Below are 119,128 nucleotides of genomic sequence, written 5' to 3'. Positions count from 1 at the left end.
TAAATTCTTAGTCACCATTAACCATCTTATTACAATAGCTTAAGTGAATTTGTACAGAATAATCACAATCATAGCAAAACAATAGATAATAAAAGATATTTACTACATTAGAATATTCTCAAAGATAATAACATAATTATCTCATTGGCTTAGAGAAAAAGAATGGGGTCAGTGTGGGAGGAAACCGGAGCACCCGGAGAAAACCCACGTGTCTGAGTGGGCGACCCCATACCCTCTTACAACTCAGACACCCATTTCCAAAACAGATGTTTCAAAAAAATTGTTTTGGACAAAAACTGGATGTGCTTGTGTGTGCTTCACAGATCTGGCTTTCTGCATTGTTCATCTATCTTTGTCTTTCTCCAAACACCATCACAAGGATATGTCTCTTCAATACTTTTATTTTCTGTCAATGAATGAGAAAAAAAGTAATTATCCATTAGGACCAACAAAGTAAAATGAAAATGAAAAAATGAAGAACAGAGTCTTACAGAATGGCATACTTGGGTAACTTATTTCCATACCTGAGGGCTCCTTGTCATTCATAATGTCAAGCACATCCACATGACTCAATCTGAGTCTCCTACTGGGTACTGTCACAAAATCATCAAAGCACGCTATAAAATAAAAGTTAATACTTCAGCATCTATAATTATAGTACAAGACAGAAATTAAGAAAAGAACAGACATACCTTAGCAAAATATTACATGGACCTAAAATGATATTTTTTGCTGTATTTTTTTAAAAAAAAAGATGTTGGATTGTTGATTATGTTACATACCTGATCAGTGACAGTTATCCACAGTGATAAGTCTTGCTATTGGGAAGGTCAACATCCATCAGTCTCGTCTTTTCCAGCAGTTTCCACCAATTCCTGTCTGGCTATAGCTCTTCATTTCCACATCTTGGAGGGTTAAGGTCCATAGTGTTGCATTTTCCAGATGATTCAACCAATTCCTGTCTGGCGGTAGTCGCTCGTTTCCACATCATGGAGGGTCAACATCCATCAGTCTTGGCATTTCCAGTTGTTTCCACCAAATCCTGTCTGACTGTAGCTCTTCATTTCCACATCTTGGAGATTTAAGGTTCATCAGTGTTGCATTTTCAAGATGATGCCACCAATTCCTGTCTGCCTGTAGATGCTCATTTCCACACTTTAGAGGGTTGATATCCATCAGCATTACATTTTCCAGATGATTTCACCAATTCCTGTAAGGCTGCAAATGCTCTTTTCCACATTGTTGAAGAAAAACTTCACCACCATTTTTTTAAAGTCTCCTTTTCAGCCTGTCAGATGTAAGTGTCAATTTTTTTTACCACTTTTTAGGGAAGAGGTGAAAGGGGTAATTGATACTGCTTTAGTTTCTGTAAAAGAATGAACAAAAAGTAATAATCAGGGCCAATGAAGTAAAAATGAGGAACCAAAAGTCATAGAGAATGGTATACTGAGGGTAATGAGTCATAGAGAATGGCATACTGAGGGTAACTTTCACATACCTGAGGGATCCTCATCATTCATAATGTCAACATGAATTCATCTGAGTATCCTACTGGGTACTGTCACCAAATCATCATTTAGCACACTATAAAATAGAAGTTAATATACTTCAGCATCTATCAGTATAAAACAAAAATTATGAAAAGAACAAAGATATCTAAGTAAATTATTACATAGCTCAAGGATCAAATATTCTTTTGCTGTACTTTTTCAAAAATAGTCTTGGATCATTGATTATATTACATACCTGATCAGTGACAGGTATCCACTGTGTTATGTTCTTGCTGTTGGGAAGGTCAACATCCATCACTCTTGTCTTTTTCACTTGTTTCCACCATTCCTGTCTGGCTGTAGCTGCACATTTCCAAATCCTGAAGGGACAACATCCATCAGTCTTGTCTTTTCCACCAATTCCTGTCTGGCTGTAGCTGCTCATTTCCACATCCTGGAGAGTCAACGTCCATCAGTCTTTACTTTTCCACTTATTTCCACCAATTCCTGTCTGGCGGTAGTCGCTCGTTTCCACATCATGGAGGGTCAACATCCATCAGTCTTGGCATTTCCAGTTGTTTCCACCAAATCCTGTCTGGCTGTAGCTCTTCATTTCCAAATCTTGGAGGGTTAAGGTCCATCAACATTGCATTTTCAAGATGACTCCACCAATTCCTGTCTGGCTGTAGATGCTCATTTCCTCATCTTAGAGGGTAGATATCCATCAGCATGACATTTTCCAGATGATTTCACCAATTCCTGTAAGGCTGCAAATGCTCTTTTCCACATTTTTGATGAAAAACTTCACCACCATTTTTTAAAGTCTCCTTTCCAGCCTGTCAGATGTAAGTGTCAATTTTTTTTACCACTTTTTAGGGAAGAGGTGAAAGGGGTAATTGATACTGCTTTAGTTTCTGTAAAAGAATGAACAAAAAGTAATAATCAGGGCCAATGAAGTAAAAATGAGGAACCAAGAGTCATAGTGAATGGTATACTGAGGGTTATGAGTCATAGAGAATGGCATACTGAGGGTAACTTTCACATACCTGAGGGATCCTCATCATTCATAATGTCAACATGAATTCATCTGAGTATCCTACTGGGTACTGTCACCAAATCATCATTTAGCACACTATAAAATAGAAGTTAATATACTTCAGCATCTATCAGAATAAAACAAAAATTATGAAAAGAACAAAGATATCTAAGTAAATTATTACATAGCTCGAGGATCAAATATTCTTTTGCTGTACTTTTTCAAAAATAGTCTTGGATCATTGATTATATTACATACCTGGTTAGTGACAGGTATCCATTGCGTTATGTTCTTGCTGTTGGGAAGGTCAACATCCATCAGTCTCGTCTTTTCCACTTGTTTTCACCAATTCCTGTCTGGCTGTAGCTGCATATTTCCATATCCTGGATGGTCAACATCCATCAGTCTCATCTTTTCCACTTGTTTCCACCAATTCCTGTTTGGCTGTAGCTGCATATTTCCACATCCTGGAGGGTCAACATCCATCGTCTTGTCTTTTTCACTTATTTCCACCAATTCCTGTCTGGCTGTAGCTGCTCGTTTTCACATCCTGGAGGGTCAACATCTATCGTCTTGTCTTTTCCACTTATTTCCACCAATTCCTATCTAGTTGTAGCTGCTCCTTTCCACATCATGGAGGGACAGCTAGGTTAAGGACTCCCATATTCTACATCTGCCTGTTCAGAGTTTATATAAATGAAACTAGATGATAAATATAATTCTTTTCCTTAACACTGAATATAGAATGAAAGCTAATGCATTAAGGACCCTCTCTACACCAGTGCAAAATGTTTTTGGACATCAAGAAAATTCTATTAAATAAAGTTGTAAATATTGAGCTTATCTCCTGTCATTTCATCATTATTCGTGGAAGACCAATTTTCGTGGATTTCGTTGTTGAGTCGATCCATGAAATCAAATGTTCATCAAAGTTTGGCGCCTCCATTTTGATTTATGATAAACCTTTAAAAAGCCTATTACGACTTTCGTTAATACACCCCACTTTTCCCAACAGTTTTGGCTTTATTTTATCACTTTAAGAATATTTAAAAAATACTTAGTCTATTAGATAATTATCTGAAAAATTTTAGTCAATATATATAAATATTCTACACGGAGAAATAAACTACACGTAGATGTGTTAAAGTAGTTCACAGGCCCGTAGGAAGCAATTTCAGTTTGGGGGGGGGGGGGGGGGCACAGCCACACATTTTTCAGTTGACAGTTGAGGGGGAACTACCAAAAATTTCCTGACAAGCAAAAAAAAAGGTCATCAGACATTTTTATTGAGGGAGCACAAGCATATAGTATCTATGTTTACTACAGTAATCTATATATCGGCAAAATTATTGTCCCCCCCCCCCCCGGTTCCAACGGCCATGAGTTCATATACCAATCAAAGGTATAACACCAAGGATGAATAGATAATCAGGTGTAAATGTGTTAATTCGTTATTCTCAAACAGTCTAAGGGTCCAACACCAATTATCACCTGCACAAAGAAAACACAATTTTTTTTGTTGTTGTATGATCATTATCCACGAATTTACGTATCCTCAAAACTGATTTTAACTAAATCCACGAAAATTGATGCCCACGAATATTAATGAAACCACAGTATTTAATTTTTAATATATGGTATGTGGAATTTACCCCCGGGAAAAATGTTCAAACACTACACAGTATCAGTGAACAAAAATCAACGTTGTTTACTTCCATGAAGAAAATATATGTAAATAACATGTTCAATTAATTTATCTTGACCTTTTTAAAATGTTAAGAATATTTGTATTGATTACAAATTGACTAATATACTGTAAATTTCTATTTATTGGAATTGAGATCTAAGGGCAGATCACTCTAACTGCAGAAAAATACCATAGAATCAGAACTCTTTAGTGTGCAGTGTAGAGAGGGTTCTTTCAAGCATGATATGACCAAGATGGAGACATTTTCTTGAATAAATTAATATTTTTTCCCCAACAATACATGTATTGAGAATGCATGCATAGACCTTGTATTATAAAACCCATAAGAAAGCATACTTCTACAGTAACATGCTACGAATTAACATACAGATCCCCTCATTACCGGTTATCCCAAAAATTCAACAATTCAGCTTCAAAAAAATTCTGAGCTTTTAAACACATTTGTATCCCTACTATTTTGGAAAGTACTGAGAGTTGGTTGAGTGCTGTCTTTTAATTCTTTCTACAATTTAGCATTTAATTCTACAGTACACCTTTTTCAGAAATTTATAAAAAGACTGCTAAATTTTACACAGATTCCAAGCATCAGAAACTCACTCCCGACACTTTTCATGGAATTTTTCTCACAGAAAACGGAGTCAATTTCAGAATGAAAATATATTCAGATGTTAATTTACTCGGACAGCTTAGTTGAATAGTTGGAGGCTTTAGTCAAATGATAGTCAAGTACTCATTGAAATTTAATTTTTTCATCTCATTTTCACTCTTTGTCTTTTACAGACTGCTTGTACAATATTTAAACTAAAGTATTACCATTATACAATGTATATCTGAATTGTAAACAATTACATAGTAATTAATACGTTTCTAATGTATTTGATTTCAAATAGAATATTTACTGCACATTTTATCTATGCATGAATATAAGATATCAAATTCTTGCATTTACAATTAACACAATCTTGAAATGGCTTAAAATTACATCAGAAAGAAACACCATTAAATTATGCTCTTAACTCATTACGGTTCCCCAATTTACATGCATGAGCTGTGTAATCAATATTAATCAATTATTAGTTGCATTATGTGTGATCTTATGGTATAATATGGAGAGTTCTAGTAAAACAAATAGTTCTTGAAAGACCTCTCCATTTACAGCACTAAGAGGTAGACAATCCTTTATAATCAGGTTCATGAAAGCAACAGGTATATTTTCCGGCTCTGCACTTTGATGTTTTTGCGGAGAACTTTCACAAACCGTGCATTTAACTTTTTATTTTAAAGTACATCCAAACTCTAGATTTTTAAGGTATGTTTGCCAACCAAAAATCCATATGCAAATAATTTCTGTTGTACAACTAACAAAGACTGGTTATAAGCCTTACTCTGAGTTTTATGCACTAGAACACTGATGCATTTGAAATGAATAAGGTGGATCCAATTTTTAATAACTTTGAATTTAATTTTAACGAATAACCAGGTAAAAAAGTATTAATTAATAGTTGGAATAGTCAAACAATAGTTGAGTACTGGAATATTCGTTGACATCCCTTATATCGACATATCATTGAAATTTCACAATCAATGTTTGTAGCTGTAGATATATTTTCTAATTTTAACCCATCACGTGACAAACAAATCATGTAGTAAGTGCTCTCGCATATGCCAAACTCCAGAGACCCTACTTATACAGACAGCAGAATTCCCATTCAACTAAAATGACACTGATTAAATTTTTTATAATAGTAATTTTCATAAAATATATAATGGGCATACTTCCTATGAGAGTCCTTAACCTAGCTGTGGCCTGCAGGGTTAACATCCATCAGTCTTGCCTGTTCCAGTTGTTTCCACCAATTTCTGTAACGCTGCAAATCCCCTATCCACGTCTTTCAAGAAAAATTTCTGACACCATCCTTTGCTCTCCTCTTCAACCTGTCAGATACAAGTGTCTTTTTTAACCATTTCTCAGGGGAGTGGTGAAAGGGGTGATGGATACTGACACTTAATAACAAAAGGCACCATGGCCTTAATAGTCATCTGAGTAAAAAAGAACATTGTACAGGATCCATAGAAGTATCAAATAAAATAAACTAATAGATGAAGGTATGTTGCCCAAAAAGCAAGAGAAATAGGATGGTCAGGGATCAACAAAATAAGCAGACTACTCCTCGGTAACAAACCTTAAAAGTAGATCTATTTATAATTTGCCTGTACTTGCCCCCATGTCTCTCTATCACCATTTTGACTAAACAAAACAAGGATTATAAAGAATTTAGACATCTTTTACTATTATAAGATCATTAGAGCCCTGCCCTAACTCTGAAACTCCTAACCCTGGGGCCATGAATTTTACAATTTTGGTAGAGGACTTGTGCTTATTACAATCATGCCAATGGTTTGACTGCTTGATTACCAGGGGTATAGAAGATTTTTAAAAATAGCACTTATTTTTGATTGTCTTAGCCCCATCCCTCCTACCTGGGGGGAGGACCTTAAATTTCAATTTTTTAATCTACATTTTGTTAGGAAGCTTTCATATAAATTTCATCTCATCTAGCCCAGTGGTTCTAGAGAAGATACCCTATTTTTGCCTTTTCTTGATTGCATGTCCCTTGGAAGGGGACACTGCCCTTCATTTAAACAAACTTGAATCCCCTTCACCAAAAGATACTTTGATTAGAATTGGTCCAGTGGTTCTTGAGAAGTGAAAAATGTGAAAAATTTACATAAGCACGACGCACACCTGCACGATGATGGACAAAAACAGATAGCAATAGGTCACCTGAGTGACTCAGGTGACCAAATAATAGTTGATTTACAATTAATTCTACTAAAACAATAGAAATACTGAAGAATGAATGTATGTTGTTACATCTGACTGCATAGAGGGCCCCCTGACTTACTTCTGTTCTGTTTTCTGGTTCCTAAAGATGTAGATCCTTTAAGATAAGGTCTCTTATTGCTGTGTTTTTTCTCCAATTCAGGTGTTTGTAGTTCAGTGACTCTGTGTGAGGACACAAAACTGAAGATCAATGCCAAGCTCTAGCATCCCCTCATAACATCAAGAAATACTACAATAGAGTTTGGACCATTACAGATCATTACTTGGCTCAGAGTTTACATATTAATTATTACCAGCATTTTTTTTATTCTGGATAATCTACTGTAGATGCCTAAATATTAGTGAGGAATTATAAATTATCATGGAATTTTGAGAGAACATCAATGGTGAAATAAAATTACTGTATACAGGAAATGTTTCGCTGTTTTTTTTCCACCTTACTCATGGATAGGCGAATTTTAAAACGGTGCGAATTCAAAGAACACAGAATAACACAGAACTGTGATGGAGCGAATTTGAAATGGGGCAAAATTGTTGCAAGTGTGATAGGGCGAAAATAACATGGGGTGAAAATAACCCTGTATACGGTACTTGCTTATTTTTATGGTTCTGAAATCTATGTAAAATCTCTGGATAAACCATCCACTTGCGAATTATTACTCTCACAATTTGACATCTAAGGGTCATTTCATGATATTAAGCATTCATGTAAAAAGGAATCTACAGTAATATAAAGTTTACATTCACATTTGAATACTGTGCTTAAGATATTCAATGTTTAAGGACCATATTTTTGTACCTAATAGTTGAATGGTCTGATATTTTTAATCATGGTCGCATTTTGAAGAAGTTATCAAAAAAATACTTCACCAAGGGAATTTACAAAATTTTGATTTTTGTTTAATTTCACCCTGAATTTTGTACTGAAGTCTATGTGCAGTGCATGTGTCTTTAAGATATTGTAAAAAGTATTTTAAACTTCATGCAAATCTCTTGTGAGAATATGCACTCTTTCTTTATTAAAATATAATATAAAATGAATCATTTCCCAAGATATTTTGACAAAATTAAAGAATTCTTTTTTCATCAAGGGCAGACAACTCTTCAAAAATGTTTGAGGTGCAAAATGACCAGCTTTTTATATGTTATCAGGCAGGTGAAATTGTTCATTTCAATTTCATTGTTATCCAGCAATACATACTAGTTTCAAATGATTCAAATTTGTTCAATATCCCTTCATCATACACTGAATAACTTAAATCACTTTATTTGTGAGAACTTTCAAATGTAATCATGCAAGACCTCGACTTCTTGAAAAATTTGATTTTCACAAGTATTTGACTTGCAGATTATACATAGCAATGACTGAAATTTCATGAAAATTTTGCTTCACTTATAAATAGTATCTTGCAAAAATAAGCCAATTAATAGATAGGTGTTGCAAAAATTAAATTATCTAATAAGTCGACAATTAAACATATCTTGAGAAATAATTAACAAAAAAAAACTTTGAAGAATAATGAAGATTGACCTACTGAAATAAGACAGAATCATGCCAAGTCCTAGAATTCTCCTTGTCCCTTGCTGTTCCTCCTTACAGATCATAGCCAGTCCTGGCATTCCAGCGCTGAATCTATCGACAACTGCCGCTTTGAAAACAAAGTGGCTCAATACATGCAAAGGGGAGGGAGTAGGATGGGTTAGTACTTAGTGGGTGGTACAATCAAAAAAAGATAGACACAGGAAAGAATGAAGGAAAATTCCTACCTAATACTTCTTAAAAGGGGCCTGGACACAGGTACATTCTTTACATTTTAAATTTCTATGTTAATTCAAAAAATAAATTCAGTTTAATGAATTGAACTTGCATCAATATTCTTAGAATTCAATGACAATGACATTCTTTAATACATCACATCAAACATTTATATTAAACAGGACACTAGCTCTGTTATTGTTAATGTTTACATTTATTGGGGTGTTCAATTTGTTTACTAGATGAACGCATCCCAGAGCATTGACTGACAATACTGGTGAGCTGGTTTTGCTTTCTCAAATTTCTACTCAAATTTTTCCGGATTATAGTTTTAATATTTTTCATTAATACAAAAAAATTTCTACTTTTCTTAAGAATTAAGGATAGTGCAAGTATATGTATCAATTAAACAAAATTCTTAATTATCATAATTTCAAGATCACAAAAGATTCTAAATGCACTTTTATTACATTTTAATGTGAAATGCTCTAGAAAGGTAAAAATCAAGATATTAAACTGAAAATTTTAGAAAATAATAATTTCAAATCTGTGTCCAACAGAAGAAAAAGAAAGAACAAAGAAAAAACTTTTTCAAAACTCTTACCTCACATTTCTTAAGAACTAAGAAATACCTCTTTTCCAGCGATGTTGGCATGCTGTTCCTCCTTACAGACCGCCGCCAGCCCTAGCCTTCCAGCGCTGAATCCATCGACGACTGTGGCTCTGAAACGAAAGAGGCAGAACAAGTGCGAAGGGGAGGGAGGAGGATGGGTTAGTGCTTAGTGGGTGGTGCAAACACAAAACAATGAATGAAGGGAAAACTCTTACCTCACATTTCTTAAGAACTAAGAAATACCTCTTTTCCAGCGATGTTGGCATGCTGTTCCTCCTTACAGACCGCCGCCAGCCCTAGCCTTCCAGCGCTGAATCCATCGACGACTGTGGCTCTGAAACGAAAGAGGCAGAACAAGTGCAAAGGGGAGGGAGAGGATGGGTTAGTACTTAGTGGGTGGTGCAAACACAAAACAATGAATGAAGGGAAAACTCTTACCTCACATTTCTTAAGAACTAAGAAATACCTCTTTTCCAGCGATGTTGGCATGCTGTTCCTCCTTACAGACCGCTGCCAGCCCTAGCCTTCCAGCGCTGAATCCATCGACGACTGTGGCTCTGAAACGAAAGAGGCAGAACAAGTGCGAAGGGGAGGGAGGAGGATGGGTTAGTACTTAGTGGGTGGTGCAAACACAAAACAATGAATGAAGGGAAAACTCTTACCTCACATTTCTTAAGAACTAAGAAATACCTCTTTTCCAGCGATGTTGGCATGCTGTTCCTCCTTACAGACCGCTGCCAGCCCTAGCCTTCCAGCGCTGAATCCATCGACGACTGTGGCTCTGAAACGAAAGAGGCAGAACAAGTGCGAAGGGGAGGGAGGAGGATGGGTTAGTACTTAGTGGGTGGTGCAAACACAAAACAATGAATGAAGGGAAAATTCTTACCTCACATTTCTTAAGAACTAAGAAATACCTCTTTTCCAGCGATGTTGGCATGCTGTTCCTCCTTACAGACCGCCGCCAGCCCTAGCCTTCCAGCGCTGAATCCATCGACGACTGTGGCTCTGAAACGAAAGAGGCAGAACAAGTGCGAAGGGGAGGGAGGAGGATGGGTTAGTACTTAGTGGGTGGTGCAAACACAAAACAATGAATGAAGGGAAAACTCTTACCTCACATTTCTTTAGAACTAAGAAATACCTCTTTTCCAGCGATGTTGGCATGCTGTTCCTCCTTACAGACCGCCGCCAGCCCTAGCCTTCCAGCGCTGAATCCATCGACGACTGTGGCTCTGAAACGAAAGAGGCAGAACAAGTGCGAAGGTGAGGGAGAGGATGAGTTAGTACTTAGTGGGTGGTGCAAACACAAAACAATGAATGAAGGGAAAACTCTTACCTCACATTTCTTTAGAACTAAGAAATACCTCTTTTCCAGCGATGTTGGCATGCTGTTCCTCCTTACAGACCGCCGCCAGCCCTAGCCTTCCAGCGCTGAATCCATCGACGACTGTGGCTCTGAAACGAAAGAGGCAGAACAAGTGCGAAGGGGAGGGAGGAGGATGGGTTAGTACTTAGTGGGTGGTGCAAACACAAAACAATGAATGAAGGGAAAACTCTTACCTCACATTTCTTAAGAACTAAGAAATACCTCTTTTCCAGCGATGTTGGCATGCTGTTCCTCCTTACAGACCGCTGCCAGCCCTAGCCTTCCAGCGCTGAATCCATCGACGACTGTGGCTCTGAAACGAAAGAGGCAGAACAAGTGCGAAGGGGAGGGAGGAGGATGGGTTAGTACTTAGTGGGTGGTGCAAACACAAAACAATGAATGAAGGGAAAACTCTTACCTCACATTTCTTAAGAACTAAGAAATACCTCTTTTCCAGCGATGTTGGCATGCTGTTCCTCCTTACAGACCGCCGCCAGCCCTAGCCTTCCAGCGCTGAATCCATCGACGACTGTGGCTCTGAAACGAAAGAGGCATAACAAGTGCGAAGGGGAGGGAGAGGATGGGTTAGTACTTAGTGGGTGGTGCAAACACAAAACAATGAATGAAGGGAAAACTCTTACCTCACATTTCTTAAGAACTAAGAAATACCTCTTTTCCAGCGATGTTGGCATGCTGTTCCTCCTTACAGACCGCCGCCAGCCCTAGCCTTCCAGCGCTGAATCCATCGACGACTGTGGCTCTGAAACGAAAGAGGCAGAACAAGTGCGAAGGGGAGGGAGGAGGATGGGTTAGTACTTAGTGGGTGGTGCAAACACAAAACAATGAATGAAGGGAAAACTCTTACCTCACATTTCTTAAGAACTAAGAAATACCTCTTTTCCAGCGATGTTGGCATGCTGTTCCTCCTTACAGACCGCCGCCAGCCCTAGCCTTCCAGCGCTGAATCCATCGACGACTGTGGCTCTGAAACGAAAGAGGCAGAACAAGTGCGAAGGGGAGGGAGGAGGATGGGTTAGTACTTAGTGGGTGGTGCAAACACAAAACAATGAATGAAGGGAAAACTCTTACCTCACATTTCTTAAGAACTAAGCAATACCTCTTTTCCAGCGATGTTGGCATGCTGTTCCTCCTTACAGACCGCCGCCAGCCCTAGCCTTCCAGCGCTGAATCCATCGACGACTGTGGCTCTGAAAAAGGTAACAAAAAATAATAATGCGACACAGATGTAACAGTCTTATCTTTTAGTATCTTTGTATGAAGATTGGTTTAAATATTGAACTATTTTTTATTAACCAAAGTCAGTTAAATATCAAGTGACAGTCAAGGTCAGAAAATTATGACATAATTTTAAAGACCCACCAATTTATATCAGTGTATAAGTTTTGATGGATTTTTTATAACAGTGCTTTAATGCAATATAAGTTCTGTGAGGTCAAGGTCAGAAAATAATGCCACAGTTGAATAGCTCTCACAAACAGTTTTTCCATTAATGAAAATCTCAGTGTAATTTATGCATTAAAAAAGTCATTACTCGACCCCTAAAACATCACATCAAAGGGTTAAAAAAAAATATGAAAAACAAACTTGAAAATTGCCAGGATGGAATCAGTTTAGTAACCTACATGAGAAGTTTCCAGGAATAAATTTTTACTTTAATTTCCAAGTGACTTATCCATATCAACAGTCTCTAGAAAAGTTGAATGATCTATCAAATTCTAAACAAACCAAAAGTCCTAATAAATATAGGATCTCCCAAGATTTGTAGTTGGATATGATTTTTATCCAATGAGTTGTGTGTTTTTCATAAAAACACACAATGAGTTGGATAAAAGTCATATCCAACTACAAATCATGGGAGATTCTTTCTATCCCATGTTTAATACTTCACAACCAATGTTTTACACTGTTTTATATATAGGACTCCACTTTATTTTAGATCATCACGCTAACGCTAAAACCATTATGACGTCACAACTGCACTTAACTGTGGAATATGAAAAAATTATCCAATGAGTCATATCCACGGGATAAAGGGGTAAACATGGGATAAAAATTATTACATTCAATATCAGCATATTTATTTCAGTTTGGCTTTGTCAAACCAGAAGTCTCTGTCGAGACTGTAGCTCTACTGGTTTGAACTTATAACAATTAAGGAAGAGAAAAGTAGCACTTGGACTTGAAACTTGCAACAGCAGTAAATAAATAGTAATCCTTGTTTTACTCTCTTTTTGTGGCAAGATGAATTGCAATCAGACTAAAACTGTAGAAGGAGTAGCCATTTAAAAGAATTTTAGAGAAATTTCAATTTTAGTTACCATGGCAACATTATTCATCAAAATCAAAAAAACAATTTAGACAATTATATTTGACCATCAGAATGTATTCAAGTAGCCATCCTTTAAGTCCAGGCGTCTTGGACTGCTGCTTCAAGAACCTTTTGATTTTGTATTTTAATAATATTTTATGAGTAAATTCATGTTTTCTGTTAATCCATTTTTTTTGGGAGGGGGGATGATTTGCTTTGTTTTTTCCAACATTAATTCATTTGATAAATTATTACTTGAAGGCTATTTATACTGCAATTGCAGGGTTCGACACTAGCTTTTTAATGCTTTAGTCCGGCCAGACTAGTGCTTCTTTACTTTTACTAGTCCGCACACAATTTTACGAGTCCGTCAAAAAAAATAAGAAACATCAATGTTTTTTAACATAAATTTAATGTGACAATTAATATATGTTTTATACTTTTTTTGAAATAAACAAAGCATTTACGTGCAAATTTTATTATTCTATAGATTAATTGAAATCTCTCACTCAGCAAGTACGATTGTATTCTCGATCTCATTCTTTTTTTTTTTTTGTCTTTACATTACATCCAAAATGTCCAACATCTTTCTTTAAAGTGCCATACTAAATCATGATTGCTAAAACCTTTTAGGTCATATCAATCAGTCGAAAAATTAAGCACTGAATTGACTTGGAATTGCGTAACTACCCGCCAAAAGCTAGAAATCTAAAAATACATGTGGGGTTTTCCAGTAAAAGTCGAAAATCGGACATCAGTAATTTATTTATATTGTTTTCCAGAAATATTTATTGGTCCGCTAGGACTAATAAGCCACAGAATTTATTAGTCCGAATGAAAATGTATTAGTCTGAGACTAACGGACTAACGTTAGTGTTGAACCCTGAAGTGAAGCATTTTCAAAAACTAGAAATATGTCCATAGGACATGAATGCCCCGCCGAGTGTGTATTAGTAATGCAACATGAAAATTTGTATTAGTGTATGAAGTTTGATGAGAATATCTTGAATAGTTTTTTTAAAATTGAAATTGAAATCTAAAAAATTGGATACAAATGATAAATTCTCACCAAATTATATATGAGTGCATAAGCTAATATAAACATAGGTAATCAGAGATTACAGAGCTCACCTCAACGAATGTTGTCCTTGAGTAAGGCAAAGTCCCACACTAAACTAATAATCTAGGAGTGTGCATCCCTAGATGCAACATTTATGCAATTTTGGTCTGACAGGGCTTGCAGTTACTTGGGAATAGACTTATCTGAAAACTTAAAACTAGTCACTCATCCAGAAAATGTAAGTCAAATCCAGCATCTGAAGGAAGTTTGAGATTATTCTTCCCTTGATGCATCATCCATGCAAGTTTGGTTCAGATAGGCCTTATAGTTACTTGGAAATGAGATCTGCTCCTAAAACTTTAACCTGGTCACTCATCCAGAAAATCTAGGTCAGATCCAGCATCCGAAGCAAGTCCAGTAGTGTGCATCCTTAGATGTATCATCCATGCAAGTTTAGTCAATATAGGGCTTATAGTTACTTGGAAATGAGATCTGCTCCAAAAACTTTAACCTGGCTACTCATCCAGAAAATATAGGTCAGATCCAGCATCCGAAGTGAGTCCAGTAGTGTGCATCCTTAAATGTATCATCCATGCAAGTTTGGTCAATATAGGGTTTATAGATACTTGGAAATGACATCTGCTCCTAAAACTTTAACCTGGTCACTCATCTGGAAAATATAGGTCAGATTCAGCATCTGAAGCAAGTCCAGTGGTGTGCATCCTTAGATGTATCATCCATGCAAGTTTGGTCAATATAGGGCTTATAGTTACTTGGAAATGAGATCTGCTCCAAAAACCTTAACCTGGTCACTCATCCGGAAAACATAGGTCAAATCCAGCATCTGAAGCAAGTCCAGTAGTGTGCATCCTTAGATGTATCATCCATGCAAGTTTGGTCAACATAGGGCTTATAGTTACTTTGAAATAAGATCTACACCAAAAACTTTAACCAGGTCACTCATCCAGAAAATCTAGGTCAGATCCAGCATCCGAAGCAAGTTCAGTAGTGTGCATCCATAGATGTATCATCCATGCAAGTTTGGTCGATATAGGGCTTAAAGTTACTTGGAAATAAGACCTGCTTCAAAAACTTTATCCTGCTCCAAAAACATTAACCTGGTCATTCTTTAGCTGAAATTGCAGCATCTGAAACCTTGACTGGTACAATGAAATACACTAGAAGCATCCTCCATGCATCTCTGACTAATATAGGCCACAGAAGTACTTGAAAAGAAAATTGCTCCAAAAACCTTAACCTGGGACGCCGAGGGTATTACATAAGCTCCCCCAACTTCGTTGAGGTGAGCTAAAAATATCTTAAATTATTTCTTTAAAACTAAGCAAAATGCAACTTAAAGAAAAGTGAGGTCAAGGTTACTTCAGCGTGTGTCAGCATATGAAGTTTGTAAATATCTTGAATGGTTTCTTTTAAACTGAGCTAAACACTAATTTAAGAAAAGTGAGGTCAATGTCAAAGGAAAGTCAGGTAAAACAATGTTGATGCAATTGAATAGCTTACATCAGTATGTATCAGCATATGAAGTTTGATTACACTATCTTGAATGGTTTCTTTAAAACTGAGCTGAACACTAATTTAATAAAAGTGAGGTCAAGGTCAAAGGAAATGTCAAGGTTTAAACTAGAAATATGTCCATAGGACATGAATGCCCCGCCAAGGGTATATTAGTAATGCAACATTGTAACACAAATTGAGAAAAGTGAGGTCAAGGTCAAAGGAAAGGTCAAGGTAAAAAAATATTGCTGCAGTTGAATAGCTTACATCAGTATGTATCAGCATATGACATTTGATTCAGAAACTAATTTAAGAAAAGTGAGGTCAAGATCAAAGGAAAGGTCAAGATCAAAAAATGTTGATGTAGTTGAAAAGGTTACATCAGTATGTATTAGCATATGAAGTTTGATGAAAATATTATGAATGGTTTCTTTAAAACTGAGCTAAACACTAATTTAAGAAAAGTGAGGTCAAGGTCAAAGGAAAGGTCAAGGTAAAAAAAAATTGATGCAGTTGAATAGCTCTCATCAGTATGTATCAGCATATGAAGTTTGACACTAATTAAAGAAAAGTGAGGTCAAGGTCAAAAGAAAGGTCAAGATCAAAAAATGTTGATGTAGTTGAAAAGGTTACATCAGTATGTATTAGCATATGAAGTTTGATGAAAATATTATGAATGGTTTCTTTAAAACTGAGCTAAACACTAATTTAAGAAAAGTGAGGTCAAGGTCAAAGGAAAGGTCAAGGTCAAAAAATATTGATGCAGTTGAATAGCTCTCATCAGTATGTATCAGCATATGAAGTTTGACACTTATTTAAGAAAAGTGAGGTCAAGGTCAAAGGAAAGGTCAAGGTTAAAAAATGTTGATGCAGTTGAATAGCTCTCATCAGTATGTATCAGCATATGAAGTTTGATAACACTATCTTGAATGGTATCTTTAAAACTGAGCTAAAAACTTATTTAAGAAAAGTGAGGTCAAGGTCAAAGGAAAGGTCAAGGTAAAAAATATTGATGCAGTTGAATAGCTCTCATCAGTATGTATCAGCATATGAAGTTTGTTAAAAATATCTTGAATGGTCTCATTTAAACAGAGCTAAACATTAATTTAAGAAAAGTGAGGTCAAGGTCAAAATAAAGGTCAAGGTCAAAAAATGTTGATGCAATTGAAAAGCTTACATCAGTATGTATCAACATATGAAGTTTGATTACACTATCTTGAATGGTATCGTTAAAACTGAGCTAAAAACTAATTTAAGAAAAGTGAGGTCAAGGTCAAAGGAAAGGTCAAGGTCAAAAAATGTTGATGCAGTTGCATAGCCCTCATCAATATCTATCAGCATATGAAGTTGGTTAAAAATATCTTGGATAGTTTCTTTGAAACTGAGCTTTGAACAGAGCTAAACGCAAAGTGTGACGGAAGGACAGACGGAAGGACAGAAGGACGGAAGGACGGAAGACGGACATGACAAACACTATATGCCCCGGCCATATTCATGGCGGGGCATAAAAATGTGGATGCATTTGAATAGCTTTCATCAGTATGTACCAGCATATGAAGTTTGATTACACTATCTTGAATGGTTTCTTTAAAACTGAACTAAACACTAATTAAAGAAGAGTGAGGTCAAGATCAAAGGAAAGGTTAAGGTAAAAAAAATGATGCAATTGAATAGCTCTCATCAATATCTATCAGCATATGAAGTTTGATAAAAATATCTTGAATACTCTCTTTGAAACTGAGCTTTGAACTGATCTAAACATAAAGCGCGACGGAAGACAGACATGAAAAAGTCTATATGCCCTGGCCATATTCATGGTGGGGCGCTGACATAATTATAGATAACATGGGCCTTAATGAGTATCATAAATTTCTCAAGTTATATGACTTCTTTAGCCCAACTAGAACTACTTGAACTACTGAGCTTCAAGTGATCAAATAAAAATATCAATGTGAGAACACTACAAGAGTATAATCACCTTAGATTCAGAAATAGAAAAGATAGCTAGCATACAGCTGTACAAGTATAATAAATTTTAAGATATGTCCAACCTAGCCCAGCCCTTGGGCTTTACCCTTAAAGTGATTTCAATTTTATAAGTTTGATAGGATTAAGCTTCCAGTCCTTTTTATCATTCACTAAATGTCCATACTTGAAGATTTTCAAATTACTTTTTAAATGACCTAGCCCTGAAACAACTGCGGGTGAGAGAGCAATTACTGTATTTGTGTTCTTGGAAAGAAGATTTATAAACGATTTGTTAAAGATTGTTCCTACATATTCCTATATATTCCTATGTAAAACTCGCCCCTTGTGAACTTACCCTGTCCCAGGGAACATGATTTAAACAATCTTGATCTACACGACCTGAGGATTCTTCCACATCCATCATGCCTTTGACGTTCTTCAGATTTTTTACAGATTTTTCTCATATACGAGGGTTGTCCAAAAAATTCGTGGACAAATGATTAATTTTCTTAATAAAGTCCGCAATGGTAATCGTGTATGATAATATCTTAATATAGACCATGACTTAGTAAATATACAAAAAATTAAACAATGCACACTATAGGTGTAAATACTTTGTATATGCAAGCCGCACGGGCCAGTCTGATGTAACGCTTTTTTCATCATAACGTCAAAAATATGGATTTTCATTTTCTATCACGTTCATGGACACACGCTATTTTTCTTTATTATGTTATATTGCCAAGTGTGTGCTGAGTAATATTTATGTATAGATTGTAATTGATGCAAATTTTAAAGTTAAAAACAATACACAATAATTTACGAGCATCATCAATATAAACACCGTATACACAGGCTGCACAGCCCAGTCTGACGGCTCTATAGATTTATAACAATGTCAGGAATAGAAATATCCTATTTTCATCAAATAAGAGTGTTTTTTCACTTCTTGTAGTGTCTCCGAAATTTTACACACCCTTGAAAAATCATATACACCAATTACAAATCAAAGAACTAAATATATTCCAATAAATTCAAGTTGTTTGAATAAATATTTTGTGTCTGACCTCGTTTCAACCATATTAAAACATAATTGTATGATTATACGCTATTCCGTTCCAATGGCCAACGTCGCTTTTTCTGTCAATTTTTGAAACATTCATCTTGCGGTTTTCGTTTAATATTTTCATTGTCTATTTAGTAAGCGATACTAAATGTATCAGAAAATGCCAATAACCACTTTATTTGTGATACATTTAATTTTCATTCAGCTTTGACTCGTTTTATAAAGAAAATAATCATTTCAATCAGAACACTTTATTTAAAAGTTTATGGCATTTTAACCCTGGTCCGTGAGCACTATTGGCAACCTATAATGACCGAGATTTTTACAAAAATATTAAGTTCAAACAATAAAACCGACATACTATTCTGACTTGGATTTTCATATCTAATATTTTGGTATACAGTAAGTATATCATGAACCATTTATTTTGACAAAAACACCATTGTACACAAACTTTTTGGACATTTCCCTCGTATTTCTATGGAATACTTTGATCCCCAATTATGGTCCAATATCCTACCCTTGAAATCATGATTTGAACAATCTTGAATTAACACTCATGCTTGAGGATCTAGTCTATAATTTAAAAAGGTCCATTCAACTTGGAAATGTTTGCAAATTATGACTGAATGTGGCCAATGCTTCTCATGACATTTTTCCCACATACCCTTGTAAAGCTCTGAAGCCCTGTTGTAGCCTCACCCTAACCCCAGAGGCTATGAGCAGGTTTGGCACAATCTCTTGAATTAGCTATGCATAATATTTATAAATTTAAATTGCTTGATTTAGCTATCAGGGATCGACACTAACTTTTAAACCATATTTGCCTGCAGGGCTAGCAATTTCTTATTTCTACTAGCCCTGATTATGAATTAGTTTTCCAGCAGCCAAAGGCTGCTGGCCGAGTCACGAAGCGACGAGTGGGGTAGGTGCGGGAGGGGGTTTCCCCCTCCTGCTGGTGGGGGAATGGTCCTCCCCCGGGGATCCTCCCCTGGAAAATTTTAAAAATAGAGATGCCAAATCCTGCATCCTGGCTACATTTTTGGGTAAAATTATATGTCACTTCATGACTGAACAAAAGATGTTTTTTTATTGAAAAATTCCACATTTACAGTCATTTAGGGTATTCCGAATCACCTTTTACATTTTGACTGCAAACAATCTGCTTAAAAAGTTTGTAACTGGTTATTTAGCATTAAAGAAAAGTCAGGTATTTTGAAAAACCAGATCTACATTACAAGGCAAGTCCATCTTCGATATAGTCAAAAATGATAATAAAAAATGTATGAAAGTGAATTAAACTAATTTGATAATGTTTAGTTAAGATATCAGAAACAAAGTATTATAATTTATGTGTAACATGAATGTACCGGCATGCTTGTATAGATCTATGTGATATGTATTTCAGTGTATGATAAAAAAATCAACACTGACCAATATATATCGGGGCTAATCTTTAATAGCTGTTGCTTTTTCATACTTTAACTTTTAAATTCCTTGCATTTAAAGAAAGCTACGTGTTACAAATTCAGCAAGTTGTTCGGTTGCGGTCATGTACACATGTGATTCGAAAAAGCCCAAACTGTAGGGGACTACAAATGCAGTAATTTTTTTTTTTTTAAATTTTGAGGTGTTGTCAAAAAACAATAAATTCTCATGGAAGCTTTTAAAATTGCCTTTCTATCAATCTGTCAATTCCTAATGCATTGTGTTTCACCCACGAACAACGCTACATGAACAACATCGATGAGGAAAACCATGCAACGTTTTCAACACGAATATTTCTTCAATAAGGATAATTTAATCAATGAATATGCTTCTTTTAATTAACACATGAAGTTTATCTCTTTAATTTTTATTTTTTATTTTTGTATCTGATAAGTCTTTTGATAACTGGTTGGTTGTCACACAGGTGGATGTGTCGTGCAATGTACAGTGATAAGGTAAGTTACCGAGAATCGCAAAACACGGGGTGATTCGGAAAGTAACAAAATCAGGACTTGTGCGTTTTTAAATTTTACATGCTCCAAGAGGGTGTTTGGTAATAAATTGCAGTAGCCCTGCAGGACAAGCTCGAAGACATGTTTAGTAGCCCGACCTCAATTTTCAGGTGTCCCGGGCTAGCGGGCTACCGTTAGTGTTGAACCCTGGCTATACAAAATAGTGTTAGTTGATTTATCATACTTTTTTCCCAAACTGTGCATTTTTGCAACATGCAAAAAAAAAAAAAAACCAATGTACTATCATGCAGTGATAGTCTTAAACTTTGTATTAATTGTTCCGAAAATAAGGCATGAAAAAATTGTTTAGAACTCAAAGTTCTGAAAGTTTTGGGGCTATATAATTAAGCAATTGATTTGTGACCACAAAGTTACTTCTTCAATGAAATTATAAAGAGGGTCACTTCGTTGTGGTCAACAAGGTAACTGATTAGTTATAATTCAGCACAATGTGAAGTAATCAGCCTTAGCCATACCTCACTGCACATAAGGTGGTGTACAATTATCAAAGAATAAAAATACATCTTTTAATAGCTTAAAAATGTTCAAAAACATCATTTATTTAAATAGTCCATTGGTACAAATATGAGTTGGCACAAAATAAATTGTAACTTTTTGTCCATTTCTTATTTGTAAAACACCTAACTCAATAACTTTATCAAGCGGTTTTGAACAGCCAAATAAGCTATAAAGGTGATTCAGGCTACATGTGTAGATTGTGCCAGACCTGATAATTGAACTACACCATCCTATGGTGCTTGCACATGACTTCTAGAATTTATAATGGTCATAAGCTGCTGTTCCCTTAAATTGGTCATAAGCTGCTTTCCTTAAATATTCCCATGTAAAACTTTTATCTTTGAACTATTATGGACCAACCTTACCTGGGAGGGGAGGGGAAGGGGTGGTGTGAGGGGCAGGGGTTATTTGAACAAACTATAACCCACATTACCTGAGGATGATTTCTTATTAATAATACTATGGCTTTGTTGTTCTTGGGAAGATTTTTTCCCCCTATATACAAGTTCCAAAGTAAAACCTTGACCTCCCATTGCTTACCTACCCTACTCTACCCCAGGGGTCACCAAGTTCAATTATGTGAAAAGAAAACTAAATTGTAATTGACATTTTTGATACGAGAGGTTAAGATAATTTTTTTCTCAAAAACTTACGAGTGACATACCTTAAACTTTAACCTGGCCTTAAGTCTGGTTGACTGTTCGCTGAATGTTACCGTTAGGCCCATTTCAACGCTTGTTAGTAATTATTTTAGCGTTAATTTGTAAATATACCAAATGAAACACTTACCTTTCATGAGTAACAGGTTTTTTTTCTAGAATCAGTGATGTGGCGGGAAATGGAATGCAGCTGACCATGAGATCAAAGGTTTGACTGAGAACAATTCACAAACCGGAAGTTGGAGCTATCACGCATGGGCTATAGATCAAAAGATGAAATCAAGCATGAAATTAAGTCAGTCAACCCTCAGAGGCGGATCTATAGTATATACTTTTGAACTTAATCCCCCTCCCGCCTCGGTCGTTCTCCTATTGGCCTGATCAACAGTTATGCACAAGTTTATACTTTTTTCAGTATAAAAAAAAGCAAAATTATATTGTCAAAGTTGGATCGGTGCTAAATTTTCTAACTCTAGATATGCTACAGGAGCAATTTTTTGTGAGTTGAAGCGAGAAAAATTAAAAAAAAAATTACTTCATGCAATTGTTGGAAATATTTTAATACGACGAGTTTCATCTCACAAATGATGCTTAGAATGCAAGAGGTTGCTTCTTTTTTTTAATCTAATTGTTTTGTTTGTAAAAATATCCATTTATTTTAAAAACCCACCCTTAAACAAATGCAAGACCTGGCCTGGAGGTTATAAAACTTTTTGAGTACGTACTCCATGCTCAAACTCGTACTCCGTACTCCAAAACCATACTCATGCTCCAAACTTCCACTCTAAGTTGTATATAAATTTTGAGTATGTTTATGGTATCGGAGAACGGAGTATGAGTTTGAGCACGGAGTATGTACTCAAAAAATTTATAACCTCCAGGCCTGATCTGCCCCGATTGTAACGCACAATGATAAAATAATTACACACACTATAGACACGCAGAGAGAGAGAGAGAGAGAGAGGGTGGGGGTGGGGCACGATGTAAATTGGTTTAAAAATGTGTGTACACGAAGAGAGGTATAAAGTAATGTAACCTCCTTCGGAATTTTCAGTATCTTCGTTGTGACTGGGGGAAAAACAGGTACATGTATATGCATTATTGTTGTTATTCCTCTGTTACACTATATCATCTGCATCAAACTCCTCTTACATTTTAAAAGTAGAATTCAATTCATCTTTATGATTGGTACCTGTCTTTTAGATGTGTACCAAAGTTGTTTATTTTCACACTTGAGGTTAATTGTGTGTGCAGGGGGTTGGGGTCGACCAATGACATTTTTTTTAACAAAATCTCCCTCCTCAAGTCCTTTTACATTTTGTGCAATTATATCTAATTCATCTTTGGAATATAGTAATCGGTGACCCGTAGATGTGCATTCAAGTTGCAGAATTTTTCATCTTCACCCTGTGGTCTAAGAAAGGATCGAAAAGCGATGTTTATCAGCATTTTTTTCCCTCGAACTCCTCTTTCATTTTATGCAATATCCAATACGTCTTTTGAAATATGATTCATGGTGTCTAATAGATGTGCAATAATTTAAGGTTTCATAATCTTCATTTTCACCCTGAGGATGAAATGGAGATCGAAAACACAATTTTTTAAACACAAAAAGCATGCAAGTTCATACAACCCCTTACACTAGCCTATTAGTAGGCAAACCTGATTAGTATGTTGATGCGCAATAATGTTTAGGAATTCGTTGCTTAACATAAAAAAATGAAACAACTGGAAACAGAACTAGATGGGATCACGTGCCATGGAGGAGTATGCATCCTATGATGATCGGTCAAACCAGTTGTGCCCTCCCTGTCATGATCGGGTTAACGGAAATAACTGTAGTTAATTCATTGTGAAAATAATTGCCCAGCAATCCGAATGAAAAACGTCAGTCAGCATCCGACTTTAAAATAAATTTTCTGACAAGATCATTGTATCGACAATAAAACTTGCGAAATTTTGACTTTAAACGAGATTATTGATATCCCTGTATCATCAACTTATTTGTCGATAGCCTGCCTCATTATAAAAATTATTTGCATGTAAAACACGCTCTTGCAGATCGAATTAACTGGAAGACATAAACTCAATTTGCAGGTGATAATGGTACATATATATTACTACATACATTAAGGGGAGTTGACGAGAGAGAAGCTGTAATTATCATGTTTATCATAAACTAAAAGTGTAGTTGTCAGATTGACATCGAAGTCGTTCTCTAACAAGCATTCTGAGAGTATTGCATTAGCAATACTAGTCCCCTACCGGCAAGTGTAATCTGGTTCCCGTTAAGAATTGAAAATGCCATAATTCCGTCAAAAATTAATGAAGTGGGACGAAATGCAAACTTGATCTATAACTAATCAAGGTAAAGCCACATACCAAAAATCAGCTCAATATCTACAAGCGTTTAGAAGAAAATTGCGGAAAACCTGAAAAATTGAAAAGGCCGTAATTCCGTCAAAAATCAATGAAGCGGAACGAAATGCATACTTGATCTGTAACTCATCAAGATACACTCACATACCAAAAATCAGCTCAATATCTGCAAGCGTTTAAGAAAAAAGTGCGGAAAACCAAGTGGGACAGACTGACAGACAGACAGACAGACGGACGGACAGACTCAGAGGAAACCTATAGTCCCCTCCGGCTTCACCGGTAGGGGACTAACAAGCTAGTTCCGAGAATTTGTATCCCCAGCTTAAGGGAAAAAAGAAGGTAGAAGATATGGAAAAATTTCTGCAGATGGAAAAAGACAAAACGCCAACCTGTACCTTTCTGCTTTTGGTCTTAAAGTCAATAGGAGTTTTTAGTCCCCTACCGGTGAAACCGGAGGGGACTATAGGTTTCCTCTGAGTCTCTCTGTCCGTCTGTCTGTCTGTCCCTCTGTCTGTCTGTCAGTCTGTCCCACTTGGTTTTCCGCACTTTTTTTCTAAACGCTTGCAGATATTGAGGTGATTTTTGGTATGTGGGTGTATCTTGATAAGTTACAGATCAAGTTTGCATTTCGTTCCGCTTCAATGATTTTTGACGGAATTACGACCTTTTCAATTTTTCAGGGTTTCCGCAGTTTTTTTCTAAACGCTTGCAGCTATTGAGCTGATTTTTGGTATGTGACTTTACCTTCATGAGTTATAGATCAAGTTTGCATTTCGTTCCACTTCATTAATTTTTGACGGAATTATTGGCAATTCCAATTTTTAACGGGAACCAGATTACACTTGCCGGTAGGGGACTAGTATTGGTAATGCAATACTCTCAGAATGCTTGTTAGTCCCCTACCGGTGAAACCGGAGGGGACTATAGGTTTCCTCTGAGTCTGTCCGTCCGTCTGTCTGTCCGTCTGTCCCTCTGTCTGTCTGTCAGTCTGTCCCACTTTGTTTTCCGCACTTTTTTCCTAAACGCTTGCAGATATTGAGCTGATTTTTGGCATATGAGTGTATCTTGATGAGTTACAGATCAAGTTTGCATTTCGTTCCGCTTCATTGATTTATGGCATTTTTAATTTTTAACGAGAACCAGATTACACTTGCCGGTAGGGGACTAGTATTGCTAATGCAATACTCTCAGAATGCTTGTTTGATTGAATTTTGTTAGTCCCCTGCCGGTGAAACCGGAGTGGACTATATGTTTCCTCTGAGTCTGTCCGTCCCTCTGTCTGTCTGTCCCTCTGTCTGTCTGTCAGTCTGTCCCACTTGGTTTTCCGCACTTTTTTTCCTAAACGCTTGCAGATATTGAGCTGATTTTTGGTTTGTTAGTGTATCTTGATGAGTTACAGATCAAGTTTGCATTTCGTTCCGCTTCATTGAATTTTGACGGAATTACGACCTTTTCATTAAGGGTTTTCCGCGATTTTTTCCTAAACGCTTGCAGATATTGAGCTGATTTTTGGTATGTGACTTTACTTTAATTACTTATAGATCAAGTTTGCATTTCGTTTTGCTTCAATGATTTTTGACAGAATTATGACATTTTCAATTTTTAACGGGAACCAGACTAACTTCCCGGTAGGGGACTAGTATTGCTAATGCAATACTCTCAGAATGCTTGTTTAAAAAACAGTTTTATCTGTCTTACTCCATATAATTATATTAATAACTTTATATAGATCTTTCTAATAGATTAGCAGAGACGTGAAGGTAATGTTTTAAACATTAAAACATGACAACAAATTGATGCCATAATTAAGGCTCGGTGTCGGCGTCCCCCCTCCCCCCTTTCACAAATGTTTCACTGCTTAACTTTATCAAACAATGCATCTATTATTATCAGCAGTTTGAGGACCAATGTACTTGTTACTGTGTAAAAAATTGCACACAGGGAAATTGAGACTTTTTCTTCATTCGTTCAGTCATAGACCTAAAGTGTTCAAAAACTGCGAACGATAGTATTGTTCTCCCGCCTACCTCCAAGTCAATTTTTCAAAAGTTAACACATTTGAATGATTTCTCATATTTATATAGATATTTACATGAATTTTCATAAAACATTACTTCTTTGGGAAAACAAATAGAGATAACTATATAGTTTTGGTAAAACTTGTGTTTTACATATGATTGCGCCCATGACAAAAGGGCCTTATGGCAATTTTGCTAAAACAGAGAAATAACGTCATAAAGATATGACGTTGCAGACGGTGAGCGTCGACGCAGATTTTTTTTATCCACGCGTTTTACGTTTTGACACGTCTAGCTCACTTTTGTCGTTCTCAACATTGAAATAATTATTTATTTTCATTTATATCTTTAATTCACGTCTTGATCTTCTAGTCCACTGATATTAATTAAAATATAAAATATTTAGAATTTTATTCGAGACCCGTGTTTTTACTACATAGTACATGTATGTTTATACGTCTCTGATCTGGGCTATGCATTTCCTGCATGCATATATAGAAGCTTCAGATAAGGTGATTTTCTGGATAATTGAATATGGATGAACGAATGCGATTTTGATATATAGACAAATTGAAGTTATATGTTAGACACGGGAATATTATCAAAATATTGCAGAGGAAATCGTTTTCCTGTACAAGATCCGCTCCACCATTCTCAACACATCGATTATGGCACGCCGATTGCTTCAAAATTATTTTCTGCACAACGATCACGATTTTATACACGAGCTTGATGAAAAATATACACGAGTAAAATAAAAATGCACGTATCGATAAAAATTGCACATAGTTTGAAAGATTTTAACACAAACATAACGAAAAATACACGAATCCGAAATTTTTTACACGATTAATGGGTATAAAATGCACAAACGTAAAATCAAAAACTGCACGAGCAGAGGAAACTAAAAATTACACAAAAATTTTACTGCGCATACAGCTGCGCATATCATTATTATGCACATAGAATATTCATTGTGTTCTTGGTTTTCTGTACTCTTTATCTCTTCTTGAATGTTGGATGTAGTCGAGAGAAAATGGCGTTGACGATGATATGCATGTTTGTTTGCTTCTTTATTTCTTTGCTAAAACTCGATCCGATTTCTAGCTAATGCCAATCAAACGAATGAAGTGTTTTCTTGTGAACTGTGTGAAAAAAATTAAAAGTTGTTCGGAGATATTATATTTTTCTTATATTGACCGAGATCCTAGCCAAAATATGGAGGTATTATATGATGCCGGACATAAATTGTGACAAGAAAGAAATCGCGTGTTTGTGTTATAATGCGGGGGAAAAAGTACCATTGCATATGATGCACTCGACTCTGAACTAAAAGTAATACACAGCAAACTCTAAATTCCTAACGATAAACAGATCTTGCTTTAAAAAATGATCATAGAATTATTAATTTATTTTTTTTAAATATACGCTCTTTGGCCTTTTAAAATTATCCAACTTATAGATACAACTTTAACGGAAATTATTTGTATAAAATAAAAATTAACACATGCATAATAAAACGATTAATAAAGTGGATTCTTCATGAAAATGATGGCAGAATTATTGCTGATTATAATCATTAAATTGTAGAATTTATTTCGGTACTTCTCATTTGTACTAATTATGATTTCATTTGAGCAAATTTTTTTTTTCATTTGGGAGTTAGCTGGATATATTTTTTTTATTTTCAAAAAGATTAAAAAGTGGGGATTACCTGACCATAGATATACACAGTATGTTTTTAAAGTCAAACATAAAAAAAATATTTCTAATTATACATGTATCTTTACTTATAAAATATGAGGATATCAATTTCAGTTGGATATCTGTAGCCTACACTGTTATGAATTCCTTCCATGATATCGCATATTTTCAGTCAAAAACTACTCAATAAACAACAAGATATTCCTAAGGGAAAGCGTTACCCTCATTCGTAATGGCGATTACTTGATTAATGTTTTCACTTTTAATAAAAAGGACCAGATAAAGGGAAAATATATATACTCTATGTACTTTATGTACATGCGGTTTTGTGTTTTGTTACTTAAAATTTGTCCAAATGAAATAACAAAACTCTACTCAAATGATCCTGGCACCGGTAAAACATATGATTTGTGGTGGATCTGGTTCGTGGATTGACTGAGTCGCAACATCTGAATCTATGTATTTATTAAAGTTTCAAATCGTTGGACGATAATGACACGTCAGAAATTTTAAAACATAGTGAATTACTAAATACATCTACGTACAATGTTACAAAAAAAAGAAAATGGGAATGAATATTATAATAAATAGAAAGAACATAGAACGCGTTTTATCGCTCTTGAAAAATGCAAATAAATCATGTTCTTTATGGAGCTCGAGGTTTGACAAAGATTTTCCAAGATAACAAATTTTCTTTACATTTCGAATTTGTATGCATAAAATTTTAATTATTATTAAAACACTTGTTTTTTGTAATAACACTTTTTTACCCAAAGATATAGTCATTATAAAAAGAACATGACTGTATAATTATAAAATGAAAATAATCTTCAATAACATTCAAGGAACATATTTGATGCAAGCTCCACTTTTTAAAAGATTATTCATGTGCATATCTAACATTTTTGAAAATTCAGATTGAGTTAAAAGCCTAATCTATGCAATATGAATTTTGTACGTATATAATATGTACAAGTAATTAAAAAGTTTGCTTTATAGCAATATTGTACATGTGTATCAATGGCATCAACCAGGTCTTGTTTTTACTTCGAGCATGACGACGAATAAATATAAGAAAACATATGATGAATATAAACTTCAAGAAATTTTTGTTTTATTACCGTGTTCAAATTTATTATTGTCAAAATCTGCATTGAAAATAAATATGCATGTGTAGCCAAGTCCCAGCTAATTAAGTTCATCTTGTACATCTTCTTGAATTTGGTCTTACAATATCGTTACAAATCAGTTAAATTGCAGTCCTGATTTCGATAGACTATTATATGTACCCTTAAATTCTTAGAAAATATTTCAGGCACGTAGCTTCAGTAGGGGCCTGCCCCCCTTTTTTCCAAACATAACCTACTTCTATTGTAAATGTCCACTGAAAAGCTGGTTGCCCCCCCCCCCCTTGTTGTAGGATAGTTTAAATCAAAGTAATTTGGTATTATAATGTTTCGAAAACAAAGTGGAAGGTGCCCCCCCCCCCTCCCACGAAATAGGATTTTCGAGTTTGGACACTTCACCTTTTTTGTTGCTTGTCAAGGTTTTTTTCAGGTAGGTTGGCAAAAAAAAAAAACTTGCTCCCCCCCCCCCCCGATACTATGCCTGTATTTTATCATTTTAAATTTTCTTCACTCCTTTATATGCATTTTAACTATTCAAAATAGACTACCGCCGGTACATTAAAAACAACATAAAATTAAGCTTTAATTCACATAAGTAAAACGACTGTATAATTTTTCTACAGTTTCATGGAGTTTTATGAAATCACCACACGTTGGTCAAAAGTGAAGACTACATGTACTACTTTGTTACATACATATATCGAAAAGTGAGATATGCGTTTCAATATTAAAATTTCAGTTGCGCAATTATTTGCTCGATTTTCTTTACTGTTGACTTCCAAAAAGTTTTCGGTCAAATTCCACAACCCAGATGATCGCAACATTGCTTCAAAATCTTTGTATGAATTGCCAGTAATCTTTAATCAAAAGGTATTATTGGTGTGTGAAATAGCTATAAATCGATTAGCGTACAGGTGTCTTTCGTTCCAGAATCAGCAGGGAGGGATCTCTGTATGAAAAGGTCACGCATGCACATCCTTGATTATTACCAAAAGTACACTCAGTGGGTGGTGGAGGAGAAGAGTTTGATTTGTTGTTAACTCTCCTGTATTATATCACATGTTGTTATTATTTATTTTAATTTAGGCCTATATGTCATTGTTTTAAACTTTCAAAAGAAATTGCTATATAGAGGAATGACCTACTAAAAAAAATCCAACAATTAAACACACAACTGTAATATGCACCCCCCCTTTTTTTACGTTATCTAAACATGTATTCTTTGTAGACTGTTTTTTATTCGGGAGTATTCATATACTACAAGTTTAAGATTGTGTGCCTGTCAATTTATCTACATGTATAATATATGTTGTACATATTCTTGATAGTCTAGCGTAATTTTAAAAGAATCTTTTTTAAAAAGATTGCTAACACTTTACTCCTCCTTTTGTATTTATAGTGTGTTTCAAGCATCCAAGCCACATTGACCTGTTTTCTAATGAATATTAATGAAATGTGCGCAATGAGGATGCGTTGCGTATTATGTCGATGTTGTATTCTCACTCGTACAGTTTTCGTTTTTTTGTTTGTGTAATTTTCTCACTATATCGTGTAAATATTTTGTTGATTGTGCAGTTTTTCAATAGTTTGTGTAAATTTCAATAACTTCGTGTATATTTTCCTCACTTTGTGTAAGTTTTTACTTACTCGTGTAATTTTTGTTTAAGGTCGTGCAGAAAATAATTTTGAAGCAATCGGCGTGCCATAATCGATCATGTAAACATTGAACTAATGAAGCATTGGCGCATCGTGCATAAATTTTTGTTGTAAAATGCTTTAATTGCCAAAAATTTGAAACTGATCACAATTCTTCCAATAGAAAAGAAAAGTATTCTTGTAAGTTTTCTCAAATCTAGCAAAAATACGAACGATTGACAGACGTGTTATTATTTTTAAGAACTATAAATAAAAACAAGAGAGGTAACTCTGACTAGCGAGATACTATAGAGGTACCAGAGAGGGACTTTCTTCTTTTTTTTAAACACCATTCAAAATCACCATACTCGTACAAATTTGCTTCCGTAGTATAAAAAATATTTTTAAAAATCTTACTTATCATCAGTTAAAAAAACGTTTTAATTGTAAGTATTATATTTATATTTTCTTTAAAAGTATTTTTGAAAGCTCATGGAACTAGCTGCTGTCAAAGTGAAAGAGAAAAAAAAAATATAGAATAAGAAATAAATGCTAAAATGAACCAGACTTTCATTTATTTTTTAAATCTGTTACATGTGCATCTAATTATTTTAACATGAATTTTTTTTTTTTTTTTAAATAATTTGAATTTTAATTTAATTTTTTTCAGTAATAATGATCATAAATTTAAATAAAATAAAACGAAATTTAAAAAAAAAAATTGTTTCGTCTTATTTTTGTTGTTGCCACTTCCGATGTAAGTGCTTGAAAACAAAAACTACGAAATGAAATAAAATTGTTCTTATTGTTCTAGCTTAAAAAAAAGTTTACATGTATGTATACCTGATGTGTGTGTGAGAGAAAGAGAGAGAGAGAGAGAGATGTTACATTAAATCCAGTTTATTAATACAATGTGAAATGTGAAACTTTAATGAAAAGGCGAATTTTAAAAAACACAACAATATCGTATTATGAAAAGAAATCTCTATCTCTCTTTTTTTTCTTTTGCTGTCTATTTATTTTCAGTAACTAGAAAATATAACATTTTGGTACTCGTGTTGTGCATAAAAAAGTTCAAAGGTTTTAGCTTTATCTGCACTTTTTAGTCACTTAAAAGTCAAATATATGTAATCCTTGTCATTCATAGAATCTCAGCATTGTATGTCATTACAGTTCTATTATCAATCTAAAACTCGTTTTCTTATTGAAATTATTATCTCAGTTATCGGTTTTGTTTGATATTGCTTAACTTGCCGTTGAATTATGTAAACGGACTGATTTTGTCATTTGGATTTATTGAAATAAATCTTGTTAAGATCAAATTGTATTTAAACATGCATTGTACAAACTAAATTAAATGCTAAAAATATACTGAACAAAGACTAAGAATATGTTTGTATGATTTTATTTTTGCGGCAGTGCAGGAGACCAAGGAAGAAGGCCAGGGTCATTTTATATTACCGGGACCTAACTATTTTACAGTGTATCTGTAAAGCTTTACAAGGATAAGCATATCAAAGTCTCTGGCATGGGACCAGAATGGAATTCTTATATTGTAAAATTTCATATACAATAACATTAGATAACAATAACATTAGAATTTCATACGATAAAGGAGCCGCGAGAAATGGGGGGGGGGGGGATTCTACACACACCATCACATAACAATATTCACATGTACATAAATGTTTGCCACATCGTAAAAATCTGTCATTTAAAAACTCAGCCAGTCAAGGAATATTACGAACCAGTCGCATTTAACTGACTGAATATATAAAACTTTCAATTAATTTTTACACCCCCACCCCCACCCCCCCTCCCCCCCCCCCCAGCCGAAGAAATTCTGTTAATTAATCTGCATGCCATCGATTCATAACGACAACATATATATAATTATTTATGATTTATTTCTTAGAAAAATCTATTTGATATTATTTTAAAAAATGACATATTGATTTCATTCAAAGTTCGGGTAAAATTTGTTTAAATGAAAATAAAATACCCGATATCTATTAATACCCAGTGTATACATGTTCTTCTAAAACCATTTAATTTTACAAAATCAAACAAAATCGCTATTCTAGGACGCAATTTTTCTCATGATTAACTAGATTTGATAGCAGTTAAGTTTCCAGTTCCAGGTATGTGGAGTTCATGATCGCTGTTTGTTTTGAAAATGACCCTGCTCATATACATGTACGTAAGGAGAGAGTTCAAGGTGCAAAAATAAACTGAGGAATTATTTCAATAATATTTCAAACCTAACCAGACCGTTCACGGTAGGTAGAGCGCTCGCTCCGTGATCGGGAGGTCGTGAGTTCGAATCTCGGCCGCGACAGACCTAAGTCGATAAAAAATAGGTAGCAACTGTTCCTTCACCATGCGCTCGGCACTTTGAAGTGAAAGTTGCGGGTCCTTCAGATGAGACCTTAAAAACCGAGGCCCCGTGTCACGGCAGGCGTTGGCACGATAAAGATCCCTCACTGCTCAATGGCCCTGCGTGCCGAGTAAAGGTCAAAATTTGAAGCCCTTCACCGGTATATGGTGACATCTCTATATGAGTGAAAAATTCTCGAATGGGACATAAAACAATATACAATCAATCAATCAAACCTAACCAAATGACGTATTTGGAGGTTATGGGGTTGGTGGTGGGAAGGCATCCTCCCCTGCACACCTAAAATTTAGGAAGATTTTAGAAATACGACAACCCTCCAATGCTTTTAATTTCATGTTAACTACAAGTATTGCATGTTTCTGTCATTTAACATTTACACCCCCCACCCCCCACCCCAACTCACACACACAATCCAACCATTGGTCATCCTGGATCTGTTCCTTTCATTAATGCATGTGAATTATTATTCATCCATTTGTTTATAATTTGTCAACCTGCTTATTCAAAATTAATTATTCAAAAATTTTCCTTGCTTTGACTGAAAAAATGTGTATCATTTCAATTTAAAAAAAGAAGTTTTGTTACCACATGCAGGCAGAAGTCCTTCTGAATTTTTGTTTGAAATTTTTTAATCGAATATTGCTTAACATGCAGTGTATCAACTTAATGTCCTTAAATTGTTGTACAGCGTATACGGTAACTCACTACATTTCACAAATTTTCTGTCTAATTATATTTAGAAAACAAAAACAAACAAACAAAAAAAAACAACAACAACAAATTCACTACCCAGCAGCATCTATTTTATTGTTGTTTCCGAGAATTTTTTTGAAATATTTTTTAACTTCACATTTTGAAAGAGATATCGTTTATACTGGATTCAACCCCCACCCCCCAAAAAATGGCATCTTGTCCTATCGAGAGCCATGCTTAAAATGAGATGATTTTCGAATGAATTCTACAGGTTTCTCAAACGATTATTACACGAGATAAATACTTTGGTTTTGAGAGAATAAATTGGTATTGAACAGAAGCCGCTTGCTTCTCGGGTTTTCCTGACATTCCAGCATAGTGAAATGTAAAACAAACAAACGAACAAACACTCATAATTCTATACACCACTGCATGATGGATAATACCGGTAGTTAATACAACTATTTATTATCATATTATACAATTATGAAAAGAGACAATGACTCAAAAATGTTTCTGGAAATGCTCAATAACATACATTTATTACCACAGCAACATTACAATGCAAAGTGAAAGTCATGTTCACTCTGAAAACTTTTGACGTTGGTGCGAAAGTAACATGACGTCATTGTTTACCTGTTAAAGTATCATTGATATAAATGAAGGAAAAATCTACTTAGAGTTGACGTAGGGCCATAAAAATTCAGATTTGGCAACTTCTAACCTTGCTCTATTAAAATCCATGAAAAACTTAAAATGTGTAAAAATTGCCATAAGGGCCCTTTTCCCCTGGGCGCAATCATATAGAAATCAACAGAAAGCGGAAAATATTTTAAAAACATCTCTCCCCCCCCCCCCGTGAAAAAAAATTCCTTTTTACAGGTAATATGGACTATCATTTTACAAATTCATACCAAAGCTTTTTGTGTTTCACGGGGGGAATTTATGTTTACAGACAAAAAACTACAAAAATGCTCAAAGGGTTTAACAACTAAAACATTGTATTTCATTAATAATATACGTTTAATTTTATATGCGTAAAACATAAGAAAAGATCTGAGGAACCTTTATTCATATCCAAGAATATTTTAAAATGTGTTGATGCTTTAAAGCCTGATTTCAATGGAAAATATCGCCCCCCCTTTATTGAAAGAGTTGGAATTGGGGATAATTAACTAATTAACACTGGCAATAAAATTACCAGTCAATTACCATTGAACTGTTCTTTGCATTCAACAAAGATTTTACGGCCAAATTGTCATTAGTATTGAATTAAATGGGTGTAAAATGTAGGTGGGAATCGAGAGTTAGCGTGCGTAGTTCTTTAGGTCTATGGCTCAATATTATCAGTCATCTACGATACTTAACTCTGCTGAACTAAAAGACAACGAATTAATTAAAGGCAAAAAGTATGAAAAATGCTTCTTTAATATCATGTGAAGAAAACATTATTTCTTTCACTCTATAATTTCTCCTATCTTACATAAACAAAGAGTACACCAGTTCTTTTATCATAACACAAATAAAGGTTATTTTATATCATAATACAAATAAAGATTATCTCTGTTCCTATAGAAAAAGGAATATCCACATACTTTAAGAACTTTAAATGAGAATAAGATTAAGTCCAAATTTAGTTTTGATATCCTGAATTTGTTTTCAAATTAACTGATTTTCAACTAAAAACATATAGTGAACAATTGAAATAAAAAGGTTGAGATACCAAACAGAGATTGATCTCAAAAACCTATTAACAAAGGATTTTGAAAACAGAGTATAAAACACAGATCCCTAAATTCCAGAGATAGGATCAGATGCATAGGAGGGATCATCCCTGGTAAAATTTATTGTCATAAGCCTGCTTTGAGCAGTATCTTGCATATGGAATGATAAAATAATGTGTCATATCAATGCGGAGACCGGAGGTCATCAGGTATTGTACATAAATAAGGAGACAAGAGTGTGAAAAACAGTCACCAGATACAATCAATGTAGAGACCAGTGGTAAACTAATGTTTCATATCAAAACGGAGACTAGAGGCCACCTTATATTGTACATCAATAGGGAGACCAGAGGTCACCTTTTATAGTATATCAATAGGGAGACCAGTGGTCACCTTATATTATACATAATTAGGGAGACCAGAGGTCACTTATTTTGTACATCGATAGGGAGACCAGAGGTCACCTTAAATTGTATATCAATACGGAAACAATAGGACACTAATATTGTACATAATTAGGGAAACCAGAGGTAACCTTATATTGTACATCAGTAGGGAGACCAGAGGTCACCTTATATTGTACATCAATATGGAGATCAAAGGACTCCTTATATTGTACATCAATAGGGAGACCAGTACTCAACTTATATTGTACATCAATAGGGAGACCAGTACTCAATTTATATTGTACATTATTAGGGAGACCAGAGATAACCTTTTATTGTATATCAATAGAGAGACCAGAGGTAACCTTATATTGTATATCATGAGGAAGACCAGAGGTCACTTATTTTGTACATCGATACAGAGACCATAGGACACCTTATATTGTATATTAATAGGGAGACCAAAGGTCACCTTATATTGTACATCAATTGGGAGACCAGAGGTCACCTTATATTGTACATCAATATGGAGACCAGCGGACACCGTATATTATACATAATAAGGGAGACCAGAGGTCACCTTACATTGTACATCAATAGGGAGACCAGTGGTCACCTTAAATTATACATAATTAGGGAGACCAAAGATTAGCTTTGGTATTAAGATAGGTTTAAGCAAATGCCATGAAAATAAAAGGGGTACTGTAAAGATCTGTAGTAAAAATATGGGATGGACGAACTGTAACTATATTTTGCACAGGGTAATTTTGGGTGAAAATCCCGAAAGTACTTTGTAAGGTACTTTGTAAGGTCATAAATAAAATACAATACATAGCAAAAAACAATGCCAAAAATCAGTTTCCAACTAAATCAGGAAAATATAGGGGTATACACAAATATAAACAACCAACACATCCAAATAGAGTAAAACAACACAGAAAGAAAACAGCTTATTTTGTTGGTGTCCTGAGTTTCCATTCCGTCGTTTGCTAACATTCCTGTCCTATAGAAATGATCCAACATCGCTTCTTTTTCGACATATCTGTCGTACATCCATTTGGTGAGTCCATTTTCGTCTCTAGGGACGCTTTGTATATCGAAGACTCGATAATGCATGTGTATGGGTGGAAATTTTCCCATGGAGAACATTAGAGTCAGGACATTCGGTGCTTCTCCTTTTGGATAAGCAATGATGCAGTTCAACTTTTCATAATTATCATTGAAATCGCAGAGACCTGAAACGTGTAATATATATATATATATATATATATATATATATATATATATATATATATATATATATATATATATATATATATATATATATATATATATATATATATATATATATAAAAGAGATCACCTTATATTGTATATCAATAGGGAGATCAGAGGTCACCTTATATTGTACATCAAAAGGGAGATCAGAGGTCATCTTATATTGTATAGCAATAGGGAGACCAGAGGTCACTTATTTTGTACATCAATATATAGACCATAGGACACCTTATATTGTAAATAATAGGGAGACCAAAGGTTACCTTATATTTCACATAAATTGGAAGACCAGAGGTCACCGTATATTGTACATAATAAAGGAGCCCAGAGGACACCATATATTGTACATAATTAGGGAGAACAGAGGTCACCTTATATTGTACATCAATAGGGAGACCAGAGGTCACCTTATATTGTATATTGTACATGAAGAGGGAGACCAGAGGTCACCTTATATTGTACATCAATAGGGAGACCAGAGGTCACTTATTTTGTACATCAATAGGGAGACCAGAGGTTACCTTTTATTGTACATAATTAGGGGGACCAGAGGTCACCTTATATTGTACTTGAATAGGGAGACCAGAAGACACTGTATATTATACATAATTAGGGAGACCAGAAGACACCTTATATTGTACATCAATAGGGAGACCAGTGAACACCTTATATTGTACATAATTAGGGAGGCCAGAGATCACCTTATATTGTATATTGTACATCAATAAGGAGATCAGAGATCACCTTATACTGAACATCTTGTTTCCCTATTGATGTACTTTATAAGTTGATTTCTGGTCTCCCTAATGATATCTCTCAGTTGATTCAATATGGAAGAGCATGTTCTACGTATGAACAATTTTAAAAACGATTTAAATTATTGACAAAGTTGATGAAGCAAGAATATCAGCAGTCTCGTTTCGTAAGTTCTATGGTCGATACAATGACCTTATCAGCAAATACAATTTATCATAAAGTCAAATGCTGACTGTACAATATAAGGTGTGCTGTAGTGTCCCTATTGATGTATAATGTAATTTGACCTCTGGTCTCCCTATTAATGTACAATTGAGATGGCCTCTGGTCTCCGTTCTGATATGCATCATTAGTTTACCTCTTATCCTAACATTGGTGGTAGCTGGTTACTGTTTTGCACACTCTAGATAGTCTCCTTATTGAAATTCCATACTTTATGACCTCCGATCTCTACATTGATATGTCACATTATTTTTAATCATTCCATTTGCAAGATATTGTTCAAAGAAGGCTGATGACAATAAATTTGATGTGACCAGTCAACAAGGGATGCTCACTCCTATGCATCTGACCTCATCTCTGGAATTTAGGAATCTGTGTTTTCTGCTCTATTCTCAAAGTCCCTTTTTAATAGGATTTTTGAGATCAATCTCTGTTTGGTATCTCAATCTATTTCTTTTTCATTGTTCAGTATATGTTTGTAGTTGAATATCAGTTAATTTGAAAACAGATTCAGGATATTTAAACTAAATTTTGACGTAATTTTATTCTCATTTAAAGTTCTTATTGTCTGTGGATTTTCCTTTTTCCAGAGGTGACTTTTATTTGTATCATATGAAGCAGAATTTGTCCAAAATCTTTAACGTGAAAAGAAGAAAACACTTTCTGTGGCCTTCAACTTGACATTTAGATATATCGACGACGTATTGTCAATTATCAATAGTTATTCCCATTCTTATGTCGACATGATATACTGTACGTGTACATAATTTGGTGTATTCAAAATCACTGGGTACAGAGTTGTTGGCGTAATCATGAATTAGCGCTTCATATGTCTGTGTCCTGTATTGTATTCAGAAATTATTTCTTAGCGGTATTCACAAATTAGAGCATCGTTGTCCGCACCAAAGCCGCTAAAATATGAAGCCCGCTTTTTTAAGTACACATACAGTATCCCGGTGAGCTTGAAATAAAAGATTCCACAGAGTCTGACACATCTGTTTTATATTTGGATCTTTTACTAGAAAAAGACGTTAATGGTTATCTAACAACAAAGCTTTATGATAAACGTGATGACTAACTTTTCAATCGTCAACTTCCCTTACTTATGCAGCAATATACTTTTGTCAAGGAGTTTATATCTCTCAGCTGATTCCATACGGAAGAGCATGCTCTACGTATGATCAATTTCTAAAACGAGTTAAGTAATTGACTAACAAGTTGATGAAGCAAGAATATCAGCAGTCTCGTTTAAAGTCATCATTTCGTAAGTTTTATGGTCGATACAATGACCTTGTCGGCAATCAAGTCGAATGCTGACTGACTTTTTTTCAAACTGATTGTTAGGCCATTATTCACACACTGAGTTGTCCACGGATTTTTCCGTTTTTTCCCGAACATGATAAGGAGCACATGGCGGATGTGACCGGTCGGCATGGGACCTCCATGGCACCTGATCCCCATGATCCCATCTTTGATGTTTTAGAGGCCCGTATTTGCTCTGGTCCAAAATTTGTATTGTTTAATGGACTTTTGAGCTCGAATACTGTTCGTTATCTCCACATATTTCATAATCTTTATTTGTGTTATGATATAAAAGAACTGTTGCAGTCTTTGTTTATGTAAGATATGAGAAATTATAGAATGAAAGAAGTAATTTTTTCTTCATATGATTAAATGTTCAGAAGCTTTTTTAGTTAAGCAGAGTCTAGTATCGTAGAAGCCTGATCTCTGCATTCATATAAACTTTTTGTGATATCTGATCTCCATATAACACTGTAATGTACAATATATGAAGACCTCTGGCCCCAGGATCATGAAACAAACTTAGACTTAAGTCAAATTTTCAATTGATTATAAAATGTTTATTATTTATTGAATTGATCTCTAATTATTCAGATAACACCGCTTTTGTAAAGTAATATTGTAAAATAGTTTAATTTTGGCCTGCTTGACTTCTACAACATTTTAGTACAACATAAAGATTTTGACTTAAGCTTAAGATGTTTCATGATCCCAGGGCCTGGTCTCCGTATTCATTCACAACTTTACGTGACCTCTGCATTGTCTCTCTAATTACGTTTTATATAAGATGACCTCTGGTCTTGGCATTTATATGAACTCTATGTGACCTCTGTTCTCTCTAATGAACAACATAAGGTAACCTCTGGTCTCCACAATGAAGTACAACATAAGGTGACCTCTGGTCTGCTTCCTGATGTACAACAAAAGGTAACCTATGGTCTCCCTATTGATGTACAATATTAGGTGACCCCTGATCTCCCTATTGATGTACAACATAATTTGACCTCTGAACTCAATATTGATGTACAATATAAGGTGACCCCTGGTCTCCCTATTGATGTATAACATTAGGTGATCTCTGGTCTCCCTATTGATGTACAATTTAAAGTGACCTTTGGAATCCCTTTGATGTACACTATAAGGTGATCTCTGGTCTCCCTATTGATGTACAATATAAGGTGACCCCTGATCTCCCTACTGATGTACAATATTAAATGACCTCTGGTTTCCCTATTAATGTAAAGTATAAGGTGCACTTCTGGTCTCCCAAGGATATACAATACAAGGGGATCTCTGGTCACCCTAATGAAGTACAACATAAGGGTCTCCATATTCATATTATACACAGCCTTATGTGACCAACAAGCATTCTGAGAGTATTGCATAAGCAATACTAGTCCCCTACCGGCAAGTGTAATCTGGTTCCCGTTAAAAAATGAAAATGCCATAATTCCGTCAAAAATCAATAAAGCGGAACGAAATGCAAACTTGATCTATAACTCATCAAGATACACCCACATACCAAAAATCAGCTCAATATCTGCAAGCGTTTAGAAGAAAAGTGCGGAAAACCAAGTGGGACAGACGGACAGACAGCTAGACAGACAGACGGACGGACAGACTCAGAGGAAACCTATAGTCCCCTCCGGTTTCACCGGTAGGGGACTAACAAGCATTCTGAGAGTATTACATTAGCAATACTAGTCCCCTACCGGCAAGTGTAATCTGGTTCCCGTTAAGAATTGAAAATGCCATAATTCCGTCAAAAATCAATGAAATGCAAACTTGATCTATAACTAATAAAGGTAAAGTCACATACCAAAAATCAGCTCAATATCTGAAAGCGTTAAGAAGAAAATTGCGGAAAACCCCTAAAAATTGAAAAGGCCGTAATTCCGTCAAAAATCAATTAAGCGGAACGAAATGCAAACTTGATCTGTAACTCATCAAGGTACACTCACATACCGAAAATCAGCTCAATATCTGCAAGCGTTTAGGAAAAAAGTGCGGAAAACCAAGTGGGACAGACTGACAGACAGACAGAGGGACAGACAGACGGACAGACAGACGGACAGACAGACGGACGGACAGATTTAGAGGAAACCTATAGTCCCCTCCGGTTTCACCGGTAGGGGACTAATAATAATGTAAACCATAAGATGACCTTTGGTCTCCGTATTCATTTACACTTTTATGTAAAATATGGAATCCCCAATGATTAACAAAATAAGGGGACCCAAGGTCTCCGTATTCATGTACAATATAAGGTGACCTCTGGTCTCCCTATTGATGTAAAATAAAAGGTGTCCTCTGGTTTCCCTATTTATGTAAAATATAAGTTGTCTGCTGGTCTCCCTATAGATGTACATGTAGGATATAAGGGGACCTCTGGTCTCCCTACTGATGTAGGATATAAGGGAACCTTTGGTCTTCCTACTAATGTACAATATAAGGTGACCTCTGGTCTCCCTATTTATGTAAAACAAGAGGCCCAGGGGCCACATCGCTCACCTGGGCACTGTGGCTAGGAAAAAATGAAAAATCAGTTTAGTATTGAAAAGCTTAAATGCATAAGTGGTCCCAACCTACCCCTAAAAGGGAGTGGGGGGTATGATTTGAAGAAAATTAAATCTACACAACTAAGGATGCTTACATAATTTTTTGATTAACTGTGACTTTTTTCTCTACAAGTTTGAACTTCATTGTGGCCCCACCCTACCCCTGGAGGTCATGATTTGAACAAACTTGGATCTACACTATCTGAGGATGCTTCCGTAAAAATATGACAAACCGTGGATTTGCTGTTCTTGAGAAGATTTTTAAAGATTTTACCTATATACTCCTATGTAAAACTTTGATTGTTCAATGTGGCCCCACCCTACCCCCGGGGGTCATGATTTGAACAAACTTGAATCTACACCACCTGAGGATGCTTGCACATAAATATGACCAATCATAGCTTTGCTGTTCTTGAGAAGAAGATTTTTGAAGATTTTTCCTATGTATACCTATGTTACACTTTGATCGTCCATTCTGGCCCCACCCTACCCCTGTGGGTCATGATTTGAACAAACTTGAATCTACGCTACCTGAGGATGCTTCCATATAAATATGACCAATCATTGCTTTGCTGTTCTTGAGAAGGAGATTATTGAAGATTTTTCCTATATACACCTATGTAAAACTTTGATCGTCCATTGTGGCCCCACCCTACCTCCGGGGTTATGATTTGAACAAACTTGAATCTACACTACCTGACAATAATTCAACATGAGTTTCATCTTTCCTGGCCCATTGGTTCTTGAGAAGATTTTTCAATAATGCCATTAATATTTTGCTATTTCGTAATTATCTCTCAATGGAGGAGGGCGTGGCCCTTCATTTGAACAAACTTGAATCCCCTTCACCCAAGGATAGTTTGTGCCAAGTTTGATTGAAATTGACCCAGTAGTTCTGGAGAAGAAGATGAAAATGTGAAAAGTTTACGACAACAACGCCGACGACGCCGACACCGACGACGAAAGACAACGGACAAATTTTGATCAGAAAAGCTCACTTGAGCCTTCGGCTCAGGTGAGCTAATAAAAGGTGTCATCTGGTTTCCCTGTTGATGTACAATATAAGGTGTCCTCTGGTCTCCCAACTAATGTAGGATAAAAGGGGACCTTTCGTCTCCCCATTGATGCACAATATAAGTGATCGCTGGTTTCCCTATTGATGTACAATATAAGGTTTCTTCTGATCTCCCTACTGATGTAGGATATAAGGGAACTTCTGGTCTCCCTATTGATGCACAATTTAAGGTGACCTCTGGTGTCCCTACAGATGTAGGACATAAGGGAACCTCTGGTCTCCCTATTGATGTAGGATAGAAGGGGACCTTTGGTCTTCCTAATAATGTACAATATAAGGGGACCTCTGGTCACCCTAATGAAGTACAACATAAGGTGACCTCTGGTCTCCGTATTCATATTATACACAGCCTTATGTGACCAGTGGTCTGCAAATGATGAACAATATAGGGTGTCCTCTATACTTTATATTCATACACAACTTTATGTGACCTCTGGTCTTTTAAATAATGTACAACATAAGATGACCTCTGTTCTCCGTATTCATAAACACTTTTTTTATGAAATATGGTCTCCCAAATGATTAATAAAATAAGGAGACCCCAGGTCTCCATATTCATGTACAATAATATGACTTCTGGTCTCCCTACTAATGTACAATATAAGGTGACCTCTGGTCTCCCTATTGATGTTAAATATAAGGTGTCCTCTGGTCTCCCTACTGATGTAAGATATAAGGGGACCTTTGGCATATATATATTGGCAAAAATATGGCATATGAAGAATTATTTTTCAAATCCACTCCAAACAAAAATTGAGACCCTGATATTTTTTTTTACAAGCAAACAATTTCACAGTTTCTCCAAATTAACTCTCTAAAGTTATGTAATTGGATGGGGGGGGGGGGGGATATTAGACAACTTTTCCTTCATATACAGTATATGTATCCCAGAAGCAAATGACAACGGGTCCATGTTTTTTAAGTTTATTATTTTGGAAAATATACTGGTAGTTTTGATTCGTTTATGAATTTGATAGGTGTAAATTCCAGGGAAAGGGGGAGGAGAACTTCAGCCTCCATCCTCGCAAGACAGGGCGTACATCTACTCTGTAAAATTGATATTAACCAGAGGTTTACTAAAGTGTTAAACTGATAAGGTCACCTATTGAGGTATGACCTCAAAGGGAGACCAAAGGACACCTAATATAATTTATTACCAAATAATTATTCCATTATATTTAAAGATCAGTGAAGAGTCCGAGCGGGATGGGGGGCAAGACCTGCAATGTACCTCCTCTCCCTGTCTGTTAGATCTGCGAATGCAGAGACAGGAGGTCGCCTACACTGATATATTAATAAGGAGATCAGAGGTTAGGTACCGTGTTAAATAGATACTGTTGCCTTACATGGAATAATAATATCATTAGGGAGACCACAGGTCACCCTACAAAATCCATTGCTGTATAACTTATATTTTATAATATTGCAGTCAATGTTGCCCCCCCCCCCCTGTATCTTTCCTCATATCAGATGATTATTTCTTTGACAAAAATAGATTTTCTGTTTGTTGTTTTACACTGTAAAGGCTTCACAGTAGTGCGATTTATTCTATTTTCACTTTACGGTTGCAATGCACTACATTTTGTCGCGTAGTAAACAGGTTTGATAGTTGTGAACTGAGCTGGTGACCTAAGGTCCTAGTTGAGCGTACGCTTAATCCTTCTACGTTCAACGTTTGTGACGTCAAAATAAAACGCATACTTTGACCTTTTGATACCCTGTCCGTGTTATGGTGTTTTGAATGCCGTAGCTTTCGTCACACTTTATAAGCAAAATACATGTTGAATGTAAATTGTAAATATATTCGTATAACCCCCCTTTCCCCTTGTCAAAATAAATTTGGATTTATTTTGCTCGTCCGGAAATTTTGGAGTTTTTTTTGGGGGGGAGGGGGGGGGTGTTTTGTTTTTCCGAGAAAACTTGCTACTTTCTCCATCTTCCTCGTTTAAAATTCCTGATTCCGCCGACTCTTTATTTCATTATTGTAATAATACAGGGTTTTTTTTTTCAAGCATGCTTATAAAAGATAACGTAAAAGGTACTGCATGCATCTATAAGCAGTGGTGCCACATTGACAGTAGCAGTGAGCAGTAAGAAAATATCACTTGAAAAGTAAAACTAAAATATAGCCAACTGCTTAGTCTCAGGATTATTTATTTTATTTTATTTATGATGACGATGATTATTATTATTGCTTGAAACATATTTCTCAGTTTGAAATGAAATGTGAATTTGTCTACATTTTTACATTGATTTAATGTGTATAAATATGTAAAGGAGGACAGTTTAATTCTGGCAATTATGTAGAATTATGCATTGTAAATATGTCGAACGAAGAGCAAGTCTTGTTTTTAATTCATTTTTTTTTTAATTTGTAAATTACCAGCGAGGTGTACAAACATGCATTAAAGGAAAATCAAAAATCGGAAACAAGTTAACTTTACAATACTACGTCTCCTTAATATTTAATAATGATGTAAATGATAGAACCTTATTAGGAAGTATATTATAAGTTTTTTTTAATAGTGTTGCCACAACTACTATGTTTCAAGTCCAGATGCTACTTTTACCTATCTTTGAGTATAACTACAAACAGGTAGAGATACAGTCTCGTCAGAGACTTTGGATTTAGATATCTAGCGGATAGACAAATGTTCGTGTTACGTAACTCCGCCGAACCTATTGTGTACTCACATCTGAACCAAAGGCTAGAGTAAGCTAAACTGATTGAAGTTTGCGCTTTTAGTCTGTTTTTCATCTATCTGTTCACTCATTTTGCTTCTGATAGGGAAGGGAGGGGGTGGCTGGTAGATTTTGGAAACATTAAATAATCTGTCCTAGATTATCTTGGAAATTAAAAATCTATCGTTCACAGCTGGTATGGAAATACTGGTAAATAATTTGAATCGAAAAAAATGTTAGCCCCCCCCCCCCCCCGAATCAAATGATCGTCCCCTTAAAACTATTGTATATTTTTGGGTACTCTCTCTCTCTCTCTCTATATATATATATATTCGTGATTGGCGATCTTCAAGAGGATTCACAGAGCAGCTGGTGGAATATTGAAATTATACTTCTGTTCTATAAAAAGATATAATCATAAAATGAAATTTTAAACAGTGATTGTAATAAAGGTGGTCTAATTTTCCCTTCATAACAATATCTCTGCTAGATTTATCGTGATATTTATGCAATACATTATTGTGTAAACATTAATGAGGTCAATGTACATGTGTACAGTAGTGTAGTTATAAATCTTCATTCCAATCTCTTGATTAAAAAAAACTGGATAATCGTACATGATTGTAAGTACCACCATCTTTTAGTTATTTTATGCATGATGTAATGTATTCTTTTTAGCCTTCCTAACGTAATTATAACCCTTCTGTTTGATTTGTTAGTTTATTATCAAAATGCACTTTTAACCCCATTTCCAATTGTTGTCATAATGCTTATTATTCGGTAGCTAAAATCATTCACAAGAAATGCAGTTTACTACTTTAAGCCCAGTTAATATTTTCAGTCTCTAAGATAAAGAATTTCTCACCAAAGTTATTTTAAGGTCAGACGACACGTTCTATATATATAATTTTTCCCAAGAATTTGATACTAATGTTCTCTTTCTTCAAGAAACTTACTCACAGAAAATTTGGGTTCTTTACCAGGCATTAATATTGTTAAGATTCAGTAGGATGCTATATACCATATAATCCTACAGGAAATTACTTGAATTGCTCATATCATAATTTTTGGTTCATATATATTTCCAGACATTTTAAAAAGTTTAGAAATCGGAAGATTTGGTACATTATGAATAGATGCAAAATAAATGCAGATATTTGAGAAACGTGTCGTCAGACCATAATCAAATAAACGCAATTTTATTGATTGAGATTAGTTCCTTAGGGTACTCTCCAAATTCTTAAACTGATTAGGGGACGACCATTGATTCTGATGGGGAAGGGAGGGGGTGGCTGGTAGATTTTGGAAACATTAAATAATCTGTCTTTGATTATCTTGGAAATTAAAAATCTGTCGTTCATAACTGGTATGGAAATACTGGTAAATAATTTGAACCGAAAAAAATTTGTTAGCCCCCCCCCCCGAATCAAATGACCGTCCCCTTAAAACTATTGTTTATTAGTCCCCTATCGGTGAAACCGGAGGGGACTATAGGTTTCCTCTGAGTCTGTCCGTCCGTCTAGCTGTCTGTCTGTCCTGTCCGTCTGTCCCTCTCTCTGTCTGTCAGTCTGTCCCACTTAGTTTTCCGCACTTTTTTTCTAAACGCTTGTAGATATTGAGCTGATTTTTAGTATGTGAGTGTATCTTGATGAGTTAAAGATCAAGTTTGCATTTCGTTCCGCTTCAATGATTTTTGACGGAATTACGACCTTTCCAATTTTTCAGGGTTTTCCGCAATTTTTTTCTAAACGCTTGCAGATATTGAGCTGATTTTTGGCATGTGACTTTATCTTGATGAGTTATAGATCAGGTTTGCATTTCATTCCTCTTCATTGATTTTTGACGGAATTATGGCATTTTCAATTTTTAACGGGAACCAGATTACACTTGCCGGTAGGGGACTAGTATTGCTAATGCAATACTCTCAGAATGCTTGTTAGTCCCCTACCGGTGAAACCGGAGGGGACTATAGGTTTTTTAATATACCATAGACCAATAGATAAAGTCGAGAGATCAAAGGCTTCCAAATCTTAAAATGTTTATTTTTAATTCGCTACTAACAAAATGAATGTAAAATCCTTTTATACATATATTTTTCTAAGTTCCAAAGATATTTTGAGAAACAATGAATTGTTTCATTTGCTTCTTATTGTATAACGATTGAACTAACCATATGGATGTTGGGTTTAAGTTAGGGTTGGGATTTGGGTTATGGTAAGACTTAGGGTTAGGGTTACACTAAGGGTTAGAGCTAGAATAGGGTTACACTTAGGGTTAGGGCTAGAATAGGGTTACACTAAGGGTTAAGGATAGGGTTAGACTAAGGGTTAGGTTAGACTTAAGATTAACACTTGACAATGCATTGGGTTTTGTTATTTTGGTTTTGGTTTTGTCTGCTTGTTTTTGTATTTTTTAAAACCTGCTTTGCCTTTCAACTAGTGCTTGATATTTTTTTACCAGGTTTACACAGATTTTTACATAATCCTATGTTATAGTAGGATATGAAAATGTGGATTAAGTTATCTTTAGCAATATTTTGCCAGCGAATGCATCATTCTAGATAAGAGAATACCCTTCTCAGACCACAGGAGCTTCAGTTTCGGGATGGTGAATTCAGTATATTGTTTAGTCTTTTTTGTGTGTGTTGATACAATGATTAAAATTCAAATCAAAAACAGCTGATAGAAATATTATTTTCAATATCGATTTCTATTCATATTTGAAAAAGTACCTTTTTAAATGTACATGTACATAGAAATACACAATTTTTAAAAAACTGCTAACAACAACGGTTTTGGTTATGATTTTAAACATCCTAAAAAATGTAGTCCGATTTTTTTATCTCACTCTTTCGGGTAAAATGAGAGGGCTGCATGATTGCAACTAGCATAGCACTCTCAATCATGAAGGAACGAACAAGAACTCTGCAGGGGAGATTGCAAAACGAATACACTTCAAATATACCATCTTGAACCCGGCCAAGCCCCTGTGCTTTTCGTGTAGGGCCGTCGCTATAAGGGTTTGGAAAGGTGGCTTCGGGGAAGGAACTGGGAGAGGTATACTCTCCATTAAGCTAGATTTTTTTTAAAATGGATATACATTTTGGTGTTCAGGTATAATTTTTTTTATGTATGAATTAAATAAACAAAATCTATTTCAGCATTTCTCAAAATAGATAAATATAATGAATTCAGTTCGTATCAAGAACGGAAAGGTATTTCCGATTTTTTTTAAAAAGAGGGTGGGGTATTTGTGAAATTACACCCAATCCCATCTTTCCGACGATCTTGAGTTACTGAGTTCTATTATTTTTAATCAATATTTTGGATTTCCAAAGTTTCGGCATGAACATCACCGAAGAGACATAATTTGTCGAAATGCGCACCTGGTGCATCAAAATTGGTACCGTATACAAGATTTACATTATGACCCCTGGGTCGAGGCCTCTGCTAGTGGACTATTAGTCCTCGAAGGTCTCTACAATTCAGTAGCTAAATATATCGGTACTAGCTTGAAAATACGGATATATATTTAATTGCTGTGTTGAAATTTAGAAATTCATTTCAAAATTAAGGATTATCTTTCTCGTGTATAGCTCTGATTCTTCGACGTATTTGGCTTTAGTCTTCGACACCCCTTTTTCCAGCTCTTCAGAGTTTTTTAAATTAATATTTCGGATGTCCACCGAGCATCACTAAAGAGAGATACTTTGTCGAAATGCTCATCTGGTGCATCAAAATTGGTACCGTATAAGATTTACTTTGTGATAATTTAATTCTCTGTATCTTGAGAAAATATTTTAGGTAAATATACTAGAGTTCATTAAAAAAACAAGAATTAAAAACAACATTTAATTTTCTTTAGAACCTAAAATGGAAGATCAGTGGCTGATTGCTGCGATTTATTACATCGTCAAGAGTGCCTATTTCCTCTACACACAATGTGTTGGAGTTCCAGTTTATGTGACTTTCCACATCCTACTGTTGCCACTTAGATTTGTTCGTCCTCGTCTCTTCTGGACGATAGATGCTCACTTATTCAAGGCTGTTCTTGGAGGTGTGACGTCATGGTTTTACACTGATGGAGTTGTCTGTATGTTCTTTAAAAAAATTATTTAGAATATATCAAATGGATTTTTCTTTTAACAATATCAATTGTATTCGAATAGGATAATTAATTTTCAGTGAAAGAATCCGGTGATTCTTTGAAAGACATTCTAGATGATAAAGCTCTTCTGCTTTGTAATCACCAGTCAACAGCTGATATTGGAGTTATCATGCAATCACTCCACCCAAAAGGCATGGTAACGGGTCACATGACCTGGGTCATGGATCACGTGTTTCGGCTTACTCACTTTGGATGGGTCAGTCATCTACATGGAGACTTCTTCCTCAAGCAACCTTGCAGGGTATAAAAGATTTTAGATATATGGATTTTTAATTAATTTTTAATGATTTTAAAAAGTACAGAACAATGGAGTAAGTAACGACTTTTACAAGACATACCTAAAGCAAAAGTATCTTACAAAAACAAAACAAAAGAAAATAAATAAATAAAAAAATTAAAAAAAAAAAAAAAAAAAAACCCGAAGCGATAGAAGCATTTAAAAAATCTAAATATACGAGAATACATGTTAGCTTCCCCTGTCAATGATACGAACGTCTACTTACCTATTATTGTATCAAACGCAAGTTCTCCGTTTAATGGTTTTATATATTCTTTTTATTTCTTTGGCATGCTTACTGTATAAAAAAGACATATACATGTATATGTGGATACTTTCATATATGATAGTAATCTGTATATGTCACATTAAGATACCACAAAAGGATGGCCATGAGTCTGTTACGTGACTCACGAAAGCTTCCCAAAATCGGAGACAAACACATCTCATTACCATTAGCAATTATTATATGAAATAAGTAGAAAATTTATTTCTCTTTCCTATCTCGTATATTCTTTTTTACGTACTCTAAAACATGCTTTATGATTATTGAGTTGCATAGTAGTCAAAACAAGAAAAGATTATGCTTCTTTCTTATATGTTGGTTTAATTATGAGCTGTATTTGGTTAAATTTTTAGAAGAAACCACAGACACTATTTGTATAAGAATAAATTATTAAGTCACAAAATAAATTTAATAAAAACAAATAAATATTGTTTTGAAGAAGTGGGAAACAAGAAAAGTGTAAATCACTGTAATACATGGTGGGTGGGTGGGGGTGTTCGGGGTCGATAACGATGCAGTATACAGACTTCTAAGCTATGCTGTGAAATCTTTCATTTTTGCAAAAACATTGAGTAAACTTATTAGAAATGAAGGCAATTTCCGCCAAATTAAATTTTGAAATGTTTCATTGACTGAAATGAACTCAACAGGCTATCGTATTAGTGAGACACGACTTAGAATCAGGGGCAGATTGAGCTGAAAATTAAAGTCACGCAGCATGGTGATAAAATTAAAATTCAATCAAACCTGTAGCCAGACATGTGTATGTAAATTTACACTATCAATCAAAAGATAAAGGGTCGATTCAGACTGGTATCTTTGCTAAATTTATACAGTATGTGTTATGTTTCTATTATTTCAGACAGTATCTGAAAGAACTAAACAAATGAAGAAACTCAAAACACACTTAAAAAATATTTACTTAAAAACTCTGAAGAAATGGATTGTGGTGTTTCCTGAGGGCGGGTTTCTCTCCACTAGAAAACCAGGAAACCAGAGGTACACATGTACCGAAAATTTACATTGTAAATTAGAAGTTTATATAACTAGCACTAATTAATCATTTTCGAATATAGAAAGTTCTGTTCAAAGGTACGCAAAGAAACATGGTTTGCCTGTACTTGAAAACGTTTGTCTGCCACGACTGGGGGTAACTAAAACCATACTAGACGAATTAGCACCAAAGGAAGGTAGGCATATGGAGATTTCACTGTAGAACTTTTGTTCTATATAGAACATTTTAAGTTAATAGCTAGATCCCTTTTCCAGGTAAGAAAACAACAGACAAAGAGAGGTTTAAAGTTGGAAAGAAAAGTAAAAGAAGCCCCCATCCCCCGCCCCCCAAATACAATTATATATATATATATATATATATATATATATATATATATATATATATATATATATATATATATATATATATATATATATATATATATATATATATAAATTACACGTTTCAGGTCTATACGATTTCAACGATAATCATGAAAAGTTGAACTGGATCATTGATATGACCATCGCTTATCCAAGAGGAGAAGCACCGAATGCCCTGACTCTAATGTTCTCCATGGGAAAATTTCCACCCATACACATACATTTTCGAGTCTTCGATATACAAAGCGTCCCTAGAGACGAAAATGGACTCACCAAATGGATGTACGACAGATATGTCGAAAAAGAAGCAATGTTGGATCATTTCTATAAGACAGGAATGTTAGCAAACGACGGAATGGAAACTCAGGACACCGACAAAATAAGCTGTTTTCTTTATGTGTTGTTTTACTCTATTTGGATGTGGTGGTTGTTCATATTCGTGTATACCCCTATATTTTCCTTATTTAGTTGGAAACTGATTTTTGGCATTATTTTTTGCTATGTATTGTATTTTATTTATGACTTTATAAAGTACTTTCGGGATTTTTCACCCTAAATTACCCTGTGCAAATTCTATAGCTTCAGATCGTCCATCCCATATTTTTATTACAGATCTTTACAGTATCCCTTTTATTTTCATGGCATTTGCTTAAGCCTATCTTTTCTCATTAATTTCCCCAAAGTAGGCTGGGAACAAAACTGATCAACCTAGAACGTACTGAGTTATATTGATGTTAAGATTTTTGTAGAAGGCTTTACAAATTTTTATCTTATTCTCACTCGCTGTTTAAAGAGGTTAAGGATAGAACTCATAAAATCTCCAATGTTGCCTATTTTCAAATAAGTTGCTAAAATGTTTTCAAAGGTGCTTTTAAATAATATGAAGCAGAGAGAGAGAGAAAGAGAGAGAAACACCTATTCTGTTACCTAATATAACTGTTGATCACCATGAGGAAAGGATTCTGTGCATTATCTAGCATGTGTTTCAGAAATCAAAGTTCATTAAAATAAGGAAAAAAAATTGAAAAACTATTAGTGAATGCAAATCTAGTGTCATCTGTCCAATTTATTAGTTCACAGTCTACGGATGCACAATAGTGCAAACCAAAACTAAATAAATAACTAAATTACAAAATAAAAAAAAAAAAATTATAAGTAAAAAAAATAACTAACTAAAAAACTAAATTCAAAACTAAATATCAAAATATAAAAATAGACTGCAAAATAAAAAACCAAAACTTAATAGAATACAAAAAAATAATAATAACACAATTAAATACTAAGTACCGAATTTAAAAGTGCGTCGTAAGGACGTAAATCCATGAGTTATTTCACAAAGTGAACGTATGTGAGCATGGGCTTCAGAGCAGGACAGCATGTTTTAAGTCCATGCTATTCACAGAGAAAATATATTTTTTTTTTAACAAGGAGAGTTTTACAGAAGTGTGTGCCTTGTTTGATCATAACTATAACCGCCATTAAAATACAGATTTGAATTTTTTTTATTTGAAATGTGTGATACATACACCTACAGTTAGTGCACCACTTCTATGAAATAGATGAAGGCAACGAACAGTGATCAATCTTTAAGGGGAAAAAACTCTTTATTTAAACTTCGATTAAATGACCAAGACAATAAAAAATATTTTAATGAGCGAAGCAAATTACCTACTCAGTATTAACACTTTGACTTTTTTGAAAGAAAGTGGGTCCCATCAGTCACGAACGTCAAATCACTTGACACTAGTTTACGAGGTTAATGATTTTAGATAGTTGATGACTTACCTGCTAATTCTTTATTATCAGATGCATTTATTATACTACATGTACTGATTGGACATTTATTATACTACATGTACTGATTGGACATTTATTATACTACATGTACTGATTGGACATTTATTATACTACATGTACTGATTGGACATTTATTATACTACATGTACTGATTGGACATTTATTATACGACATGTACTGATTGGACATTTATTATACTACATGTACTGATTGGACATTTATTATACTACATGTACTGATTGGACATTTATTATACTACATGTACTGATTGGACATTTATCATACTACATGTACTGATTGGACATTTATTACAAGTATGAAAACGGCATATGGTTGAATTTATACTCGGCTATCTCTGTATCATTGACATGGCCAGAATGTAGTATATGATCTGAATTAAGCTTTGATTAAGGATTATCTAATATTCTTAATTATTATACTTTCATGTTAAATACTAATATCTGATTGGTTTACACGCATTTAACAATCCGTAATGTTACCCTCAGCGTTAGCAACACACTTAACAACGGGTAACATTATACACTTATCCACTGGCTGTGAGTGGGATAGCTCTTTTATCAAACCCGCGACAGGAACTATTCCCCGAGGGCTTGCCCGAGGGGAATAGTTTTATTATACTGATGTATATCATAATTTTAGTTTTATTATACTGATGTATATCATAATTTCTAAGGGTTGGATTTACCTGATACTACAGTTCGATAGTAAAAACATGAAAAAAAAATAATTATAAAAGTTTTGAACAAGTATTTGGAATAAGATAACACTGCTAGAATGAGCTGAAATCCTGATGACGTCACAATGCTACTGAAGTCAGGATGACATCATAAGTCTATAGATTGATTACAGGAAATCAAACTTGGCGGCAAAAATTGCATGAAAATTTTCCGAGGGGTGGATAGCAAAAACTATACCCCGGGGTATAGCTTTGCTATGTGTGAGACTATGAAGATAGTTAGTTTACCTTCTTAACTTTATATAGGAAACATTTTAACAGAACAGAAGTATAATAATACGAAAATATCACATGCGTTCAAATCATGCGCGTACGGTTCACCGTAGAATTCTCAAAGCGTCAGTTGTGCGTTTGAAAGAAGCCGAATAAACGACGTCAATAAAAGCTTGCGTCCGATGTAGCTTACTTGAAAACAACAAACGACAGACGAAACATCCTTGCAAATGCAAATTTTAGACGATAAAGGACTTTTTGAGTAGCAAACAAACAATAAAAAGGTTGGTAAATCTTTTCCGAAGCTTTCTTATTGAGAAAAATAGAAGCGGGGAGTCTGAAAGCTTTCTAAGCGTGAACTCAACGATCTCCGAATTTTTCTTTTGACATCCGAAATCAATAAGACATTCAGTATAATAAAATAAATAGTGCACGTTTTTGAGGGTAACAGTTGAAATTGACACCCCTCGGAAAACCATTGTCAACCTCCGCTGACGCGTCGGTTGACAATGGTTTTCCTTGGGGTGTCAATTTCAACTGTTACCCTCAAAAACGTGCACTATTTATATAATGTTTATATCTTGCATTAAAGTGAGGATTTGACCGCTCTGATGAATTGGCCCAGTGTTTGTAAGAGAAGATGAGAGAAGAGAATTAACATTAGCTCACTTAAGATTTCAGCTTATGTGAGCGAATAATAAATAAATCTGGACATGAAACATCCAAGAGATTAATGCTTGTAAATTGACCAAATGCTTCCTAAGAGTATAGGGATTTATTATGATTTAAAATATATCTGCTTTTACCATTACTAAACGTTATAAAATTTAGGAAATTCGCATATCTATCAACTTATCGCACAACACAGTAATGCTGTAAACTGATACTTTACCGATCGTGTTTTGAGGGTTTGTTTGACAATATCAGAGAGCACTAAAATTGAACATCCCAAATCAAAGTATTAACAATGAGTAAGTTGTATTGATTGCTTTGTTCCACGTAGGTGGATTAAACAATACATTTCTAATTGTCTTGCTCATTCTTAGTTTAAATAAAAATTATGCACTAACTGCAGGTGTATGTCTTACATATTTTAAATGCTAAATTCTCAAATTGGTATTTATATGTCGGTTATAGTTATAACCAAACAAGTGACACTCTTGTATGAAACTTTCCTTGTTAAAAATATATTTCCGTGGATAGCATAGACCTCAAGATATGCTGCACTTGAAGTCCATGTTCACAGGCATATACTTTGTGGAAATTGGTGGGTTCACAGACGTCCTTTTGACGTACATTTTATTTTATTTTTGGATTTTTATTTCGGAATTTCTTATTTCTTTGGTTATTTTATTTAGTGTTTTTTTTTTCCATTTAGTTTTGCTTTGCACTATTGGCTTTCCGTAACAATCAGAGGAGTACTGATATTTCTTCCTGTTTGAAAAAAAGACTTCGTAAGAGAAGGGGAGAAAAATGGAGATGGGGAAAAGAGCAAAAAACAAAGGAGAGAAGGGTACAGTTCCGTTCCAAGAGGTCTAGAATATTGATCGATATTTCAAATGTCGTAAAATGTCGTTTTTAAAACTTCTTCATGAAAAATCAATGCAAAAACATTAAAAACAAGCATTCTGAGAGTATTGCTTTAGCAATACTAGTCCCCTACCGGCAAGTGTAATCTGGTTCCTGTTAAGAATTAAAAATGCCATAATTCCGTCAAAAATCAATGAAGCGGGACGAAATACAAACTTGATCTATAACTAATCAAGGTAACATCACTTACCAAAAATCAGCTCAATATCTGAAAGCGTTTAGAAGAAAATTGCGGAAAACCCTTAGAAATTGAAAAGGCCGTAATTCCGTCAAAAATCAATGAAGCGGAACGAAATGCAAACTTGATCTGTATCTCATCAAGATACACTCACACACCAAAAATCAGCTCAATATCTGCAAGCGTTTAGGAGAAAAGTGCGGAAAACCAAGTGAGACAGACTGACAGACAGACAGAGGGACAGACAGACAGACAGACGGACAGACAGACAGACAGACGGACGGACAGACGGACGGACAGACTCAGAGGAAACCTATAGTCCCCTCCGGTTTCACCGGTAGGGGACTAATAAAAAACTAAATTACGAGATTAAAAAAAAGTAACTAAATTTAAAAAAAAAGAAACAAACAAACAAAAAAACAAACAAACAAACAAACAAAACAAAACAAAAACAAAACAAAACAAACATACAAACAAAAAAAACCAACCAACAAACAAACAAAAAACAAAACAAATAAAATATTAAATTTAAAAAAAATGAAATTACAAAATAAAAAAAAATAATACAAAACTAAATACCAAAAAGCGAACGCGAAGAAGGCTTCAGAGCAGGACAGCATGTTTTAAGGTCCATGCTATATATTTTAGCAAGAATAGTTTTATAAAAGTGTTTATCTTGTATAGCTGACATATAAAATTGATGAATCATAAATTCTCAAATCTGTATTTATAATATTATTTATGAATTTATGAGTTGAAATATATGTGCTACATACATGTATACCTACAGTTAGTGTCACTTACTTCTATGAAATAGGCGAAGGTTACGAACAGTGACCGATCTTATAAAACCTACAAACAATACAAAACACATATTTATTTAAACTTTGAATGACCAAGCAAATAAATTCTTAATGAAGGAAGCAAGCAACCTACTCAGTATTAACACTTTGACTTGTTTGAAAGAAAGTGGGTCCCATCAGTCACGAACTTCAAATCACTTGACACTAGTTTAATGCTTTTGGCAATGCAATAAGTTTATGATTATAGATTATAACAGTTAATGAATTAGCTGCTAATTCTCATCATCAGGAGCATTTATTACTATCATGTTGTAAATTATGCATTTACCTCTACCTAGGAAATTCAAAATTTACAACATGATATATATTACTATAATAGGAATGACAATTTTTAACCGGTTAAATTACTACATATACTGACTCGACATTTGATACAAGTATGAAAACGGACATATCCTCAGCATTTGTTTGAATTTACATTCAGCTACATGTATCTATATTATTAACCATGTTAACATTGCCGGAGTGAAGTAAATGATCACAAAAGGGAAGCGCTTTACCTTTGTTTATCTAATTGGCCCAGTGGTTCTAAGAGATGATGATGAACGCATATAACAACATTAGCTGACTTTAACTTTCGGCGTAGATTAGCTAGTTCTTATTGTAAGACTAAGTGAATAATATTCCATATATATATATATATATATATATATATATATATATATATATATATATATATATATATATATATATATATATATATATATATATATCCAAAATTGAAATAAAGTCTCAGTAATCGGATTACAATATTAAACAAATATAAAAAGAAAACACAAGAATTCTCCGTAAAGCTTTAGCGCTTTCATTAAAAATCTTCAGAAGCTTTACATTACAAAAATGTATACAACGGTAACATAGTAACAATGATTATGACGTTAAACTAAGCGGAACGTTTAATGTCTATATTGTGACGTCATAGATAAAATACTGCAATGATGATGAAAAAGTTCGGGAAAATCATAGGTAGTTTATAAGAGACTATTAAGTTTTGGCTTTAGAATACAAATAAAATGTTTTTCTTTTTCCCGTCTCTGGATATCACTGGCACATCTGAGTTTATAAAAAGGGAAAATGTTAAATCGTTTTTTTCCACAAGTTTCCAGGTGTGCACTTAACTGGATTTGTCTATATTCAGGTGTACTGATGTGTTGCTTATGTACACGTACACGGGCACGGAGACTGTTGCCAGTTTCACCAATATAATATTCTTTGCATCCAGGACATATGATGGCGTATATGACATCTTTCGTATCACATGACATGTTGGCATTAACTTTAAATTCACGCCCGTTAAAACTATAACTCGTCCCTTCTGTAATGTAGTCACATGTGCCGCAGCGAGGGTCCGTACACTTTGACACTGTATAATTATGGTCAGCGAATTGGGAGGAACAAAGTATTCTCTTAAGGTTTTTAGGCTGACGTTTACTGCTGATAAAACGACAGTTTTTGTATGTAGTTTTCGTTTGTTCATCCTCTCTAAGTAAGCTATTTAATTCATAAACAATTGAATTGATGTTTTTATTTCTCGGATTGTACGTGTGAACAAAGGGTATAGTTTCTCCGTCCTTCGCACGTCGTGTGTTTGAAAGTAATTGTGTTCTATCACACTCCTTGGCTTTCATAATACTATTATCTAGCAGTTGCTCTGGGTATTTTTGGCTCAATAAATACAATTTTAATTCCTCCAAACGGATATCCCTCGTATTAATATTGCTCACAATGGTACAGATCCTTCTTGCGAGATTATATGGTATAGCCGTTTTAGTATGGTGGGGATGGCACGATCCGAAATGCAGATATTGGTGTGTATCTGTCGGCTTATAGTATATATCTGTATTTAACCTGGTATTATCTTTTGATATAAGAACATCGAGAAATGGCATTTGCGTATCATCTGTTTCCATCGTGAATTTGATATCCGAGTTCATTTGGTTTAGTAGATCGTAAAACTCCGATAATTTGTCGACATCATCATCCCATAAGATAAAACAGTCGTCTAAAAATCTTTTCCATTTAGACTGTATATTATTTGCAGATTCTATTCCCCACAACGAACATAATTGTTCATGTAACTTATGTTCTAAATAACCTAAGGTTAATGTTGCATAGGTAGGTGCGACTTTCGTCCCCATTGCAGTTCCCTTAGTTTGAAGGTAATGATGGTCAGAAAAAGCAAATGAATTGTTTTCTAGAACTAATTTAAGTGCTTCTAAAATAAAATTCTGTTGGAATCTGTCATTTAGTATATCGGGATAACTTTCCATCCAAAATTTTACAGCTTCCAATCCTAATTCTGTAGGAATATTAGTATATAAACTAACGACATCAAAAGTGACAAGTTTTGTGTTACAGGTGATCTGAGTAGGTAAATGATTTATGAAATCCAGATCGTCTCTTACAAAGCTGGGTACTTTTTGACAATATGGTTTTAAAAGTATATCCAATAAGTGACTCAGTCTTTGTGTTGATGAGTTTGGTCTTCCTACAATGGGTCTGAAGCATAAATCACCTGGATCAAGACACGTAATACATACACTACTTTGATTTGCTATGGCGTCCTTAATAATTTTAGACTTGTGAACTTTAGGTAAACCATAGAATTGGCTCTCTCGGAATTCAAAGTTTGTCAGATAGTCCTGTTCTTTATCTGTTAAACCTTCCGATAGTGGTCCATATACCAGCTTTTTTATTTTAGTAATTGTTTTCTTCTCATGACAATTGTGCAGTCTTTCATAAAAGTTGTTGTCTTGTAACATTTGTAAGATTTTATTTTTGTAAAAATCCTTATTCATTAACACAACTCCACCTCCTTTATCAGCCTCTTTAATAATGATAGTAGGGTCATCGCATAGGCTTTTAAGAGCTTTTTCCTCTTCTTTAGAAAGGTTGGGTTTGATATTTCTGGGTTTGTTTGCAAAATGAATATTTTCTAATGTGTCGCAAACGGCATCCAAAGTTCGATTTCTTCCTCGTTTTGGATTAAACTTAGATTTGTTTCTTACCAGGTCTATTTGTTCTGCTTCTTGAGACTCGGAATCAGATTCATTGGTATCACTTTCATGAAAATATTCATATAGCCTGAGTCGTCGAGTATAGGCTTTAATATCCGTTTTAAGCTCTTGATTATTTACATGAGGTGTAGGGGTGTATTTAAGACCCTTAGACAGTAATTTGATTTCGGAATCCGTCAGATGTCTGTCGGAAAGATTAAATACTTTTGGTTCTATTTTAATTACATTCCTGGGTGCATCCCTGGAATTGTTGTTGTTAACAATTGTGGTAATTGGTTCTTGTATCTTTGGCCTTGGTTCATTTTGCCTCCTCCTAAAAAATAATTGCGTACCCCTCTTCCAATATACGTAGTTCTTTCGTTTCTGTAAAAGTTTGGTGGACCCCTACTTCTAACGTATCCTCGGTAATTTTCATTTTGTCTGTTATTGCCCTGATTCCGTCTTTTTATGCCTTTGTGGTACTTAGGAATCTGTTGACTTTGTGGAAAAGCACTACGAGAAGATTTACTTCTGGATTCAGAATTCTCGTATTGATTCTTATTTGCGGTTTTTCGTTTTCCCGAAAATGATTTTATTCCTTTAGAAAACGATGGTTCAGGCGCATTTTCCGTAGGGAAATCCCCTGTAACTGTAGGATTATTTGCAGAACTGGTTCTTACGGCGGACGCGTAACTTTTCCTAGAAGTTTGTCTTTTATGCAATGACTGTGGTCTTGGTGTATTTTGTTTAATAACTTCTTTACCATAATTTTTTTCATAATCCAAAAGCCAGGCTTCCGTATATCTCCATCTGTTGTATGAAGTTTGTTCCTCCTTAAGGCAATCAGATCTCCACGTATCTTGTAGTATTTCTAATACTCTGCCATATGCCTTAGTTTTCAGTAAGCGATCCATTTCTAGGTCGATCGACAGAACTCTTTTTTGGTTGTTTTCTGCCCTCATTCTTAGTAACTGAATTTCTCCCATCACACGACTCTTAGCTGTCTCAACTCTAACATTTGTTTGTTCAACCGGTTCTCCCCGTATTGGCTTAATTCTAAATTTCCTCGGGATTACGGGATTTTCTAGACTTACCCATTTTTCGTAATATTCTGCGCGGTTGGCATTACCTATTTGTTTATAGTATGTTTGTTTCCTGGAGTTGAGAGTTTGCGTCCAAGTGACCTTGATCCTTTGTTTAATTCTCATGGCTTCTTTTTGTAAAGCGAGCTCATTAACTTCCCTTTGAATTAATTGCGTAGGAGACTGATATGAGGTCATCTCAACATTTTGTGTTGACGCTGTTTTCAAATTTGTTTCCTCTTCATCCATTAAGTGGTTTAAATCCAAATTTGAAGTAAACTGATTATTAGGTAGTAAATTACTACAAACCTCAATTAAATCTTTCAGTAGTTGATTTGTTACATCTGTTTTCTTTAAAAGTTCCGCTAATAACATGTCTTTGTCAAGTCCTTTTTCTTTCTCCTTATTTGTAGAATTTTGTGTTTCCATCTCGATCACTGGATGGGTATATCCAAAATTGAAATAAAGTCTCAGTAATCGGATTACAATATTAAACAAATATAAAAAGAAAACACAAGAATTCTCCGTAAAGCTTTAGCGCTTTCATTAAAAATCTTCAGAAGCTTTACATTACAAAAATGTATACAACGGTAACATAGTAACAATGATTATGACGTTAAACTAAGCGGAACGTTTAATGTCTATATTGTGTCCGAGAAATAAAAACATCAATTCAATTGTTTATGAATTAAATAGCTTACTTAGAGAGGATGAACAAACGAAAACTACATACAAAAACTGTCGTTTTATCAGCAGTAAACGTCAGCCTAAAAACCTTAAGAGAATACTTTGTTCCTCCCAATTCGCTGACCATAATTATACAGTGTCAAAGTGTACGGACCCTCGCTGCGGCACATGTGACTACATTACAGAAGGGACGAGTTATAGTTTTAACGGGCGTGAATTTAAAGTTAATGCCAACATGTCATGTGATACGAAAGATGTCATATACGCCATCATATGTTCTGGATGCAAAGAATATTATATTGGTGAAACTGGCAACAGTCTCCGTGCCCGTGTACATAAGCAACACATCAGTACACCTGAATATAGACAAATCCAGTTAAGTGCACACCTGGAAACTTGTGAAAAAAACGATTTAACATTTTCCCTTTTTATAAACTCAGATATGCCAGTGATATCCAGAGACGGGAAAAAGAAAAACATTTTATTTGTATTCTAAAGCCAAAACTTAATAGTCTCTTATAAACTACCTATGATTTTCCCGAACTTTTTCATCATCATTGCAGTATTTTATCTATGACGTCACAATATAGACATTAAACGTTCCGCTTAGTTTAACGTCATAATCATTGTTACTATGTTACCGTTGTATACATTTTTGTAATGTAAAGCTTCTGAAGATTTTTAATGAAAGCGCTAAAGCTTTACGGAGAATTCTTGTGTTTTCTTTTTATATTTGTTTAATATATATATATATATATATATATATATATATATATATATATATATATATATATATATATATATATATATATATATATATATATATATATATATATATATATATATATCATGTACATGTATCTGGACATGAAACATCAAAGAGATTAATGCTAGTAAATTGACCAAATGCTTCATTAGAGGGTTTACTAAGATTTAAATATGTTTGTTTCTTACTATTCCGTTTTTTACAACTAATGGACGTTGCGAGATTTAGAAAATTCCCATATATGCCATACATCATCTTTCAACTTATCACACAACACAGTAATGCTATAAAATGACACTTTACTGATCGGGTTTTGCGTGTTTGTTTGACATTATCAAAACGTATTAAGGAAGCTTTAAACACTAACAAAAAGTGCTTTTTGGGCTCGGAGAGAATTATATCATATAAAGGTGTGTATATTGAGACTATTTAATTCATTTTCACCATAAGGGTACCTGCCTCATTTCCGCAGGAAAAAATGTTCAAAGACAATGGACTATTCATGAACAGAAATCACTGTTGTTTACTTACAGTGGGAAAATCAATGGAAATAATAAATTTAATTACTTATTCTTGTTCTAATATAATGCTAAGAATATTTTAATCTATTATAAATTGTGTAATTAACAGTAAATAACCATTTTTTCTATCTTACTTCTAAGGGCAGATCACTCTTACTGCATAAAACTACCCTACAAGTAGAACTCTTTAGTGTGCAGTGTTTAGAGCTTCCTTAAAGATGAACAAGTCAGAATGTTAACGTTGAGGAATTTTAAGCTATAATGATTGTTTGGTTCAGGTGGATAAAAACAATACATTTTTAATTGCCCTGGGTCATTCTATCAAATTTAAAGATAATTGATGCACTAACTGCAGGTGTATGTACATCTGAACTACATATTTTAATTGCTAAATTCTGAAATTTGTATTTATATGTTGGATATACTCAGTAGTTATTACCAAACAACCCACACTCTTGTATGAAACTTTCCTTGTTAAAAATATTTTTTCTCCGTGAATAACATGGACCTTAAGATATGCTGTCCTGGCTGAAACCATGTTCATATATACGTGTACTTTGTGAAATGACTGATGTGTTCACGTCCTTACAAAACTTTTTTTTTTAATATTCTGTATTTTATTTCGTTTTTACGTAGTTTTCTTTTTTTTTTTTTAATTTCATAATCTTGTGTTTTGTTTTTTTTTTATTATTATTTTTCTATTTTTATTGAATTTGCTGTTCGTGTTAATTCTTTTTTTTAAATTTATAATTTCTTTTTTTATTTTGTAACTTCGATTATTATTTTATAATTTAGTTTTTTTTTTTTTTAAAGATTTGCTAAGTAACACATTAGTGATTTTTTTCCTGTAATTTTGTTTTGTTTTGGAAAGCTATTTAAGAATCCTATCTACACTGCACACCAAAGAGTTCTGATTCTGTGAAGTTTTTAAGCAGTTGGAGTCCCTAGATCTAGAATAAAAGAAATTGAAATATACAGTGTTTTAGTCATTTTTTTTTATCAATTCAAGCATTGTGGACACTTTAATAGGCCAAGATAAATTAATTTGAACACTTTATTTTCATGTAATTTCAACACATAAGTAAATAACAGTGATTTCTTTTCATCAATATCCCATTATCTTCTCTTATTCCTGGGGTTAAAAGCCAGGTACAGTAAAATATTTTCGCGGCGTAAATTTTTTGTGGTTTGAGGGGAAAAAAATATTGGTTAGTGGGGATCTGATTTCGTGAAGAAGAAGTGCTTAGTGTTATTTATTTGAAATTTTACATTTCATAGAGGTCCTGACTTCATGGCACTTCATGCCTTCAAAACAACGACCCCCCATCCCCAATATGATTTCACAGTATTCTATGATAAAAATGAAATAGATGAGCTCAATATATCCACCTTCATACAATTTAATTTTCTCAATGTCCAAAATGTATTTTGTTTTCTTGTAAAAAGGGTCCTTAAAACAACCAAAAACAAAACAAAACAAAACAAAAAACAAAAAAACAAAAAAAACAAAAAAAAACAAACAAACAAACAAACAAACAAAAACAAAAAATCCTTCAAGCATCTAGGGGAAAAAAATTCCGGAATGGTTATTAAACTTACTATGTATAGATACATGTAAGTAGCGTAAACTTACATTTGCTACGGAGTGTCCTGGAATACCAATATAGAATTTAGGGAGATTAAAGTTATTTCTCTCAATTTATTAAAAATTAATGTACAAATGAAAGTTGTAAATACATTATAAACAACAGAATTATGGTTCTTTATGGTCTCAAACAACATAAATATAAAATTGTAAATACAACATAGCAAATATTAACAATGTAAATGTTCAAAAGTTGAACCTAAAAAGAAATAATAAAGCGAATATTTAATAAAGCGGAATATCTTATAAAATAAAACTCAAAAAAAATTTGCAAGACAGAATAACAGCATATCATATACTATGGCGGTAAATTTAAATCGTCATTTTAAAAAGATATAACGAAATCGAGCTACAAGTTGACAAATCAAAATTCTTCGAAAACAGGACCAGTAGGAAGTTTGCAAACATGTCCACACGTTCATGGAATCTGGAAAGAAAAATTTCAAAATTTGAATTCGGTATAAAAGGCTTTATCTGCTCTACTTTGAAATATGTGACAAGTTTTAAATGTCCAAAATCTTCAAAATCTCTATAGACATTGCGGTGATGGAGGCTTAATTAACCCTCTACCTTCTTCCAAACACATGAGGGAAGGGGTGCAGTGTAAAATAAAATGAAGATGGAAAAGAAATGGACAGGAAGGTGATATTATATAAGCAAGGATGTGAGAGAAGGGGAAAAACATAAATGTTTTGTAACTGTCTGAAGAGCCATTACAAAGGCAGAAAGCGATTACAGTTAAAATGATTATTCAAGTCCTGTGAATTTTGATTTTTTTTTTTTATCCATTGGATATACCAGTATTTTATTGCACCAAAAACTGGATTTTTTCTCAAACAAAATCAAATGAGTGCAATCTTTTCTATTCTGTTTTTATTTTTATTTTGTTTATTTTTAATAACAACTTAAAAAAAGACTTTAATAGCAAATATTCGAACATTAATTTATGTAACATAAACAGATACACTGTAAATGGATTGGTTAAAATGCAATAATGTATATATATGTTTTGTAATTTAATTAACAATTCATACAAGGATATACATGTAATAAAAGTCAAGGTATTTTTTTTTAAAAGTGCATTCGATGGATCACGCAATCCTTAAGCGTTGATAATTCAAGTTCAGGAACGAAGTGAAAGGAATAGCCAGACCTGTCAAAAATCCTCATGTGCAGGGTTTTCCTTGAGGTAGACGGACTTAATAAATTGTAAGCTCTGACTAACAATTAAAGTACTCTCTACGCAGTCCCTGCTCTAAACACTGCATGAACAGTGAAGAGTTCTGATTGGTCTGCCCTAATTTGATGCAAGATAGAATAATCAGAAATCTAACTTAGATTTATGACATAATTTGTAATGTATTAAATTCTGAAAATTATATTAGACCAAATCAAAGTAACTGGATAAATTATTTGCATAAATTTTCCCAAATGTAGTAAACAGTGACTCGGTTCACTAATACTTCATTGTCTTTGATAATTTTTCCTGGAAATATTGTAGGTCGTGTACTCTATGTTGAAATGAACTGAATAAATGGATAAATTTGTTCATTCACTATCAAGGATTCTCAATGCATAACTTTCATAACGTTAATTTTACGTGATGCGAATTTTTAAAAAAAAAAAAAAAAAAAAAAAAAAAAAACTAACAAAAACCAAGGATCTACTGTAAAATGTACAGTTAATGAATTCCAGGAGTGTTTAATGGTATACTCAAAATCACAAACAATAAAGAATATTTTCTCTGCACTTCAGATCTGCGCCTGTGAGTTTGATCAGTGGTTGAGTGATCACACAGAGGCCAGGGCCTAAACGTAGGCTGTAACTATAACAGAATAGCAACTGTGAATTCCGATTTCCATTTTACTGTTTTCAGCGTTCAAATCGGAGGAAATCAACTACAACCTGATAAGGCCCTGAATTTTAAAGACTGTGTATCTAAGTAAACATTACATTTGCCTAGAAAAGGTAAACAGTGGAACTCTTCTGTATAAGGTGATCAGAAAAGGTTCATGGGGCAAAACTTATCGGGTGGAACTTGTGACAAAACTTTGAGAAGTTTCTACAACTGTCCAGAGAAGAATGAAAACCAAAGGTATCACTTTAATTTATTTGGTTAAAGTATATATTTGTGAAAGGAGCATTGTTATTTTTATCTAATATATGAACTCAGCAGTGATTCCATTTTTTTTCACGATAATAAACTTATCACGACATGACCTTCACATTGATCGGGTAGATGGAGTTGACATAGAAAAGGAAATTGTCTGAAGATGAATATAAGTTATAAGAATATCTTTATTTTTTAAAAAATATCTTTATATGATTTACTATGCTTGGTTGTTTAAAAGTGTGTCATGCGACATACTTCATTCAGCATTTACCATGATCACTGAATCATATTTTCTTAACTTCATAATCAGTTATTCCGAATCCATGAGCTCTTTTCGGAGAAGCTGACTAGTTTCTGAACTCTTAAAGTGATTCAACTGTCAAGGGCACATATGTTGACAATACTTTAAAATTCTAATACATCTGGCTTGTTGACAAACATATGTGTATGCTGGCCTAATGGAAGAAATCTGACAGTCCAACAGATTTAATGTTTTAAGGTTATTCTTACGAAAACTTTAAAAAAAAAATATATTCTAGACAACACAAAGATTATGCTTATTTTTTTTTTTTTACATTAAAATATGCAGATTCCAGTGGTAATGATTCCAAACAAAAATCTTTTTCTTCATTTGAATTATGTGTATGATGTAATGTGATATATATATTTTAAACAGAAGGATGAAAAAATATTAGAAGAGATTTTGATATTGTAGTAAAGTTACTATTTGTTATTCCATAAATCGACCCTTCTTAAAATCTTAGTCAGTAAGATCAGAGCTTAATTGACCCTTTATTATACCTCTACTGATTTTTCCCTATATAATATTAGATCATTAGATGTGACTAATTCCCTATAAATCGTTATGAATGGACTAATCCCCGTGCATTAGTCAAGTGAGCTAATCCCTGCATCAAAAGCTAATTCCCGGTTATCCGTAATCCTCTAAATTTTAAATTTACATCAGTATGATATGTGAATAGACTAATCCCTGTGTGTTAGTTCAGTGAGCTAATCCCTGCTATGAAATCACGTTATCTGAATCCTCTAAATTTTACGTTTGTGTCGGTATAATAAAACAGTTAAAAGTATATCATTGCGGGAGTTAGCAAGATTCCAGTTCCCCAAGGCCAGGACTATTTCCCTCGGCTTCGCCTCGGGAAATAGTCCTGGCCTTGGGGAACTGGAATCTTGCTAACTCCCTCAATGATATACTTTAACTGTATATTTTGGTACAGGGTCGTGTACCCTTTCAGTTGGGAATTTAAATTGAAAAAATGGCACACTTTGGAAATATTAATGACCTATGATATGTTCTACTGTAGAAATAAGACTTATATTGTAGGGTTATTTCCAATAACATCCTTATAATTCATCCTTATCCCACAATTTCGAATTTGTAATATAAATAGTACTGAAAAATTCAATCTGCTTCTCATTTGGGAATGTTTAGCTTAATTTTGGGGAAAAAAGTCAGTTTTCTATTGGGATAGGGTCCTTTTATTGTACTTGGATACAATGGAAGATTATTCTAATTTTTTGTACACTATACATTGACATCAGTGTGTGTGTGTGTTTTTTTTTATCTCTATATAAAAACACATTAGATACTCTCTGTTTCAGAATGTGCATTATTTTGATTTAGAATTGATTGTGTAATTTTTTTTCCTTGTTGTATACATAACATATAAATCTATTAATTGTTGCTTTCAATTGATGCTAATCGCCTGTGAGTTACTGAGTATCATTTATAGAATACATAGATTTTTAGCCAACAAAGCAGGGAAAACAGGTGACCTAAAGAGTTTAATTCATCTACCTGTATAAACTGAAAAATGAGTTCTGGCTTACAGGGAAGAGAGAGAATTGATTGATACTGTATATTGCACAATATATGATGGATTTTGTGCCTGTGAGCACATTTACCTTACAGCATATTTCCTCTAATTTTGTTGTTGTTGATTTCATATTTCCATTTCTATTTGTTTTCTCTGTGATAACTCTTTGAAAGTTAGGAGAGTTGATTTCTTGATCATTCTAAGGGAATGCAAATTTTGCCAAGCGAAAGGTCAGTAGCTAAGAAGGCCTAATATGCATGTAATTCTCGTGCAGCTGTCTTTGTGTCTGACTCTAAGGAGGCCTAATATGCATGTAATTCTCGTGCGGCTGTCTTAGTGTTTGACATCAGTGGGCGGGGACTATTGAAATTGACATGTGAGGCCTCGTGTAATTTAAATCTATTAGTCTACATTATTAAAATCTAAATTTACATTTTTATTTCAAAATGAAATGGAAGTATAAGGAATCACTGTCTAGTTAGTAGAGTATGCCAGGGCATCAACGATAGTTAGAAACGTGGGATAATTTATGCATAACGGGCTTCGCCCATTATGCAAATTATCCCACGTTTCCAACTATCGTTGATGCCCTGGCATACTCTACTAACTAGACAGTGATTCCTTAAGTATATCACCTACCAGATCTTGTATTGAAGATTACAAATCGAGTCATTTTATTAAAGATCTGTCTATTGCAGGACAGGGTGTATCCATGCATTTATCCATTATAAACAGAAGTCAGTTACTTTTCTTTTTTTATGAGCATTATTACATATAAACATGGTAAATGCAGTTGCATTTGGTCCAGTAAGCAACTTGGACACTTAAAAAAATGAGTAGATCTGCTGAAAAATTACCATTATAGCATATGAATTTCAGAATCACAGAAGTCTCAGAAAGAGTTTTTAAAATTCTTAGAGAAGGAATGGCTTATTTTCATATGAAATTGGCAGGGGAGATAACTTGAAATTTGAAGTCATTGGAGTTCACTGGCACAAAGCAGGGTTCAACATACATGTACTGTTAGTCTCAGACTAATGCACTTACAATTTCATTCAGACTAATAAAATCTGGGTTAATTAGTACGAACAGACCAATAAAAATTCCTGGTAAAATATGAATAACCATGATTCTCATCAACATTTGCTGGAAAACCCCAAATGTAATTACATGTCCTTGCTATGTACAATAAACATTGATGTTGCATCTTTGGATGGCCTTTTGAAAATAACTGTGAACTAGTAAAAGTAACTAAGCAGTAGTCCGGCTTGACTCATGCCCAGAAAAGTTAGTGTTGAACCCTGTAAAGGGGTTGAATTTGCCTGATCTTAAAATATGATGATCTTTTTTTTCTAAGAATTTATTGATTTCAACTGCTTTCTAGCTTTTTCTCTCATAAATATAATCAGGATCATACAATTTTATAGATCTTATTACCAATAGTTGAATGTTCATTTGATATGCTTGTAAGATATAATGAATTGGTGTACCTTTCAGGTTTTTTTTTGAAGGAAAAAAAGCATATATATTCGTACCTGTATTACAGTTTATTGATTTTAACACTTATTCATTTGAATGCACATTTGTCAAAAAAGTGAAAAAAATCTGTAAATATTTTATTTCTTAGAATGGATGTTAGATTTGCATACTTCAAGTATTTAGTAATAGTGTTTGCTTAATCTGTGTTTATTGTATCTTTAATACAAGTAGAGGACAACATTGGAAGGTAAATTATAACATTAATTATTTTAGGTACTTAAATATGTAGACATAATAGGTATATCAGGGGCATGTTTTATGAAAGAACTTATGACTAAGACCAAAAAGTTAGGTTGAATGTAAAATCTTTCAAAATGAAATATTCTGTGAAAAACTGATTGCTTAAAAATATCTTTCTTAAATTCTTTATTTAAAAGATAAAATCCATTTTCAAAATAAATGTAAATTAGAAAGTTATTCACAAAATTACATTTTGGTCTTAGTCGTAAGTTCTTTTGTAAAATGGAGCCCAGTATTATATAGTTAGACAGTACATATGTCTGTATGATGAAGTCATCTTTCTAAAAACTTCTTTATTTTATCTTAGTGTTGTACCGATAATCAGAAAACATCGATTGTCAATGAAAAAATGCTACCGATTCCAATGATCGATTATAATTTTTCATAATCGATCATCAGAAACATACTTCTAATACAATACATTCCGGAATTATCAATTTCTGGTTTAAAATTTATTTCTTCTTAATGAAAGAAAATGGCGTCTGCATCTGATACTAGCCAACAAGCATGGAGCAGAGGTGATTAAGAACCGAAATGTGCATATATAGAAAGTGTAAAAGAAGCAAAACAACAAAGAAAATAATATAATATATATTTTATATATTCATGTTAAAGAAATAATATGAAATAATTGTAATAGTCTGCTTTTTATATATAAAACTATGACATCCGATTATAATCGGTAAAATCGCATCGGAAACAGTAACCGATGATCGATTATGAAAATTAACCGATGTCCCATCACTATTTTATCTCATTTAAACAAAATTTATGTTTTAGAGAATTTTGAGAATGATTTCAGAACTCGAAATTTAACCAGAAAGGAGATGGGTGAACATGACGAGCGATAAGCCTATAGTGTGACAAACATGAAGATGAAAAATTAAATTTCAATTATATCAAAATTTTCCTTGATATTTCGTCTAACATTAAAATATACTTTACGTAAAATCTCTACAATTTACAAAAATCCCTCAAAGATTGAAATTATTTGCCTGTGAAATATTAGACACACACTAAAGCGGGCAAAAAGAGTCATTTTCGCATACTATAACACTATTTTTCGATATGAGTGGGTCTTCGCTCCACCTTTTTGAAAGTTAATCCTCAAAGTTTGCATAAAAATATACATTTTTTGGTTACCAAAAATATGGAGCAATGACCCACTATACCTTAAAAATATACTTTTATGACATAACATTCGCATCTTTTCGGGAAATACTTGAAGTCCATTAAATCAAGAGTCATATCACAAACATGATTTAAATGCCACTATTCATCAGGACTTGTGTAGTCTAGTGGTTAGCGTGCTAGTCTCGAAAGAAAATGATACTCAGGATTTTTATTGCTAGGGTTCGAACCCCACGAATACCACATTAATTTTTTTTTAATAAAAGAATAAATTTTGCCGAGAAAATTTTCCTCAGAAAAGTTTTGTTTATCACAATTTCATAAAATTCAATAATGAGAACTTTACTCTAAATATTAAATTCACAAACTGAACATTATTTTTATATTTCTGAAGCTATAGGCTTTCTGCACGCTATGTTCGCCCATCTCCTTTCCAATTATAGTGATAGACTAGAACTATAGCTGTATCAAGTTTAGGACTTGGGGTCAGGACACGAATTCCATTGGGACTGAGCATGCAGACACTAGTATTTTTGATCTTTCCTGTTTTATTTTCCTGTGAAAAGTACCAAATTTTTTTTTTCAATCAAATCAAGATAAAAATGATCGGGTGTGTAGTACATCTAATTTGATTAAAAAAAAACAAACAAAAACAAAACAAAATGCATACTAAGCTTTATAATATTTATCCCACTCAGGGCACTGACTAGTCAATTACAAAAAAAAAGTAAAATTGAAAAAAACAACTTTTGTGAAAAATGAAAAATCAAATTGCAATACATTTCAAGCTGCAGAACTTCCCCAATAGTTTAATTAAGGAGTAACTTTTAAACATCTGTTTACACACGTCTTAATTTTTATTAGTAATCATGTATGCAGTATGGTGTGAGGTTAGGAGGGTCAGCTATATTTATACCAGTTTGCAGATTTTATTATCATTTTTGTGGTAGCAGATTTGTTTAAAATTGTTTATCAAAACTGATCATAAAGATGACCATATTGAGAACCGGTAAGATGTTAGAAATTATATTCATAAACAATAATGACTGCAAGGTCAAGAGATATAGTGCCAATAAGATTCTTGGTTATTTAAATTTTCAGAACATATGGTAATAAGATGGGGTCATAATATAGATTTATTTTGCAATACGTACAATTCAGTTATGGATTTTGATGAGATCTTGTGTATAAATAGAGCTTTTATGTATCCAAGTCTACATAAAAAAGAGGGGGTTCATAAAATTTCATGAAGCATTTTATTCAAGACTTAGTCATGTGTGTAGCCTTTTAAATTTTCTAGGCAGGATTTCCAGCTAAAACTTCCCTGAAATTTAAGAAGCTTTAATGTCCTGGCAAGGTTTCTAGAAATTTAAAGGTATTGAAGTACACCTTGAAAAATAAACAAGGTGAACAAAACAGTCTACAAAGTGTAAAAATAATGAAGGGCTGCATATTTTATGGAATCTATTTTTTGCTTATAAATGTCATTGATTAATTGCTATTGTTTCAACAATGTAAGTAAATGTTTTACTTACTTATTGACAAATATTACTTAGATTTGCTCAAATGTTTAAAGTATTATATTTAAACAGATTAGGCCTTTTGAAAGAAATTTGTATTTAACCAGGCTATCCATTGTGTAGAGAGCTGTTGTTTGATAGCCATGTAACATGAATCCGCCCTCCCCTCCCCACAGAGGATATCCCAGGCTAGGTCACTTGACCCACTTCCACTCGTTCAATGCTAATATTAAATATTTGAACCTGTTGGGGAATAGAAGGTTAGGAATTATAATGTCTTGAGATTGTATTTGATTGGGTCTGAAGAACATCCTTTTCAAATATATAATATGCATCATTTCATAATATACTTGTTTGTTTAAAAGATGATTTCTTTTTATCAGAACATTTTGACTATTTTATCTGTGACATTGATCACTTGACATACATACATACATACAGTTACATTTTATATATATGTGATCTAGTTTTGTTGGCTTTGCCATTTAGGAAGACCTGATGTATATTGTTATAAGGAGTTTGTCTTTCAATTTAATGCATTTGTCATTGTGAAAAATGCATTGATATATGTTTGTCCTCATTTCATTTGGTCTAATTATACACAGAGAATAAACAGAAATTAAGATGTAAGCAAACTGACTGTAGGTGAGTTTTTGAAAAGAGATCCAGATATTTCGTTTCCAAATTGAATGTTTTGAGTATGGAAATTTTTTTCATAGGTAGAATTTAAAATTCTTTATTATTTCTAGTTATAATGTACTCTGTACAAGTCTTTTTGTTCTGAATTGAATCGAGTTTACATCTGAACTTTTCCAAGGTTTTGTACTTTCCCTGTTTATCAAATATTTTGCACTTGTAAAACATTTACTCAGTGGAAGCAGAGCTAGTGAGGAGAGATTTGATTGATAGAGCAAGTGCATCTTGTAAAATGAAAAATGCTTCTCAAAATACTGACAGGGAATTAATAATATTCAGTTAAGAATTAACAATATACTTCTAAAAACAATATGATATTGAAACAAAAAAAAAAAAAGCAGAAAAATACTACTTGGATGCAAGGTTAGGAGGTTAGGGTAGTAAGAATATTTTGATTGTTTCTAAAAGGAAAAGTTGTTCAAAACTTATGGATGTTTATATCACAGTAAACCTGAATGGACATCGATTATATCTAAATGTTCCTCTGTTTTACGGTTTTGACATGTTGACAATTCATATTTGACTTTGTATGTACCCTAATATTCTTTCCTGGATTTTTTTTTCGGTGTTAGGAGGAAAGAAAGGGAGATATAAATCATCTCTGATTTTATTACCTGAGCTACTTGGATTATTAAGGAAATATTTGTGTAGTTCAAATGAGAACAAAGGATTGTCCTGAACATCTGGAAGTCAGGGGTTACAAGTGTTATACACACAGAACAAATGTTTTTTAAGCTAACCTGGATGCAGGGTTTCCCTTTCGATGATGTTGTGTTGATATCCGAGATTAAAAATTTTGAGGTTGGTTCATGTGTTAACTTGCATGGAAGCCTCTAGGAATCCACATAGTCACTCTTGCTGAAATTAAAGACACTGGTTTATACATGTATAATGACCAGATTATCTTTGCATTTTTAATCCACTACCATGGAATCCAAATGTGACTATATGTTTCCTCTCTGTTAATCCGTCTGTCCCTTTGTCAGTCAGTATATCCCACTTGGGTTTTCTGGCCTTTTTTTTTTATTTATTTAAATACATGCTTGCAGACATTGAGGTGTATTTTGGTATGCCAGTCTGTCTGTTGAGTTGCAGATCAATCTGCATTTTGATGAATTTTTACGGAGTTATGGATTTAAGACTTTTGAAAGCCTTAATTTTTAAGGGGGGAATCAGACTACACATGTCAGTGGTGTGTATGTTTATTTGTCTTGAGAATGTGATGTTTATTTGTCTTGAGAATGACAGTGATACCTTGTATCAAATATTGTTTACATTAATTGAGTTCTTGAATTTGAAAAAAAAAATTGCATGACTATTATTCAATGAAGGCAATAAATTACCTTTGCACATTTATGAGTGCATCAACATCCTTGCTCATTTTTATAATCCCCCCCCCCAACTTGAAAAGTGGGGGGTGTATATAGTGATGGGGTGTCCATCCATACTTCCATTACACTTAGGGGTAGCCATTCCTTCACAACTCCACCTATACCACTGAATAAATTTAATGAGACTTTTACAGAATCATGATTACATAGTGCAGTTGTGCACCTATTTATGAAACCGGACAGACATTTCTGGTTACCAATACCAAAACATGGACACTGCCATTCTTTCTATAATACTGGGGGTACCCGTCTCTTATTAACACCTCCTCATACATTTATATCACTAAATAAAATTTAATGAGACTTTCACAGAATTCCAGGCCTTTCAAAATGTGCCGGTACCCGGTACTTTTACCCGGCTGAAATCATGATTGTACCGGCCAAAATATTCATTACAGAAAAATTTGATTACATATTTAATTGAAATCACTTCCACCAGGTACCTCCTATTTTTTGTAAAAGTACCACCTGTTTCTAATCTATTTGAAAGCCCTGAGAATTCTGATTAGTGCCATTGAGCATTTCCTATTTAACATTTCAATCTGAAAGATATTTGGGGTTTCCCATAGCAAATCATGGACTTTGCCATTATACTCATACGGGGAGTGGGAGGGGGGATATCATTTTGTGAGCTCAGTGCTTACAGTACCTCTAGTTTTAAAGGAGTACATGAATATGCACTAGATGTGGGTAGCTAAAATATAAATAAAACCCAAAAAACTATTCTTTAGGAAATATTTTTAGGGCAATGAAATAATCTGAAAGGAAGTTAACTGTTAGAATGACAAGTGTTAAAATAGTAGAAAATTCCTTGTGAAAAACATTTATGTGTAACTACTAGATCCAAAAAGTTTTTTGTAAACCCTATATGCAAAGTAGAACGACATTTGCATACACATAAATCAGTGATAGTTTGAATACATTTGATGGTAAAAAAAAAACTAATCTAATTTTTATCAACTGAATTATGAAAATATGTAAAGGATATCTGTATTGTGTGATTTTATATTGGCTTTATCCAACTTGTTGAAATGGTGTATCTTTGCCAGGCTTGTTGAGTGAATATATACCATTTCATTGAGTTGGATAAAACCAATATAAAATCACATAATTATAGATGATCTATTTATCTCATACAATTTTAGTTTTTAACAAACCTGTAGATATCTGCCCAAATTGATGATGCGTAAATTAATGATGTTGCCCTGTTGACATTGAAATGCCAAAAGAAAGTTATTTGTAGATACAAAATATGAATTCTTGGAATGATATCTGCTGCATCTTTTAAAACGTATGTGACAGTATCTGTTGGAGATTTATTTCACACAAACTTTTGACTGGAAGTTGTAATACTACAAGAATAAGGAACAAGGAATCATGAATTCTACTCTGATTCTGTGAACTGCGATAGTGCTACTTGTATATGTATGGTAAGTTATATGCTTGTAGTATAATGTAAGAAAACAGTGTTGAAAGTGGCTAGACTTTCCTGCATGGTCAAAGGAACTTAACTGATAGACCTAACCTAATGCTACTTATGAGAAAGATTTTGAGAAGTGGGGGAGAGGGGGTGTTATCATACATTATTGCAGTAGCCAGTAGGGTACATTGATAAAATTTGACATTTGTTATGCCGCGCCATGAATATGGCCGGGGAATATAGTGTTTGTCATGTCTGTCTTCCGTCCCTCCGTCTGTCACACTTTGCGTTTAGCTCTGTTCAAAGCTCAGTTTCTAAGAAACTATCCAAGATATTTTTATCAAACTTCATATGCTGATAGATACTGATGAAAGCTATTCAACTGCATCAATATTTTTTGACCTTGACCTTTCATTTGACCTTGACCTTTCATTTGACCTTGACCTCACTTTTCTTAGATTAGTGTTTAGCTCAGTTTTAAAGATACCATTCAAGGTAGTTTAATCAAACTTCATATGTTGATACATACTGATGTAAGCTATACTGCATCAACATTTTTTTGACCTTGACCTTTCCTTTGACCTTGACCTCACTTTTCTTAAATTAGTGTTTAGCTCAGTTTTAAAGATACCATTCAAGATAGTGTAATCAAACTTCATATGTTGATACATACTGATGTAAGCTATTCAACTGCATCAACATTTTTTGACCTTGACCTTTCATTTGACCTTGACCTCACTTTTCTTAAATTAGTGTTTAGCTCAGTTTTAAAGATACCATTCAAGATAGTGTAAACAAACTTCATATGTTGATACATACTGATGTAAGCTATTCAACTGCATCAACATTTTTGACCTTGATCATTCCTTTGACCTTGACCTCACTTTTCTTAAATTAGTGTTTAGCTCAGTTTTAAAGATACCATTCAAGACAGTGTAATCAAACTTCATATGTTGATACATACTGATGTAAGCTATTCAACTGCATCAACATTTTTTGACCTTGACCATTCCATTCCTTTGACCTTGACCTCACTTTTCTTAAATTAGTGTTTAAAGATACCATTCAAGATAGTGTAATCAAACTTCATATGTTGATACATACTGATGTAAGCTATTCAGCTGCATCAACATTTTTTTGACCTTGACCATTCCTTTGACCTTGACCTCACTTTTCTTAAATTAGTGTTTAGCTCAGTTTTAATTAAATAATTCAAGATATTTTTATCAAACTTCATTTGCTGATACATACTGATGAGAGCTTTTCAACTGCATCAATATTTTTTGACCTTGGCCTTTCCTTTGACCTTGACCTCACTTTTCTTAAATTAGTGTTTAGCTCAGTTTTAAAGATATTATTTAATACAGTGTTATCAAACTTCATATGTTAATACATACTGATGAGAGCTACCGGTATTAAACTGCATCAATATTTTTTGACCTTGACCATTCCTTTGACCTTGACCTCACTTTTCTTAAATTAGTGTCAAACTTCTTATGCTGATACATACTGATGTAAGCTATTCAACTGCATCAATATTTTTTTACCTTGACCTTTCCTTTTACCTTGACCTCACTTTTCTCAATTTGTGTTTAAATCAGTTTTATAGAAAACATTCATAATATTTTTATCAAACTATATATGCTAATACATACTGATGTAAACTTTTCAACTGCATCAACATTTTTTGACCTTGACCTTTCCTTTGACCTTAACTTCATTTATTTAAAATTAGTGTTTAGCTCAGTTTTAAATAAACCATTCAAAATATTTTTATCAAACTTAAATATGCTGATACATAGTTGTGAGAAGTATTCATCTGCATCACAAACATTTGGCCTTGAACTTTCCTGTGACCTTGACCTCACTTTTCTTAGATTTGCATTTTGCTTAATTTTAAAGAAACCATATAAGATATATTTATGTAAGTTTATGCACTTATACATAATTTGGCGAGAATTTATCATCTATATCCAACTTTTTAGTTTCAATTTTAAAGACACTATTATTCTCATCAAATTTCATACACTAATACAAATTTTCATGTTGCATTACTAATATACCCTTAGCGGGGCATTCATGTCCTATGGACATATTTCTATTTTGAGATATAATGAATCTCATCTTATTTTTAATGAACATTTTTGCTCATTATTATTTATTTAATAATACGCAAGAATTTTCACAAGAAGAATTTCAATAAATTTACATCTTGAAGCAAGGGATTGTGTCAAAACTGGAATTGCTATTGATAAAGCATACCAGTAGGTTTATCTAATGGGTAGTATCCGCCACACATATGAGAAAAATATCTGATCCTACTAGGGGTGGGTCAGTATATCAATAACATCGATTTTGTGTGAGGAAGATATGCATATTATATATAGAAACATCACAAAAAAAAAGATTTCTACTCATTTTTTCTTAGACTAATTAACATTTTGGGTTTAATATGTAAGATAAATATTCTAAATATAAATATTACAGTGTACTCAGTAATATGAAATACATAATAATTATTACCACTTATGGGCAAATTAAAAAACAATGACCAAACACATATTTATCAACCTACAATATAGGCAATGGGAATAAATTTCTATGTCTCTGACTCTCAGCATATCTATACTACTATATTAAAATAATAGACTCGAATTTTTGGCCTTTAATACCGATAAATCGGAAGAGTACTGTCTTTTGTTTTATATATTTTAAACATCATTGGTACTTGAAGATTACCAATTTGTTTTTATTTTTTCTCAATTAAGCTTCGCTAATTAATAATCAACGAAAATGCCTCAAAAAATTCCGGAAATCATCTGGATTTTTTGGATTTTAAAATCTTGCGCGTGCGCATTACATTCACGCTAAATCACGGTGTTCAAATCAGAGAAGACAAAAGTAATTTGTACTAAGTAGATATATATTTGTTATTTTATAATTTCTCTAATAAGAAATCATAAATATATATGAACAAAATATATAGCAAATTCGAGTCTATAATTTTAATATAGTAGTATAGATAAGAAATCATAGATACAATATATGAACAAAATATATAGCAAATTTCCAATGAAAATTTACACGTTTCTGAGTTTATCCATGCAAACGTGATATTGTGACCACGTGGGTAATCATTCTCCATCTCGGAGACACATTGATTATAATTATGTTATTTATGTCTCTGGCCATCTCAACATAGGCAAAAAGCTCATGATCGTAGAAGCAATATTAATGTAACTACCCGATTTTATTTTATCCTTCCTTTCTTTTATGCTTTTTTTGAGGGGAAAAGGGTGTGTGTGTGTGTTACAACTCAAGCTAGAATCACATTTTGGTGAAGTAGGCATTCTTTTTCCGCCAAAAATTACAATAACATTATTTTCATTTCTTAACTTTGAAATAAATCGAAATAATTAAATAACGTCAATATAACCGATATTTTCAATTTGAAATGTGTCTAAATGATTGCAACTTGAATTTGTTCGCCATGTCTACTATTACCTTCACTGCTGAGATTTATAACTTCACCTCCAAAAATTTCTTTAACTTTAAAAAAAAGTGGGTGAAATATGTAAATTATTGTTATTGATCTTCAGTATTATATAGAAGGGACAGCCTGTTCTAGGCTAGATCTTCAAAATATGTAAAGGTTGTCATGGTAACTACGCTTGATAGGTAGTCTGAAGTCAGCCCTTGCGACCCGTACAGTTCATTCTATCAATGCTGCTAAAATATCGATCGTTTGTAAAATATAGGGTGAGTTAACCATGCATTCTCATTGGCTGTCCCAAAATAAAGTCGGTCAAGGTCAGTAAACTTTAAAGTTTGCGCTAAACTCAGACTTTACTAAATATTTTGGAAAAATTTATGCTCTGAATAATTAAATAAGAAACATTTATTTTAAAATGTTTCTGATTACATTGTATGATTTCAATTAAAAAATGGAAATGATATTGTATGATCCAAAAAAAAGTTGTACCCCCCCCCCCCCCCAGGAAAAGACTTCATTATTGCAGCAAGAAGTACCTTCAAGTTCATACTTTCCTACTTAGGATACCCTTGCTTGGCTTATCTAAGATAATGATAATTTTTGTATCCCATATATTTTATACTTAGCATAAACAAAAGGCCCATGGGCCACGCCGCTCACTTGAGCAACTAATTTTAATGGTCAATTACTCTAATCCAAACAGCTTTAACAAATCAGAAATATCTGTACAAATTTAGTTTTTTATATTAAATTTTTGAAACATATTCTAACTTTTTTCTCCAAAGATTTTCATATGTAAAATTTACAGTAAATATTTTGTTCCCCCCTCTCCCATTGTGGTTGTACCCTATCATGACCCCTGTGATCGTCATCATCAAATTTGAATGTACATTATATGAATTTACATTTCAGAAAACCTCTCTGGTCAAATAGTTTTGGAAAAGAAAATTCATAAAAAAATTTCCTATAAATACTCCCATGGATACCCCTCCCCCATTGTGGCCTCACAGTACCCCAAAGGGTCATGAAAGGTCATGATAAGATTTAAACAAAATTGAGAATGCTTCCACATAAGTTTCAACATTCCTGGCCGAAAGGTTCTTGAGGAGAAGATTTTTAAAGATTTTCCCTATATATTACTATGTAAAATTTCAACCCCCCATTGAGGCCCCACCCTACCCCTTGGGGTCATGAATTTAACAATTTGAAATCTACACTACCCGAGGATGCTTCCACATTAGTTTCAACTTCCCCGGCCAAATGGTTCTTGAGAAGAATATTTTTAAAGATTTACCAAAAAATTTCAATATTTCTTAATTATCTCCCCTTGAAAAAAGGGCGTGGTAGCTCATTTTAACAATTTTGAATCTCCTTCACCCAAGGATGCTTTGTGCCAAGTTTGGTTGAAATTGGCCCAGTGGTTTGGAGAAGAAGTCGAAAATGTGAAAAGTTTACAGACAGACGGACAGACAGACGAACAGACTGACGACAGACAAAGTGTGATCAGAAAAGCTTACTTGAGCTTTCAGCTCAGGTGAGCTAAAAAGTAAAACACATTACATTTGTTGAATCATAAAAGATGAAAAAAAAAAACTTTCAAATTGGTTACTATTTATTTCGAATTTTCAATAACTATAACAGGTTTAAACACAACTGAAGCTAACATATTGTTTCCAAAAATCGAATCAAAATTATTCAAAAACCGAGGTTTGGGTTTTAATCGAATCGATTCAAAATATTACTAATTCAAGGATATTACATTAATTTTTATCAAAACAGACAGTCATGAGAGCATTTTCTTATATCATATATTTGATAAAGTACATTTGATATTCTTAATTTTTATTATGATCTCTTGAACAACCAGTATGTTTTTTTTTGTTTTTTGTTTTTGTTTTTTGTTTTTTTTGGAAAGGGGGGGGGGGGGTATTTGCAAGATAATCTGTTCTGCTTCACATCTGCTAAATTGCGTAGAAATACCAGTATAGCCCATTTGTCCATTTTCATTTCTACTTTTACAGATTATATACATGTCTATAACCTGTGTATATATAAAGTATATGTAGTAGCAGTGCTTAATAACTCTTTTATTGTTGAGGTCATATTTTGAACAAGTTGAGACCTGCAGTGTTAAAATTGTTACAAAATTTATTACACCTTTAGTTTAATAACTGATTGTGTAAAAATACCAGCTTAGCACATTTCTTCATTTTCATTACCTTGCTTGATATGTATCAGCAGTGCTTTAAACTCTTTGTTGTCATATTTTCAATAAATATCCATAATTTCTTTTATTAAATTTGTTTGGAAAGGTGAAATTTATGTAAGCTCCGACATGATTCAAACTCATGACTTGATTTATAGCTGAACTTGGGTCCAAACCCATTCTGCGCTACGCCGTTACGCACCAATTTTAAGAACAAAAAAAAAACAAAAAACAGAATTATATTCGCATTCATTGTTTATTTCAAAAGTACCTTACAATATGAATGTGTCGATGTATCTATTTTGTAAATGTCCGATATGCACATGGATGCATTCATAACGATGTCAACCCGTGCACGCACGGGTCAAAGTCTAGTGTCTTTAGATAATGTCAAAATACGACCAAATATCTCATTGATATCTCAATTCACAAAAAAGTTATACCCAAAAATGATGCTAAAAATTATGTCAGGAGTGCAACACCTTTTTGTGACATTTTGAAATAAGGTCTGTGAAATAAATAATAATGATTTATGTTAGAAATAAGGACTTTCCTGATAATATTCAAAGTATTGAGCTTAATTAAATGTACACTTTAGCAACTTTTGTTTGACCAAGTTGTGTTCATGGCTGCATGATGTTGAAAAAATTGTTGTACCATGTCGAGTGCAACAGAAAAAAAAATGTAGTGTTGCCAAAAAAACCCATCTATTTTAAAAATCTGCAAGACAATTAAGTCAAAAAAGAATTTTCAAAGTGTAAAACAATAACTGATATACAATTTAAAACTTAAAAATGTTATATAAAACACAAGCAGCATTAATGAGAGTCAAGTATCTGTCCATACCCACTAATATCAGGAGTGCAACATTTGATGTGTTGCTCCCCAACATGAAAATAAAAACTTTTATCAGTGTATGATTCTCAGATTTTTATTTTGGAAATTAAAGACACAAAGAACATTTTTACCAAATAGATTTATCAATTACAGGGTCTAGCTGTGTTTCAGATGTATATTTCTATGGTCAGGATCATGTGCAACATATTTTTTTTAAAGATTCAAGTTACTGAATGTAAACATAAATTGGAGTTTTCAAATTTAGCGCAATCACTTGGAAACAAGTGGTTGGCGTAATCATGAATTAGCGCTACACACGTCCTCGCCGTTTATTGTATTTATAAATGATTTATCAACGGTATTCATGAATTAGCATATTGTAGTCTGCGCTAAAGCCGCTAAAATATGAAGCCCGCTTTTTAAAGTACACATACCGTATATGATGAAAAGACTTCTATATTCATGCTAGGAAATATTCTTCAATTAATAATGATCTATTTGAATAATTCAGTACTAAATTATTGACAGTTTTATTATTAAAATCCTTCTCTTTATCAATTTTATCAATTCAGATGTGTTTTTATCTTTTCTTTGATTTTTTTCATGAATGTAAAAAAAAAAAACACACTGAAAAATTGTTATAAAAATCAAGTAATTCCACCTCAACCTCGCTGAAACAACAGAACAAGTTCTGGTGTCATTTTTTTCTCACTTCTACTTTAAAGACTCCCAGGTTCTTGGTCAGTAGTGCAACAAATATACATGTTAGAATTATTGCTGATCAAATATGAATAAACATAAAGAAAAAAATTGATGAGTAGAATGTTTCTGGTTGACCCCAGTTACTTACAGTGTTTGTCCTGTGAAGGAAAATATACTATAAAATATATTTTATCTTGTAAATATATATTTTAGCTAGTTTTTTGACATAAATAGGGAATAATTCAAAATATACAGCCAAGTTTAAATACTTTCTTGTGTTTTAATTATGAGGTATTGGACTATAAATATTGCACAATTTCGTTACCTTTTGATGTTGCCAACACTTTATGAATTTTTGTGTTCTTTGGTTTTAATTTTTAATTTTACTGCAGGCAGGAGTGCAAAAAACTGTTTTATAATTATCAGTGATCTTCATCAATCTTTAATACTATTATAATACTATTATAATAATAAATTGAAAAAAAATGTTTGATACTATTTGATTTTCAAAACATTATGTCTATCAGATAAATACAGACATTTTACAGTCAACTCAGAGAATAGTTTTCATCACAACACATATTTTTTAATACAATGTATATATGAAAAACTTGCCATAAATGATGAAAAAATATCAAAATGACAAACTGATTTACAAATTTAGAATGGGTTATTGTGTGATATAATTTTTAAAACAATGCTAAATAAAATTCATATCTGACAGATGTTAGGAGTGCAACACAATAATGTAAAATAGGGTCACTTCAAAATCTAGTATTTTTTGTAAGAAGACTTGTTTATCAAAATTCTTTTTTGCTTTAGATTTAAAGAATTGACTTAAATGGACAAAAAAGTGATTTTTGCGGAATTTTTGTTGTTTCATATTTCTTTCATATTAAAAGTTTTCAAACCAGAATTTAAAAAATAATGTAAAATAACAATCAAAACGCTGATTTTTTTTCAACATATACAAGAGAAGAAACTCAATCAAGGATTAGAACTAATTATTTATATATCTGATACCATTTTGAAGCATAAAAACTATACATTTTTTTTTTATTATATATTTTAGAAAAGTCTCTTTGGATGTAGTGATTGATATTTTCTTTTAAAAATAAATTTCTTAATAAAAATTTTGAAACTTTTTTTATTGATTTGTTTCTTCTATCGAAACTTCGGGAATTTTAACTAGAATGCATGTAAAATATGATTATATAAGTGAAAAATATGGGTAGTTGAATTTTTTTAAAAAATCAATTTGGTGGTTATTATTTTTGAATTCACCCTTGTGTGAAATAATTTTGTTTTACAACAGATATACAGCTTAGAACTATGAATAAATTATTTTTATTTGTGAAGAAATGTTTTGTTCATTTTAATACAAAAAGAAGATTTTATAACCAATTAAAAATATTGACAGTGTGATAAATATTGTATTGTGGCTCAAATATTGTGATACACACCAATATTAAAAAGTATTGTTGCAGCCCTAGATCCTACATCATGTACATCTTCAGGTTATTAAGTTGATATCCGTCAACCGGAAGCTTTATTCCATATGTTCTAAAATGCAATATTTTGGTAATCCATGTGACTGGGACTAAAAGACTTCTCAATCTTATTTTTTAAACACCCAATTTTATGTTTTAACGCCCCCAAAATTTACCTAATTCGAGATCAATAACATACCGCCTGTCAATCATTAAAAAAACAATAGCTACTGATTTGATTGACAGGCCAGCTACCTGTGTTACCTGATAATCTGAATTTGCATGTTTTGGAAACAATTACCTGGTCACGCATAAAACGCTTTCATGTACCGCATGAATAATCGCTTTGTATGTATTGGCCTACACTTTGGTAAAAAAAATTCAAATCGCTTTATTATTGTTTGGTAATTATATCATAAAAAACAATCGAGAGTAGATAATTAAACATTGACTTTATGATTTTTTTTTTTTTTCAATTTGTTTGGCACTTGTAAACGATATGACGTCCAACATAACTCAACTGTAGAACTTTCCGAAGAAAAACTATAATAGCGAATATTCGAGGTTTTGTTTTAAATTGCAATTTGGAAATGTTGTTCTAATTTCAGCAAAAATTGTTATTAAAGACAAACAAATTATAAAATACAAATCAATCCACACCATTCGGTGGAAGAAATGTCACAATCATTGTTTGAATTTCCTCTAACATATATATTCGCAATTGAAAAGGATGAAGATAACGAACAGTTTAAAAAAAAAAAGTCTACACACAATACATATCGGTGAACAGGGCATAAAAACATGGACCCCGGAAATTGCAGTTGTGAATACTTTGGACATGATTGTTGGCCAGAAAAATAAAATCTGACTGGCTATGGTACATGTCGCATTGTCCACACGATAAATGAAATCTCTTTATTTCAATATTTACACTTATTCAATGATGATTTCTTTTACGGATGATTAAAAAATATTGATATGATTGCTTTGTAGTTTTCATTTGTGATTTTATTTTTATTTTACTTTTTTTTTTTTCTTAAAAAAAGATATTTCTTTATAATTTTTTTTCCTTCAAAAGATATCAATGAAAACGTTAACCAATTCTATATATTAAAGTATATAAATTATTTACAATAAAATATTTACAATAGTTTCTATCAAAATTAGACAAAAACGCGTAATGTTAACCCTGATTACCAAAGACAGACTTCCTGTGTACTACGTGTATAGGGATTTTTGACATCTTGAGTATTGGGGCTCTCCAGGTAAATAACACCAGTACAACTAAGACCACTCCCTCTCCTCAGGTAACCGTACGGTAAAAAATTGGGTTTTTGAATTCTATAACTAATAGATATACTGTACAATTTTGACTGTTGTTTGGTGTTGTGTAAGTTTTACCAGATTTAGGTTTTTATAATGTCTCAGGTTTAATCTCATGAGACAAAGTTCAGTGAGATTACCTTAAATCATAAAACTCGAACCATCTGTTGAGCCGTGCCCATGGACTATTTTTTAGGCTTGCACTTATCTCATATGGGATGACTGCAAGGCCCAAGGGCAGAAAATTATGATCTTGATTTGTAGAAATTCAGAATTTGTTGGTATTTTAGGAATGACTCTAATTCTTGGCCAAATTATTCGAGTATAACCTGGTTTGGGTCAGTTTATGCTTTATAATCCACTAAGCGGATTATAAAACAGTGTAAACTATCCGCTAAGCGGATTATAAAACAGTGTAAACTGACCCAAACCATTAAATAACTATGGGTGTAAAATTTCGTTGCTTTTTATTAGTTCAAATTTGCCGCTCAGTAATACAACCATAGTAACGGAAGTAACGGAAGTGATGGGAAGCGAGGGGAGGTAAAAACTGATACATAGGCTTAGCAGCCTTGTTGTTTGTTTACATGTGGTAAGATCGAATTATTGTTTGAAGTTAAAGGTACATTTATTAAATCTGGAATTTTCCATGAATCCCGAGGACTGGAGATGAGAGGATTGTATGGATACAGATGATTCAGCTGGTTGTCAAGGGGTGTGTGTCCCCATACCAAACCAGGTTATACAGAAATAATTTGTGTTCCTTTTTGGATATTAACCAATCAGAGGCTAGAATACAAACAAAATTTAATTATTATGAATTATTTCTCATTGTGCATTTCTCGTCGAAGGGAGGCACAACTGAATTTTTACCTCAGACATACACCATAAGTTTTCTTCTTTTCTTTTTTTGAAATGTGATTTTACTGGTGGAAAGGATATAAAGTGAAATGTAAATCATGAACTATGTTATATTGCCTTACTTTGGATTTTTGCAGATTACATCATGATAATATTAAGATTTCCTATGTTTTTACTTCAAGAAGATGATTTTCATACAAAACTAACTTTGGCAGACCTTTCTTTTCATGTTTTAATTGCCATGAATTTTAGAAAATCAAAGTACATTCATGTCATATGGATTGGGTTTCCTTTTCAATTTTGTCAAAGCTTCTTATGTTTTAAAATCAAGTGCAGGGCCACATCAATCAGGTAATTTGAAAGTTCAAAATTGGTTTTCAACTTAAAAAAAAAAAATCAACAAACTCTACACCATTTGATATTTGACAATTAATAGAGGCAGATCCAGGAATTTTAGTTGGGGGGGATAATTTTCAGAGAACTGGGGTCTGGGGGCTGCCTTTAGGTCCCCAGTGGGTCCAGAGCAATTTAAGCCCTTGTGGAGCACAGGTGATGAACCCCGGAATTTCCTGAATTTTAGAGATTTTATGAGTGAAAGATAGCCTTAAAATTATACTCCATAGCAAAGATTTTCAGAAAATTTTAGCAGAAAAAATTCCATGTAGAAAAAGATTTTCAAGATAGAAGACCTTATTGTGCAAATGATGAAAATATTTATTTAAAAATTGCACTGGTTTTGTTTATGTAATTTAGTCATATTTCTTTAATTTCCTACAACAGCCTATCAAAGTATTTCATACCCGAAAAATTTCAAGACATTTCACATTCTTAATTGCCTTCATCAGCGGTTTCTAAAGTTAGCAAAAGCATAGAATGATATATTTTTAAAAAAGTCTTAGACAAGTGACTACTTCAGTAATCAAATATCTCAAGAATGATAGTTTAACTACCCTTTATTTGTTTTTTCCTTTTATTTATAAATAAGTAACTCTAAATACATGTGTTTCCTAATTTTTGGAAATTTTAGGGGGGAGGGGGGTAACCTCCCTCTTTCTTAATCTGCCAGTGATTAACTTATACAGTAAGTTAGGGAAATCAGTAGAGTTTGACTCTTGATAGGTCAAACCTAGGACTTCAAAACAGGAAGTGGCTGTTTTAGAACCAGATGCATGGCATTCATTGTGAAAATATCTAGAGATCTTTTGAAAGAGACCTTAAAAACTTAGTCCCATGTTATAGCAAACATCCACTTTGGGTTCTTTTTAAGCAGCTAGTACTAGCTAGGGTATCCCCAAACATGTGACTACTCACTTTTAGAAAATTTTAAATATTCTTTTGCCAATATGCTAATATACTGATGACACCAATGTAAAAATAATTTCTGTGCTGAGTATTCGAGAGTATCAAAAGAGGAGGAAGGAGAGAATCATTAATTTAAAAATTGTGACTCTTCCATCATGAATATTGATAGAAAATATGCCTGGGGGAAAACAGTTTTACTTGACAGCAAGTGTCTGCTTTTCCCTTTCCTAAATGCATCAGAGAGTGACAATTCTTGTTTTATTTCAATCAATAATACATGTAATTAAATAAATTTAAGAAACAAAATCTTTTGATCAGCAGAGGTAAACATATCTGTATCATCTGATAAAACAGGCTATTATACATATACATATAATTTCAATATAAATTTTGCTAAAATACACATGTACTTTCCATAAAAGTGGCAAGCCGGGTGGTGGATCAAAGACTTGAACAAACTTGGCTTGATTCATAATAAGCATCTCTAGATTATTACTTACATGTTAATTTGTAGGAAAAATTCCTGAGTCAGGAATATCCATAGGTTATCTGAAAAACTGTCTAGCTTGTCCAATGAATTCAACACAGCATTATGCATGTTTCCCCCCTCTCCATATGGAATACTGGGAGGATTAAATACACTTGGGGGGAGACATTTCATGTCAGTCCCCCCAAGTATTTACCTAAAAAACAAACTTTATCTGAACAACAACCACTCATTGACTGTGCAATTCATGTTTTATTAATACTTAGTAATGAATAGTGTACAAATTCGTGGAAAAAGCTTTGTTCCAGGTAAAGCAAGGTGAAGGCCATTCACCTAAATAGTGTATTTTTAGCTATGCATGGCAAGAAAAAAAATCTCCTGTATCTATTGAAGGTATAAAAATTAAATTCCTATGTTATCTTTAAATGTTCACAGTATTCAATATTTTGCACTGATTGTACAGGAACTGAATAAATCTTTTAAAAATGACCTTTGCAAGATAAGACCAATGAAATATTGTTTAAAATTATGAATATATACAGGGTTTTCCCTAAGACCCGGGGGCCGGGGAATTTCCCTGCCTATAATGAAGTAATCCCCCGGTTACTCTGTAATCTCATCTTAACCCCCTATTAGGAGAGGAACCCCAAACCCCCTTCTATTATTATTAATGTCCCCTGCTTTGTCAATTCTTAAGGACAACCCTGATATATATATATATATATATATATATATATATATATATATATATATATATATATATTTATAGTTAAATATATAGTTATATATATATAGTTAGCCTGGGAAAGTTTAAATGCAGATTGATCTGCATTGCTGATACACACAGAAACACATGCAGTCACTAAAAAGCCACATTTGCAATTACCAATCAAAATAATTTCCTTATTAAAACATTATTATAATAGAAGAGCATTTATGTATTTTAAAAAATGTACATGTTGTTTTGAACATATTTTATTGACATTATGTCAAAGGGATTGGGCACAAGTTCCAATAACTTAGGTATAGTCCTATCCCCATGTACATGTTAAGATAGATACATGTATTTATAAAGATCCTTTATATTTAAGGAATGTTTTTATTGGTTTGTGTGAGTTATTGGTGTGTATTATAATCACACAAATTGTCATGTAGGCAATTTCATGAAGCGCATTAGTGCTTCATGAAAAAGATGCCTATACATACAAGTCTACACATCAATACTCGCACGAAACTTAAACAGTATATTCCTTATATTTACATTTCATTTGTTTAAAAGTAACAAAATATACTCAGTGTTGGATGTTTTATTAATGTCTCTGTAGCCTCATTGTGATGTCACTTAAGTGTGAGATTTTTCCTGTATTATACCAAAAAATCCTTTCAAATCAAGTTCATATTAGTTTAGTAAAAATACAGCAAATGTAAATATTTTATTAAAAAATACAGCAAATGTAAATATTTTATAATGCACATTTTATAATGCACAGTAGTGCTGTTTCCTGTATCATTGCAGTCATGCATGCATACAGTGTAATCTTCAGATAATTTTGTCAACCAGTCATGAATAATTTATGATAGCCCAGAATTAAGACAATATTTTTTAAAATCAGTTTTTCCATACATGGATATATTTTATAACAACAGTACTAACCTTGAAACATAATTGTTGTGTAAGCCTTTTGTTTTTATTGTAACAAACTTTTGTACTTGTCTTGATTGGATTTTAATGGAATTCTTTGACTTGAATTTGTCTGTAGCCATTCATTCTTAAAAAAAAAACCCAGTAATTTCAAACTATTCTATCTTTTCCACTATTCTTTTCCAGTCTCTGTTTGCTTAGTGTGATGTTCATTTTGTTGAACAGTTACTTGAAGTTTTGCAGTATGACAAAATAAATATTTGACCATATACTGTCACCCTAGACCCAAGCATCATTTTTTATCACATTTTTATCACTCTTGTTGCCTGATATGAAGAAAACTTGATACTATTTAAGGATACATAATACTGTGCATTTGGCGGCTTATATTGATGAACAGTTTGTGCTATTTCTAAAAACAGAACAATCTTTTGATAAAATTAATTGATATGTGAATAAAAAATAGATTTTTTAAAAATATTTTACAATTCACCATACTCATCAAGATGTGGGTGCATTATATTGATCAGAATGGCCATATATTGTTCTTTTTGATCAATCATGAATGGTCACAGTTTGATAAATTGCATTTCATCATTATGGCATTGAGTTTTTCACTTGTACTTATTCTTAGATTGTTCATAGATAAAGGGTGTGCAGTGTCCTTGAGCAAAACGTCTAGGTCAAAGATTAAGGTCAAAACATCTTTGTGTATCATTAACTTGTTATTTATACTAAAAATCAAATTTTAATGAAGGAAAACATAACTTCATATACAGTTTGAATTTCCTCAACATTGTTTACAAAGACATTCGCTTATATTTAATTATTCAATATTTCTATTAAAGTACCTTGACTGAAGAATTTGTTTCCTTTGACTAATTATTAAGCTGATTCTGATCTATGTATGGTTTAAGTATGTTTTTATGTGGGTACAGTGTACTTCTATCAAAAATCAACCCAGAGGTCAAGGTCAAAACATTTCTTTGTCTTTATTTTCTTTTCTCTAGCATAAATGTTTGTGTTAGATCTATGTATTTTTCAATGCATACATCAATGAAAAGATAGAATTATAGTCATTTATGAGTTAAAATGAGGTTCTCTACTAATTATCGGTTCTTAAGAGCTAACTGGGACACCTTCTGGACACTTTCCTTGACCTGCTGGAGACCTCAATGGGTCCTTGTACATGTACACATAAGCTTTGCATTGTAATACATTGTATCCTCTAACACAAAATCCTGGATCCACACATGTAGTATATATTGTACACAGCTCTAGAATCAATGTATTCTAGTGAGGCAGTGAAAACAGCTAAAAAATATTAAGTTTAATTTTCATTAAATCGTTCTTATTTGTAAATACATGTACCAGTTATTGGGGGATGTTAATCTCTTTTTTTAGCTCACCTGAGCTGAAAGCTCAAGTGAGCTTTTCTGATCACATTTTGTCTGGCGTCCATCTGTCCATCCGTCTGTCTGTCCGTCTGTTTGTCTGTCTGTAAACTTTTCACATTTTCGACTTCTTCTCAAGAACCACTGGGCCAATTTCAACCAAACTTGCCACAAAGTATCCTTGGGTAAAGGGGATTCAAGTTTGTTCAAATGAAGGGCCACACCCTCTTTCAAGGGGAGATAATTAGGAATTAGTGAAAAAATAATGGCATCATTTAAAAATCTTCTTCTCAAGAACCATAGAGCCAGGAAAGATGAAACTGATTGATCATATTTATGTGGAAGCATCCTCAGGTAATGTAGATTCAAGTTTGTTAAAATCATGACCCCCTGGGATAGGGTGGGGCCACAATGGGGGATCAAAATTTTACATAGAAATATATATTAGGAAAAATCTTTAAAAATCTTCTTCTCAAGAACAGCAAAGCCATGATGAGTCATATTTATATGGAAGCATCCTCAGGTAGTGTAGATTCAAGTTTGTTCAAACCATGACCCCCTGGGGTAGGGCGGGGCCACAATGGAGGATCAAAGTTTTACATAGAAAATATATAGGAAAAATCTTTAAAAATCTTCTTCTCAAGAACAGCAAATTCATGATGAGTCATATTTATATGGAAGCATCTTCAGGTAGTGTAGATTCAAGTTTGTTCAAACCATGACCCCCTGGGGTAGGGCGGGGGCCACAATGGAGGATCAAAGTTTTACATAGAAATATATAGGAAAAATCTTTAAAAATCTTCTTCTCAAGAACAACAAAGTCAAGAACAACAAAGTCATGATGAGTCATATTTATTTGGAAGCATCTTCAGGTAGTGTAGATTGAAGTTTGTTAAAATCATGACCCCCGGGGGTAGGGCGGGGCTACAATGGAGTATCAAAATTTTACATAGAAATATATAGGAAAAATCTTTAAAAATCTTCTTCTCAAGAACAGCAAAGCCATGATGAGTCATATTTATATGGAACCCCAGGGGTAGGGCGGGGCCACAATGGAGGATCAAAGTTTTTCATCGAAATATATAGGAAAAATCTTTAAAAATCTTCATCTCAAGAACAACAAAGTCATGATGAGTCATATTTATATGGAAGCATCTTCAGGTAGTGTAGATTCAAGTTTTTAAAATCATGACCCCCGGGGGTAGGGCGGGGCCACAATGGAGGATCAAAGTTTTACATAGAAATATATAGGGAAAATCTTTAAAAATCTTTTTCTCAAGAACAGCAAAGCTATGTTGAGTCATATTTATATGGAAGCATCCTCAGGTAGTGTTGATTCAAGTTTGTTCAAATCATGACCACCGGGGGTAGGGCGGGGCTGCAATGGACTATCAAAGTTGTATATAGAAATATATAGGGAAAATATTTTTCTCAGGAACAGCAAAGCCCAGATTGTTCATATTTATATGGAAGCATCCACAGGTAGTGTAGATTTAAATTTATTCAAATCATCACCCCATGGGGTAGGGTGGGGCCATAATGGAGGATCAAAGTTTTACATAGAAATGTATAGGAAAAATTTTAAAAATCTTCTTCTCAGGAACAGCAAAGCCCTGATTGATCATATTTATGTGGAAGCATCCTCAGGTAGTGTAGATTCTATTTTGTTCAAATCATGACCCCCGTGGGTAGGATGGGGCCACAATGGAGGATCAAAGTCTTAAATAGAAATATATAGGAAAATATCTTCTTCTGAAGAACTGCAAACCATGATTAGTTATTTTGATATGGAAGCATCCTCAGGTAGTGTAAATTCAATTTTGTTCAAATGATGACCCCCAGGGGTTGGGTGGGGCCGATTGGGGGATCGAAAGTTTTACATAAGAACATATAGAAAAAATATGTCTTCTCAAGAACAGGAAAGCTATGTTTAGTCATATTGATATGGAAGCATCCTCAGGTAGTGTAGATTCAAGTTCAAATGATGGCCCCTGGGATAGGGAGGAGCCACAATTGGGGATGAAATTTTTACAAACGAATATATGAGAAATTTTTGAAAAAATCTTCTCAAGTACAACAAAGCCATTTGTTATATTGACATGGAAGCATCATCAGGTAGTTTAAAATTCAAGTCCCCCCCCCCCCCCCCCCGGGTAATCTTTTCAATACTGAACTGATTTGTGCTTTTGCCTAGCCAATGTGCTCTGGTGAGCGATGTGGCCCATGGGCCTCTTGTTTCTCTTTGTCATCAATCATGCAAATTAAACTGTGCAGCTAAAATACAAGTAATATCTTATGAAAGACAAAAGTGAACAGAGTTTCTTATATTATTTTCAGTTTCTCCATGGAATTACCAAGATGACTGACATGTTTAGTGACCCATCACTGACATTAAATGGCCTTCTCAAGCCTGACACTGTTTGGAAATTGGGTCAAAAACTTTTACCAAATTTCACACAGATGGCCAGCCCCCTAGAGATGCCACCTTTATTGCCTGTGATTCGGCCAAAGTCACCATGTCTTCCTTTAGACCTTCATATGAGCCCAAAACGAACCCCTCCAGATGAACCAAAAACTCCATATGATGTTAGCCAAGGGACCCAAATGATGACACAGGATTTATCCATTAATAGGGAAATACAGCACAGTTCAACAGAAGACCAAGAGAAAGTCGATCATTTTTCATTGACACCTCTGCAGTTAAAAGAACGAGCTCAAGAATTCTTACTTCAGAGTAAGGGTGGAGCTAAGAGAAAATTGACAGTTCCTGTCCGTATGCCAGATGATATAGGGATGGAGTGTATATCAGACAGGGAAGTATTACTGGACTACTATAAAGAGATGTTGTTACAGAGAGAGACCAGTCCATGCAAACAGATGAGAACACCCCCTGCCACGTCAGAGTCTTCCACAGCAGGAGGACTTGTCGCAGAAGAAACTCGCAAACCAGAAACATGTAAGTGTGGTATTATTTTGATCCTTTGGCACATTATGTAATGACACATTAACATTTCATAGTGATTAGAAAGAAGCACATATTAATTGCAAATTATCAAGGTAAAACTTAGGGATACTGATTGTTTATGCTAAAAGGTGTTAAATCTTAATATGAATTGAATAGATAGAGCATTTATTATTATATAACTTGATCAGGAGTGTATTTTCACTGAGAAGCATTCATACGTATGGTAATATTACTGATTTAAACATATTGCATGAAATTGACAGTAGCATTAAAAATTCACCTTTAGGAAACCAATGTCAACCAAGCTGTGGCCTCAGTTGGCATGACAATGGTTTTCAAAGGGTAAAATTTTTTAGCTCATTGTGAGCTATAAATTCAGATGAGCTTTTCTAATTATTTGTTGTCCATCTATCCTTCCATCTTGAACTCTTCACATTTTTAAATTTTTCTCTAGAACCCCAGGGGCCAGTTTTAATCAGACTTGTTACAAAGCATTGTTTGGTAAAGGGAATTCAGATATTTGTTCAAATTAAGGGCCAAACCCTCTAGCTGTTCCAAGGGAGGGGGGGGGGGGGATATTAAAAAAATGTAATGCAAGTTCGGTGGCATCTTCTCCTCAGGAACCACTGATGCATCTAGGGATACATGCCACTGCAGTCCTATAGGTCTGATGCATCTAATTGAATATTCACTTTGCCATATGTAAAGCTTACATTTGTTGGGTTGAACTTTCTTTGATTAAAACATTTTTATTTCTTTAATACTTGATTAATCAAGTTTTTATTACTATGTTGCCAAAATGAATGGAGAGAATTTTACTTAAGTGACTTGCAATTGATTGGTTGGTTTTACATTTTTCAGATTCACCAACTTCCTCTCCATTGGACAATAGTGCCCCTGTTAGCCCTACCTCCAAAGCAACAGGCAGCCCATCATCAAAAACAGACGACAGCCCAGAACCAAGTAGTCCACAACCAGCAACCCAGGGTGGGCCAGAACAAGGTTCCTACCCTTGTTCTCATTGTGAGAAGAGTTTTGCCTACATGGGCAATCTCAAGCGCCATATAAAAATGCATCATGGGGAATACCGACCATATAAATGCCATTTATGCATAAAACGCTTCTGGGGAAATGACAGCTTAGAGCAGCATGTTAAGCGTGTCCATTCACGATTTCGCCCATATGAGTGTGCCCATTGTGATAAGAAATACTCTGTATGCTATGATCTCCAGAAGCATGTGAGAAGTGTTCATGGGAAGGATATTGACTGGAACATGGATGTTCCCAGCATGCCCTCTGATGGATCAGGGACCACGCCTGGTCTGGGAACTCACAAGGTCACTGGCATTAAGACTCAGGCACTTAATCAGCTGAACCACAAGTGCAAGTTCTGTGGACGAGGTTTTGCAACTTTCAATGGACTTGGGGTGCACCTTAAAATGCATTTTAGATGCCGAGTCTGCTTCAAGGGATTTAACACAGAAAGTTCTCTGCGCATCCATCTCCAGAAAGCTCATGATATTACTGGAGATCAAGAGTATGTGCTTTGATGTGCTTTGGATGCGTAGCTTAGTTGATGTAAGTGCACGTTTGATAATCAGATACAGTCCCAATGTATGAAGCATGTTGTCTTCCAAGCCTAAAGAATTCCATTTACTATGCAAGTATAGCTGATGTATATAATAATATTCACATTTTTGGTAATTTTTTCTGTGTTTCACAATTTCTAACTTTGTATTGATGGAATTAAGATTTTTATTGTAGTGCAGACAGTTTCAGATTGTATTTTAATGATATTGAAGAGTGTTCCTGCAGCAACTCATAAAATATATATTATTCTTTTATATTCCATGAATGAATTATGACATTCCATTTTTTGTGTGCTTTTGGTTGATACTTCCTAATTATATATCCTAATGAGTGCTTAGTTTAGTGTATACTTTTAGTTTTGATTGATTTTTTTAAAAATAATGGCATTCCTTCTTGATTTTTATGTTTTAACTTGTAATTGTTAGTGATGTAGGTAAAATGCAGTAGTGCTTATTGTTGATGATTTTTTTTGAAATTGTGATTTATATTTTCATTTCTGTTATCATCCACTGGTTCCCAGTTTTAAAAAAAGTCTTAGGGTGAATTGCATCAGACACATTCCACAACTTTGACTAATCAATCAAATGAAATTTTTTAAGGCTTTAATTTGCTCTATGGAGGGATTTAAAATGAAAAAATTTGGTTCAGTTTAATGCACGTGTAAAGTCAATCAGATGTGGATCTCTATGTTAATGTAATTAAGAAAAAAAAAAATGATATTTTTTATTTGAACCTCAGATCACGCAAGAAAATATGAACATTCCTATGTAGTGAAAAATACCTATTGGGTACCAATTATCCCCTGTACAGGTGAAAAATACCTATTGGGTACCAATTATCCCCTGTACAGGTGAAAAATACCTATTGGGTACCAATTATCCCCTGTACAGGTGAAAAATACCTATTGGGTACCAATTATCCCCTGTACAGGTGAAAAATACCTATTGGGTACCAATTATCCCCTGTACAGGTGTATTCTAGTTTATTTTGTCAGTCTTCAGAAGAGAAAGAACATGTTGAAGACAGCAGATAAAACAGAAAAAAAAGGAACAAATGCATTTAGTTCAATTATTTAGCTTTAAAATAAATTCCATTTTTTTGTACTATAGTTTTTTCCCCTTCTCAGATGCATATGTTTTTTTTTTAGAATATGAAATTGACACTTGTAGAGGTGATTTTAATGAAGATGTTTAAATTCCATCACTGTTATTCTCAAAGAACATTCCTAATGTTATTTGTATACTTCTAGATATTCAATCATGTGATGATTTGACATTTGTAAATGTATAATTTGTTGATTTTATATAAATATATATATATATATATAAATATATGTGTCTTCTTTTTTAACATGTAAAATTGTAAAAAAAAAAAAAAAAAAATTGTTGAGAAATGAAGTATTTGCCAGTTGATGTGCCATAAACTATTTTACACAAAGTAATTGTGTATGAAATGTCCAGTATGTTCAAATCATTTTTACATTTAAAAAAAAATGACATAATCTCCCCTGACACAATCTGTACATATATACCTATATAAAGTAGAATTTTTTTTATTATAGCTGTACACATGTTGTGCCCTTTATTGACTGTTTGACAGGATTTTACCCAAAATGTCATATTTTACATGATTTATTATGCAGACAAGATAGCTTTTGTAAGGAACTATTACTTGCATTAATATCTTAAATGCAGTAGGCATTTTCTATGCAAACTTGAATCATGCAAGCAGGAAACAATATAAATGTATTAATATCACTGAAATCTTTATTCATGACTCTTTCATTGAAAGAGATCATAAAAAATGAGCAATTGTAAAGTCAAGATATGCTTGTATCAGCAGGAAAACCATTTCAAGATTATTTTTACAATTCTGTTAAATCACTGACGTATTATTTACGAATGATCTTGTTTCAATCACATCTGTTCCATTTTATTATCATGTGACCATAACCATGAAAAACATGTGTTTTGTTGGTCTGTTGTTAAAGGGTGAAAGTTAAGCTTACATTTACATGTTGTTAATTTTAAAAAGGTTGTTAGTTTTACTCATTTTCAAACTAAAATATTAATTAAATTTATTAATCACATTGTTTAAAAAGAAAAATAGTGCCTTTATATGTATATACTTGTATGATAAATGCATCAGAAGATGATATTGGGTCAGTACTGATATTACATCTAAATTTGTTGTATATATATAGTTTTATGTAAGTATTATGAGCAAAAGTAAGCCAAAATTTCACTTTCAATGTAGAAGTCATGATTATTACTTTTGTTAGTTTTTGATTTGAGAAATGCATTTTACCTGGACATTTTGTTATAGTATATATATCTAACAACTTTTTTTTTTTTTCAAAATTCCTATTGATGATAGATTTTTATGAATGTCTGTTCCACTTATGATTTATATGAATAGATTTTTCATATCAAATCAATTTTTTGTTTACTTTGGAGGAAAAAAAGTTGAATTCAATACTAATTTAGATGTTCATATTTTTCATATTGTTGAAACCCCTTGTTTAATATTAGATGTAACAAATGAATTATCACTCTGTATGATAAATATTTAAAACATTGGTAAAACATTGGTATAGTTTTTCAGTGTTAGCAGAACCCAATCACTGTCTCTAGAGGTTAATTCAATTTCAGTCTCTCTCTCTCTCTCTCTCTCTCTCTGATTCATTGCTCTTAGATGGAATTTTACATTTCAGAAATCATGATTTTTCATTAATATCTTTACTTTACTATAAAAATATAGGTCAGTAGAATATTTTGTTTTTTTGAGTGTGGTATGCCTATGTGTCTCTGCCCTGCTCAACATGGGAAGGTGGTAGAAGTATCTGTAGATAGAAAAAATGTACAAATTAATATCACGAAAAGGTATAAATCAAAACTAAAAAATGTAAACCACCATTATTTGAATAATCTTTATGAATATCAAATCAAGCAGTAGAGCTTATAACTTGTACTTAACTCAAAAGCCATAATTAATCACGCTGTATTTACTATACATGCATTTTTCAAGAAACGTAGGGATTTTTTTAAAAATTCATTTTTTCCCCTGAAAATGCAAGACACTCACAGTATAATGATTGATAAATACCTAATGTGTGAGAAATATTTGATTTGTTAATTACTTTTTTGAGTGTTGCAGAGTTGTGGGAAAAATTAAACAACCCAACCAAAGTTCAGATAAACAACCCAACCAAAGTTCAGATATCAGAGTTTTAAGTTTTTTTATGCCCACGAATTGAAGATTTGGGAGCATAAAGGTTTGGTCATTCCATCTGTTTGTCTGTTTTCTGCAAAAACTTTTACCTTGCCCATAACTTTTGATTGGTTGGAGGTAGGGCTTTCATATTTCACACGTGTATTCCTTGTGACAAGACTTCCTTTTGATACCAACGTAATTGACCTTTAACTCACTTCGCAAAATTTTACCAAACTTAAACCTTGGCCATAACTTTAAAATGGATATTGCTTGGGCTTTCATACTTTACATGTGTAATTCTTGTGACAAGATCTTTCTTTGGATACCAACAACTTTGACCCTTTGACCTTGACCTTGGAGTTTGACCTACTTTTGGAAACTTTACTTGGCCATTACTTTTGAACAGTTGGTGCTAGGACTTTCCTACTTCACATATGTAATCCTTGTGACAAGACCTTACTTTGGATACCAACAGCTTTGACCCCTTGACCTTGGAGTTTGACCTACTTTTGAAAAACTTTAATCTTGGGCATAACTTTTGAATGGTTGGTGATAGGGCTTCCATATTTCACATGTGTATTTCTTGTGAAAAGACCTTTCCTTGGGCTTCATTAATTTTTATCATTTGACCTTGCTGTTTGACCTTCTTTTGAAACTTTAACCTTTTCCATATCTTTTCAGTGGTTGCTTCTAGGGCTTTCATATTTCACAGTTATATTCCTTAAGATAAAATCTTACTTTGGGTACTAACATATTTGATTGGATTTGAGAAAGTTTAACCTTTGCTTAAGTTGTCATACAGGGGCATCAGTGTTTCACAAACATATCTTGTTTGCTTTAACCTTAAATCTTTAATAAGTACAATTTCATTTGCAAAGGATTATGCATGGATACATTATAATGTTTGCAAATTTTCTGTATTTTGAAGATAAAATTCATGCAGAAATCCTTTGTTGTAAATAATTATTGATAAAAATACCACAAGCTCCCAATATATCAGATGTAATTTTCTGTTTTGATGAGGATTTTAACATATTAACCCCCAAAAGTATTTGAAATTATGTGCTAACATTGAGGTTTTTGACTGCATGTTCTTGTTCGTCTTTGGGCATTATGATTAATGACACACAATTTGACTTGCTTTTCTTTGGAGCTTATGTACATACCATATAATTAACAATAATGTAAAATTTTCATAACACAGTTCAAATCTTTTTTTCTTTTTTTTTCAATGTGTTTAATAGAGGAATTGGTTGGATTGGGTCATTTAATTAAATGATGTTTTATAAACTATTTAAAAAACAAATTTACTAGATCGCTTCACCATTTTTGGGGGATTTCACCTCCATATATTACCAGGTACACATTTCTAATGAATACTCAAACAATTCGAAGTCTGGGACTAAAAAATACTTGTAAAGAACCAGACTTCTGATCAGTGACATTTTTAGGTAAGAGGGTTTCTTACAGAATATTGTTGTCTGAAGTTAAAAAAAGTTTTAAAACAGTGTAGAGTATTTAAGAAATTATGTCATTATCACTTCTTGCACAATTTCTACACGAAATAATTCCATTTTCTGCAATATTCATTTACAAACTAATGAAGTGACAGCAATCTTTCCAACTTGCATGTAATTAATCACAATACTAGTTAATTTTCATTTATCTTTTTAGTATCAGTTAAACTGAAGCAATCATATAATTATTTTATTTTATAGATGTACCTCTTTTTTTTTTTTTTGCAAATCTTAAGCAAAAACAGCATTTTTACAAAGAGCATTTGATGTGTTTTAAGTAGTGATTATACAGCAAGGATTTGGGCAATTTTGACATGCCTTTTAGTCCTTAAATGTGAGTAAAAAAATTGACATTTGTATCAAGTGTGTACAATAAAATAAAAAGATGTAAAAAAAAAAAAAAAATGTTTTTAATTGTTTATCTTGAATGGTAATTCCAAATAGGAATTTTTGGTAGTGATAAAATCTGCTGACTTGTAGATAAAATAGTTGACAAATAAAAATTCAGTATCAATCAGATAGAATCAAAACAGGGGCTGGATCCCTTTAGAAATAGCCAAGGAGTGAATTTGTATCTATAAATCTACTACCTTTGTTGCCAATAAAAAAAAAAACAGGGGCTGGATCCCTTTAAAAATAACCAAGTAGTGAATTTGTATCTATAAATCAACTACCTTTGTTGACAATAAAAACTATAGTAGTATAACTGAGGTCAAAGGTAAAGGTCAAATCTGGGTCAGAATGGTAAACATGCTGCATACTGACTTATGAAAATAGACCCAACATGGCAAATAAATTTTTGAATGAAGATGAAAAAAGGTTATGTATCCCAGGAATGATATGTTTTTTTTTTTTGGTTGAAGCACATGGCTCAGTGGTCATGGGTGTTTGGCCAAAGGTTGCTGGTTCAAGCCCTGCCATGGGCACTTGATGTTAAGTGTTGTGTCCCAAAACAAGGCACTTTATCTTCATTCTTAGTCCACCCAACTGCAATGGGTAGCAGATTATGCTGGGGGTTAACCTGCAATGACTGGTGTCGCATCCAGGGAGAATCAATGACTTATCTGCTAAGCACCAGAGAAACTGGGTATATAAGCACATGCCTTATGAGCCTCAGAGAAGGATTGGTTTTTGATGATTTTTAGATTAGATAAAACCTTATACTCCTAGCCATCATTATGTTCAAAAAAGTCAATATCTGATGCATTTGAATCGGTATAAATGTATATCCATTGTAATGGTTAGCGGCATATGAACTTCTGAACATATTTTCATCCATAGCTGAAAGTTATTACATCAAATGTAGTAATTTCCAAATATAGGTCCCTTACTGCCTGTTCTACCCAAGTTGTTTCTACCCAGGAATTTTTTCTTCAAGGTCAAATCCCCTGCTGCCTAGGTCTATTTTCCTCCAAGGTCATTTTCCTCTCTTAACATTTTTTGCATTCCACAACATTGCTCATTCACTCCATCAATTGAAAACTTAATGTCTACAACCTTTATATTTCTGAATGTTGATGTTATATTTGTAATACATAAGTTGTTTTATTATATGATTGAATAATTCCTATGAATTCTCTAATGGCTGACATCTAACATTCTAGAAATCATACAAAGTTATGTGCACCTGAACGTCACCTTCCAAGTAAACATTTTTTCTATGATTGTCTAAAAATAGATGGAGAACTTCCAGACTGATACAATTACTTATGATTTCTTCTGCACTCAACCCCCATCTTCCAGTTGTTTTCTTTAGAATCCTTTTCATCCCAGCTCATTGCTCATAGAGCAAGAGCTGGCCCTGCAGGCAGAAAAACAAATGCCATATTTAGTTTTAAATTTGTTTTCACAAAAGATTTTTTTCTAAGTTCAAGGGACATAACTAAGACTAAACTATATAATAAAAATCATCGACCCATGACTAAATTCAAACTTGACCTGTATTTTCTGGTAAAATACCTGCATATATGCATACTCCAACCTTATACATACATCCCTCCCTACAAAAGTCAGAGAGCCGAAACTGAAAATTTCTAATTTTTTTCTAAGTTCCAGAGGGATAACTCTGTCAAAAATCATTGGACCAAGACCAAATTCGAATTTGACATACATATTCCTATGACATATCCAGTTGTCATTTGAGTTGAATGTGTACAACTGTTGCAGATATAATGAATGGAAACTCAATGATGATGGAATGACGGAACAGGGTAACACTATATGCCCCCAGCCATTTTATGGAGGGGGCCTAAAAATTTACATTTAGTATTTATTCTCAATACAAATATTGAATATAACAAACATAAACAAATGAACATTTTTCTACACAAATAAACATCAACAGTAATGACTTTGAAAATTTTAATCTTTTGTAAAACATTACATATGTATAAGCTATTCACATAATTAAGGTTTTGTGTTATCATAGCCTGATTCCCTGGACAGGTGAAAAAAAAACATCTGGGCAGGAAATCAGGCTAATTGGTGGCATCAAGATAACTCGGACTCTGATTAATTCAGACCATGGTAAAGGTCCCCCCCCCCCCAAAAAAAGATATATCATTTACAATATTTTTTTTAATATTTTCATACTTTCTTTTTTATAATATTTTTTTTTCATGTTACATATGTCATTGAAGCCCTTAAACTTAATTATTTCGTTTGATGAGCCCCACTTACAGAACTGAGTACCGGTACTTTGATTATACATATATGAATGATTATGATCTTTAAGACATCAAGTACCTACACCTTTAAATCATAAGCAACAACATTTCAAAATTTGAACTGAATCCAATCAAGGATTTCGAATTAGTTATAATTATATCTGATTACAAACTTTTTTTCTTAAGCTTGAAGTATTGTACAAAAGGCAGCATATATAATATTATGTAATAATAATATATGGTACAAATAAGTAATACATGGACAGAATATCGATGACAAAATAATATTCAAATTACTCCAAATTTGTATGAAGTAGTCTGTTGATAAGTCTCAGATGGATCCAGTAATGTTGAAGGAAAATTAGGCTGAAAATAAAAAGAAATGAAAATAGTACATAATAAATCATTACAATTTCATTTAAATATGCTCTCCCCCCCCCCCCCCCCTTCAACTGATTTGACAGCAGATGAAGTGCTAAACATAATACAATGAATAACTAATGTTTATATCTAAGAGCAAGAAGGCAAAAAGAAGACTGTTATATGACAATCTTTTATTCATTTCATCACTCTTTATTACTTCACATGAGCTGAAAGCTCAAGTGAGCTTTTCAGATTACCAGTTGTACAGCATGTGTCTTCTGTCCCTCCATCACCTTACACATTTTTGACCTCTTCTGTATATGAGGGCTGTTTTTGTATTTACTGCCATTAAGTGATATCACCTATTCTAATAGGTGATATAACTTATTCAAATCAAATATGTGATATCACCAATTCAAATAGGTGACATCATCAATTTAAATGGGTGATATCACCTTTTTGAACAGTTGATATCACCTATTCATTTTGAATAGGTGATATTCCTTTTTTTTTCAAATAGGTGATATCACTCCCAAGACTACAGGGTATGTAAAGTGTGATGTACCTGGAAGTTATTAAATGTTGTCGAAAAATCTTGTGAGTCACGTGATGAGACTTAAACACTTCAGTCTCTTTGAACATAAATGATTTATTATAACAGAGAGAAACTATCAATAAATATTTGCAAAACTAATACTGCAAGTAAAATTTATAAAATTAATGTAACTTTACAATATAAGGTATATAAAATGTCTCGGACTAAAACACGGGAAAACTGAGCAGCCCGAATTTGCTTGGGGCCAATGGAAATCTATAGTCTTGAGAAAGGGGGCATTCATTATTTAATATTGCAAGAAATGCAAATAGTTGATATCACCTATTTGAAAAGGTGATATCACTTATTTGAATAGGTGATATCATCTATTCAGCTTGAATAGGTAATATCACCTATCCATTTCCAAAAAGTGATATCACTAATTCGAAAAGGTGATATCACCTATTCGAATAAGTGATATCACCTTTTCGAATAGGTAATATCACTTATTTGAATAGTGGCAATAAATAACAAAACGGCCTCTAAATAGCTGTAGTACCACTGGGCTAATTTCAACAAAACATTGCACAGAGCATATTTGGTGAAAGGGGATTCAAAATTGTTCAAATTAAGGACCATGTCCTCTTGCAATGGGAGATAATTAAAGAAATCATTAGACAAAGAAAAGGCAAAAAATAAAGTGCAGTCATTTAAAAATCTTATTCAATCTCAAGAACCACCAGGTCTGTAAAGATGTAATACGTGAGAACTTCCTGACACAGTGTAGAATTCAAATTGTTGAAATAATGGCCAAGAGAAAAAAAAATTTTTCTCTCAAGAACCACAGGGCCATGATTAGTCATACTGATAAGCAAGTATAGTGTAAGTTCAAATTTGTTCAAATCATGGCTGTAGGATGGGGTCACAAAATGGGTTCAAAGTTTTTCTTCTCAAGGACAAGAGCGTCACGATTATAGTCATACTAATAAGCAAGCTTATCTACGGAATGCAGATTCCAGTTAGTTAGAATCAGGGCATGGAGAAAAAGTGATGGGAGGGACACAAAAGGATATCATATTTTTACATAGGAATATAAAAAAAAAATCTTTAACCAGAACTTTCTGACCTTGGACTTAAAACTTAGCAGCTAAGGCAACACCATTTAAGAGAATTATGATCTTTAGTTTAGTTTACATGTGTGCCAAGTTTTATCAAATTCAGACCAAAATGGTAGGAGGAGTAGTATTTTGGAAGAAATTCCAAAATTTTGTAGTAACCATAGCTACACTGTTCATCTTGATCAGAATTATGTATCTTAGAGTAGTCTACTTGTGAACCAATTCCTATTGAAGTTGGACCAAAACTGTCTAATTATATTCTAAGTTTTATTGAAATTGAACAAGTACTGTATCATAATCCAAGTATGTACAGAAAGGAAATCTCCTAAACAGCAAATAATAACAACATTGAGTTATCTCCAATTTGTCTGCAATCAAGTTCAATTAAGACATGAACTCTTGAGGCTAGGGTAGGGTCACTATTAGGGTCAACTTTTTCATTCACTATTTGGGTCAAAAATTTTTCATAAGAAATTGAGAATATTGCATGAGGGCAAAAATCCTTTAAAGATTTTGAAAAAGGTCCAGAAAAAGGTACATAGATTATAAAATGTCTGAAATAAACTCTTTTATCTGAAAATTCTAGGCTTTCACTGTTTTGTCAAAAAGTGAAGAAATGAATACAGAAATTGTCAATAACAGCCTTTTCTCATGCTTTGCTGTCTTAAATAAGCATCGGCTATTGATTGTATTGTGTTTTTTATCAGTTATTTGGCCTTAATAAAATAATGAAACATAAATGGACCTCAACTGAGCAAAGAGATATGCTGAAACTCACTTTGTTTGGACTATCCGGATAATGTGCTGCCTCAAGACAAAAGGCCCCATACTTTTTGTACTTGGCCCCGCCCTTTCCCGTTTCATTTAAATAGTATGAGGTATAAAACACGAGACCTGGTTCAGTGCTGTACACCTCTAAAAATCGACCAGAGGCTGGATGTTCCACTCTAGGAAAGAGAAAGTGAGAATTTAAAAAAAAAAAAAAAATGAGAAAATAACAACACAAATTCTTCTATCTAAAAGTATTCTCAAATGCTGCTGCAGAACCAATGAAAAAAAAAAGACACCTTGCCATGTATTTTTTCTCGCCAGTCGTCCTAAAGCAATAGTTATGAGCATAGCCCACATTTCCAGGAACCAATGGAATCATCTCTCCAATGTTTTTTGATGTGCGCAAGTCGAAGGGTGTACCATCTACATCATCTATGGTTCCTGTTTATAACATAGGCAAGATCTATACTGTATGGAATTTATCAGTTAATATAGTTGTATAATCAATATGATTCATGATTTAGTTTTTCTCACCGTTATCTTTTTTGTTACCTGTGGGAATGTATGTGGAATCCTGTGGTGTATATTTATCGGCTTTTATGGTCACATTGTGGTCAAAAACATTCTCAGCACCCTACAGAATACAAAGGATATCTCAAAAATTAAACAAAATATAAAAGAAAAGTTTAATATCTCTTATAGATATTGTGGATTTTTTCATAGTGCACTGTAATACTCAGAATTATCTGAGCACATTCATGACTAGCTAAATTATGGAATTTATGATTACCTGTCCAGCTAAGTTGAAGTAGGCGTGGTTTGTGAGATTGATGACAGTTTTTGCTGATGTAGTTGCTGAATACTGCATGACCAGTTCATTTTCCTCAGTCAACTGGTAACGGACAGTGACTTTGACTTCACCTGGGAATTTATCCTCCCCATCAGCACTGACATAGGTCAATTGCAGTACGTCACCATCGATCTCTGAATTCCATACTTTCTGCAATAAAGCATTGTGATTGCTTGTTGAAACCACATCATTTTGAACAACTATCGTGGAATATATAAATTCAAGTTTAAAAAATTCTGCATATGTTAAACCCTTAAAAGTACACAGCCCCAAAATTTTTGTTCTCTAAATTTGATTAACAACTATGTAGCAAATTGAATATTATCAAAAGTACTTTACTTTATGGAAACCACCTTTCCCTCCATGTAGTGAATTTTGTCCATCATTTTTGTCCAACTCGTACGTTTTCCCATCAATAGTAAAACAGGCATTTGCAATCCTGTTTGCAAAGCGTCCACACAGAGCACCCAAATAGAAAGGATTTGTTTCATACCCTAGACAAGGAATCAACTTTATGGTAAAGTCCATAAATGTTTACAAGTTTCTTTGTTGTCAGAGGACTGTAAAAAGTATTTGGGGATGATGTATTAAAAGAGAAAAAAATCTCAATCTTAAAGCATATCTATTAATTTAACCATTATCCATAAAGCAAGTAATATTCTTATCGAACTTGTATAGACCAAAAGTTTACGGTACTCAATGACATCCATCATTTTTGATTTGTCTTTTTTCACAACCAGATTTCTCCTCCTTTGCACAAAAAGGACACAGGAAGAAATTTTCAAACATACCTTTCATGTCATCATAACCAAGACAAATGTCATCCATCTTTCCATTTTTATCTGGTACCAAAATCTTTGTGATGATTCCCCCAAAATTTAGGATTTGTATTTCCGTGCCTTGACTGTTCTTTAGGGTATATCTACACACATTTAGTAATAAATGTTTCATATTGCAGATTATCATTCTAGCTCTATATTCAAATAACTATGAATTGTTTCACTCTGTTTTAAAAATTCAATAACAAGTACCAAATATTTCTAATTCCAGCTGCAAGCTGGGAGAAGCAAGCTGTGGTGTACTATCTTAAATTTTGGTTTAATTTAACTCAAGTGGCAGTTTCCTACATGAAGAATAATTAAATTGTTGAGATAATGCAAAAAGAAAGAAAAGAAAAGAATCTATAGTTTCTCAGGCACTACTGCATCTGGTCAAACTGCCGCAATTTATCAACATATTGAGAAGGGAAATAACTCAATTTTCTTATTTTACTAAGTTGAAAAAGAAAATTATATGATATGCCTTTTTTCATACCTGCCAATAGAAAAACGTTCTTTTTTTTTTTTAGATACACAAAATATTTCTTGTTAAAACCATACTTTATGAATCAACTTTTTATAAAAATATTTGGAATAACATCATTTAAAGTTGATTATATAATATTATACTTAATCAAATAATAAGAGAATCAGTTGATTATATCATTTTGTTGACATGAAAAGAAATAACAACTGCTTCAAAAAAAGAGGGAAACAAAAGACCTGCCCGCCACATTGAATTTTGAAAAAAAAAAATGGCAAGGGAAACTAGAGAGATTTTTTTTTTGCCTAATAAACTAGATGCTTCTTAACAAAGTAGTGTTTTCACACTTTTGGTGCTCCAAATGTATTTCTGTAAATGACGACATATACGTATTTATATAGGTCTACCCCTCTATACTACAAAATCAACATATATACTTACTGTAGTTGTCATCATTTACAGAATTACATGGGGTGCCCCTATGATATTTATCTAAGAATTGAACCCAGTGAAGGTTCTCTAGTATCCTTGTTGACTGGACTTAAGACCCCAAATGCACAACTTTATGTACAGTGTAATAAAATTGACCTGTAAAAAGTGTGGAAATTTTAATCATGTATTTGAAGGGAAAAGAGCAGTTTTCTTTCTCATGCAGTATATTCACCTCTTACTGATGCTATAAGCTGTAAATTCATAGAAATTCTTTATTTGTATCAGTGTAATTTAATAAGACTAGAGAGGAAAATATAACCAAGATTAAAACAAAATTACTGGTACATTTAACACAGATGACTTTTTTTCATCATTTATCACTTACTGTATAACATCTTTCCCATCATAGGTTCCAAATGGAGAACTTGTGATCATGGCAGATGTTTGTTAACAGTCTTCTACTAAAAAAAAAGAAACAACAAACAAACAAAAACAAACAAACAACAACAACAACAATAATAATAAAAATAAAACAAATCAAGAGGCCCATGGGCCACAATGTTCACCTAAACCACCTTGGTTCTGCTTTTTTTTTTTTTTTTTTTTTTTTTTTGAAGATTATAAAAAGATTTTTACCCCTCTGTATTACCTTGAAAAATTTTGACCCAATATTGTTGTCCCACCCTTGCCTGAAAGGGATATAAATTAGCTGAACTTGAATCTGCCTAACATGGGGATGCTTCCGTATCAATATGACTAACATGGTCTTACTCATCTGGAAAATATTTTAAACATTTTTCTCCTGTATACATGTAAAGGCGTTATGTAAACTTTGATTTAGGATTTTAGTCCCACATAACCCCACATAACCTCAGTCAGGGTCCATAATTGGGAGAAGAAAAAAACTGGAATCCAAACAACTTAAACATGTTTGCATATCCTTATGATTTAGTGTGGCCCTGCTACTCTTTTTTTCAAATTTCTGATGTATTCTCAAGTAAAATTCTGATCCCAGCTATTCTTGCCCCATCCTACCCCTGTAGAACATTATTTGAACAAACTTAAATATGCATTTTTTAATATGACTAATCATGACCTTCTGTCTGAAAGATTTTTTTTTAATTCTTAAATATTTCTATGTAAAACTTTGATTCCCTATTGTAGCCCCACCCTACCCCAGGGGCCATGGTTTGAACAAACTTGAATCTAATAGCATATTTATATGATTAATCATGGTACTGTTATTTAATATTGAGAAGATTTTTAAAGATTTTTTTTCTCTATATTTCCATGTTAAACTATGATATCCTATTGTGGTCTTACCCTACCCCCAGGGGCTATGATATGAACACACTTGAATCTACACATAAACAAGAGGCCCATGGGCCACATTGCTCACCTGAGCACATTGGCTAGGGAAAAAAAGCAAAAATCAGTACAGTATTGAAAAGTTTACAGGGAGGGGGGTGTTGAATTTTAAACTACCTGATGATGCTTTCATATCAATATCACAAATGGCTTTGTTGTTCTTGAGCAGCAGATTTTTTTCCCATATATTCATTTGTAAAAATTTGATCCCCCATTGTGGCCCCACCCTACCCCCGGGGGCCCTCATTTGAACAAATTTCATTCTACACTACCCAAAGATGCCTCCATATCAATTTGACTAATCATGGCTTTTCTGTTCTTGAGAAAAAGACTCTTTCCTATATATTCCTCTGTAAACTTTGATCACCCATTGTGGCCCCAACCTATCCCCGGGGTAATGATTTGAACAAACTTGAATCTTCACTATCTGAGGATGCTTCCATATAAATATGACCAATCATGGCTTTACTGTTCTTAAGAAGAAGATTTTAAACGATATTTTCCTATATATTTCTATGTAAAACTTTGATCCCCAATTGTGGCCCCACCCTACCCCCGGGGGTTATTATTTGAACAAATTTGAATCTTCACTACCTGAGGATGCTTCCATATAAATATGACCAATCAAGGCTTTACTGTTTTTAAGAAGAAGATTTTAGAGATATTTTCCTATATATTTCTATGTAAAACTTTGATCCCTCATTGTGGCCCCACCCTACCCCCGGGGGTCATGATTTGAACAAACTTGAATCTTCACTACCTGAGGATGCTTCCATATAAATATGACCAATCATGGCTTTACTGTTCTTAAGAAGAAGATTTTTAAAGATATTTTCCTATATATTTCTATGTAAAACTTGGATCCCCAATTGTGGCCCCACCCTACCCCGGGGGGTCATGATTTGAACAAACTTGAATCTTCACTACCTGACGATGCTTCCATATAAATATGACCAATCATGGCTTTGCTGTTCTTAAGAAGAAGATTTTTAAAGATATTTTCCTATATATTTCTATGTAAAACTTGGATCCCCCATTGTGGCCCCACCCTACCCCCGGGGGTCATGATTTGAACAAACTTGAATCTTCACTACCTGACGATGCTTCCATATAAATATGACCAATCATGGCTTTGCTGTTCTTAAGAAGAAGATTTTTAAAGATATTTTCCTATATATTTCTATGTAAAACTTGGATCCCCCATTGTGGCCCCACCCTACCCCTGGGGTCATGATTTGAACAAACTTGAATCTACACTACCTGAGGATGCTTCCATAAAAATATGACCAATCATGGCTTTGCTGTTCTTAAGAAGAAGATTTTTAAAGATATTTTCCTATATATTTCTATGTAAAACTTGGATCCCCCATGGTGGCCCCACTCTACCCCCGGGGGTCATGATTTGAACAAACTTGAATCTACACTACCTGAGGATGCTTCCATAAAAATATGACCAATCATGGCTTTGCTGTTCTTAAGAAGAAGATTTTTATATTTTCCTATATATTTCTATGTAAAACTTGGATCCCCCATTGTGGCCCCACTCTACCCCCGGGGGTCATGATTTGAACAAACTTGAATCTACACTACCTGAGGATGTTTCCACATAAGTCTCATCTTTCCTGGCCCAGTGATTCTTGAGAAGAAGATTTTTAAATGATGCCATTATTTTTTCACTAATTCCTAATTATCTCCCCTTGAAAGAGGGTGTGGCCCTTCATTTGAACAAACTTGAATCCCCTTTACCCAAGGATGCTTTGTGGCAAGTTTGGTTGAATTTGGCCCAGTGGTTCTTGAGAAGAAGACAAAAATGTGAAAAGTTTACAACAACAACGACAACGACAAGGACAACGACGACAGACAACGGAAAAATTTTGATCAGAAAAGCTCACTTGAGCCTTTGGCTCAGGTGAGCTAAAAAAAAGCTTTCACATTTGTTTTTCTTTTCCAGCCCAATGGTTCTCGAGAAGAAGATTTTTTAATACACCCACTCAATTGCCTTTTCTTGATTATCTCCCCTTTTAAGGGGGCATTGCCCTCCATTTAAATAAAGTTGAATCCCCTTCACCCTAGAATCAGCTTTATGGCTACTTTCGTTTATTTAGTCCAATGGTTTTTTCCGTAGTAACCTCTGGACCCACAATCCTTTGCAAACTACATTTCACAGCAAAATTTGTTCCAATCTAATTAAAATTAGATGTTCCGAATCCGCTACCGCTTCTCAAACATCTAACAACATCCCATTCGGGGTCACGTCAGAGCGACCTTTCGATTATGAATAAACATAAAAATTTTGGCCAATCAGATTCAACCTTCTGTATTCAACTCTAAAATTAGTTCCACGGCTACATCTCTATATTATTGATGCTCAGTAGACTGTCTTACGTTGAATTAAAGTAATTTTGGTATAAATTGAACGTATAGTCCGCCAATCTTGCATTCTTACCTGAATAATTTTTTTTGTTTTATTTTATTTTGTTTACTATGAAACCTCTCGGGCGTTTAGGTTTGGCAGTAAAAAAAAGAAACGCATCTGAACTATAAGCCAAGATTTCGACGACGGCGATTTCATTGGGTAATCGAAAGGTCGCTCTGACGTGACCCCGAATGGGATGTTGTTACTAGATGTTTGAGAAGCGACAGCGGATTCGGAACATAAAATTTTAATTAGATTGAATTTGTTCTCATGGTAAACTGAAAAAGTTTGCAAAAAAAAGAAGAAAAAAAATCACCTTGATTTAGTGGAATATTGCAGATAGAAAGAAGATTACATGTTATTTGTCAAAAATTGGAACTTTTATATTGATAATTTTCAAATCTGTGTAATGGAAATGCAACTGAATAAGACATCATGTGAAGACCTTCCAAAAGTCTTATACAGTTTGAAGCAGTACAATTAGCCGTTTGAAGAGGCAGATCTAAGTTATAAGTGAAAAGATTTCTGATAATACACAAGTGCACTCGCCCCAACAGTTGCGCCGTCAACATATGACGGTCAAGGAGTAAAAATGTTATCAATTTACAAAGAACCTACTTGTAACTGAAACGTCACATGGTATCAATCTGTAATATTTACCCCCCCCCCCCTTTTTTTAAAATCGTCTGCATGGGTAGTTGGACCTTCAGTAAAGCATCAAACAACATATCAGCTATCCTACCATGCTTACATGTGATACTAGTTTTCTTTAATATAATCATAATGTTATCTCGCTAAACTGACACATGAAACGTGCAGCAAAAATCTTCGACGGACAACGTTCAACGAAAATAACCATGATAACATTGTAGCTTTACCAGGCAAAAGGAGATTGTAAACGCACATCTGTACAGATCCCCCCTCTCGCCACCCCGTGTCATGTAGCATAAAAAAAAAACAACTTACATATACAGATTATGAGATAACGAACAATTTTTTTGGCGAAAACAAAGGAAATAGTATGTTTGAAAAATTACCGGAATGATTCAAGTAGGAGAAACATTTCCGGAATACTTGATCAAATACAACTGTGCGTGGATTTCGACCGATGCGATCTATGAGTATACACTTTTCTTATCGAAAGGGTGATATTATTTTTTTTAATTAAATATGTCAGTAAAATAAATTATCAAATTAAAGTATACTTAATGATTGATTTCTATTGCACACAAGTTCCTTAGAAACGGTGAGGTGAAACTTGTCTAGCTTACATGATCATGAGCTATAACTTTTTTTTCCTTTTATTTGTGGACGAGTAGAAAAGACTTTAATATCACTGACTATATTTGCTTTCCACAGGTAGTAAGAACAAAGAATGGAGTGACCCCTTATACGAAACAAGTACCTGTGCTATTCTGGCATACCTCTACCCTTACCAGTGCTTACAGCGGCGTACATTCCATATATAGCTAAATTATGCAAAAAGGCATACCCTACACATAATTTTTTCAAGGTTAAAAAAGAAATAGATGTGTGTATTTGGTTGGGGAAAAATGGAATAAAGACATACACAATTAATTATATCAACATGTGAGAAAAGGTATACATAAACATGCAAGATGATCGTCTACATGTGTATATATGCAAGATAACACTGAATTATAAGTTTGCAATCTTTTTAGAGAATTTAATTTTAAAATGGGAAAGGAATTACTCATTAATGCCAGCATCTGACTTCTTACATGCAGTGCATCATATTTATTTTGACATGCGATTTATTTTTGTCAACATGGACATGGAACTAACTTATGTGGACATGCGAGTTAATTATGTCGACATGCATGCAACATTGTGTTGTAATGCGACTTATTAAGGTCAACATTTCATTTTTCATTCTGAAAATGAAAGTTTATTTTTAAATGTGCAATTGTTTATTGAGAGATCTGGTCGTTTTTGAATTTATATATTTAGATTTATTTGTACATACTACATCAAATCAATTTTGTACATGCATAACCTATGTAAGATAATCATATTGACCTTTGGTTCCAGTGTAGTTTAATTTTTTAACATTACTTTGTGTAATTAATTGTTATAAAGGAGAGGACGTTCTAAGTTTTAATAACTTGTTTCCGATCCTTTTGTTGTAATATCTAAACAATAAAATATGTTCAAATCAACATTCGGGCTAATTATGTCGACAAACATCATAATTTAGTTGTCAATATATCTCGCGAATTGGCATAAAAATGAGTCTAATGTCTACATTTGAAATAACTCGCATGTCATTGTCAACATAAATACACGTATGTCATACGCCAAATAAGGTATGTATATATAAATAAGTTGCATGTCAACATAACTAACTCACACGTCAACATAACCATCGCGCATGTTGACATAAATAAGTCACATGACAACATAATGATTTTGCATGTCGACATAATAATGCAGTGGACATAAATTAGTTGTATGCAAATAAATAAGCAAAAGTTACGGACATTACAAAGATATTTTCCACTGTCGATATATAGAATTTTGTTTCAATACAGAATTTGTGAGATCCATTCGCTGCATAGTTAAGCAAAATCTAGGAAAGGAGCTGTATGAATATGTAGATATAGCCATTATCATGCATAAATGAAGATATATCATCGAAAAATGAATGACCTATTCTTGAGATGCACGTAACTGAAATACCCCCCCCCCCCCACTTCCAGGTGATAATTAACGGTTGTTAACTAAATTTTTCGAATACTAAACCACGATTATCTGCATTTGAATAAAAGTTAATGATAGTTAATTAGTTATCATTGTTAGTTAATGAAAAATATAAATTATCATTCGTAAATTATACTAGTAATTACATGTAGCATGCATTCGTTAACCATATAGTTTCACTATAATTATGAAACTATAATTTATCAGATAAGCTATTTCATTAACTATAGTTTATACATGTATTTATTAACCATACTTTACTGATCGTGAAACTGTATTTATCAGATAAACCTTCTTCTGCACTTGCAAATAAATGTTTTCACTTTAAGGTATAATTTATAATTGGGGCGTAAAAAAGATGATAAAATTAACGTTGTTAACTACATGTACTAGTTTAAGCTTCGTAAACTATAGTTTGCAATTGATAAACATAGTTCACTTAAAAATATGTTTAACGCATTTTTATATTTTTAAACATCCTATCCATGCGATCAGTGGCGTATACATATATTCCATATAGGCTAAAAGGCTGTAGCCTACACATCATTTTCTCGGGGATGAAAATTTGATTGAAAAAAGAGAACAGTTGATATAAATCTTATCTATTAATTTTATTTTGTTTCAAATGCCAAAAAAGCATACTTAGCAATCCGCACTTTTATACCTATCGAACGTTTACAATTTTACTTTATATTTGATAACTTATTCCAAACTTATTCCCATGACTGGAATTTTTTTAGGCCGAAATTCAAGTGACAACATTAAGTCTGTATCAGACAATTTCAGAACCATCGACATTCCCTATCCCTATGCAAAGGAGGCGACCAACTCTTTGCCTACCCATACCTTGCGCCTCTGAATAAATCTGGGACACTAGCATACACATTAGCAGAAGGGAATATACGCCACTGCCTTATATTCTCAAATTGAGAGAGAGCAGAATATACCCAAGTAACTAAAGAAGAGCAACTAAATGATATTTTTGTTTCCAAAGCCTTCTAGAGTGTAAAACAGCAGATTTGTTTTGCAGTCTGTAAGCAATAATGTCTTACCGTTCATTTAGCATTATTTTGTCACTTACCTTACCTGAACAGCAACATAAAATCAGAATGAAGCCTTGAATGTCTATGATTTTATCTCGTTTCAAGTCCAGTAGCCACTCAAAAATAAATATTGATAGACAATCTATCAGACTGAATTATAGGCGTGGATCCTTGTATTGGTGGTGTTATAATATAAGAATATTTACGAAGTATGGAGCCATCATGTTAAAAAATAAAAACAGCAGTAGAGAGAGCATGATATATCGCAGAGAGGGAAAAAAATCTAGGCGATCTATATTGAGGATGCATCAAAAGTTGAAGACAGAATTAAAAGAAAATTGAGAAAACATTTAGATATCATTAAAATGTTTTGTTTGCGTCTTACGAGAGATAACCGTGGCAACTAAACATGGTTACGTAAATGACTTCAATTGTTACACCTGTATATCACAAGAGGTACACATGTATTTAAGTTATTGTTTATATTTATATCTGTCTTTATTCATATAAAGTAAATAAAAGTACGAAAAATATTTATTATTGATCCCTGCGGTACATAGTTTAAATAACCATGACACAGTTGCCCTTTTAGCTGGCTAGGTGTCAAAAATTACCCAATAGATTCGGCTAAATTAAAATATGAAATATGATTTTTTTTTTAGCCATAAATTATTATTTACTTAAGAAAAATAAAATACTTCCAGGTAAAATATTTAAAGTATGTCACTCGTCACTTTTGGTAAAAGTTTGGTTAGAACCTCTAACTTCAAAATCATTTCTTACAATTCAATGGCGATGACACCGACCTCTTTCGGATGACTTTCAAAAGGCAATTCTAAACTGAACTGAAATCAACCACAGGTACTCGTGGACAGGATTGTCCCTACCCCCCCCCCCCTTTTTTTTCTAAACAGCTGTTTCACGTATATTATACGTGAAACAGCTGTGAATAGATATTGCATATGATTGATATATTTATGTGATTTTCAAAAAGATACATATAATTAAAGTTGTCAGAGATTAGAAAGTTTAAAAAAAATCAGATATTCTTTTTTTTTAATAGAAGGGGGGGGGGGGGGTAGGGACAATCCTGTCCACGAGTACCTGTGAAATCAGCTAGTTCAGAAGTAAATTGTATTTACTCCTCCTTCAGATAGAAGTAATATGATTTTTACAATATTCAGTGGATGTAAATACGTGTATTAGCAGGCAATTCAGGAATTTAAAAAGGTACCTCAAAATGCAGAGAACTGAGATCATTGATTTATTAACAATTTAATGGTACTATACTTAAATCTAATACAAAAGAAAGGAATGATGAAAAATATGTAATACAATATTATGAGATCACATTACACCGAAATTGTATGTGGTGGTTTGTAGATACGTCTCCGATGGAGCCAGTAATGTTGTAGGAAAATTTGGCTGAAAATAAGAAAAAATCGAAATAAAAATACTAGTAAACAATAAACCATTTGAACTTCTGCAGTGGAGTTAAACATGTTTTTTCAATATTTTTTTAACTGGCATGAAACCTACTTTGTTTGGACTATCTGGATAATGCTGT

At 33.5% G+C, this 119,128-nt stretch overlaps 4 protein-coding genes and 1 long non-coding RNA gene across 8 annotated transcripts in view; 2 read left to right on the top strand and 3 right to left on the bottom strand.

The window, feature by feature from the left end:
• Positions 1–27,657: 27,657 nt before the first annotated feature.
• On the bottom strand, positions 27,658–110,499 carry LOC133183817 (galactose mutarotase-like). 2 transcript variants are annotated; one of them, XM_061318719.1, is made up of 9 exons: positions 110,399–110,499; positions 109,071–109,201; positions 108,619–108,773; positions 108,220–108,429; positions 107,982–108,063; positions 107,726–107,870; positions 107,437–107,605; positions 104,907–105,008; positions 27,658–27,674 (listed from the first exon to the last, which is right to left on the bottom strand). In XM_061318719.1, exons 1-8 carry the CDS (start codon positions 110,446–110,448, stop codon positions 104,931–104,933), a joined length of 1,020 nt encoding a protein of 339 aa, XP_061174703.1. In that variant the 5' UTR covers positions 110,449–110,499; the 3' UTR covers positions 27,658–27,674; positions 104,907–104,930. The 2 variants fall into 2 exon arrangements, with proteins under 2 accessions (XP_061174703.1, XP_061174702.1); XM_061318718.1 differs by lacking the exon at positions 27,658–27,674 and having other exon boundaries at positions 104,324–105,008.
• On the top strand, positions 49,737–52,536 carry LOC133184025 (acyl-CoA:lysophosphatidylglycerol acyltransferase 1-like). Its single transcript, XM_061318896.1, has 5 exons — positions 49,737–49,956; positions 50,049–50,272; positions 51,457–51,593; positions 51,687–51,784; positions 52,058–52,536. Exons 1-5 carry the CDS (start codon positions 49,737–49,739, stop codon positions 52,525–52,527), a joined length of 1,149 nt encoding a protein of 382 aa, XP_061174880.1. The 3' UTR covers positions 52,528–52,536.
• On the bottom strand, positions 64,934–89,885 carry LOC133182901 (uncharacterized). The gene is made up of 3 exons (XR_009720562.1): positions 89,669–89,885; positions 74,884–75,001; positions 64,934–65,493 (listed from the first exon to the last, which is right to left on the bottom strand). It is a non-coding gene; the product is annotated as an uncharacterized LOC133182901 (long non-coding RNA).
• Positions 67,039–97,634, top strand: LOC133182900 (zinc finger protein 62 homolog). Of its 2 annotated transcripts, none has more exons than XM_061317750.1 (3): positions 67,039–67,161; positions 95,029–95,647; positions 96,518–97,632. In XM_061317750.1, the coding sequence occupies exons 2-3, from the start codon at positions 95,050–95,052 to the stop codon at positions 97,204–97,206; spliced, it is 1,287 nt and encodes a 428-aa protein (XP_061173734.1). In that variant the 5' UTR covers positions 67,039–67,161; positions 95,029–95,049; the 3' UTR covers positions 97,207–97,632. The 2 variants fall into 2 exon arrangements, with proteins under 2 accessions (XP_061173734.1, XP_061173733.1); XM_061317749.1 differs by lacking the exon at positions 67,039–67,161 and adding an exon at positions 73,088–73,441 and having other exon boundaries at positions 96,518–97,634.
• An 8,321-nt stretch (positions 110,500–118,820) lies between the features above and the next one.
• Positions 118,821–119,128, bottom strand: part of LOC133183816 (galactose mutarotase-like) — a 5,166-nt gene continuing 4,858 nt past the window's right edge. For both annotated transcript variants that reach the window (XM_061318717.1, XM_061318716.1), the window contains exons 8-9: positions 119,101–119,128; positions 118,821–118,986 (exon numbers count right to left, since the gene is read on the bottom strand). The exon at positions 119,101–119,128 is cut by the window's right edge and continues 141 nt beyond it. In XM_061318717.1, the coding sequence (XP_061174701.1) occupies positions 118,909–118,986; positions 119,101–119,128 (106 nt within the window). In that variant the 3' untranslated portion in view covers positions 118,821–118,908. The remainder of the gene's footprint in view (positions 118,987–119,100) is intronic.

Source organism: Saccostrea echinata, unplaced genomic scaffold (genome assembly GCF_033153115.1).
Source record: "Saccostrea echinata isolate AGI-Se365-2 ecotype Australia unplaced genomic scaffold, CSIRO_AGI_Sech_v1 ptg000009l, whole genome shotgun sequence".
In the NCBI taxonomy this organism is placed as follows: domain Eukaryota; kingdom Metazoa; phylum Mollusca; class Bivalvia; order Ostreida; family Ostreidae; genus Saccostrea; species Saccostrea echinata.
Note: the sequence above shows the minus strand (reverse complement) of the source record. Positions and strands in the feature narration are given on the sequence as shown.

Coding starts and splice junctions, on each gene's coding strand:
- LOC133184025 (XM_061318896.1), top strand. CDS start 49,737: ATGGAAGATCAGTGGCTGATTGCTGCGATTTATTACATCGTCAAGAGT. Junction 49,957..50,048: donor TTACACTGATGGAGTTGTCT/GTATGTTCTTTA, acceptor ATTAATTTTCAG/TGAAAGAATCCGGTGATTCT. Junction 51,594..51,686: donor AGAAAACCAGGAAACCAGAG/GTACACATGTAC, acceptor TTCTGTTCAAAG/GTACGCAAAGAAACATGGTT.
- LOC133182900 (XM_061317749.1), top strand. CDS start 73,409: ATGTCATTGATTAATTGCTATTGTTTCAACAAT. Junction 73,442..95,028: donor ATTGCTATTGTTTCAACAAT/GTAAGTAAATGT, acceptor TATTATTTTCAG/TTTCTCCATGGAATTACCAA. Junction 95,648..96,517: donor AACTCGCAAACCAGAAACAT/GTAAGTGTGGTA, acceptor TACATTTTTCAG/ATTCACCAACTTCCTCTCCA.
- LOC133183817 (XM_061318719.1), bottom strand. CDS start 110,448: ATGATCACAAGTTCTCCATTTGGAACCTATGATGGGAAAGATGTTATA. Junction 109,202..110,398: donor GATGGGAAAGATGTTATACA/GTAAGTGATAAA, acceptor AAATGTGTGTAG/ATATACCCTAAAGAACAGTC. Junction 108,064..108,219: donor ACTTCAACTTAGCTGGACAG/GTAATCATAAAT, acceptor TGTATTCTGTAG/GGTGCTGAGAATGTTTTTGA.